The sequence below is a fragment of the Silene latifolia genome, chromosome 2 (assembly GCF_048544455.1).
Source record: "Silene latifolia isolate original U9 population chromosome 2, ASM4854445v1, whole genome shotgun sequence".
NCBI lineage: Eukaryota > Viridiplantae > Streptophyta > Magnoliopsida > Caryophyllales > Caryophyllaceae > Silene > Silene latifolia.
The window spans coordinates 149,104,947-149,229,386 of record NC_133527.1 but is presented as its reverse complement, the minus strand read 5'-3'; the positions used below and the strand labels follow the sequence as shown (position 1 = coordinate 149,229,386).

Here is a 124,440-nt window from a genome sequence, read left to right as displayed (position 1 = left end):
TCTTGCATGCAAATCAACCATTAATCCAACTCGACATCTTATACTTGATACATTGATTAAATCAACCGACTTAGAAAGCTCTCACACGTTAGGTTTAAATTATTGGATGCGCATTCATGCATTTAAACTGTTTATCAACTTTTGCATTCAACCAACCAAGATCGATCAGTAGAGGCCGCTACCGCGGGCGGGATTGGGTGTCTGATTAAAGGGCTTCCCAATACGTACCTTCACCTCTTACTCAGAAACTTTGGATAGTGGACGACCTTATCCAGGGCGTACGAGAGTCATTCTAGAGATAGGATGCGAAAGAGGGACGATTCCTTATCTTTAGTACCCATGTCAAACACTGCTTTGTGCTTCGTTTGACCGAGGTATAAAGTGGATTCGAACGGGTTCCAAGCATCCCACAAATGCTTGGTGGCGACTCCGAACATCTCTAATCGTTTCGAGACCCTTACCGAGACGAAACCGACCGATCTAAAACGATCCGGCCGAAAGCATCTTTACGCCGCCGAGCGTGGCTTTCAAAAGACCTCTATACGTCCACAGATCGGTTCGGCGTGTAGGTGGTTATGTCCACAGATTGGCGACTCTGCTGGGGATAAATAGGACACTTACGTCTTTGTGATCCCTAGATGGTGAGACTCGAACGAGGTCTTGGTTGGAATGCATTAATTGATATTACGGTCACGGTCGGGTTCCTTGTCCGGGCCCATAACCTAACCCTTTCCGACCAATTGGCTCGTCTCGTCGGCGTGAGTTTTCTCATCCCCGCGTTTCTCATCCCGATTGAGTCAAGCATACCTTTGACGATACACATTTTTTTTACGTCAAAGAGCTTTCATCACCTTCGAGCACGAGGCTAGGGTACCCTCCTTACACATTTTGTTTGGATTGGTATCCCTCTCGCAAATCGGGGTTTGATTGCTTGGCGTGCTACTTGATCATAAGTCCTTCCGTGTCATTTTCAAACCTTCAAAAACACCTTTTTGCGCCGTTATAATGGCCATTTCAAACCTCGGTCTTTCGCCGACCGTTGCATTTCAACACGCCTTTCTAGGCCGTCGTAATGACGATTTTCAAACCCGGTTTTTATAACCATTTCAACAAGCCTTTCTAGGCCGTCGTAATGACGATTTTCAACCCGGGTTTTTATAACCATTTCAACACGCCTTTCTAGGCCGTCATAATGACGATTTTCAAACTCGGTTTTCTACAACCATTTCAAATCACCTTTTTACGCCGTTATAATCGCCGCGTCTAGACACAGATTTTAACCCGTCTCGCGCCGACAATGGCTCTTTCAAAACCCGAGAAAAGCACACACCTTTTTCTCGAGACACTTTCGAGATCCCGAGGACCATACACCGTCCCCGAGACCTCTTCAAATATTTCAAACCCAATTTTCAAAACATACAATTTTGAATTTAAAAAAAAACCGTCTTGAGAAACAGTACATTGTTTTCCGAGCCAACTCAAACTCAAAATCGTCTTTTGCAAATAAACTTAACACAACTGTGGACATGGGCCACGGGGGCGCTTGGGAACAAGCGTTTGCATTTGTGGAGTCGCCACCAATTTATTGTGGAAAATTGGAAACCGTTCGAATACCTCGTGCCATGTCAAGACACAAAGTAGTGACATGAACACCAAGAACTCGTCACCCTTAGCATTCTATGTCTAGAATGACTCTCGTGGATGCCAATGAACACGGATGTTCACAGAGATCTGGAGTAAGGGGTGAGGGTACGTATTAGGAAGCTCTTTTGATCGAACACCTAATCCCGCCCGCCTCGATAGCGGCCTCTACTAATGATTAGGGAAAATCGTCTATACTTGATATATTGTCGATTATATGCATGCAATGCAACACCCATTAGATTAGTCCTAGCATGTGAGAATTAGACTAAGTCGGTAGACACGTAATTTAACATGCAATTGGGTCGAAGTTGGAATTAATATTGATTACATGTGAGAGCATACAAGCAATAATAAAGAAATACAATAATAAATACAATAAAGGAAAATTACAATAATTACATTGGATTAAATGATTTATGTCGAAAATACTTTTAAAACGGATAATTTGAGAAAATAAAGAATAAACAAATTAACGAATAGGAATTAGGCGATAATACAATTAATAGTTAATTAATACGTAATTAATATCTAGGTCAAAGCAGAAACGGGAGTTCAGAGACAGAAATCAACCAGGAACAGGCGCAGCAGAGCTGCGTCCTTTAGAAGAGGCTCAGCAGTTGCTGCGTCTGTTCCTTGGCTCAGTTCTGGCTGTGAAGCCGGAATTGCAAATCGTTAATGCTCGTTGGTGAGTTTAATGCTCGATTTATATTATTTGACTCAGATAGAAGTGATTTAGCAGATTATTAATATGTGAATGAGTCATAAAAACAATAAAACGTGGATAAAAACTAAATAGAACGAATTAATTACAAGATTAAAAGGTTAATTAACGAATTAATGATACAAACAAATTAATTAGGTTAAACACGAATTAATGATGGCAACGATAAATAACAGATGAGAATATATCAAAGATCGAATTCCAGAGACTCAATATTGATGAATCGAACCTCTAAAAACCGAATTGACTTTAATGACGAAAACCCGCAAATATGAATTACTTGGGATTTAAGTCGGGATATTAATGAATTAATTACTAATGATGATGAATTATATGTTAAATTACTATGTGAATGAAATAAGAACAAACAATGACGAAGGAAAACAAACAGACGAAACCAACAGAGGACGAAGGAAGAAGAAGGGAAGCAAGAACGGCGGCAACCTCAGGAAGAGGCGCAGCAAGTGTTGCGTCCTTTCCAAGAGGCGCAACAGTTGCTGCGTCCCTTCTCGACGTCTGTCTCCTGTTAATCCGTAAAAAGGGTTTAAACAAAGGGTTTTAGAAATCGGTTTTAATTGTGCTTTCGACATGAATCTTACAATAATTATAATACAGAAAATAAATACATTAAATAAAATACATTAAATAAAATTGGGATTTTACACCCTCAGACTTACATGTTAGCGTCGCGAGATTTAACTAAATCGGTTTTTAGTGGTAACTCGACTCGATCTATAATGCAAATATGAAAGTGCCCTTGAAAAGGGAAAACGAACAAGATTGATTAAAGTTGATTATTGTGGAGTTGGTCAAATTGGTCGGTCATGCAAAACGAGGCTGGTACTCAGAAGGATCCGAGCTTACGTGGTCGAAAGTTCAAGCACGTAGACGCCAAAAAGTAAGAATGTGGTCTTAGAATGCAAAGGGAGAAGAGAAGGGCGGACACTCGCGTGAGAAATATGAGAGACCGAAGGTCTCTATTTATACTAATCACACGAAGGAATTATGGTAAGAGTTGGATACGGAAGGAAAGATCTGGAAACAACCGACTTAGGTTAAACACGGAAACTTGGACAAAAATAAAACCTTGAGAAAAGGCGCAGCAGGTGCTGCGTCCCTTGGAAGAGGCGCAGCACTTGCTGCGTCCTTTCCTCACCGGGTTCCTCCTGCGCAAAAAAGCGCGTTTGATAGCCTGTCGTATTTTAGGTATAACTTTCTCTACAAGACTCGGAATAAGGTGATTTCGGTGGCTTTGGAATCCAAAAGAAAGATCTAGAACTTTCTGTGAAATAGGCCTGACCCAAAAAACTCGTTATGACCTCGTAAAACGGGCCTAAAGGTTGGGTTATCATTTTAACTAAATGAAATGCACATTTTGTAATGTAAACTTTAAGGATAGTCCAAAGAAGTGACATGAGACTCAAAATGAGACATAATATTGACATTTATGACATCCTAACCTTAGGTAGACAAGCACATTGCTTTGACTCGGGATTTGACGGTTTTAGGAAATGAAGACGGTTTTTGACCCGGACTCCAAATGTACTCTAATTACTGCCAAAACGACCGTAATGACACCTAGATGATGAACATGAAGTAGACACAAGTGTTTGAGTTACCTTTTATTAACCGATTTACGAAACGTCATAAAATCGCGACATGTGCTAAACATGCGGCCCAATCATCACTGGGTGTTTGGCGGGAGGTGCAGAAACGAGGTGTCTTTAGAGCCCCCACTTTGACTGAGGCTTGGACAAGGCAAAAGTCAAAGTATAGACCTCAGGACAATCGAAGATTACAACCTGACGACTATGGCGACGCGAGGCGGCTCAAGGGGTCTGAACCAAGGACCTATCGTCGGGAACATTTTAGAGTCTGTCGACTTCCGGGGAGGGTCGTTTAATGTCCATTAGACTACGTAAGGAAGCTCGCCAGCCATAAGAAGAAACCATACCTGAGACTTCTTTCTCGAGATGCTTCCGGAGGTGCGTGGGAGCTAAGGGTAAGCATAGGAGCTAAGGTTAAGCGTAGGAGCTAAGGGTAAGACCTAAAAGATATGTAAGGATTTGTGCTAGGTTGGGGGCCCGAAAGGAAAGCATCGACGGGAAGGAGGCCAAATATAATCTCAACCTGAGGGGTAACCAAGGTTTAGGTGTAGGAACTCTAAGAAAAGGTGATCCTAAAGGATGTGATCCTAAAGGGAAAAGGTGATCCTAAAGGAATGTGATCCTAAAGGGAAAAGTGTATGAACTCTAGGGAGTTTGGGAACCGAAAAGAAGCTAGGTGTGTGAACCTGGGTATATGAACCTAAAAGGACGGCTGGTATGAGAACTTAAAGGATTGTGAACCTAAGAGGATTTGGGATTCTAGGGTTAAGTTTAGGAACTAATGGGTTACTAATTCTTGTTTTAAACGCGTGCGCTTAAGCTTTCTGAGGTATGAGAACTCCAAAAGGATTTATGGGTTTATGAACCTTGGGATGTTGGTGTGGGAGCTTAAAGGCTTATGAACCTAAAAGAAGCCATTTTGGGATCTAAGAATCTAGGGGTAATAATCCTAACTTTGGGTTTACGAACCTAAGGAAGGAGGCTCTGGTTTGGGAACTTCTGGAGAACGACACCTTTGCCGAACTCTGTGAGGAAACGAAAACGTCGGTAGAAACTGCCGGGAGAAATCTGCTTGGGTCGTCTTCAAACAAACTTTGATAAGTCTTGGGGTTGATGTTGATCTCCATGTCTCGAGAGGGAATGTCTATACGTGTACTCTCGCTGGGGGAACATAATCGGGAACTGATCTCCAAGTCTCGAGAGGGAATGTCTATCCGTGTACTCTGGCTGGGGGAACATAATCGGGAACTGATCTCCATGTCTCGAGAGGGAATGTCTATCCGTGTACTCTCGCTGGGGGAACATAATCGGGAGCTGATCTCCATGTCTCGAGAGGGAATGTCTATCCGTGTACTCTCGCTGGGAGAACAGAACAGAGGTGTGTCGAAACACCTGTCAAAGAATATTCGCTCGTTGTGGCAAGCGAGGTCTTGATAAAGTACTGCTTCTGATACCTACCTGCATGGTTAGTGGCCACACAAGAATGCAATCTAATGTATGCACGTAAGCAATTATCACATGGACCTCGAATGAGGAAACACATAGGTTTTGCAAAAGTCGTTTTTTAAAACTTGTTCAAAGAAATTTGTCGTTTGTAATGCTTTATGCATATTCAATGGGCTTTAGACATAGGACTTGACATGACACAGATCTACTAGGACGCGACGCGAAATGTAGACTTAGGTTTGACTGACGCGACACTAACTTAGGTTTGACGTGACACAGGGATAACTTTGACAGACTTTGTTTAAGTATGCGTAACTCCTAGCCAAGTGTGGGTGACAATGCGTATCAGTTCCAAAGGTATAAGCATTGCAAGAATGATGAAGGCATATAAAGGCAAGGCATGAGCCATGGACCATCTGTCTACTAGGAGTTCTTTCGCCACCGTTTGCTATAAAAGAGACCCCTCTTGAGACACGATAACTTGGAGAATTGATCTAAGATCTTTGTCATTGTCCGGACCGAGTACTAGCTAGACTTAGAGGAACAAAGGAAGGGTGGCATCTTGGAAGAGAAGCCCCGAAGATGACTCTGGACTTTTGGTAAAAAAGAGGTTGGGCGACAAGAAGGAGCCCCTAGTATATAGGTGTTGGTTGTGGAAGGGATGTTAATTGAGGTTGGAAGGTTGAAAATTGTGATGGTTGATAATTGAGGTTGAAAGTTGGGATGGTTGTGTCCATGAGGACTGCCTACGTATTCACGTGAAGTGAAATCAAACCAGATCGTAGTTCTGAGGTTTGGTTAATTTTGTTTGGGTGTTGTGGCTGTATCCTTCTTGTTTAAGAAAGGACTGCCTACGTATCCACCTGAAAATGTGAAATCAAACCATGCTCGTAGTTCAAGTGTGTGCCTAAGCTATGTTGTTAGGACCTTAAAGTGTATGGTTCAGTAGAATATATTCCTTTGGTGACTCGAAGAACTGATTTGAGATAACTCCCTCTGATCATAGACCAGAGAGGTATAATTAAGTTTGTAAAAGTTTCCTTGTCGTGTGAGCACATTTAGTGGACCCTAAGAATGATATGGGTATGTCCCATTATAGGTAGCAAAGTATTTAAAGACTCCGTGTATGGGTCAAGGTGAAACTGGATTGGATATTTGGGATGTGGAGCTTGGACACAAGAGGCTTTGATGAACAAATCTCTGGAGCTTGATTTTGTGGAGTTAAGGCTTTATGGGGTTACGGCTTGTAATGTGGCTTGGAAATGGGGTCTCTTGGCTTGATGTAGCCTGAGCACATAAAGGTAGGTTAAAATGACGTGGGATCAAGTTTCCATGTCTTGGCCCTAAAGGATGGGTATATTTGACGAGCTTGAGAGGATTCTCAAAATTCCTAACCATCTCCCTGGTAACGGTCTCGAGAAGGACTTAGGGTGTGTGATGTGTGGAAGGCTAAAGAGAGTGGCTAGCTAACCATCTTTATTGATGTCTTGATTCTATATAGAATTCAGCAGTATTTCGTATTCGATTCAGATTCTTGGTCTGGAATATATCTCAACTTTTGCTCAGATTCTTGACTCAGGTTTTTTTGAGGATGACTTTAACTTTGGACATTGATATTGACTTGCTTGATCGAGCCCCTTCTTTTGACTCTTTTGTCTTGGCTATAGGCACAACTACGGCTTTGGATATTGATTTTGGGTATTTCTCTTAATTGAGCCTTTGTCTTTGATCATGGCTCATATCGTCTTGGATTTGTTTGCTACCATGTATTTGGGTCAGACTAGCACCTTTAGTGTGAAACGGGTTGGTCTTTTTGTAAACAGGTTGTTTATTGTGGGAAATGGGCTTGCCTTCCATCATGGATCGTTAACAAGGGATATGGTCTGGATTCGTCCTAGAATCTCTTGAGATAGGCTCGTCCTAAACTGGGGTTATAGCAAGGTTTCTATTGCCAGACATGGAATAGGTAATAAAATGGACACAGAGTTTCGGGTCCTCTACAACTTGGAATGGAACATCATTTAAGTGCACTCACATCGCCTTGGCATGTGTTGTTGTTACTTGTTTTTTAAAATGTCTCAAATTAATTCTTGTTGTCACAGGAAATGGTAAAGGAGGAGATAGGATATAATATGTGGATGCAAAATGTACCTTTATTGAAATGAATAATAAATGTATTTAACATAGACTCGAGAAGACACGTGACTCGTGGGACAGCCCCCAGGTTGTCACTAGAAATGGAAATGGAGAAAGATACTAGAACAATTATGGGAAAGAAAGCCTAAGATTCGGACTCGGACTTTGACTCGATTTCGGATCCAGACTCGTAATCATCGGCCCACGCTTGTACATTTTCTCTTCCAGTAACTGGCTTCGGCATCTGGCTTTGAGCATTCATCCATTCGAACACCTCGCCTCATCATTGGGAATATTGGAAGGATAACTGTTAAGAAAATTTTCCTGATAGGTGGCATATCCATGAGGATTGCCTAACTTGCCACGTGGGTTAAAAGTTGAGAGGGACAACTTCCCGCTTTCGATCATATCCTGAATGACATGTTTTAATTTGAAACATTTCTCTGTATCATGCCCTTTGCCTCTATGGTACTTGCAGTACGAATTCTCATCCCAGAACTTGGATTTCTTTTCTGGTTCGGGCGTAGGTCCTATAGGCTTCAACATTTGTTGTTCCATGAGTCTCTGAAAAGCATCGGCGTATCTAATACCAATGTTGGTAAATTTCCTAGGAGGTGTGCCCTTATTTTCGGAAGCCTTTGTAAATGACCTTGGAGGGTTGTTAGGTTTCTTTGACCAAGGGTCCATGAGGTTGCCTTTGTTGATTTTGGTTCCCGGATGAGAAGAACTAAGAATAGATTGTCCACTTGTTGCTTTCTCCTTAGGACTGTCAAGTTGAGGGTTTGTCTGGATATTTTCCATCTTGAGAGGTTGGGCATCAAGTTTCTTACCCATTTCGGCAAACTAGTTTTCTATGTTGGAAAGCCAAGAGTTTAGGCTATCAATAGCTCCCTTTATTTTGGAAAATTTGTTGTTGAAGGCAATGGAAAGCATGAGCATTCCACTTTGGATATCGTCATCTTCAAGCACGTTGACATCTCCGTTGTCATAAGGATCGAGGAGATGAGAACAGTCTAGAGATGATTCTTCGTCATGTTTAATGATATTAGACCCAAGAGGGTCGATTTTCTTGGATTTCCCGACAGAAGGTGGCTTAGGAAGCTTGCCCTCTTCGATCATATCTTGGATGGTGTGTTTCAAGAGAAAACACTCTTCAATATCATGGCCTCTACCTTGGTGATATAAGCAGTATTTGTTGCCCTTCCAGAGGTTCACCTGTTTCTCTAAAGGTGGATCCGGAGTCGGCCATATTGGATGTAACTTGCCTTGGGGAGATAGTCTATTCAAAGCATCGATATAAGACATGCCTAAATTGAAAAACACCCTTTGATGCCTCCCAGGTTTCTTTTCGGCTATTTTTGGCTTTCCAGGACGATGGTTATTACAAGAGGTAAGCTTTGGACGACCTAGACTAGAGGTTTCTCCAGGTGGTGTGTTCTTTTCCACCATTCCATTTTCAAGGGTGAGGACGCGAATGCTCAAATTTTCCATTGTAGCTTGAACTCCTAGGACCATGGCGTAAACATCTTGGAGAGACATGGTGATTGTGGCTTGAATTTCTTCGTGACCTTGATGACTGACGGAACTTGCCGGATTCCTACTCGACAGAAATGACGCGCATTACAACTCGATTCGACATGGGATCACGCATACTAAGGCAACAAACAAAGGAAGGGATAAGATGACAAATCTAGACTTGACTTATGAATTCATGAAATGTCGTGAGCGACTTCTCGTGTTTGAATTCACGGTGCTTGACTTTAATTTTAGACTAGAGTGTTGACTTTGACAGAGTGACCCTTGTATGATTGACCTTATTGACGGAATTGATGACACGTGTTAATTCTAATTTGTGTGTTTAAGACAGACTTGACTCGAGGTTTGGGTATGTGTGTCCGGAACGTGTCATTAGGAGAATTCAAGAGACAGATTTTGGAATGACTCGATGTGTTAGCCTCGAGTGCGTGAGTCGAGGTGTAGAAATGTTTAGATCCTCACTGAATTGGGGTAGGGGGTCCAAAATGACGGCGTGACGCCTTAGGACTTGGCTCGAATTTTGAAAAGACCCAAAAATGTAAATGAAAACGGGTTTATGACTTGATAGAGTTCTAACTAGGACATAGTCGGTTTGAACTTTGACTCTAACTTAGCCCAATTGAATTTACATATTTACATGGTTTGAAAATTTTTGGTTAAAACGTTATTTTATTTTGTTTTTTTTTGTTTTTTTTGTTTTTTTTGGACAGGTTTTGAAATGGGTTTTAGGCCCGAAGTTTGACTTGACATTTGGACAGAGATTCGGCTTATTTTGCGCTATTTTGAAAATGTTTATAATTTGAAAAGGATTTTATTTTACAAAATTTCGCCATTGTTTTGTTTACAAAATGGTGATCACGTATACAAACATACATACAGGAATTATAACGGTATGCTGAGTGCATTTATAAGGGTTTTGGTTTAAAGGGTGGGTTGCCATACCGAATAATCAAACCCGGGGTATGTGGAGAGGCTCGTACCAAAAAGGAGTAAGGCCGATTCCTAGTCCATTTACTCAAGTAGTGAAAGTCCTTGATACAAACAAGAGTAAGTACCATGGTATGGATGACGTCAATCGCTATCCATCCTTAGGCCCAAATAAGAATTAGGACCGTTTAGACGGGACGATTGGTCGAATGGGTTGGGTTAGGCCTAGGAAGGCCGAATGAAACGATCTAGGAAGACCGAGTTATGAAAACCGACAATTGTCTTGTACAAACTATTCCCTAACCTTGTTCAAGTTTCACCCTTGGCTACACGTAAGTGTATTAATCCCCAGCGGAGTCGCCAAACTGTGGACATGGGCCACGGGGGCGCTTGGGAACAAGCGTTTGCATTTGTGGAGTCGCCACCAATTTATTGTGGAAAATTGGAAACCGTTCGAATACCTCGTGCCATGTCAAGACACAAAGTAGTGACATGAACACCAAGAACTCGTTACCCTTAGCATTCTATGTCTAGAATGACTCTCGTGGATGCCAATGAACACGGATGTTCACAGAGATCTGGAGTAAGGGATGAGGGTACGTATTAGGAAGCTCGTTTGATCGAACACCTAATCCCGCCCGCCTCGATAGAGGCCTCTACTAATGATTAGGGAAAATCGTCTATACTTGATATATTGTCGATTATATGCATGCAATGCAACACCCATTAGATTAGTCCTAGCATGTGAGAATTAGACTAAGTCGGTAGACACGTAATTTAACATGCAATTGGGTCGAAGTTGGAATTAAGATTGATTACATGTGAGAGCATACAAGCAATAATAAAGAAATACAATAATAAATACAATAAAAGAAAATTACAATAATTACATTGGATTAAATGATTTATGTCGAAAATACTTTTAAAACAGATAATTTGAGAATATAAAGAATAAACAAATTAATGAACATGAATTAGGCGATAATACAATTAATAGTTAATTAATACGTAATTAATATCTAGGTCAAAGCAGAAACGGGAGTTCAGAGACAGAAATCAACCAGGAACAGGCGCAGCAGAGTTGCGTCCTTTGGAAGAGGCGCAGCAGTTGCTGCGTCTGTTCCTTGGCTCAGTTCTGGCTGTGAAGCCGGAATTGCAAATCGTTAATGCTCGTTGGTGAGTTTAATGCTCGATTTATATTATTTGACTCGGATAGAAGTGATTTAGCAGATTATTTATATGTGAATGAGTCATAAAAACAATAAAACATGGATAAAAACTAAATAGAACGAATTAATTACAAGATTAAAAGGTTAATTAACGAATTAATGATACAAACAAATTAATTAGGTTAAACACGAATTAATGATGGCAACGATAAATAACAGATGAGAATATATCAAAGATCGAATTCCAGAGACTCAATATTGATGAATCGAACCTCTAAAAACCGAATTGACTTTAATGACGAAAACCCGCAAATATGAATTACTTGGGATTTAAGTCGGGATATTAATGAATTAATTACTAATGATGATGAATAATATGTTAAATTACTATGTGAATGAAATAAGAACAAACAATGACGAAGGAAAACAAACAGACGAAACCAACAGAGGACGAAGGAAGAAGAAGGGAAGCAAGAACAGCGGCAACCTCCGGAAGAGGCGCAGCAAGTGTTGCGTCCTTTCCAAGAGGCGCAACAGTTGCTGCGTCCCTTCTCGACGACTGTCTCCTGTTAATCCGTAAAAAGGGTTTAAACAAAGGGTTTTAGAAATCGGTTTTAATTGTGCTTTCGACATGAATCTTACAATAATTATAATACAGAAAATAAATACATTAAATAAAATACATTAAATAAAATTGGGATTTTACACCCTCAGACTTACATGATAGCGTCGCGAGATTTTACTAAATCGGTTTTTAGTGGTAACTCGACTCGATCTATAATGCAAATATGAAAGTGCCCTTGAAAAAGGAAAACGAACAAGATTGATTAAAGTTGATTATTGTGGAGTTGGTCAAATTGGTCGGTCATGCAAAACGAGGCTGGTACTCAGAAGGATCCGAGCTTACGTGGTCGAAAGTTCAAGCACGTAGACGCCAAAAAGTAAGAACGTGGTCTTAGAATGCAAAGGGAGAAGAGAAGGGCGGACACTCGCGTGAGAAATATGAGAGACCGAAGGTCTCTATTTATACTAATCACACGAAGGAATTATGGTAAGAGTTGGATACGGAAGAAAAGATCCGGAAACAACCGACTTAGGTTAAACACGGAAACTTGGACAAAAAGAAAACCTTGAGAAAAGGCGCAGCAGGTGCTGCGTCCCTTGGAAGAGGCGCAGCACTTGCTGCGTCCCTTCCTCAGCGGGTTCCTCCTGCGCAAAAAAGCGCGTTTGACAGCCTATCGTATTTTAGGCATAACTTTCTCTACAAGACTCGGAATAAGGTGATTTCGGTGGCTTTGGAAAGCTAAAAGAAAGATCTAGAACTTTCTGTGAAATAGGCCTGACCCAAAAAACTCGTTATGACCTCGTAAAACGGGCCTAAAGGTTGGGTTATCATTTTAACTAAATGAAATGCACATTTTGTAATGTAAACTTTAAGTTTAGCCCAAAGAAGTGACATGAGACTCAAAATGAGACATAATATTGACATTTATGACATCCTAACCTTAGGTAGACAAGCACATTGATTTGACTCAGGATTTGACGGTTTTAGGAAATGAAGACGGTTTTTTACCCGGACTCCAAATTTACTCTAATTACTGCCAAAACGACCGTAATGACACCTAGATGATGAACATGAAGTAGACACAAGTGTTTGAGTTACCTTTTATTAACCGATTTATGAAACGTCATAAAATCGCAACATATGCTAAACATGCGGCCCAATCATCACTGGGTGTTTGGCGGGAGGTGCAGAAACGAGGTGTCTACAACAACCCTTTCAACTGACCGACTTGCGGAGATCCCTATCTTCGGAAGCCGTCCATAAAGCGACAAATGAATCTTTTTGAAAATTTCTATTTTTGAAAACTTCAGTCCACCATTCCAATTCCGCCTCGTGTCTATCGAGTCGAAGCAAACGTACTTATGGGTCTTTACTTATGAGTCGTATCACCACGAGACTTGTCCAATGGCGTCACGCCACTACATTGGACGCGTATCAAAAGTTCGGTCAACACCGTCATGTCATAAATCGAGTCAGCACCGAGGTACCACACACGGTCATCCTCGCCTTGTTGAGTCTCCTCTTTGTCTCGTCCTTCATGTTGTTCGCGTTCAGTCTTTGAACCGTGTCGGATTGAGTTGTAATGTGAGCCGTTTTTCTGCCTCAGAGCCATGGCCCCGTCTTCAGCTTCGTCCAACAACAACAATGATAACAACAGAGATATCACAACTGCTCAACTAGCCAGCCTGCTCACTACTCTTAAGGTCACCCTGGATCGTGTTGAGACCCGTATCGACACCCTTGAAAACAAGGAAACTGGAGAACATAACACTCCACCTCTGACTGAAACTGAGAAGAGGCTAAAGCTCTTGGAAGAACGGCTCCTAGCCCGGGGTAACAATATCCATCTTGAGAACAACCGAAGGTTCGAACCTGTTGGGGATCAGCTACCCGACAACTTTACCCTGACTAATGTGCCCAAGTTCAAAGGAGTGGAAGACCCACTCAATCATATCCGTGCCTTCAAAGACTACATGGCCATAAAAGGGGTCAAACAAGAACTTTTCACCCGGAACTTTCCATCATCCTTGGAATCAATCCCTCACCAATGGTACTACTCCCTTGATCCCAAAAACCTTACTACTTGGGATGAGGTCGCAGTTGAATTTGCCAAGCAATATGCCGACAATTTTGAAATCCAAGCTAATACCCATACTCTTGAGGTCCTAACCCAGAACGACAAGGAGGGGTTCACCGAGTTCTTAACCCGTTGGAGGAGGGTAAGTACTCAGCTGGTCAGCAAGCCGAGCGAGTCGACCTTGGTGGAAAAGTTTGTCAACAATCTCCGCCCAGTGTATGCCAATCTACTGAGGTACCAAGACATTAAGACCTTCCAGGATCTACAAATCCTCGGGACACGCATTGAAGATGACCTCCGAAAGGGTGTCCTAGCCAAGACCACTGGCTGAGGCCACCAGGGATCCACTTCAACCGGATCTCGCCCTTATGGCCAGACGAACAAGATCGATGAGGTCAACCTCGTTGAACCAACCACTAAGAGAGCTGAGCGCCCCCAGAGAGTGTTCACTAATATAGGGTCAACTTATGCAAGCGCCCTGAAGAGGCTCATGGACCAAGGGAAGTTACAACCAATCGGACCCACCCCAGATCCGGCCGATGCTAAGAAATCCCGCTTCTGGAACCCTAATGCCTACTGTTAGTACCATCAAGGGAAAGGGCATGAGACAGAAACCTGCTTCAAACACAAACACATCATCCAAGACATGATCGAGAAAGGGGAATTGCCTTTACCCCCGCCAACTAAGCCGAACAACAAAACCAACCCTTTGGGAATCCACGCCATCTCCGACGATGAGCCAACTCTGGACTGCTCACACCTCATCCTGCCAGTTGATGACGAGGTGAATGCCCTGGAGAAGGATGCCTCGGACGGGGTATTTGTGTTCAGTGCCGCCACTATGCTCACCATGTTCCAATAGGTTTAGGAAGCCATAGTCAGTCTCTCCGAAAGGATCACCCAACTTGACGATGCCTACCGTCGACTTATTTTCAATCCTCCACCACCACGCCCGAGGGAGAGTCCCCCAAGCGCCCAAAATTACCCTCACCAGGATGGATTGCTCCCGCGACCATTCTGGCATGCACCTCACAATAACTACCCTCACAAGAATCACCCTCACAAAAATATCCCTCACAAAAACTGCCCATCGAGGAATACCCCTCCAAGGTACCCTCGGAAATCGGAAATTAATGGCATCTGGAGAGATGATGTTGAGGATGTCTATATCGTCCCAGGGAAGCAGGCGAAAGAGATCGGCCACCTTACCCGATCCGGATGCCCCTATCAGAACCCGAACAATCCAACGGTCTCTCCAACAACGAATGACCAAATTGTCCCGGACATGGACACTCAACCAAGGGCTCCCGAGAATTCAATCCTCAAACAGCTTCAGAAGGCAAAAGCCGAAATCTCAATTTGGCAACTGATTGCTACATCCTTTGAGCATCGGCAGGCTTTGCTACAAGCCTTGAGAAAATTAACTGTGCCCTCTACATCCTCCCCGGAAGAAATAGTGGCACATATAGAGGTGGAAATTATTGACCCGACCCGAAAACACGACACGAACCCGACACGAAGTTAGCGGGTTAGGGTTAAGACTTTGTGACCCATTTAAGTAATTGTGTTGACACGGACACGACACGAAACTTAAATGGGTCGGGTTAGGGTTGAGCTCTTTTGACACGAACCCGACACGAATAACCCATTTATTTAAAACTGTCATAATATATTTGGATTTAATCAATAATCTAACCAAACAACATAAAAATAAATAAACATTTTCATTCATCATTTTTGGGATAACAGGCTATAAAGCCTAGCTTATTTTATTAGTTTATTGGGTTAAACGGGTTAAAAATGACCTGCTGAAAGATAAATGGGTTAAACAGGTCGGGTTAAGTTATAGAAAAATTAAATGGGTTGGGTTAGGGTTGAGACAAATGACCCGTTTATGTAATTGGGTCGGGTTAGGGTTGGGATAATGGTGACCCGTTTAAAGTTGACACGGACACGAACACGACATGACCCGATCTGTTTGCCAGGACTAGGCACATATGACAAGGGACGCCCCTGACTTGAACAACCCGGTTGTCTTCTCTGACGAAGATATCCCTCCCTTCGGAGTCGATCATAATCTTGCCTTGTACATTACCGTACAATGTCTCAAGAAGAATGTGCCCATGGTCATTGTGGATGACGGATCCGCGGTGAATGTCATTCCCCTCAAGACGGCTCACAAACTGGGCATTAAGGAAGCCGATTTGGTCCCGACAAATCAAGGAGTACGCGCTTATGACGGCACTCGTCGTAAGGTCGCAGGGCTTATCACTCTAACCGTCGCAAACGGACCACTGGAAAGGCAAACCAGTTTTCAGGTAGTCGACATCGACGCCTCTTTCAACATGCTCCTGGGACGTCCCTGGATTCACACCGTCAAGGCAGTTACCTCAACTCTCCACCAGAAGATCAGGGTCCCCTTCAACGGGAAAACAATCACAATTCCTGCTTCCCCGATTAAAGCTGTCATGAGAAAGGCAATAGCCTCCCAAACCATTGAGGAGGACGATAATGAAATGTGGGGATTCCAAGCCGTGAATGCCATAACTGATGAATCAGCATCCTCGGATTGTGACCCGTTTACTAACCTCACAGTCAACTGCATTCTGATGCGCCAGGGTTACTTCCCGGGTTTACCTATCAATCCACTGAAAAGCACCTTGCCTCCTTTGAAATAAGCTAAGGTCCCCAACATCCCCTTCAGACTGGGAAAGGAGCCTACCAATGAAGATATCCAGGAAATGAACCTCCTAGTTCGAAAGCGCAAGAAGCACGGGGTTATCCTCCGTCCCTATCATCTGCCCTCAATGGATACTTTCTCCCCGAGGGAGAGTCTGAACTCTACCATGGCTTTCCGGAGCCGATCTATGACTCTGTGGCCAAGGTCAAGTACCCGGGTGTGGAAGTCTTCCAGGACTGCTACTTCATCCCTAACAATACCGAAGTTGCATCAACTGAGTCTAAGCCGTCCTCATGCCTCGACGGACAAGCTGTCACTCTCCTCTTTGGAGAGGACAACATCAAGCGCCTCAACTATGAGGACATTATCAACATCGCTCTGAAGGACAATCAATTTCACCAAACCGCCTTGATCTCTGATACTGACCCGGAGAAAACTTTCATAGGGCTGGAGGAAAACCGTCAAGTGGACCGATCGCCAAGGCCGCGTTCTCAAGATCGCAACTGGAGAAGGCCCAATGTTCAAAGAGGGAAGTGAAGAAGAATCTGAATCTGAGTCTGAGTCGGAGTCAGAGTCTATCATAGCTTCTAACACTCCTGATGTCCCAGTCAAGGTCCCCTTCCCACTGTTTTATCGCAAAGTCGTGGCTGATTTAGAGGCTGAGTCTACTAGGGTCATCCCCACTCCCGTGAAAGGTGACAACCTGGAGCCTGTTCCAGGGGCCACCTCCTCTGCTGTGTCGCCTATGAATGACCATGAAATGTCTGTCCTCTCCGAGTTTTTCGCTCGTGTCAACTTAATGAACGCTAAGTTTGCTTATGACTCGTCTCAATTTAACTGCAATGCAATTCTGAATGACTATGAGGAATTTAACTTGAGTGACTACCCACCTCACCTAGCCAAAGAACTTGACAAACGGGAAACCCATAACCCCCGTCATTGAGAAGACCGAACCTATTAACGTAGGAACCGACAACACAACTCAAGAACTCAGGATAGGGACAACCCTTGACCCCTCGGAAAGAATACAGTTCATTAACCTCCTCCACGAATACAAGGATGTGTTTGCCTGGTCCTACAAATATATGTCTGGGATTGACAGGGAAATTGCGGAGCACCGAATACCCATTAAGCCCGGAGCTAAACCCGTCAAGTAAAAGCTGCGCCGGATGCGTCCTGAATGGGCCCTGAAAATCAAGGAAGAAGTAGACAAACAGTTCAAGGCTGGTTTCATCAAGGTGTCTGAGTACTCTGACTGGGTAGCCAACATTGTTCCTGTACCGAAGAAAGACAGGAGAATTCGGGTTTGCGTCGACTTCAGGGATCTGAACAAGGCAAGTCCAAAGGACGACTTCCCTTTGCCACATGTTGACATTCTGGTGGACAATACTGCCGAACACGCCCTCCTATCATTCAAGGATGGGTATGCTGGGTACAACCAGATTAAAATGGCTGAGGAAGACATGCACAAGACTGCATTCACTACACAATAGGGTACATATTGCTACACGGTCATGCCTTTCGGCCTCATCAACGCCGGAGCTACCTATCAGAGAACCGCTACCACTCTCCTACATGATATGATGCACAAGGAGGTAGAGGTATATGTCGATGACATGATTGTCAAGTCAAGAGAACGGGACGACCACATCAGCGCCCTTCGAAAATTCTTCGCTCGTCTGCGGAAATATAACATGAGACTAAATCTTCAGAAGTGTGCATTCGGGGTCACCTCCGGAAAACTCTTGGGACATATCGTCAGCAAAAGAGGCATTGAGATTGATCCGACCAAAATCATAGCCCTTCAACAAATGTCATGACCTAAGAACGAGAAGGAGATTCGGGGATTTCTCGGTCAGGTTCAATACATCAGCCGCTTCATTGCCAAGCTCACCATGATTTGTGAACCAATATTCAAGAAACTTCGTGCCTCTGATCACACCGATTGGGACGATGACTGCCAAAAGGCCTTCGACAGGATAAAGGAAATCCTATCCAAACTTCCTGTCCTCATGCCACCTCAACCGGGGATCCCTTTATCCCTATACCCGACTGTTAGCGACACAGCCATGGGAGCAATGCTAGCACAAACGGTCGACGGCGAAGAACGAGCCATCTACTACATCAGCAAAAAGTTCATTGAGTACGAGACAAGGTACACCCAACTGGAGAAGACATGCCTTGCCCTAGTATGGTCAACAAAGAAGTTGCGGCACTACATGCTCAGCTACACGGTCCACATCTACTCCAAGATGGACCTAGTCAAATATATCTTCAAAAAACCCGTACTAAACGAAAGGCTGTCTAGGTGGACACTCATACTGTCCGAGTTCGACCTCAAGTTTGTGCTCCTCAAGGTTATCAAGGGAATAGCAGTCGCCGATTTTCTAGGAGAGAATCCCGTCAACGAGGATCCAACGACCGACACATGGTCACTTCCTGACGAGGACATCCTTTGTGCTGACTCCGATGCATGGGACCTATACTTCGATGGTGCATCTAAACTGAGAGGCTTTGGGGTAGGAATCCTTCTAATATCACCAGAGGGAGAACATATTCCGATGTCAGTCAAACTAGACTTTGCCGTCACCAACAATGCCGCTGAATATGAAGCATGCCTCATCGGCCTACAAGCAGCCATCACACTTGGCATCAAGAGACTGAGGGTCCATGACGATTCCTCGCTCATCATCAATCAGGTGTCAAGATCATGGAAAATCCGAAGTGACAGCTTAGCTCCCTACCGAGCGAAAATCAATCAAGAGGCCGAGTTCTTCGACCAAATCGACTACTTCCACTTGCCACGAGCGGAAAATCAATTTGCTGATGCCCTGGCAAAACTTGCCGCACTCGTCAATATACCTGACGACATGACATCGATGGCCCTATGTGTCGAAATAAAGAGCGAGCCAGCTCACATTTGTGCCATCAATGACGACGAGGAAAGCCATGATGAACCTTGGTACCAAGCCATCCTCAACTACAAAACCAAAAACAAATTCCCTCCCAACTCTGATCAAAGAGGACAAAGAGCCATTCGTTTGCTTGCATCACAATTCGTGATAAACCAAGACCAATTATACAAAAGAACACCCCAAGGAATTCTCCTCCTTTGCATTGACCATAACAAAGCACAAAAAGTCATGGGAGAGGTCCACGACGGAGAATGTGGCCCTCACATGAGCGCAATGATGCTTATCCGGAAGATCATGCGGCTAGGTTACTACTGGACCACCATGGAAGCCGATTGCCGTAACTACGTCAAACATTGCCACAATTGCCAAATCTTCGCCAACATACAACACATACCACCATCCCTTTTATACACCATGACGTCACCCTGGCCTTTCTCAACCTGGGGAATCGACATCATCGGGAAAGTCAAACCGATAGGCACTAAGGGGCATTGCTTCATCCTCGTCGCCATCGATTACTTCACCAAATGGGTGGAAGCACAGTCATATGCAATCTTGACCACCAAACAAGTGGCCAATTCATCCAAAACAACATCATCTGTAGATATGGGGTACCCCATGAAATCATCAGCGATCAAGGCTCTCACTTCCGGGCGGAAACTCAGGCCTTACTGGACAAATACAAGATCAAACGACATCGATCATCCCCCTACCGTCCCCAAACCAACGGAGCGGTGGAGGCAGCTAACAAAACTCTTGTCACCATTATCAAGAAAATGCAAGACAACTACCGCGATTGGCCGAGAAAACTCCCATTCGCAATATGGGGATACCGAACCTCCATTCGAACGCCAACAGGTGCCACACCCTTCTACCTAGCATACGGTATGGAGGCGGTTCAACCGGTAGAGTTAGAGGTCCCTTCTCTATGCATCCTACTGGAGAGTCAAGTCCCTGAGGCGGAATGGACCCGTCGAAGGTACGAGCAACTCACTTTTCTAGACGATCGGTGGCTCAATGCCTTTCACAACGTCCAGCTATACCAACGACGTATACAACGGGCATTCAACAAGAAAGTCAAACCCAGGAACATCAAGGAGGGCGACTTGGTCCTCAAATCAGTCTGAGCACCATTACCCGTCGATCCGAGGGGAAAATTCAAACCCAACTGGGCCGGGCCATACCTGGTCAAGAAAATACTTTCGGGGGCGCAGTGAGACTGAGTGACCTAGATGGGGAGGATTTTACAAACCCGACCAACCTAGACCAACTCAAGAAATACTACCCTTGAACCGTAGCAACCAACGACCTAACCCTAGTTCTACAACTAGCAACCACCTCAACCCTTTTCAAGTCAAGTTCCTCAACACGTTCTTATTTGAAATTGCATGTTTTATCGAGTCTAAGTTGCGGCACCTTGCCCGTTTCGAATGTCCTTTGATCTATCAAAGGCAACATCCATTTGCACTAAAACAAAAAACCCCCTGAACTACGAGCATGGTTTGATTTCACCTCTTCAGGTGGATACGTAGGCAGTCCCTCTTATACCTGAGGGATACAACCACAAAACCCACTCAAATTTACAAAAATCCCTGAACTACGAGCATGGTTTGATTTCAGCTCTTCAGGTGGATACGTAGGCAGTCCCTCTTATACCTGAGGGATACAACCACAAAACCCAATCAAATTTACAAAACATTTCGAACTACGATCATGGTTTGATTTCACCTCTTCAGGTGGATACGTAGGCAGTCCTTTCTTATACAAGAAGGATACAACCATCCCCATAATCAAGAAAAATCACCCACATCAACTTTAAAAAAAAAAGAAAGGGAAAAACATTCCCTTTCCCACAAAAATACAAAAAAATGAGCCTTTCTCCCTTCCCACAAAAATCCCATTTCCCAAGTGAAAATGTTTAGGACGATTCAAATCGAACTGCCTTTACAAAATGGATGGAAGAAACAAGCGTTCAATATTTTCGACACGAGTAATCCTCTTATTTAATTAATAATGGGAGGGATTACAATTTCAACAACAAATAAAGCTCGACGAGTCTACAACTTGTCCAAGCTAAGGTGTCGACTAAAACACCTCACATAATAAAACTAGCACGAAACACACAAAACGTAGCTAGTACAACATAATAAAAACTCACAACACTGATACAACATAATAATAAAGTGGGTAATGGAGGTCTTCACTCTTCCATTTTACTCTTGCCTTTTCCTTCGGGGTACATCTTCCCCTTGTTCTTCTTGTTGGCCCGCCTAGCACGGATTTCCTCCTCGGAACGGATCCTCAACGGATCTACAACGGCAACGGCCTCCGGTCTATTGCAAGACCCCATCTTTGGCCCGAAACGAGCTCATGCACGGCCCACCATGTTCTTGGGACCCGAGCTTCTCCTCTTTGGTGGCCTCATCACATCGGGGCTAACCCCATCAACGTACTCCCCAAAGAAGGCACGGTTGGCCTTGCCAACCTCTCGATACTTCAAGTCGACAACCTCGTCCTTACGAAATTTGGACCTCTCTTCCAAGGACGGAGCTCTTGACCACTTGACATAAGCGGGAGTCACCCATGTCGTGGCAACGGGGTCTGGTACCTCCTAAAGTGGCCGAGTGGCCCACCATCTTTCAAAGACCTCCACAAGCTCGGAGTTCCGGAAAACATTCTCTTGGACAAGGGTATCTTGAGCGGGCACCTTTTGTTGACGCCCCATTTGCCTCATGAGCCTTTCGGGATAAATGAAGGAAGCAACCTTCAAACCCACCACCATCAAAGAACAAGGACTAGCACCCGAAGCGGGCAACCCCGTGAAGGACCTCAAGTGCCACCACGGCACCACCCAACGGATGTGGGGACCGCCCTCCTCCGATAATCTCGCGGCCCAATAAGCCTCAGTGGAAGCAAAGCTATCCGAGTATAATTTCTTCCTCATGGTAAGGCGACGGAAGGAATAAGAAGAAGAATCAACCGGAGGCCCTACATACCTTAGCCTCTCCAATAGCCACACTTGGAGGATCCTTGGGGATCCGAATGAACGAGCTTCTCCACAAGAGCCTTCCTTGTCCAAAGCTTGGATGATCTCGCCAAGCACCAACCATGATGGGTCTCTACCATGCTCCATTTGCTCAACCACATGTACAAGGGTCATGCTACCATAGCATTTCGGTCCCTACTGTTAGGATTCGTTAATCTTAAAGGTTTACATATTGAATATGTGATAAATTAATTTAGTCATAAAATTAATAGTAGAATCTCTCCTCAAGGATTGTACCAAGGAAATCCTTCTTAATACAAATATTAATTTAGTTACTAGAAATTAATATTTGTTCCCTTAAAATTACTAATATTATGTATATACTACTTCTAGTATGGTTGAATAATATTAGAGAATTATGTAAGTTTTTAAGATTTTGTTCAACAGCAAAATTAGAGAGATAAGTCAATATTCAAGTCAATGAATTATAGGAATGAATTAGTGTAAAATAAGAAGAGAAAACTCTTCTCTTTCTCTAGGGTGCCGGATGGTTCACAAGGGAAGAGTGCCCAATATATTTTCAAGTTGCTCTTCACAAGAGACTAGGCATTAAGGTCTATATGTTGTAGGTAATGATTATGTTGCCACTTAATAAAAATAATCAAAACACAACTAACTCCTAATCCCTCCATAATCACGGCACACCCATATTAACATGAGTCCATTTTAAGTTTGTCAATTTGTTAATTTGTATTGTGTGATAAATTGGACATGTTACTAGACATGTCATTTAAATAATGCATTTTTAACATTAAAAATCATTATATAAATAAAACAAATCACATACAAAATTAACTAGTAATTCACAATTACTATTACTTAAAAATGGATTATATAATTATAAATCACAACTACTTGTATTTATAATAAACAATTCATTCTTACTTCAATTGTTTCATAAACAATAAATAAACCTTAAGCAATAAAACAATTTAATTACTTAGAACGAATCTTATTTAATCGAATTACAATAAGATACGTATAATTACTCACAAAATCATTTGTTCAATTTTTAAGGAATTAATTAACTTGTATCAGCATATAATTAATTAATTAGTCAATTAAGAATGTTTCCCTAGAGGTATGACCTTAAGGGATCAACTGATCACCACCGTCACACGACAAAGAATGTCAAACTCTAGTGACCAATCATTACCGATTAATGTGGATCAGTTGACAATAAAATGTTACATTCCCTTATGTATTCTTAATATGAGATTTAAACATGTGATCGCATTATTGTCGAGGACACATACTCCAACAATCTCCCACTTGTCCACGACAAGTGTGCGTCACCAATTCTCTTGTCCTATTACTATCTCCCACTCAATGCAAGGTGTCTTGCAGGTCGTACTCGCATTTGTTCATATCGTGAGTGGTTTCCTCGATCTGGAGAACAACTGTTTGACCGGAGTTATCTACCATAGATACCTTCCGAGCGTGGCCACGCATTTCCAGTTCATTACTCCTCGAGTGGCCTTGAGATATAAGATAACCCTGACGGGGATGGACAATTCCTATTGCACTCTTCCCTTCGATTAGCCATAGCTCATTATGACCCAAAACATGCCCATTAGACCCCAATTACGAAGGTCGCCGAGCATAAATCAAAGTCACTCTGAAACTGTTCCATCTTAGGCGAACAATCATTAGTCAAAGAATTGACTCATAAGAATACCATAGTAGCTCTCGCCACGACCAGGCTATAAAAATTGCCAGAACTCTATAAGCGGTCATAGGTCCGACAGAGTGTCCCTCACAGTCTGCCTATGTGATTGACTAGTCATCTCTCATGACTTTATGGCACTTGAACTTGCCATCAATCACATCACACTCTAGTTGCTTCGAGATGTCACCTCATGTAAGTAACTAGGGACGAACACTATGTTGATCTAGTTCACTTTAATGGGGTTCAATATTGTCTCAACAATCCCGTTTGGATTCAACAAAGTAAAAGATGAGTTAATAATAACTCAAACAATAAATGTGATTATCACACACGAGTAGTCAATACCATGTTGCTACTCCATGTCTTATAATCATTAATGCATTTGTAACGCAATAAAAGTTTAGCTTTGTGAACATACCATGTGTCCAAGTGTTCAAACTTTCTATATTGCTATTTTCTTCTACTTCATGTTATCCCTTATAGCATGAATTTTACTAAGTACATGTCCAGACTTCATACCAGACGTAGGTTCTTAAGTTTTAAAAGAAGCTTTTACTATTATCACATAACTTGTGATGTGGGTTTCGGTGGATAACACTACTTATAGTATCAACACATACCTCTTAATCACAATGTACTTAAGTTCATTTCGTAGAATCTGCAACGGATGACAATAGAATACTCTTTTCTAGTCCTTAACTCCTTATGTCAATAATCAGCCTGGGATTTTCACAAATCCAAATGAGTTTGGAAACATGAGTTTGTGTAACTTCTTAACACACAACTTATTTCTCTTCCAAACTATAGAACAGATCATTAGTTTTCCTAGAGAATTCATGACGGTTCTTTAAGGCTTACCAATGACTCTCATATGGGTAGACTTGTTATCAACTTATCATGCTCCAAGCATTTAATTCGTCTAGGACATATGCATAATGGTATACATGATTGTACTAATGGCGGAAACATTAGTAATCATATTCATGTAGACAATAGTTCTTAGGTTCAAGTGAATAATCATAGCTCTATGATAATTCAAATTTCATCAATATGAACAACCTACTTAACTGATTGTATTAAGAAGGATCATTATCATCATAAGATACCCATCTAAGTGTCAATCCAACATCTCATGTTATAATAGATATGCATAATGTCTAATTTCATCCAGAATTGAAAACCTATTTGCACGTCATTTTCAAATGAGTAATAAGTTATAAAATTCATGAACGATGATTGCTCCCACTAAACTTCATGTTTAAACATGATAGTTTCTTGCTCCCACTCAAGTCCATGTGTATACATGTTTCTCCATGGAAACATTACATAATGGAATGTTCATTGCTTCTCTAAGTATTAATCAAAACCCATTAACATATACATACCTCCTACAATAACATCATTAATTAAATTATCAATTTAATTAATTGATTGGCACCTCCAATTAAGACTATTAAATATAAATACATGAACAAAAAAAAAGGAAAAAGGAGACACAAAATTCCAATAAAATACTCTAAATTACAGATAGAACAAAAAAAACTGACTTTTGTAAGGACGGGTAAGGTTGGTTTCGACAGCCCGGTATCAAATAAGACAATATGAATTGGTATTTGGATGAGATTTTATAGAAAGAAAATCAATGACTCTCAATTTTCTCGTTTGAATTGCTAATGAATTCTTCAATTGCCTTTTTAATTAATGGTTCTTCAATTGCCTCTTTAATTAATTATTCTTCAATTGTCTCTTTATTATTTGACCATTGCTTTGATCGGCTTAAATATTATAGAATATGAATGATTTTCTTTAGGAACAAACATTGCAACTTGCCTCTTTATTGCTTGAATGGAGATTTTATTTTTATCGTCGTTTTGGTGCATTTTAAAGTACTTGGTCCTATGTTTATCTTGCAAAGAAACGGTCGTGAATTTTTATGTGAGCAACTTTAACAACTATTCCGAATAATTTCAAGGAAAGGCTACATATATTTAAAATATCACATTTTGTGTTCTAATAATATACTCCGTAGTATATATAAGATTAGATTTGGGACAAAAGGTAAGAGAGTAAAGTAAGGATCAAAACATTATAGGTGAACTCTAATAATTATTATTATTAGTACAAGATGAGCAAAACTAATTACACACTTTTCACAATCACGCAATAAATAGAGATTTATGCATATACTATTCCAATCATAGCTTCTTCATATTCGATCATTCATCAAAAATTATAATCAAAACAATACTATTATACTTCATACGAAATATTAGCCTCTCCTAATTCATGAGAAAATAAAATATAAATAAATCATTCAAAAAAAATATTTATCCAAAAAATATTGTGAGTTACAGAATAGTATATTTGACGGAAAACAAAAAAAAAATGATTTAAAGGCTTGGAAGCATTGGAATTGGAACAATGAATTGAAGAATAAGAATCGGTTTCTAACTAATTACTAATCATGCATAATATTTATTATGCATATTATAACACTATGATAAGATCAAATTGACATATGTGCATCATACTTTAACAGTTTGGCTAAACAATTTGATTTGTAACCTGTTTGACAAAATAAAAATAAAATATAAGTGTTAGGAGACTAAAGTGTAGGAAAGAGTGAAGGACAATAATGTAACAACATGTCAACAACTTATTAAAGATTTTTGCTACCATTCGATATTTCAAATACACCATTATAGAAAAAAAAAAAAAAAAAAAAACCGACAAAATTGAAAGAGTCATCGAAACAAAGAAAAAATCTATAAAGAAGATCCATAGCCATTATTTCCAATCTCGTGCATTGTTATTGATATGTAAGTATGTCATCCTCCAATAATATTAATACAAACACACACAAAAAATAACTAATAAAATTCTAATTAATTCAAAATATAATAAAAATAAAAAGTGAAACAATTAATTTAGTTCTCTATGTATATTTTACCTACCAATTTTTTGAATAAAGTTGAAAAGTCATTCTCCTGCAATATTAATATAAACACAAAAAATAACTAATAAGATTCTAATAAATTCAAAATATAATAAAAATAAAAAGCAAAATAATTAATTTAGTTCTTTAGTTATACCTTACCTACCAATTTTCAGAATAAAGTTGAAAATTCATTCTCCTGCAATATTAATACAAACACAGAAAATAATAACAAATTAATACAAAACATAAGAATAATAAAAAACGAAACAATTAATTTACTTTTCTATGTATACTTTAGGTGCTATTTTTTTGAATAAAACTGAAAATTAGGGTGAATATAATAGTTATATATATGAAGAAATCTATTACTAATTCTCTCAAATTTTATGAATGAAAGGAAAATCAAAAATATGGTACATAACTATTGAGTATATATAGTAATGATGAAAGGAAAGTTAAAAGGTCAATTCATGAAATAAAAGATATAATGGTTAAATAAATAAGGTAAATAAATAACAAAAATTATGAGAGGAGATCAATAGTTTACAATATTTTTTTCTTTCTTTTTTGTGTTTATACCTTAACTTTTTTAACTTAACTTTTTAAATTTTCTTAAATTGGAAATCCATGTCACTTTTTTTGCCATGTCACATTAAAAGTCTCCACGTCACAATTAAACTTGCCGGGTCACATTTTTTAGGTTAAAACATAATAAAAATAAAAAGCGAAATAATTAATTTAGTTCTTTAACTATACCTTACCTACTAATTTTTTGAATAAAGATGGAAAGTCATTCTCCTGCAATATTAATACAAACACAAAAAATAATAACAAATTAATACAAAACATAAGAATAATAAAAAACGAAACAATTAATTTACTTTTTATGTATACTTTAGGTGTTATTTTTTTGAATAAAACTGAAAATTAGGGTGAATATAATAATTATATATATGAAAAAATCTATTACTAATTCTCTCAAATTTTATGAATGAAAGGAAAATAAAAAATATGGTACATAACTACTGAGTATATATAGTAATGATGAAAGGAAAATTAAAAGGTCATTTGATTAAATAAAGTAAATAATGGTTAAAAAAATAAGGTAAATAAATAACAAAAATTATGAGAGGAGATCAATAGTTTACAATATTTTTTTCTTTCTTTTTTGTGTTTATACCTTAATTTTTTGTAATTTTTTTAACTTATATTTTTTAATTTTCTTAAATTGGTAATCCATGTCACTTTTTTTTGCCATGTCACATTAAAAATTTGAGTACATTTGGAGTCTGGGCCTAAAACCGTCTTCATTTTCTAATAGCCGTTAAATCCCGAGTCAGAATGTTCTGGAATGTTCCGGATATTTCTATTCCATATTTTAATAAATATTTCACAATCTTTAATCTTTGGTAAACAATTTCCCGTAATATTCATACAAAATATTAAGGAAAACCGAATTATCTCTTTATTCCCATAATTTAAACACGGAAATCTTTCTTTCGCAGGAGGAAACCACTTGGGAACAGACGCAACAGGTGCTTTGCGCCTCTTCCAAGAGACGCAGTGGTTGCTGCGCCTCTTCCCAGGCCCTTTTCTGCGTATTTCTCGTATCTTTTTCATATCTTTCCGAGATTCACTTCCAAAGTCTCTCCGAAACCCTAACTCCTTCACGTGATTAGTATAAATAGGAGCCTTCGCTCCTCATATTTCTCACGCGAGTGTCCGCCCTTCTCTTCTCCCTTTGCATTCTAGACCTTTGTTCTTACTTTTTGGCGTCTACGTGCTTGAACATTCGACCACGTAAGCTCAGATCCTTCTGAGTACCAGCCTCGTTTGCATGACCGACCAATTTGACCAACTCCACAATCAATCAACTTAATTAAATTAATCGTTTTCCTCTTACGAGGGCACTTTCTTTACATTCGCGTCGAGCATCACTAATCGATATTCTCAGTCCTTCTCGTTTCGTCAAACATGTAAGTCTGAGGGTGTAAATCTCTCTTTTATTTGTTGTATTTACTTTTTGTATCATTAATGTAAGGTTTACATCGAAAATACCAATTAAAACCGATTTCTAAAACCCTTTGTTTAAAACTCTTTTTACGGATTTTCAGAAGACAAACCGTCGAGAAAGGACGCAGCAACTGCTGCGCCTCTTCGAAGGAGCGCAGTGTCTGTTGCGCCTCTTCGTGAGGCTGCCGCAGTTCCTGCTTCCTTTCTTCTTCCTTCGTCCTCTGTAATTCGTTCGTATTTATTTGTTTTTTGTTAATTCTCTGACATATTCATCACTAATTTCACATGTATATTATCTATCATAATTTAACACGTTTAATTTGTCATTAATTCCGACTTAAATCTCAAGTAATCAATATTTGCGGGTTTTTGTCATTAAATTCAATTCGGGTTGTGGAAATTCAATTCATTCATATTGGGTTTCTGGAATTCATCATTGACATATTTACATCTGTATATTCTCATATTCATCATATATTCGTCATTAATTTGTTATTAATTCATCATGTTTAGCTTATTTCATTCACCCATGTCACTAATTAATCGTTCATTCATATAAATAATTCGTTTAATTCCATCTCATCCATGTTTATCACTTTATGACCCATCATTCACATGTAAATAACCTGATAATCACTTTCATCCGAGTAAATAATTTAATCAATCATTAAATTTACCAACGAGTATTAACAACACGCAATTCCGGCCTCACAACCAGAATTCAGGTCAGGAACAGACGCAGCAACTGTTGCGCCTCTTCCAAAGGACGCAGCTCTGCTGCGCCTCTTCCGGGTTGAATTCTGTCCCTGAACTCCTTTTGCCTTGACTTAGTTATTTAGCTTACGTATAATTGACTATTAACCGTATTATCACCTTCTGATTTGGTTCGTTAATTTATTCCTTTATTCGTTTTCTCAAATTATCCGTTTTGAAAGGTATTTTCGACATAAATCACCAAACCCGTTGTAACTATTGTAGTTTTCTTTATTGTAATTTCATTTATTGCATTTATCGTTATTTCTTGTATCATTTGTATGTTTTCACATGTAATTGAACTTAAATCTTACTTTGACATCAATTGTATGCTAAACTACTTGTCTCACCGACTTAGTCTAATCTTCACATGCTAGGATTAAAACTTGGATGTTGCATTGCATGCATATAATCGACGATATATCGAGTACGAATAATTTCCCTAATCATTAGTAGAGGCCGCTATCGAGGCGGGCGGGATTAGGTGTTCGATCAAAAGAGTTTCCTAATACGTACCCTCACCCCTTACTCCAGATCTCCGTGAGCACCCGTGTTCATTGACATCCACGAGAGTCATTCTAGACATAGAATGCTAAGGGTAACAATTGCTTAGTGTTCATGTCACTACTTTATGTCTTGACATGACATGAGGTATTCGAACGGTTCCAATTTCCCATAAAAATTGGTGGCGACTCCAACAAAAATGCAAACACTTGTTCTCCTCCTTCCCAAGCGCCCCCGTGGGCCCCCGCTGTCCACACTAATTCGTTAGCTTACGTATTTAATTAACTATTAATCGTATTATCACCCTAATTCCTGTTCGTTATTTCATTTGTTTATTCTTTTCTAAAACCGTCCGTTTTAAATATATTTTCGACATAGATCAATTAATCCGATGTAATTATTGTAATTTTCTTTATTGTATTATTATTGTATTTCTTTTATTATTGCTTGTATGCCTTCACATGTAATTGAACTTAAATCTCTACCTTGACCCAATTGTATGATAAATTACGTGTTTACCGACTTAGTATTAATTCTCATATGCTAGGATTAATCTATGGATGTTGCACTGCATGCATATAATCGACAACATATCGAGTATAGACGATTTTCCCTAATCATTAGTAGAGGCCGCTATCGAGGCGGGCGGGATTAGGTGTTCGATCAAAATAGCTTCCTAATACGTACCCTTACTCCAGATCTCTGTGAACATCCGTGTTCATTGGCATCCATGAGAGTCATTCTAGACATAGAATGCTAAGGGTAACGAATTCTTGATGTCTATGTCACTACTTTGTGTCTTGACATGGCACGAAGTATTCGAACGGTTTCCAATTTTCCACAATAAATTGGTGGCGACTCCACAAATGCAAACGCTTGTATCCCAAGCGCCCCCGTGGGCCCGCGTCCACACCTACTACCTCCAGACCGCATGCCCTCCATGTGGCTGACTTAGCAACGTCTCGTAGCCCACATGGCAGGGGCTAGACCCTTAAAGTTTACCCTGCCTGACAAGTAACCAACGTTAGTACTCAAAGCCTTTCTTCCTAGAAGCGTAAAATTCCAAAGTAGTACAAATTACCTGGTGCTATCTCATGGTGTTCTAAGGCAACAACTGGATCCAGGAAGCCACAGCCTGGACTACTTGGTTTTAAAAACGACTCAATTTGCTTTTAAAAAACGAAAAATTAAAATTAAAAGTAAAAAACATACCATAACCTAAAGCATATATTACCCCCACCCCCTTTTTTCTGAAATTTTTTTTTCTTTTTTTTTTTTTTTGCTTCATGGACTGTTAAAAGGTCCTCTGTACACTAAGGTTTCAGCACTTTGTCAGACAAAGTACTGTTTCAGATGGCGAATGTTCCAGGGTTTGTGCAGGATCTGACCTTGCATAATCATCAACCTGTATGCCCCATCCTTAACAATGCTTTCGACCTGATACGGTCCTTCCCATTTATAGGCAAACTTGCTTGTCTTGTGATTTTTGGTATTCTCAAATACCCTTCTGAGTACCGGGTCCCCTACCGCAAGGGGCCCTCACATTGACATTCTTGTTATACGTTCTGGCTACAGATTGTTTGTATGATGTCATGCGTATGTAAGCACTTTCTCTTAGCTCGTCAACTGTGTCCAGGCTCCTGGTCATTTCGATTTGATTCCGCTCTGCTGTTTGGCAGCCATATATGTGTGTTGGTACCAGAACTTCTGATGGGATCACTGCTTCTGCCCCGAATACCGGGCTGAATGGCGTCTGTCCCGTTGCCACCTTTGGTGTCGTCCTGTCTGACCAGAGTACTAGTGGCAACTCGTCTGCCCACTTACCCCCTAGTTCCTCCAGCCGCTTCTTGAGGTTCTCCACAATGATTTTATTGTTGGATTCTGCTTGGCTGTTTGCCTGTGGGTAACGAGGAGTAGACTTCCTCATGATCGTTTTCAGTAGATAATTAGTTACTATACGAATAGTATGAGATTCAAAGTATGGGCGCAGTTTGTACGAAGGAGTGACCAGAGCTAAGACTAATTTCTCGAAAGGTGTGTACCTGGTCTCTGCAGGAAGCAGAGACTTACTGATATAGTATACTGGATGCTGCATTCCTTCTTGCTCTTTCACCAGAAAAACACTTACCGTTGCTTCTGTAACCGACAGGTATAGGAATAGTGGCTCCCCCTGCCCTGGCTTCGCCAACAGTGGTGGTGTGCTTAGGTAGCACTTGAGTTCTTTGAATGCTTTCTCATGCTCCTCCGTCCACTCAAACTTTTGGCTCTTTCTTAGTATATCATAGAACAGTTTGCATCTATCCGAGGCTCGTGAGATGAATCTACTTAAGGTTGCCACTTTTCCTGCTAGCCGTTGCACGTCCTTTGGCCTTTGTGGCGACTCCAGCTGGAGGACTGCCTTGATCTGCTCCCTGCTGGCTTTAATCCCCCTCTGAGTTACCATGTATCTTAGGAACTTTCCGGAGGACACCCCAAATGAGCATTTGGATGGATTAAGTTTCATTTTATATTCCCTTAACGTTCTGAAGGTACCTGCTAAGTGTTCCATGTGCATACCAGCTTTCCTTGATTTAACTACCATATCATCTATATACACCTCCATGGTCTTCTCTATCTGCTATTTGAACATCTTGTTTACCAAACGCTGATAGGTGGAGCCAGCATTTTTCAGACCAAAGGACATGACATTGTAGCAGAATATGCCTCGTTCCGACATGAATGATGTCTTCTCTTGATCTTGCGGATGCATCTTAATCTGATTATAACCACTCCAGGCGTCTAGGAAGGTGAGCACCTCATGCCCAACCGTGGCTTCCACCATTGCGTCGATATGTGGTAGCGGAAAAGGATATTTAGGACAAGCTTTATTTAGATATGTAAAATCTACACATACCCTCCATTTTCCATTCTTCTTAGGCACCACTACTACATTAGATAGCCAGTCAGGATAGCTGACCTCCCTGATTTTTCCTGCTGCCAGGAGGCTGTCCACTTCCTTGTTGATAACCTCATTCCGTTCTGCCGCGAATTTCCTTCTCTTATGCTGTACTGGGGTGCAACCTGGATTTACGCTTAACTTGTGTGAGATGATGGATGTATCTATGTCGACCATATCATTATGGGACCAAGCAAAACAGTCCATGTTTTCCTTAAGAAATTAAATTAGCTGATCTCGTAGCTCTCCAGTGCAGGTTGCTCCAATTAATACTGCCCTGTCTGGGTTGGCCTCGTCCAGGTGGACCTGATCTAACTCCTCTGAGGGTGGCTCCTTGTATTCCTCCGAGGTTCCCCGATCCTGTAATTGCTATGAGGGAATCTTGGTCGTGGCTTTTAGGGCTTGCTTATAACAACTTCTGGATTCCTCGCGATCTCCTTTTACCTTGACCACACCCCATGGAGTTGGGAACTTGAGACACTGATAGTACGTTGAAGGGATCGCCTTCATTTGATGCAACCATGGTCTCCTCAAGATAACGTTGTAAGTGGGTGGGCCCTCAATGACTAGGTACCTTACTAATTTGTTGACCCCTTCAATATAAGTTGGAATGGTTATCTCGCCTACCGAATGTGCCGTCTCACAGCTAAATCCCACCAGTGGCACAGATTTCTTTATCAAGTTTTCTTTGTCGAAGCCCATTACTTTGAGAGTTTCAAACATGATAAGGTTCACAGAGCTTCCGGTGTCTACCAATACTTTTTGCACGGTGCAGTTTCTATATGTAATGGTGAGGGCGCTGTGGTGCTGTTCTGCCTCGTTTCCTGCGTCAGTTTCGTCGAACGTAACCATAGGCAAGTCACTCTGGCTCACCCTGCATGATGTTTCTGGGTGGTCTCCTTTGCCTTCGGTAGCTCGCCTCTTGGCTGCAGAGTAGGTTAACCCTGACAACTCGGATCCACATGTTATCACGTTAATGATTTTGGTGAAAATAGGTGGGGCAGAGGGGAGCACCTGATTTGCTGTCTCTCTTCTATCCTTCTTGCCCCCACGTGGTAACAGGTGGTCCAGATTTCCCTTCCGTACCTGAAATTTGACCTCTTTCCGCAGCCTGAAACAATCTTCTGTTCGGTGTCCTATGTCCTGGTGCCACTCGCATCTCTTACTGCGATCCCGGTCGTCATTAGGCCTGTCTTGCGTAGGTGGCTTAGGCCATCTTACCTGGTCGCCCAGTTCCTTCAATGCTTTTAACAGACCTTCCATTCCTTTATTGAACCCGTACTCAGCTAACCTGGGAGGATATTGCGAATCTTCCACTTGTTGAGATTTCTCTGCCACTTTGCTGATGTTGGGCCTGCTGTATGGTTTAGCTCTTTCGTCCTTTTTCTCTGTTGGAGTCTTCCTACTTGTTCTGTCGAAAGTTACTATTCCTTTTCTAGATAGTATATCTTCTTCCAACCTTAATGCCGCTGTTGCGCGCTGCTGAACTTCCTCAAATCTCTCACAGGAATTCATCGTTAATTCTTTGTATAGATCCGAATCTTTGTCTAAGCCTTGTCTGATGGCATTAATTGTTGTGGACGTGTCACAACCCCGTATGGCTACCTTTTCTGTGTTGAACCTGGTAACGTAGTCCTTGATTGACTCCCCAATTACTTGGACGATCCTGTAAAGATCACTTGGCTGCTTCGGAGTCCTTCGGCTGCTGGCAAATTGCTAATTTAATGCGTTGACCTGGTCAGCAAATGAGGATATAGATTTGTTGGGTAGATTAACAAACCATTGTAGTGCTGCTCCCAATAAGGTTGACCCGAATCCTTTACACATACACGCCTCTTTAGAGACCCCTGCTGTTGTAGTCACCATCATCTTTTGCTTATACTGGCTAATGTGATCACAGGGATCTGTGGTCCCATCAAAAAGAGTCATTGTTGGGACACTGAACCCTTTTGGCAAAGCCACAGCAGCTATAGCATCAGTAAAGGGTGAATCAGCATAGCTGTCTGGCGTTGCCATCTCCATGGGTGGAGGCATTCCTGGGACTCTCCGGAGGAGGTTGCGTAGTTCCTGGTAGTTCTGCTCTATATAGGCCTCTCTTCCCGTGAGTTGCTGTGTTTGCAGACCCGTAGCTCCTGTGAAATTCTGATGTCCGGTTGCTGTTGGTCCGTGCATCTGCGGTGTTGCTGGACTCAAGCTGCTTACCCACGCATATTCTGACCTGTTCAGGACTGGCCCAACGGCTAGTGAGGCTGGAGATATATATCAACCTGCCCTGTTGGCGCTCTCCAACACCTGCGCCAAAGAGATTGTCAGAACGCATGAAATTACTTGGGGGTAGAGTACCTGACATGGGTGTCGGTTCCTGGCGTGCTGGCTCGTCATCCGGTGTTAGTGCCCCCAATCCCACCGGAATCAGGCCTCTCCTCTGCTACGGTGTGGTTTCCATATCTAGCCGAGTTACCACATCTTGTGGTAGCAGGTGTGCCTGCCTCCTCTCTCCTGCAGGCATTTCTCTGAATCTGACATCCTGCGTCCATGCCGCTGGACTGGGAGCTTGTTGTCGTGGCTCATCAGTCTGGGCCCGGAGGAGGTTGTTATCTACTTCCATCTGAGATCTCATGCTCCTATTTTCATTTTGCATTGTTCTGATGGTCCTTGCCAGATTATCTAGTCCTCTTATCATGATGCTGGTAGGACTTGGTGGAGCCGGATCCTGGTACCTGGACTGCCCTCCGTTCTCCGGTTGTCCCATCCTTTGTTTACCTTGGCTGACAGCCGGGTCTCTGGTCTGCGCCCTTTCCGTTTGCTGTGGATTCACCATTGTCTGAGAACTATGGTTTTGCTTGACTGTTGGCACTGGAACTGTTCCTGGTGCAGGTACATCGTTTAGTGGTTGCGTTGGGGTCGCGCGTACCGCTGCTGTGGAAGGAGTTGGTGCTCGCGTTGCAGGAACGCCGTCGGTCTTGCTCGGATTTGCTTCTGGTTATCCTGACATGCTACCGTTCTTCGTATACTGATTAATAGAGACGACCACTATGCCCCACGGTGGGCACCAAACTATTTTGATAAATTTCTACCAATTTAGGGTTAAAGTGGTCTTAGTGCCTAATCAATATTACGACTTGTTTGATGATTGTATTTTGTGTGTATGATGAACCGAATGTAAACGTAAATAAAGGACACAAGCAATTTTGGTTACGCGGAAAACCCGATATGGGAAACAACCGCGGGGGAGACGGAATCCCACCAATATTTTCACTATAATTCATTTGGAGAGTACAATGTTTAGGCGGAATTGCTCTATCTCGGAAACTAGGGTTCTCTTGTGTATTTTTCGATGATCCTTTGGTCTTGCGTTGATGCCCCTTTTATAGTGAAGCTCTCCCATCTAGGGTTCCTTGCTTTCTCGCCAAGTATTCCTAATTTGGTACAAGATTGGACTTTTCTTATTCAGAATATGGCAATAAGTAAGATTCCCTTATTTTACTCATGAATACGCGAGCATCCAAATCCGTGTCCAAGTCTTCAATGCGTGTCACTCTGCCTCTGCCTCTTGATTACTCTGCCTCCTGATCTACTTCCCTGGTTCAGCCCATATCCAGAATTTGGTCCTAACAGATCTTACCATTTTTAATGACCTAAAAACAATTTCTACCTTTTATGGTCAAAAAAACATTTTACCAATAATAAAATTTTAATTTGGTTACAAATTTTAAATCTCTTAAAAATCTATATTGCAATATACCCGTGCAATTAGTTAGAATATTGAGATTGATACTTAATAGATCTGAAATAATTTTAATTTTCCACGGATTCATAAGTATAGTGATATTCGATTGAAAAAAAATAATGAATCCTAACAAATTCAATTAAATCGTTTTTGTAAAATGCATGTAATTAAGAACAGCTTGCATTAGAAAGAGAAAACTCTGAAGTTTTCCTAAAAATTAGCAATGGCTCGTTCTAAGAAAACTTCGTCCCCCCTAAATTCAACTAATAAAAATAAAAAAAATAGTAATTCATCTGGTAATAAATCACAAAAACTTAGTATTACGCCAAATAGTAATGAAATTCATGAGATTATTCAGAATTGTCATGATGCTGAGTGTTCTAAGGTTGCAGAATTACGTGCGTTTGACCTTAGTAAGGAACTTAATGTCATCTCCGAAGACAAATCCACTGATGATGAGGGTTGGCAGGAGGTTAACCGGAAATCTCGATCGAAGTCTCCGATTGTGACGACAGGTACTGTGCCTACTCTCAAAATTGATGTCGATGATGTAAAAGGTGAGGTTGAATTCTGGTCTTCGTCTGTTCTGTGTTATGTGATTGGTGCAAATCCTCCTAGTCATGTGATTGGGGGTTTTGTGCGTCGATTGTGGGGCAAACTTTCGATTGACAAGGTTGCGTTTAAACCTAATGGTGTTTGTATTGTGCGATTTAAGAAGATGGAGGATAAGGAAGCAGTTTTGAATGGTGAACACTGTTTTTTTGATAATAAGCCTTTTATTGTCAAATCATGGAGTATCAATGAACCTGTAGTTAGGGCTAAGGTTGATGTAGTGCCTATTTGGGTTAGGTTCTATAACCTTGACCTAAAATTCTGGGGTGCTGCTTTAACTAAAATTGCAGGTTTGGTTAGTAAACCAGTTTGTTCTGATAATGTTACTAAGGAGAGGGAATTCCTTGACTATGCTAGATTTATGGTGGAAGTACAGATTGGTCAGCCTTTGCCTGAGGTCATTGAATTTTTTGATGAGTCTGGTTTGTTGACTACACAGTATGTTCACTATGAGTGGAAGCCAATTATTTGCTCTAGCTGTCATGGAATGGGACATGAGACTGGGTTGTGTAAGAAGGTTGTGCCTAAGAAGAAGGTTGTGCCAGTTAAGAAAGTGTGGGTTCCTAAACCAGTGGTTCAACAGAATCAGGGACTGCCGTCTCAGGTTCAGGCTGCTGTACAGGAAGTTCAGGTGGAGATGGTACAACTGCCTCAGATTGACCCAAATGCAGTGGTTACTCCCATGCCCATGAGGGGTAATCAGGTCTTAAACTATATGACACCTGCTCGAATTTTTAATAGGCTGTCAAAAAGGAATGACGGGTTCTCTCAAGGAGGGCCTTCTTTTGTTGAAGTTTTGAGCCTGTCTTTGAGGAGGAATCTGCTTAGCAGTTTGGGGAAAGGGAGATTAACTCAAACTTGTGATCATGGTTAGTTTTGGTTTTTGGAATGTTCGTGGTATTAATAAAGTGAATAAACAAGGTGATGTTAGAAGGTTTTTGCATATGAATAATGTAGGTTTTTTTGGCTTACTTGACACTAGAGTTAAGTCTACTTCTATTAATAAGGTTCTATCTGGTCTTGGGGATCACTGGCAGTTTTTAAACAATAATGATGTTAGGGAGGGTGGCAGAATCTGGGTTGTTTGGGATACTAGCATGTTTGATGTTATTGTGCTGGTTAAAACTGCTCAGGTGTTGCACCTGTCTATTACCTGTGCTCAGAATGATTTCAAATGGCAATGTTCTGTGGTTTATGGTTTTAACAAAAATGCTGATAGGAAGGATCTTTGGCAGTCTCTCTCAGACATCCACTCTTCCATTCAAGGGCCTTGGATGGTCATGGGGGATTTTAACAATGTTTTAAACATGGATGAAAGGATTGGTGCTCCTGTTACTGTGGCTGAGGTTAAGGACTTCCAGGATTATGTAGACTCTTGTGGATTGTATGATTTGAGTTCCACTGGTGCCTACTTTACCGGGAACAACAACCAAGAAGGAGATGAGAGAGTTTTTAGTAGGATTGACAGAGTCTTGGCTAATGATGACTGGATATTGAATGGCCCTGATGGTAACATTACCTTTTTGCCTGAAGGACTGTATGACCATAGTCCTTGTCTTATTGAGTGTTGGAATGTTCAGATTAGACAAAAATCAAGTTTTAAGTATTTTAATATGTGGGGTAAACATGAGCAGTTTAAGGAGATTGTTAAGAAAGTCTGGCTGCAGGATGTTTATGGTTGTAGGATGTTTCAAGTGGTTAAAAAATTAAAATGGTTGAAGCATCCTTTGAAACAGCTGAATAAAGAGAGTTATGGTGATATTGAAAATTCTGCTAAGGTTAGTAAGTTACTGCTGGAGGATATTCAAAGGCAACTTCATGCTGACCCTACTAATTCTCTTCTTCAGTTGGAAGAAAAGATTGCTTCCCGTACTTTTAAGGACCTGGATGAGGCTAGGTCTGAGTTTTTGGCTCAAAAAGCTAAAGCTCATTGGTTTCAGAGTGGTGATGATAATACTCAGTTCTTTCATAGCTCTTTAAAAGCCAGGAGAGCTCAGAACAAGGTGTTGCAAATTAAGGACATGAATGGCCAGTTATGTTCTGATAATTCTGCAATTGAACATGCTTTCTTAGATTACTATACTGGGTTACTTGGTAGTTCTGCTCCTGTCACCAAGGTGTGCTCTGGGGTTGTTCAGAGAGGTGCTATTCTGACTGATGAGCAGGCCAGGGACCTCACTAAGGAGGTGACTGTGGGTGAAATTAAGCAAGCTCTCTTCTCTATCCCCAAGGAGAAAGCTCCAGGCCCTGATGGTTACTCATCCCAATTTTTCAAAGATGCTTTTGAGGTGGTTGGTACTGATGTTGTGGCAGCTGTTAAGGAATTTTTTACCTCTGGGAAAATTTTGAAACAGGTTAATGCTACAGTACTTTCTCTTATCCCTAAGAAGAATGCTCCTGAGTCTGTACTTGATTTCCGTCCTATTGCTTGTTGCAATGTGATTTATAAATGCATTTCTAAGGTGATTTGCTCCATATTGGCTGCTGTTTTACCCAGCCTGGTTAGTATGAATCAAAGTGCTTTCATTCAGGGGAGGGAAATTGTTGATAATATTTTCATATGCCAAGATTTGGTGAGGCTATATAATAGAAAGAATTGTTCCCCAAGAGTGATGATGAAAATTGATTTAAAGAAGGCTTATGACTCCATTGAATGGAGCTTTATTGAAGGTATGCTGAATGCTCTTAATTTTCCCCAAAAGATGGTCCAGTGGATAATGCAATGTGTCACCTCTACCTCCTTTTCTTTATCCTTGAATGGTAACCAGTTTGGGTATTTTAAGGGCCTTAGGGGGATTAGGCAAGGTGATCCTATGTCTCCCCTTCTGTTTACTTTGTGTATGGAGTACTTGACTAGGATTCTGGACTTGGTCACTAAATCTAATGATTTTCACTTTCATCCCCTTTGTAAGAGGCTCAAGCTTTGTCATTTGTGCTTTGCAGATGACTTGCTTCTCTTTTGTAAAGGGGACAATAATTCTGTTAAGGTTTTGATGAGGGGTTTTCTTTCCTTCTCTGAAGCTTCTGACCTCTGTTTTAATAGAAGTAAATCTGACATCTATATGAATGGGGTTAATCAGATGGTCAGGGATCAGATTTTGCAGCTGTCTTGTTTTCAGCAAGGATCCTTCCCTTTCAGGTATTTAGGAATACCCATTTCTTATAAAAGACTTTCTAGTGCTGATAGCAATGTGTTGGTGGATAAAATTGTTAAGAAAATTAGGGGTTGGGGCACCAAAAAGCTCAGTTATGTAGGACGGTTAGTTCTGGTAAGGCATGTTCTTTTTCAAATGCACTCTTACTGGGCTAGGATTTTCTTATTACCCAAAGGAGTGATTGCTAGAGTTGAGGCTTTATGTAGGAATTACCTGTGGTCTCATTCTGAGAATTTTGCAAAAGTTCCTCTTATAGCTTGGGATCATTGTTGCTTGCCTCAAAAGTATGGTGGTCTGGGTATCCTCAATGCTGGACTTTGGAACCTTGCAATGCTAGGTAAATATGTCTGGTGGGTGGCTCAGAAGAAGGACTCTTTGTGGGTGAAATGGGTGAATCACATTTATATTAAGCATCAAGATTGGTGGGATTATCAAGCTCCTTGTTACTCCAGCTGGTCTTGGCGTCAACTGTGCAAAGTCAAGAGCAAGCTGCTACCTGGTTTCACTGCTGGTCTCTGGCCTATCTACACAGCATGGTATGGCTATCAGTGGCTGCTGGGTCAGCACCAGAAGGTTCAGTGGTTCTCTTAAGTCTGGAATAGGGTGGCTCTCCCTAAAGTAACCTTTGTTAACTGGTTGTTCATCAATCATCGTCTGTTAACAAAAGATAGAATGGGCAGGTTTGGTATATTGACTGATGGCTTGTGTTTTCTTTGTGGGACTGCTGATGAGTCTAAAGCTCATCTGTTTTTTGAGTGTGGGTTTAGTAGGAGATGCCTCAGTCTGGTTCAGATGTGGCTCCCTGCTCCGTGGCAACCTAATGTGGTAGAGTGGCTTATTCAGTGGAGATGCAGGTCTTTGTTGAAGAAACAAGTGCTGATGGCTGCAATTGCTGGACTGGTGTATCTGATCTGGGACAGTAGAAATGTCAGTCGTGTTGAGCATAGAGTGAGTAGACCTGAATGTATCCTTAAGAAACTTCAAAGCCTTACAGCTTTAAGGGTGAGGGGCTTTGAGCAACTTATGGGTAGTCATAGAGAGCATGATTGGTTTAAGAGTCATATTCTAGTTCATTAAATGTACTAGTTTGGTTAAGCATGGTTGTTGTATGGTGAACGATAATGTAACTTGCCTAATTATTAATACAATTTTCACATTTCACCTAAAAAAAAAAGAACAGCTTGCATTAGTATAACCTTTAAAAATGTAGGTAACAATAAAAGTTGAGAGAAATATTATAAATCTAACATCTTAAATGGTAGGGAGTATCATATATACATAAAGTGACTAAGGTTGATTAAGTTAGGATGAATTGGAATTTTTTTCAAGTAAAATAAATGTGATTGAGGTAGAGTTGTTATGTGCAGTCGGCGAAAGAGAGTAGAAAAAGAAACGAAGAGCTACAAATGAAACAATTAATTGAGCTAACCCTGTTTATATATTTATTTATGAGCTCATATTGTTTTTTATAGCCTAAATGGTTATGGGCTTAAGGCAATCCAAATTATATCTCGCGTCATATCCGATAGTATGTGAAAATTGAGTAATAAGTAGACCGGGTAAATGGATTATTCGGATCGATTTATTTCTGGTTCAATAATTAGGTCATTCTGAGTCCTTTGCGTCAGGATTTTGCTTAAAATAAGTCGATTGGGTCATTTCAGGTTAATACAAGTCGGATCATTTTGGGTCGGCTCACTTTCGGCGCGGGTCTATTGGGTCAATAATAAACGAATGGTAGCACAAATAATTGTGTGCGGAATGTTGTGATTAATTCGAGTTTATATACTAAAGGCTTGTTCAATGTATATCTTTATCTTTATTAATTGTTGGATAGTTGATTTTGTTTGTTTGGGTAGATAATTAAACATTCATACTAGGATATAGAGTTGGCAAGTCTGATCCAATCCGATGATACTCGACCCGATAATATTGCAAACCGAAATCGACCTGGCCCGGCTAATCCGATTGTCATAAAGACAAGTCTAATTTATATAAAAAATAATATTATCGAAGAATTTACAATAAACGGAGTCATTATAGTATACCCACAATTCAAACCCAAATATCCCGTCTTTGACTGAGCCAAACTTTTAAGATTTCTAACAGGCTATAGTACATTAGTACCCATTAAAATTTTAAATTATTTATATTTAACAAAACAAGGTATACGTAATTTATTAGATAACTTATATACTCTATAATTAGACTCAGATTTAATAGTAACCTAAATCATAACAATGTAAAACATTATTTTCTATATTTATACATTTAATTAAATTGTTGAATATTAAACCCCGTGCAATTTTGCACGGGGTTAAAACTAGTAAAAAATGATTACAAAATATTATATTGAATTCTTATATTCAATGGGCTTTAATTCGTTATAAATGTCTCGTTGAATGATATATTACATATCTATTTTGAAATACATTTTAACTGAATTTATAAGACTTACAAATTACGACTACAATTGTAATAATTAAAAGAGGATTAACACGTGATTTTCCAAATAACTTTTACGAAATTATTAATTTCTTTTCCGAAAATTAGCCAAAATTATTTTGAAAAATACTAAGTAATTTCTTTTAAATAGACAAAGTTTTAGCTAGTCATAGCGTATTTCGAAAATATTTCAACTACTTTAAAATGTTACAGTATAAGATATATTCCCTCCAAATTTTAATGTTCTTCTCATTTCATTAAAATACTACTCACATATAATACAAAAATGGGAAGAATATATATATTTGAAGGGAGTAATTATTTTATGATCCCTATACCATTAGTCAAAGTATATTAATGGACACAAATAAAGAAAAAAATGTATTTATGCATATAAATAATTACATATGACAAAACACTTTATATTAAAAAAAACATAAATATCTTATTGGGTTCTTATATATTCGAGACATCTAAAGTTAATATTATAGAATATTTATAGATAGACAAAGTGAACAATCGGTAAGTTGAGATAAAAGAGATTAATTAATTGGTGAATTTGGTAAGCATTAATGTCATAATAAAAGAAAAATTCTTAGGTGTGCCCGGGAATAGACGTTATCATGCACTTAAACCTATTAGAAGATTGTAATTACAAACAATAACTTTCATTGTCTTAATAACGAGCGCGGTCTCATTGTTAGGACGTACAAAAACATAGTAGACTTATACACATAAGAAACTTTGTGAGTAAAAAATCGAGAATATACATAAGTGATAAACTTTCTTGATGCTATGACTCCACTTATACCATATAATTTTTTTTTTTGTATTTCAATAGAAAACAAATAAGAAATCATAATAAATGTTTATAAGATGATCGAGTACATTAAAACAATGAAAAAATTTAAAGCCTGACATATTGTGAGGGTTACGAACACGTTGAAAAAATAATTTCAATATCAAAGTATTAATTTTTATGAATGAATATTAACAATGAAATTTCAATCTTTTATACTAAATATTTTATATTAGACCCGTGAATTTTCACGGATTTAAACCTAGTTAATTACTAAAAGTTGTTCCTATCCTAAATATCCTCAACTACCTAAAAACACTTTCAATAAAAATCCCTAAATAATAGTAGCAAATATATTAACACTAACACAGTAACACATGATATTACTGATAATAATATTAACGTTTACAGTATCTCAATCTTTACTCCTCTTTCACCACCACATCATATCATCATATATTATATTAAAGCTGAAACCATCAGCCTAATAAGATGTCACGTGTCAATAGCCTTATAGTGTGCTACGTGTCAATAACTGTAATTCTAAGACTTAACTAAAAAAATAAAAAAAATCGAATTAATCGGAAAGGATATTTTATTCAGTTACGATATTATGATAATTTTAGAATATCTTTTAAAGAATATATCATGCTGATTGATTGACTTAAATTTGACTAATTAAGGTTAGAATATACACATAGTGATGTGATATTTTAGAATACTTTTTGGAATCCTCGGGTGAGTTTTAAAAAAAGATCTTACTTAAAATACGAGATTTTAATCTGATTGGCATGATTATATAAATCGCACTATTTCCTAAAAAATTGTTTGTTCAGATTTGAGAATATTTAAAAAATTATTTGTTCAGATTTGAGAGTATTCTCACTCTAATTAGACTATATTTTGACAATTATGAATAATTCTAATTCTAAAATCTACATTTGCAAAATTCTAAGACGGCATTATAAATTAAAGAAAAAGAATCGGATACATATACATGTTTACTTAATTGACATACAAAAAGGCATCTAATCACGATACGAATGAGCGGGACAGACGGAGTATGAGATTTCAAGCAATTTTTCTAACAATGCATTTTAAGCACAATGTGAATATAATAATAATAATACTCTATAATAATAATAATAATAATAATAATAATAATAATAATAATAATAATAATAATAATAATAGTGATTTGAAAATTTAATAGTGTTAGTGTTCTCATGAACTATTCGAAGGGTGGTTCGTCAAACTTTGATCATGGTGCATTCCATTTGTTTTAATCAATTTTTTTTAATTATTAAGAAGTATATATATTTAATTAAAGGTAAAAAAATGACTAAGACGAGTGTAGTAGATTTAAGACGCTTTTAAATATTTTCATCTATCATATAAAAGTGAGAAAATGTAATGTAACAAAAGGGTGATGATAAAATAACTTTTTCAAAAAATAAAACCAATTGTAGAGTCTCCGTTAAGCCGTCTTAAGCTTAAGACGGGTTAAGTACATACCGCCACTTGAGTATATAAAAAGGAAAAGCAATATATTTGTCTTATATACATAGGTGGTATGATACTTGGCCCGTTTGGTCGTTTTAAGCATGAGAAATTTGTGATCTTTCAACTGCTACATTTTTTTTAATAATTGTATGATTTCTATACAAGAAAAACATAACATTACTCCGAAATTACTAATACCACTCATGTTTGTGAGCCAGTGAAATGCAAATTAGGTTAGTTTTGCAAGGATAATCAATAAAATGTAAATATCATTTGAATGATTGAAAAACTATTTGACTTAGACAATGTTGCACGGAGTACTTAACATCACCTTAGCAACGAATTTGGAAACAAAGACATAGATGATATAGAATTATCAAAAAATCAATTTAGATACTTAGTATTATTTTCAATTTATATAAGTTGTAGTGACTTTAAAAAATTGTCTAACAGCTAATATATAACATTATGACAATGAAAGTTAATGAGTAGATAAGGTGTTAGCAATTTTTTTTTATCCATTTAATTTTATTGTTCAATCTCCTATTCTAAATTAGTATGACAAAATGATTTACAATGTTGAGATACAAGTGTTAACATGGCTCAATAAACAAAAAAAAAGTATTTGGCTACTTGAAAGGCGAATGATGGGGTGAGGAGTCGTACATAAGGTTATGAGAAGGGTTGGGGGTCGCGTGTGAGGTGAGGCCGGGATAGTGGTTATGTTGGAGGTGCAGGACGGAGGGGATGGTGGAGATAAGATGGGGTAGGGTAGTTGGAGGACGTATAGGATATGGATAGGGGGGAGTTGGTTGTGGGAAGCTGTTGAGATAGGGGTTGAGTGGGACGTCGTGGTATGAGAGAGAAGGTAGGGAAATGAAAAGAGAACAAACAAGAGTACTATGGTTAAAAAAAAGTACAACAATAAGAAAAATTAAATGTATACTGCGTAAATAAACAAGTTAGAATACTACAATAATTTTGCATCCACTTTTCTGATTTCACCTCTTATTAGTTAAAAAGTCGAGCAAAAAAAACAAAGTATTTCGAATAAAACTAAATAACATAAACTTATCAAAACTGTCAAAAATTTAGTTATTTACTAAATAAAAAATACATACGTTTTTTTACTTTTACAATATACTTTCCGTTACCAACCGTGCAACGCACGGGTTCAGAAACTAGTTGAAGAAAACTTCTTTAAAATTTAAATAACTCATTATTCTTAGTAGATAATCTTACATACTTCAATTAGGTTAACCTTTTTAGCTCCCTCATATTATATTAATAATTTCTAGATGCGGCATATTAGTAAATAGTACTCCGTAATTTTTATGTGATCTAAGATTTTATATTTTTTCCCCTTAAACGTACTTATAGAGATAATGATGATTGGAAGACATTTGATTAATTCATAAACTTTTGTTAATTGTTATAGAAAAATACACTGAATTATATACTTTGTTTTAACAATTGTTGAGTAGGTTATTTTCATCTTAGTTGTATTTTAATTACTATCATACTAGTTGATATCTCATGCTAAAGCATGGCATTTGTGAGGGTTAAATTAATTAAGCTTGTAAAATTTAAAAAAAAATTACATAAATGAGTTATAATTATAATAGTATGTTGTAATGTACTGATTACAATGTTAGTAAAATTAAAAAAAATGGTTTATTTTTTTTTGCAAGAAGGGTATTACTCATATATTCCAAAAATTAGGAGTACAAGAGTTTTCTTACAAAGAATATCCCCTATACCATATACAAAACTCCTCCACTATCTATACAAGAGGAAAAGTGACTATAAGTCTAAGAATTGAAAACTGAAGTTATGTCAAGGTAAATGTTTTCAGGCCCTTTGCTCGTCAATAGTGCAAGGACAGTGAATTTGAGCTCACTGAAAACAACCTGAACTGTCCTCTCACAATCCCCAAACGCTCTTCCATTTCTTTCAGCCCAAACGGCATAAACAAGGCTTCCTACACCGCAGCTGATCAAGTGATGATTCCTGCCCTGGCCCCTTCTTTGCACAGTAAGCAAGGAACATAATGAAGTAGTGGTGGTAGGCAACTGAAGCCACTGCTGCAGAAGATGCAGTAAATCAGCAGCATAAGGGCAGGCAAAGAAAAGATGTCCTGCACATTCAGCTGCTGATTTACAGAGGTAGCATCTATTCACAATGGTAACCCCTCGAGTAATTAAGAGGTCTTGAGTAGCTAGCTTCCCTTGAACAGCAAGCATGAGGATGATTTTGTGCCTAGGAAGGATAGTACTTCTATGAATAGCTTTATATACAGTATGGACAGGATAAGAACACCTCAGACTATCATAAGCTCTCTTCACAGAGAACTTATTCTTGATGGTGCAATTGGAAAGCAAAGCCTGAACTGCTTGAGCAGAGCCTAGTTGCTCTATGCAGGCATCCCTAAGTAGAATAACTCCCCTGAGACTTTCAGAGAAACAGTCCCTGATAGCAAGGTCCCGGATAGAGCAATGTGCCAAGAAATATTTTGTAACCCAAGAAGTCCAGATTGCTCCAGTCCCTCTATCTAAATGCCAAAGCCACTTAAGCATGGCAGCCTTGTTTCAGGTGCTGACATCCTTGACTTGGAAACCCCCTTCCTCCCAAGGCACACAAATGCTTTGCCAGGCTTTAAAGATGTTCTTCCTCTTATTGTCAAGTCTGCCCCAGAAAATATCGCTACTCAATTTGGAAATAAGAAGACAAATCTGTTTTGGGAGTAATAAACCAGTGCACCAGAAGTTATTGAGACCAAAGACTATAGAATTTATAACTTGAATTCTCCCTGCATAAGAAAGATGCTGAACTGAATAGGTCCCCTTAAGAGCCTGAAGCTCATATTGACGTTATAGCGCATATTGAATAATGATAGCTGACTATTATGGAATAACATAATTTATTTTAGATTAAGTTATTTTTGTGTGAACCTATTTTTATTATTCAAAGGACTTTTAGATTAAGTTATTTTTGTGTGAACCTATTTTTATTATTAAAAATAATGATAGCTGGCTATTATGGAATAACATAATTTAATATACGGTCAATACTCTGTTATTATAAAGCGCATATTGACGTTATAGCGCATATTGACCTTATAACGGAAACATATATAAACAGTATACGACACATTTAGAAGGATGATTTACAAACAATTAAAAATACTATTTACTCCTATATTCTTTTTTCTTTTATTTTTAATAGGAAAAAATAGAATTATTGATTCTTACTCCTTATCCTTTATTAAGAACAACCCATATTAATAAGGATTAGTTAACTTTAAAAAAAAAAAAAAAAAAAGAGGACAATTTATTTTAGAAAAAAAAACAAATAAAATTGAAACCTTATCAACTCCAACCACCAACTTAAAAAAGAACAAATTAGTATATTACGGCCTACGGGTATATTAAGCGTGAATAATGGCAGTGTTAAGCCTATTTTTTTAGTTGGCATTTGATTTGATTGTAATATTTTATTATGTGGATGCAATCTTTAGTCAATAAATTAAAACTCATAATTCTAATGTGGGTCCACCATATTTGTCAATCAATTGAGCGGAAAAATTGTGAGCAACTATTATTCTTTTAGTGTAGTGGGGATGTGTCTTATTTGATATTCAATTGCTTTTAGATTTACAGGATTTGGTCCTTGGAAGGGTAGAGGTTTTGTCTACTACTACCGAGGAGATTAATTAGTTGGCTTAGGGAATATTTACTAAGTACGTTTTTCTTCTCTGATGATGGTGTATTATTGATGTTATGTGACAGAAATTTGGTAAATTATGTGGCTAATGTAAGTCGGTTTTTTTAACGTGTTCCCTAAGGGCACACATGAATAACTTAAATGGTGTGTGGTCTTTTAGTTGATTAATTAGGTACGGTGTACTAAATTACATGATTCATCTTTCTATTTAGCTTTGTTCATAATAATTGTTGCTTATAATAGTTGGTTCAACCAAGTATATACTACTTACTATTGGATAAACTCATTTACCCTTTATGTGGGATTGGGGATAGCCTTATAAATGATTTTTTTTCATACCCAAGTAAGTTCTTTTCAAAGGTTATGTATGCTCTAAAAATTGTACCTTCGTTTATTTTGAATGTAAGTTTGTGGCGCGGAAATGATTGTAATTGTTTCGTTCTTCATACAAATTTCTTTGTCATAATCCTTTGTTTCTAATCTAGAAACAGTTACCTCTTTAGTATTATCAAAGGTTTATGCTCCGTATATGGATCTAGGCTAGGGATTAAGAGTGTTAGTTTGTGTATGAATGAAACTCTTGGAAGTTAGCATGTCTCCTGAATACAATCAATTATATTTTTTTAGGATTGTTTTTTCTCATTTTTTGGTGCTTATTTAATTTGACAATTTATAAACCATATTATGTGGTAGAGTATTGTGAAATAAAGACAAGATATATTAGAGAAAACGTACAGAGAAGAAAAGAGAGACAAAACTATGTATTATTGCATTATGAGGGGGTTTATATATACACACACGATAGGGTAGAGTTTCCATAATATAATATTTCTATAATATCCTAACATATGGACATCCATATAATATTACATAATAATATTTCATAACACTCCCCCTTGGATGTCCATTACTGAAGAACATGTCTCGTTAAAAACCTCACTAGAAAAACCCCTTGGGAAAAACACTGGCGAAGGAAAAGGGTACACTAATCTTCAAACACGCATAATAATAGTTGCCTCGTTAAAACCTTTCCATGGGAAACCCAATGGGACAAAACCATGGATAAGGAAAAGGGTACAACGCGTGTCTACTCCCCCTGATGACTACATAACTTGGTGTATCTTGAAATGAACCATGCTTTAACGTAACTTCTCGTCTCGATAGTTGAATAAAATCCATTGTAGTTGATAAACTTGATATCTTCAAATCCTTGATAATTTCTATCTTCATATTTCATTAGAACTCACAATCTGGGTGTAGTCATTTGTGATGACTCTTGGATCTTTATTTCAAATAATACTTCCACAATAGTGATAGGGAATTTCTCGATAAATGACATAATATTATATGTCAAGAATAACTCGTCTTAATAATCATAGCGTATCAATGCGCTTATTGTGCTACCTCATTAAAAACCTTGCTAGGAAAAACTCATTGGGACAAAAAAACCTAGTCGAAAGGAAAAAGAGTGTAGCCATCATTCCTTAATTCCTTGTCTTAGGGAGAATCAATCCGATAATTATTGAATAATCATCCAATACCTTTGAGCCATTTTGTTTGCTAAACCATATATGTATGGATTGACATTTTCATTGTAGATTTTCACTACATTATTCTAATCGTCATGGTACTTCTGGACCATAAACTCATTTCACATGTTTAATTAGCAAGAAGCTCATTCAAATCTAAATTCCAATATGCTCAAACTTCAGGTTGAGACATCAAGTAAACTCTACAGGAGTTTAAGTATTCCATTTTGGAAATAATCACGAACTTTTCAATCGTGTCATAGAGGTTCATATATAATCATGAGTTCCCAAAACTCAATTAATCAAATATTATCATTTGATAATCATTTATAAAAAGCTCCTATAAGGAGTAATCCTCGTTGGAGTATCTCATAAGATAACAGTTCTCCTTTTAAAATATTTATCAAAATATAACAATATAATTAATCATGTGCATGCATATGATATGTAACTAATTCTAAACAACATTCTAAAACAATGCAATAACTTATATAAAATAAAACTAACTAATACGCAAACTAATTTTGGAGCCCGTGAAAATCACGGGATCGTTAATAATTTATTGTTTTAATCAGCTTAAAGATTATGGACTATGAATGTTTATCTTCCAACAAATATTTAGGCGTTATTTTAAGTTCTCTTTATTTATTGAATGAATTAGAGTGTTTAGACCGACAAAATAAAATATCAAAGGTGTTTAAGGTAGACAAGTAGAGATATTGTGATGACACAAGAGATGATAATTGTAGACAAAAATATGGCAATGTGTATAGGTACTATAAATGAGGAGGGAAGCCAAAAATTCATCATTTAAGAAAAAAAGATAGATGTTAAATTAGTAGAATGTATTAATTATTAATAGGTATAAAGATGAGAGGAAACTAAAAAGTTTATTAAATTTACATTCTTTTGTCACATTAAAATTTGTCATTTTAGGTACCATTTAATTAAATTGTATAGATTTATTTATAGATGAGTGAATGAAATCAAGGCCATGTAACTATAAATTGATAATCCACGTCACATTAAAATTTACATGTTACATTTAATTAAATTTGTCATTTTAAGTACCCCTTTATTATATTGTATAGATTATAGATGGAGTTTTAGGGTCGTCGCATGACACTTCATAGTGAAAAGAGTTGCATATTCAACTAATAAAAAGCTGCTTAAGAAAACAGTTGTTTTGATATGTGAGTATGTATCATCCTCCTGCAATTTGAAAACACAAAAATAATACGGAGTAAAAAATAAGATTCTAATTAATTCAAAATACAATAAAGAAAAAAAGTAAAAAAAATATTCTAGTTATCTATGTAAACTTTACATACCAATTTTTGGAATAAAATGGAAATTTTGATTGTTATATAATGGTGAGGGGAAAGTAAAAAGATCATCATTAAATAAAAGTAATAAAGTTAAATAAATAGGGTAAATTGATGACTAAAGTTATGAGAGGGGGATAAAAAGTTTGAATCAATTTTTTTTTAATTTATTTTGTATGTTTAAGACTTTATATTTTTTAAATTTTTTTACTAATAAGCATGTGACACATGATAATAAAAAATGAATTTTTTTTATGACACATGGCTTAGTGAGATGACTTAGTGAAATATTTAGTCTTACCTTTTTATAATATTGTACTTTACTTACCAATTTTTTGAATAACATGGAAATTATGATTATTGTTATATAATGGTGAGGGGAAAGCAAAAAGATGATCATTAAGAAGATAATAAAGTTAAATAAATAGGGTAAATTGATAACCAAAGTTATGGGAGGGAGATAAAAGGTTTGCATTAATTAATTTTTATTTTTTTTATTATTTTGTATTTGCAACTTATATTTTAAAATTTTTTTAAAAAATTTATGAATGAGGTGAAATATAAGATTTTGTTTGTCATGATGAACTCAAAGTTGGTAAGAATAGAAACTATACATATATGAAAATTAAAGGGTTAAACAAATTAAAAAAAAATGGAAAAATAAAACAATAGGCGAACGTAGTAACTTACAACATAACAATAAAGCGTTCACATCAAAGAACATCACGACATTGAATCCTATAAAACACAACAAAATAAAGAGGTTAAACTTAATTTACTAATAGAAATGTTAAAAAACCATAAAAAAAATCAATACCAAGATATAAACAAAAGATATGTAATTTCACTTAAAGAGATAAAGTATATATATATATATAAAAAAATGTTATAACATTCATTAAGATTAAGAATTCAAGAGTAAGATGAAAGGTTGAAATTAGGTTACGAACTTACAATGAATGAGAGAAGAGGAAAAACAAAAGTGGAGTAAATGCATAATAAAACATTTGCCTCTGGGTGGTAGAGGCGTGGAAACACTTGTTTTTCCAAGAAAATATAACGAAAAAAGATAAATTGAAAATACCAAGGCAAACCCATGGAAATACCCCTTTACTCAAAGCGAAAATGTGCAAAAGCTCTATTTGCCTCTGGCATGGGTTACTTCAGCGTCGTAGCGCCTGGCCTAATCCCAAAACCAAAAGAACGAGAAAAAGAGGAGAAAGATAGGGTGTCATTCGCCGACCAGTCACGACGAACGCCCCCCGATCAGTGTAAATAGAAAAAGGCCATAAGGACAATATGGTCAAAAAGGTGTCTCAAAATGGAAAGTTTAGAAATGGAGCAAACACAAATGTATTGCCATTAAGAGGAAATTGGGTAAAAATAGGTATTTGGAGGGAGTATCTAATTTGATTATGTAAATGACAAGATGTGGTACTAGACACAAGGTTTCACATTATGAAAAAAAATGGTTTCGAAAATTCTTTTTATATATACCCGTGCAATTTTACACGGGTCTAAACTAGTAGAAGTATAAAACGGGTACTTTCATCTTAAAAAAAATTGTGAACAAGTGTTACAAAGAATAGTATAGACTTAATTTTTTAACATGCTCGCCTTATAATAAGCAAAGCAGACAAATAAAAACGCGAGATAATAATGAACAAGCAAGCCCGTCTAGCTCAGTTGGTAGAGCGCAAGGCTCTTAACCTTGTGGTCGTGGGTTCGAGCCCCACGGTGGGCGTTTCATTTTTTATATATCAGTAAACTTTTTCGGCTCAGAATATTTGGGACCGATGATGCAGGCTTTATGATTGTTTATTGGGCTTCTCTTGCTTAGATGGTCATTTATAATGGGTAACGGGCTAAGCCACTGCCTTTTCTTTTCATTTCTGTGGGCTGCAGCCTGGATGAGTACACAACGGTCTTTGTATCACTTGCGGAGTTGGGGTTATGAAAAAAAACGAAATGTTGTAGTTAATATCTATTGATTTACTATAAAATAGCAACGGTGTAAAAATAATGTTTTATCCGTATGAAGGAATTTAATATCTATTGATTTAAAAAATAATGATTTTTTTTTTGGTACGGATTCTGCTTCAAAAGTAGAGAATCAGCTGCCTAAAATTTTGGATTTGCTATACAGCTTATTCCTTGGTCGGTCGACGGTCAAATACTCAATAGTTTAGAATTTAGATCGGTAAAAAATTGTTGACTTGTTGATTGGTACATATACTTCTGCAAATGACACAATAACCTATCTTCCATAAAAATTTCCTCATAACAGCCTGGCAAATTCTTGTTTCAAGCATTTTTCCATCTGATAAAATATACTCATTTTACAGACCAAATATACTCATTTTACGATAAAATAAAAATATTTTTCTGATAAAATATTTTGGTTTTTTTGTTAAAAAGTGACGGTTTTAGTTATAATAATTTTATCATTAAATGATTAGTTTTTATTACAAAAATGTTGACAGTTTCCGATCATAAGACCCTTTGAAAGGAGACTTTAAGGGTGTGTTTGGATAGCAAAAGTGGAGGGAAAGGGAGGGGAGGGAGAAGGAGGGAAGAGAAAGGGATGGAAGGGAAGGGGAGGGAGAATGGAGGAGGTCATTTTCCCTCCAAATCTTTGCTTTGTTGGAAAAATAATTTGGGCTTGAAGGGGGAAGTGGAGGATTCATTTTCCTCCCTTCAAAATCTGTTGGAATGATAATTCGTAACAACGGAAAAAATGTATTAAACTTTAACGAAACAAGAGACAAAAATAGACTTATCGAAACGGAATTGCAAAGCCGTGGTATGGAGGCCACCGACTTGAAAACTATATCGGCACGACCGTGTGGTGGTAATCGTCTCTCGCGCGTAGTTCCCAAGGTTAACACTGCGACACCCGTACACAACCACTCGTGTATGAGAGCCTTGGAACAAACAGAAACGAACCCATAAAAAACTCAGAAGCAGAAAAATATCATATTTGAGAGAGATAGGAGAATTGTATGAATTGTGTGTATGAAGTGATGAGAGAACAGCTCTATTTATAGTTGAAAATAGAGTCACATGGCAAAAAAAACGGAGGAAATAAAGGAGACAAATAAATCTCCTTAATCACAGAGATTTTATTTGACTGAGATCCGTTACAGGACTCCAAAAACACACACAAGCCAGGCCCAAAAAAGATAAGATAAAAGAGGGCCTTTGGCCCGCACCGCAGGTGCTCTACCCAAACCCGAGCCGAGCCGGCGCGCGCGCGCGTGTGTGTGTTTGGACCCAAACCCACAAGCCCAACAATCACCACAAAAGCCTCCTTGGTCCAATCTCTTACCCACCATTGGACCAAAGGCAATATAAACACAAAACATACTCCTCTCCTCACCGATGTGGGAGAGAGTATGAACCAAAAAACCAAGAAAAACTTGGCTTTTCTTGGCATCACACCAACAATCCCCCACTGATGATAAGGAAAAGCTAAAGAGAAATTTCTGGGTAAGGAAGGACTGGATACTTAAACGTTCAATGTCTTTCGACTTGAATTGACGTATTAGTGAAATGAGGCAACAACTTACTTTCAACAAGAGAATATCTTCCGATTTGAATTCCTTGTCGGTCTTCGGTCATTGATTCCCCCACAACACATATCATACCTTCAAAGACTGTTTTGTTCCGCGATTTCAAGTGCAACGCTTTTAAAGCCATGCGTTTACCCTGGCTTAGGTGAGTGCTCTAGTGAGAATTCTATATTTTTACATAGATGGTGGCTGAACCATCACACCCCCAAAGGTAGCTCAAGTGCTTCTCAGTAGCACTTCTCATAAGAGCTATTAAGGACAAAGTCCAACCTCATATAAAAACATAATCCATCAAGTGCGTCTCAAAGCACCACCAAAATTGGCTATGGATATCAAATGCCATAGGAATGAGTTATAGACTCCATCAAGTATCACACTCAAACGGGTTGTAGAGACAACATTGAACCCCGTTAAAATGAACATGGATTAGCATTGTATTCGCCCATAGTCACTTGTATGAGGTGACGTCTCGAAGTGACTAGAGTGTGATGCGATTGATGGCAAGTTCAAGTGCCATAGAGTCATGTGAGATGACTAGTCGATCACATAGGCAGACTGTTAGGAACACTTTGTCGGGCAGTGACCGCTTATAGAGTTCTAGCAAATTTATAAAGCCTGGTCATGGCGAGAGCTACTATAGTATTCTAATGAGTCGATTCTTTTGACTAAAGACTGTTCACCTAAGATGGCACAATTTCAGATTAACTTTGATTTGTGTTACTACGACCTTCGTAAATGGGGTCAAATGGGCATATTTTGGGTTATGATGGCTGTGGCTAGTCGAAGGGAATGAGTGCGATAGGAATTGTCCACCCCCTTGTCAGGGTTAAAACAATATCTCAGGGCCACTCGAGGAGTAATGAACTGAAATGCGTGGCCACGCTCGGAAGGTATCCATGGTGGATAAATTCCGGTCAATCAGTTATTCTCCAGATCGAGGAAACCACTCTCGATATGATCACTTGCAAGTACGACCCGAAAGACACCTTGCATTGAGTGGGAGATAGTAATAGGACAAGAGAACTGGTGACGCACACTTGTCGAAGACAAGTGGGAGATTGTTGAGAAATGTGTCCTCAACAATAGTGCGATCACATGATTTAAATATCATTATTAAATCTCATACCAAGAATACGAAAGGGATGATACATTACATATATAGTCAACTGGTCCACACATATCGGTAATGATTGACTGGCTAGAGTTTGACACTACTGTCGTGCGACGGTGGTGATCAGTTGATCCCTTGAGGTCACACCTAAAGTACGATTCCATTAATTGAAAAGGTTAATTAATTGTATGCCGATACAGATTAATTAATTCCTTAAAATTGAACAAATTATTATCATAAGAGAGAAAATGACATCTTATTATAATGTGATTAAATGAGATTTTATTTAGTAATTTAAGAATTTATATTACTAAAATTAATCGGTGTTTGCGAAACACGCGAGATGAGAATGATAAGTTAGTTATAATTACAAGATATTGTGAATTATACTAACTAGTAATTAAATGACCATTTTATGAGAAAGTAATTTTAAATTACAAGTCAATTTGTTAAATATGATTTATTTAATTTGTAAATGATATTTAATTTGTTAAATATGCATTTTAAATTAAAACATGACATAAGACATGTCACATGTCACATGACATACAATTGTACAATTGACAAAAATAAAATGGACTCCATATTACACTACATAAACCGAAATTGATGGGCAATGTATATAGTTTTGTCTTTTTCCATTTGTCTTATTCTTTTGTCTAAAATGCATGATAGTGACATGACTATGGACAAAGGCTTACACATTTGTCTTGTGAAGACAAAAAGGAAAAAGAAAAATTGTCCACTACTCTATTGTGCCAACCGGTTTTGAGAAGCATATAGAGAGATTTTTCTCAATTTTATTCATTCTTACATTTTTATGAAAAATACCTCTGTCTCTCTCTTAATCATCATAAAAATCAAGTTTGATGAATCTAATTTGTAAAAATCAAATACTACTAATATGAGTATTAGTAATCAATTTTAAGGTAAACGACATTACAAATATCTAGTACATATTAGTTTGTGGGATTGAGGGATAGTTTTGGGTGCTACTGTAATACTCCGTATTTATATGTCTTGGGGTACTCTATCGAGTAGCCCTTACTCTGTCGAGTAAGGGCAAGTTGCGAAATAAAATAGTTTCTGACCTGTTGGGTACTCGATCGAGTAGCTGGGGTACTCGATCGAGTAAGGGGGTACTCGATCGAGTAGCCTTGGGTACTCGATCGAGTGTCCTATTTTTACGGGGATTTTCTCGGGTTTTGTTAATTATGCGATTAAGGTATTTAAGTTTCGTCGTCATTGTTTTAAATCACTTTTACAAAACCTAAAACCCTGTTTAAGAGAGAAAGCAACCAGTTCATCTTCCTAATCGCATTCTTGGCAATTCCCGGAGTTCAGACGGTCAGTTCTTGTCGTTGTTTATATCGTTGGATTCCTTGCGTCGAGGGTAAGATCTACGTACCCTTTTTATTGTTTTTCCCTTGATTTGGTTAAACCCTAATTTAGAGATTGGGGGTTTTTATGGGTAGTGTGTGATTTGGTAGCATTTGTATGTTGTATGATAGGAGGAGGTTTTGTAGAAGAGGCTTTTTGACACAGCTGTAGAGACCGTCTGATAATTGTGCTTTCCAGGTAGGATTTCCTACTCAGTATTAGTCCCATAATGGGATATTGGTGTTGTGCTGTAGTTAGTTGTTTGATATGATGATTGTGATTGTGGTTGTGATTGTGATTGGTTGTCTATGGTTCTCGAGATGCGTTCTCGGCTGAGTGGGGTCACTTGCGGGAGTGACTTCACGCCCTAGTTTCGCCCTTCGTGGAACCCGCCACGGAAGGGGATGTGCACATTAATGGGACAGGGTTATCGCTCGTATGATGAGCGGGGCTTAGGTGGAACGGCTGCGGTCCCCATCGGCGGGCTGGTCCAAAGGGACGATCGGTGATTGAGATTGTTGGGATTGGTGTGGTTGTGTGTGTGTGTGTGACGGTTAAGTCAGCCTGCATTTTTATTGGATTGTTGATATATATATGTAAATTGTGTGATTAGTATCGACCCGTTTAAATGTTTTAAAAACTGTGGTGATCCATTCGGGGTGGTGAGCGATTGCTTAAGCGGTATATCTTGGATACGCGTGGGATCTAGTCAGGGATGGAGTCATCACATATCGAGTCTTTAGTCTTCCGCTGTGTTTATTAGAATAGTTCCTTTCAGTTGGTTTATAGTTTGAGAACAATTGTATTTTGCTTACAGTTGGTTTTGGTATGTAATCACTTAAATTTATTTAATAAAGTATGTTTCTTCATTGTCGTATGATTATCATGCCTCGGGTAACCGAGATGGTGACATCCTTATACCTGGGTGGTCCTGGTAAGGCACTTGGAGTATGGGGGTGTTACAAATGGTATCAGAGCGACGATCCTGAAACCTGTAACCAATGAATCCAATGAATATAGGGAGTCAATTAAAATGAATCCGGGGTAAAGGTTGTAGGAGCTAATGCAAAGACTTGGGAGACGTCCTAAAGTCGCGAACTCGCCCTATAATTTTGAACCGGTCACATGGGATATGAGTCGGGATCGCTATGTGTTTACCTTGTGCTTTGTGTACCTATGGAGTGATGTGTGGCATGAATCAGTGGATGTATGTATGTGGAGAATAGGGAATGTGTAGAAAAGATGGTGATAATGTGATTTCGCATGTTGTTGATTGAAAGCATGTTGCATGATAGTTGGTTTACAATGTTGGTTGGAATTGTTAGAAAAGTGTATGAGAATGATGAGTAATGTGTTGGCAATAGATGAATTGATTGGAAAAGATGGAGTAGCAATTGCATAAGAATATGAATTTTGTGATTATGAATATGTTTAGGTGACGAAGTGTAATTGTAATGTTGTTGTATTAGTAACATGGGAATAGGATTTGTAATGTATGAGAATGTTTTGTGTTACGAAAAGTTATAAAATTTAAAGCATGAGGTTAGTACATGACTAATGAGTTAAATAATATATGTGCATGATGGATGTTGTTGCTTGATTTTTGAAGATGGTAACATGAGATTAGCAATACTGGTTTTATGAGCATAGAGTTGTTTTTGTTTACCATGTTGTCGTTTACGTTGTTGGGAAGTAAAATCAAGTAGTTGTGTTTTCGATTATAGGGATGTTGTATTTAAACTGTTATAACTTTAGATGCATAAATGATTTTAATGTGATTCCAATTGGAGGTGATAGCTTGTTCTTTTACGATTCTAACGATAGGTCACACGCCCAAAATGACCAAGAAATGAGTGAGTTATGACTGTTTTACGAAAACTGGACAGTGCTGAGAATTGGGGTACTCGATCGAGTATCCTTGGTACTCGATCGAGTAAGGGGGCACTCGATCGAGTATGTTAGTTACTCGATCGAGTAGCCCTGGTGATTTGTTTTACGTGCTTCTGATCTTGACCTACTCGATCGAGTAAGTCCCTTACTCGATCGAGTGGCCTGTACTCGATCTAGTGACCCCTGTTTTGGGTCATATGCTTATCTTTTGAATTCGTTGCATATTATGTTTAATTCAAAGTTATTATTTTGCTTCTTTATGCATTGTTTTACATGTATGTTGGTCTTGACGCGTAAGTTACCCAATCTTGTGGTGTAGTGAGTGGCACCTGTGGTGAGTATGAGTTCGGTGGGAGGACATGAGTTATACGTGGTTGTAATAGATAATGGAAAAAGAAAAGGAAGATTGTTATGGCTTAATTGAGACATATAGCATGTTTTCTGAGATGAAATGGGATGAGTGATATGAGTGTGTGTTGAGTAACGTAAAAGTAAGTGAATGTGGGCAATGGATGATGTGAGTCTAAGGAACGTGAGAATGAAAGGATTGAGAGTAAGGATATGGATAGTGACAACCTGAGATGTGTAAAGAATTATGGAGGGAGGTAGTTAAGAGCCGTGTGGGTTAAGAATATACATAATGAAAGTTCGTTTTAAAGGGGTTGAGAAGAGTGGTATATAGTGAACTTTGTGGAGACATGTCGCGGGGTGGAGATTTGGCTTTTTAAGAGATGAAACTATTGTGGGTTTTCCTTGGGCAATTAGCGGTATGAAAGGAATTTTGATTTCTAGAGATGTAAGAAGGAGATGCAATTGTTGAACAAGAACGTTGATTCTATGGATGGATTAGTGGCAAGGGTGATTGATGACATAATAAGAGAATATTTGTGGTAAGAAAGAGTGAGATGATATCGATATGAAATAATTAGATGTGAGTTTTGGAGCAGTGAGAACGTAACTGGATTTCTAAAGAGTCAGCTAGAAGGAATAAGGAGTTGAACTATTAATTGGTATTATTGAGTGTAAAGAGAAAAGAAGGATAAAAGAAAGCTGGGGAAAATATTCACCGGAGTTATGTGATATAAAGGTAAGGAATCATTGAAATGTGTGATAGCGTCACGAGGATGTTAGTTAATGGTTATAGAGGAGTTTTGGGACAACATGATTAGTAATGAGTTTCGAGGAATTAAGGAAAGTAAGAAGTTGGTAGAATATTTGCACGATACGAGATTTTGGCGGAGAGTTAGATGATGATACAATTAAGGATAGTATTGGGAAGAATGTTGAGGTAATTTGTTGATGGATTCGATGTTTGTTATTTGGGATGTCAACCAAAGATAGGAAAGAAATCGTGATGTTTAGAGATGAGTGTAAGAGGTTTGATGTTCGGACAGTGGTAGTGTTATCATTTGTGGTGTTGTCACTAGTGGTTAAGAGTGATGGTATATTAGAAAGGTAGCAATTCTAAAGAGGTTGATTTGGTAGGGACCTGATTGTTGTGTATGATTGTAAGAGGGTATAAGATGTGGTTAGATGAGGCGGATGCTAATAGTTGAATAGTAAAGGTATGGTTATATTTGGCAGGAAGTGATGGTTGTGTGAATGGGGGAATATGTTATGAGGGGCATATGAGTTAAACTCGGGCGACAGGTAACCTTTATCGAGGGGTAACTTACGTGATCAGGATTGACTGGTTGGATGTGATTATGGGTCTATGTCATATATATAAATGTTTGTGTGAGGTTGTGACCTCACAAGAAATGGTATGGTGTGATAATTATAAGTTGTTATCTAAATTTTCTGTAATACATATTGGATACGAGAACGTAATGGAATGATATCCAAAAAGGTAATAATTTGACTGATTTGGCATGACTAGTTATGCTTGTCTGTATTCATGATACATGTCAATATGTGATATGATAAGGGGATGATATTCACGAGGTTATTATCTGTTTAATTCATAAAATATGTTGTGTTATGATTTAGTAAAGTGGATTTGAATAAGTTTTTCTTGACTGAAAAGTTATTCTGAGTCAGTGTTTATGGGAGTTGTATGCAGTTGTGATGTCTATCGATGTGGTTGTGGTGCCTCGGGTGGTGATCCGGGCACGATATTTAGTGTTGTGATGCGGGTATTTTCGCACTACGGTGTGGCTGTTGGTGGCGGTGTTGTGATGCCGTCACCGGTTGTGGTGGATTAGGCGGGATGATTATGATTCGAGTTTCGAAAGTACATACCAGTTATACATAGTTTGTTGTTCTGTTTGATGTTGCTCCCTGCGAGTTTCAGTTTCTGCATGTAGACAGTTGTCTTGCTTATTGATGTTCTCTTTACCAGGTTAAGTTAAGAATGAGGTAGAGTATGATATGAAATAGAGTTGAATATGTTTTCGTTGTTGTCATGGTATAGTGATGTTCTATTGATGGGATACGGTTGTGAGAGGTTGTTACAGTAATTTTGATCTTGTTCTAGATAGGGCTTTAGTAGACATGGTAATAGAAAATGATCCGTGGAACATGTGTTGTAATGATCTGAAAGCGGCAGGTAGTTCATAATCTTTTGTTGGGACAGTGAGTGTAGGGTGTTGAATAATAAGTGTCGTGTTAAGTTATGTATGAGTCTTGCGGTAATGAATGAAAGAACTTGAGGATCTAGTGTGAGTGTACGTAACAAGTGTAGATCGTGAGTTATGCTTTTGATGATGGGAGTTTCATATAGTTTATATAGAGAGGTATGTCATGTTGCGGTAATGTGGAGAGTTGAAGTTTTGGGTTAAGATAAAGATTTTGAGGTATAGGTTAGATGGTGTGACGAATGAGTTGAGGTATGAGGAATGTTTAAGTAATAGAGCCTTGGATATATGCATGGCGAGTGTTTAGATTATAAGTGGTTATCTTTGACATGTGATGATGATGAGAATAACGAGAAGATATAACTAAGGATTTAGTATTAGTGAGTTACGAGGACGTAACATTTGTCTTAAGAGGAGTAGGATGCGATAAAAGAGAGTTTCATAGTGGTGCATGTTGTAATATAATTGGAAGTAGAATGCTAGCGTAGCGTAAAGGAGGGATTTGTTTGTGGATGATACTTATAAAAGGCCACGGCCGTGCTTGTAGTATTGTGATGCTTCGGAGTATGAGAATATTTTATATAATGTTGACAGTTGGAGGATGATGTTATGAGTCTGAGTAAACTTCGAGGACGAAGTTCCTTTTTAGGGTGGTAGAATGTAACATTCCGTTTGATGTCTATGAGTGTCTTGATATGGGATTTGGTAGTGAATGATATATTACGGAGCTAGCAGCGTTAGAGAATGGTAGTTGGTAGTGTATGGAGTTAGTGTTGAGAGAGATAAAATGGAGTTGATACGATATCGTGAGCCATGTTGTGGAGGTAGGAATAGTTAGTGGAGTTGGTGTTAGGAGTCCATGGTCGGTTGGAGTTTTGTTTTGAGTTCTCAGTTACGTTGTTGTGTCTTGATCGAGTTAGCATGTTTGTTTTTATGTATGGGTTGAACTTCGGGGACGAAGTTCCTTTTAAGGAGGGAAGACTGTAATACTCCGTATTTATATGTCTTGGGGTACTCTATCGAGTAGCCCTTACTCTGTCGAGTAAGGGCAAGTTGCGAAATAAAATAGTTTCTGACCTGTTGGGTACTCGATCGAGTAGCTGGGGTACTCGATCGAGTAGCCTTGGGTACTCGATCGAGTGTCCGGTTTTACGGGGGATTTTCTCGGGTTTTGTTAATTATGCGATTAAGGTATTTAAGTTTCGTCGTCATTGTTTTAAATCACTTTTACAAAACCTAAAACCCTGTTTAAGAGAGAAAGCAACCAGTTCATCTTCCTAATCGCATTCTTGGCAATTCCCGGAGTTCGACGGTCGCTTCTTGTCGTTGTTTATATCGTTGAGTTCCTTGCGTCGAGGGTAAGATCTACGTACTTTTTTTATTGTTTTTCCCTTGATTTGGTTAAACCCTAATTTAGAGATTGGGGGTTTTTATGGGTAGTGTGTGATTTGGTAGCATTTGTATGTTGTATGATAGGAGGAGGTTTTGTAGAAGAGGCTTTTTGACACAGCTGTAGAGACCGTCTGATAATTGTGCTTTCCAGGTAGGATTTCCTACTCAGTATTAGTCCCATAATGGGATATTGGTGTTGTGCTGTAGTTAGTTGTTTGATATGATGATTGTGATTGTGGTTGTGATTGTGATTGGTTGTCTATGGTTCTCGAGATGCGTTCTTGGCTGAGTGGGGTCACTTGCGGGAGTGGCTTCACGCCCTAGTTTCGCCCTTCGTGGAACCCGCCACGAAGGGGATGTGCACATTAATGGGACAGGGTTATCGCTCGTATGATGAGCGGGGCTTAGGTGGGAACAGCTGCGGTCCCCCACTGGCGGGCTGGTCCAAAGGACGGTCGGTGATTGAGATTGTTGGGATTGGTGTGGTTGTGTGTGTGTGTGTGTGACGTTAAGTCATGCATTTATTGGATTGTTGATATATATATGTAAATTGTGTGATTAGTACTTGACCCCGTTTAAATGTTTTAAAAACTCGTGGTGATCCATTCGGGGTGGTGAGCGATTGTTTAGCGGTATATATCTTGGATACGCGTGGGATCTAGCTGGGGATGGAGTCATCACATATCAGAGTCTTTAGTCTTCCGATGTGTTTATTAGAATAGTTCCTTTCAGTTGGTTTATAGTTTGAGAACAATTGTATTTTGCTTACAGTTGGTTTTGGTATGTAATCACTTAAACTTATTTAATAAAGTATGTTTCTTCATTGTCTTATGATTATCATGCCTCGGGTAACCGAGATGGTGACATCCTTATACCTGGGTGGTCCTGGTAAGGCACTTGGAGTATGGGGGTGTTACAGCTACTAATTGGAGGGCTTCTATTTTGAAGTCATGTATGTTCATCCAATATTGGAAAGCTCGAGAACTAACAAGAAGGAGATCTTGTTGGTGCCCATATGATGACCGAAATTATCATAGTAAGAATGAAGATTTCTTCCTTATTTTACTTATTGTTTGCATGCAAAAGATCACCTTTTAATTTTATGACTAAATTAAAATAAAACATATATGAATATGTTGAGTAAAGAGATAAAGATTTCCAACAAGAGGGTCCATCTTGAAGATGTTCACGCTTTTTGGAGGACCTTGGAGTACGAAAATGTTGGTGTACCACCCAAGACCGATGATGATGAGTTGGAGAAGCTGTTTGAAGAAGCTAGAGCTTGTGACCCGACGAAGAAACGGGTAATCATTGAGAAATTGCGAGATGGTCTTCACCCGGAAGACGAGGAAGTTAAACCACCTCCTGTTAGAGAAAACCCCAAAGGGAGACCGAGGGGTTCTACTACCCGGAACAAGTCAGGATTTGAGCATGCAAAGAAGAAGGCTGCGAAAGTTTCTACTCCTGCGACGACATTTGTTCAACATACGGTGGGTGATTTTGATCAAGGACCGGTTGGTGCACCGTTGGAGTCCGGCTACGCTAAGGGATTTTTGTCAACTTGGACTAAAAAGTATGCGGTCCCTGAAGAAGTACGGGATTTCTTTGATGGTTGGGTAGATGTCGGTAATGATGGTCATTGTGGTTATCGGGTGGTCTCACATGCTGCGCGGGGTCGGGAAAGTGACTATTTAGTCATGAGAGAGTGGGGTATTCGGGGGATTAAGGCATACGAGTTCTACAGGGATTTTTTTGCTGATAGTTGTGTGTTGCCTACGAGTCTTACCAGATACGAGGAGGCATTGAGACGGATGGAGTTTACTAGCAGTGGAGGATGTGGGCCTAACCATTGGATGTACGGGGAATATTTGTTTGTCTTTGCATCGTTGTTTAACTGGACTATTTGTCTCATCGCCCAGCATGAAGTTGGAGAATCTCGTACTTGGCATTGTAGCACATACTTACCCCTAAGGCCCACAGCCCAAGTGACGAGGCCATATGGTGTTTTGTGGATCGTGAATTACCATCTCCATTGGATGAGATTGCATTGTCGAGTACCAGCGACAGATGCACCGATGCCACCGATCGATCCTTTATGGCTAGGGTCAAGAGACCCTTTGGTTGCACCATATGCTGATTTGTACAAGACAAACATCGAGAATTGGCATACGTTGATGGGAACTACACCTAAAGTTTATGGCAGAAGACGGCGTTCTACACCAACTAACCCAGAAACTGCAAAGAAATTAAACTTTGATAATGCATTTAAAGTTTGATTATGACCATGTTTTGTAAACTACGGATTAATATTAGCAGAAGCAGATTTAGAAAACAGATTTGACTAGCATAATGATTTGGCGGGTTTGACTAGCAGATTTATTTAGCAGAATTGTTTTAGAGGTGTTTGGTAATTGACAGTTTTAGATTAGCAGATTGTTTAGATTCTTTGTAAAATGACAAATAAGGATATGAATAAATTATTTATTAAATATATAAAAGAAAGGTTAATATTTTTTAAGGGGGTAAATAAGACAATATTTTTTCTTTCTAATCCGCTAACCTAATATGCTAGTAGGAGCAGCATATTGCAAAATAGCATATTGGACCCCAATATGCTATTTCAATATGCCATTAACCAAACGCTTTAAATAGCATATTCGTAAGTCAAACATGCTAAACCTCTCCAATATGCTAAAATTTGGCCAATATGCCATTTACCAAACAGAGCCTATGTAATAATTTAAAATATGCTCTACTGTTATAACAAACATATTACTAATTATGAAATTACTGGAATTCATAACAACTAAAAATAACTGTTATAATTCAAAAATGTTCGTTACAATTCAAAATAACCGTTATAATTCAAAAATAGCCGTTATAATTCAAAAATGTCCGTTACAATTCAAAATAACCGTTATAATTCAAAATAACCGTTACAATTCAAAATAACCGTTATAATTCAAAAATAGCCGTTATAATTCAAAAATGTCCGTTACAATTCAAAATAACCGTTAGAATTCAAAATAACCGTTAGAATTCAAAAATAGCCGTTAGAATTCAAAAATAGCCGTTATAGTTAATAGCTTATAAATAGGCCATTCTATGTCAATTTCAATCACAACATCCAATCCTATTCACTCTCTACAATACTAAAATGGTTCTCACAAATACTCAAAAAATCAGAGGTTATCAAGGCAGAATCGATCTAATTGTTCAAAATTTACCAGTTCTAATTGAGCGTCTTGAATAAGTGGTTCCCAGTGCCACTGTATGGCACATGCTTGAAGAGCCTCCAATTGGTAGCCTTTGTATAATTTTAACCGGAAACCCGGATCATGTTCTAACTCCAACAGTTAGAGATGAGGTTGTTTCTGATGAAGCACTAAACGAGAAGATGTGGGAGTTTCGCAGGTTAAGAAGTGATATCTTTACATATTTTGAGCGCATCCTCACCGTGATCGATTACCCAAGACTATCAGACTTATGTGCCGGTAGAGTGCTCAACCAAGGAATCTTTATCTCTACATCAATGATTTGTCGACTCAATATATGTCTACCCAACCTGAATAAATTGAGGTTCAAGATCATGAAGAAGATAAGGAATCGTCATCTTCATCATCTGAAGATAATTAACTTCGATAGTTATTTAATTATGTTATGTTTTAAATAATAATCGTTTATGGCATGGGTTTGAGGTTTGGGGTTTAGGGTTTGGGTTTAGGGTTTAGGGTTTGGGGTTTAGGGTATGGTATGTTTTAATTATGTTTTAAGTGGTTTATGTTTTAATTATGTTTTAAGTGGTTTATGTAATGTCGTTGTATTTTTAATTTATGTTTTATCTTATTAAGTGTTGTGTCTGTATTATGTCTGTTAAATTGTATCGTGTTTTAATTAAGTGTTGGATTATGTTTTAATTATGTTTGAAGTGGTTTATGTTTTAATTATGTCTGTTAAATTGTATCGTGTTTTAATTAAGTTTTAAGTACTTTCGTTCATTTCAATGCATAACATTAAAAACACTAAAAATGTTCACACAATGAAAATATTCATACATAACGAAAGAGAATAAAAATATCCATACGCAACACAAATAAAAATATTCGTACATAAGAATAAAAATCTACACTACGGGGTACGCTCATCATCATCATCATCATCCCCAGCATCATCCTCGGCATGGTCCTCGGCTCTGAAGAACGGCTCCATCTCATCCACCAATCTCCGCGCATATTGCCACTTCCTGTCCGCGGTAGGCTGTCTATAAATCTATGAGAAATGACGACTAAGAGCTCGGGATACCTCGGGCTCCTCGCTCAAAGGAAGAGAGCGAAACTGAGTACGGCGTGCAGGGGGGTAGAAGTGTGGGTGAGAAATATTCCTATACGAAGACATGTATCGCGTATCACTCTGAAAAGGCATCAAAGCCCGGTCAAACCGCTCTTTCAAAACTATCTCGACATCACTCAAACCCCACTCCAAATCAGGAGAATCACCATAAGACAACTTATAACCCAAGGCCGGCTTAGCCGGACGATAGTCAACAGTCGGGAACCGCATAGAGTTTGGGATAACCTGAACATACCCGTACTGACGGAGACACCTATCAGGCTGGTACGGCTCTACTATATCCAAAAACCTAATCAAGCCCGAGTAGAGCGAAATACTGCACGCCCTGTGAGGACTAACACCATAAGGGAGCCACGTCACGTGCTCCGCCCTAAGCCCGTCCAACCTCTGCCTGTGCTGCTCTAACAACCGAACATCTCCCCTAAACCTAGGAAGCCGTGACCAAGCCTCGACAAGTGGTCTCCCCTCGACATAATATCCGGAGTGTGGTCGGAACATGGGAAAGTACTCATATATCCAAGCCTCAAAGTAACGGTAGACAACCGCTAACACCCCGACCCTCCCTACGCGAAGCCATCCCCAACCCCATCGATACAAGTAGGCCAATGTCGCGGCCCCCCAAGCATACGTGCCGATATCACTCAACTGATCAAACAACGGCAACATACGGGCAATAACCCTATCATTAGACTTGTCCGTAAACAAAGTCTGTCCTACCAACACCATCATGTAAGCCCTCAGCGAGTCATGCTGGTTACCCGTCTCCGCAAGCTCTATCAACTTCTTAACCGTCACTCCACCACCCTTGTACAACGGTGGTTTCACCTCTTTCAGAGGCAATCCAAATAAAGCAGCCACCTTCCCCTTCATACCGATCTCCTCCCTCATAGGACCCTCCTCCAAAACCCTCATGCCATCCACTCGTATCCCAAGGATCTTCTCAACATCATGCAACAAGATAGTAATCTCACCAAACGGCATATGTAAAGTGTTGGTGTCGGGCTGCCACCTCTCTACAAAAGCGCTAATGAGATTCTCGTCCAAACCGGTCATCAAAGAACGCCTCAAATGACCAAGGCCACTCTTACTAACTATCTCCATAACACCGTCACGGACCTTTATCTTACTTATCTTCTCTAAACCACCCGGTATCTCGTAACACGTGATCCACGATCTTATTCCCTGACCGGTCCAACTACCATAAGCTACGTGGTCACCAAAGCTACGTAGGACGCTAAGGACTCTCGGACCATCCTCAACCGGACCCGTAAGACGCCAAGAAGTATCCTGAGTCTTTGTCTTCTTCCTCCCCGTGCTACTAGATGAACCGTCACCAAGCGGCACATATCGACCTCTACCATCCCGTACCACCTTCTTAGGTGGTAGTACGGCGGCCTCCTCGTCAAGAAAACGAGAGTCATCGTCGTCCTCCTCCTCCTCATCCTCCTCATCATCATCATCTTGCTCAACCACATGGTCAAAATGCTCTTCCTCCTCAACATCAGAATCGGCTAATGGCTGCCTAAAAAACGCACTCGGTAAATCCATCTCGGTCATAACGGGCTCGGGAGTAGCGTCGGGAGTAGGGTCAACAGAAGGGCATATTTCGATGCCCTTACCCCTACCCCTACCCCGACCACGACGTGGCGCTAACGGTAAAGGGATACGCCGCTTAGAGCTCGTTACTCTTCGATCTTTCGTACGACCTAGTGAAGTCATAATGTAATCTTCGCTGTTCGACATCTGCATTTACGAGATTAAAAAGTTAGATAAATAAAATAAAAACAAGTTTTCATATAAAAATAACTTTAAATACCAATAAATTCAAAATAACACAAAATTAACAACTTCTAATAAAAAAAATATAAATTTAACCATTATAAGTAAAATATACAACTTCTAAAACAAGAAAAATAAAAATTGCATATTAAAATAAAAATTATCAACTTTTAATACAAATTACCCATTTAAATATAAAATTAACAACTTTTAATTAAAAAAATATAAATTACACAATTACATACAAATTTAACAACTTTTAATGCAAAAAAAAAACATTAACCATTAAAATTGAAAATATACGGTAAAAAGCAAATAAAAAGGTCCGAACTATGGACGGACATTGAAATTCAATGTCAGTCCATGGTCAAGACATTGAGTTTCAACATCCCAACCAACAATGGACGTTGAAACCCAACGTCCAAACCAGACTAGGACGGCAACAGTACACGTCCTGCCCAGAGAAACGTTGAAGATCAACGTTCCAGCCACAAACAGACGTCGAAGTTCAAAGTCCCTGCCCATTACAGACGTTGAACTTCAACATCCACGACCATTACAGACGTTGAACTTCAACGTCCCTACCCATTATCGACGTTGAAGTTCAACGTCCCTCCCCTGTAAAACACAACTTCAAGTCCTCAACAAACGCGACAACAAATCAATCGATAACAACAACAACAAAACCATTGAAAACAACAAAACAACAACAAATCCATCAACAACAAACAAAATTAACAATAACAATCCAACAACAACAACAAATCCGACAATATTAAGCCTATTTGCGAGATTGAAACGAGAAAATAACAAGAATAAGGAAGAATAACGAAATTGAAACAAGAATTAATTCAAATGAAGACAAACATACATTACTAGCCTAATTAAAATCAAATTATACAATTAAAACTAAACTAATTGAAAAAAAAACGACTTACTTGATTAAAAACAAGGAGAATGAGCTCTTGTTGGTGCTATGTCGGCTGTGGTGTTGCTGCGGTGGTGGTGGAGGTGTTGCGGTGGTGATGCAGACGGCGGATGTGGTCGTGTCGTGGTGGTGTGGTGGGCGGTGGACTCGTGAGAATGAAAGAGTGAAAGGGAGGAGTGAATGAGTGAGAGAGAGAGATACTAAGGGTAAGGGTCGTCTTTTTTTTAAAAACCGTCGACGATTTGTTATAAAACGTCGGCGACGTTTCGTAACCGGGACATCTTATTCCTTGGTCGGTCGACGGTCAATACTCAATAGTTTAGAATTTAGATCGGTAAAAAATTGCTGACTTGTTGATTGGTACATATACTTCTGCAAATGACACAATAACCTATCTTCCATAAAAATTTCCTCTTAACAGCCTGGCAAATTCTTGTTTCAAGCATTTTTCCATCTAATATTAATACGGACCAAATATACTCATTTTACGATAAAATAAAAATATTTTTCTGATAAAATATTATCGTTGGTTTTTTTGTTAAAAAGTGACGGTTTTAGTTATAATAATTTTATCATTAAATGATTAGTTTTTATTACAAAAATGTTGACAGTTTCCGATTATAAGACCCTTTGAAGGGAGACTTTAAGGGTGTGTTTGGATAGCAAAAGTGGAGGGAAAGGGAGGGGAGGGAGAAGGAGGGAAGAGAAAGGGATGGAAGGGAAGGGGGGGGGGGAGAATGGAGGAGGTCATTTTCCCTCCAAATCTTGCCTTTGTTGGAGAGGAAATAATTTGGCTTGAAGGGGGGAAGTGGAGGGATTCATTTTCCCTCCCTTCAAAATCCTGTTGGAATGATAATTCGTAACAACGGAAAAACAGACAGAAACTTTAACGAAACAAGAGACAGAAATAGACTTATCGAAACGGAATTGCAGCGCCGTGGTATGGAGGCCACTGACTTGAAAACTATATCGGCACGACAGTGGTGGTAATCGTCTCTCGCCGGTATTTCCCCAAGGTTAACACTGCGACACCCGTACACAACCACTCATGTATGAGAGCCTTGGAACAAACATAAACGAACCCAGAAGAAACTCAGAAGCAGAAGAATATCATATTTGAGAGAGATAGGAGAGTTGTATGAATTGTGTGTATGAAGTGATGAGAGAACATCTCTATTTATAGTTGAAAATAGAGCTGTTACGGGCAAAAAACGGAGGAAATAAAGGAGACAAATAAATCTCCTTAATCACAGAGATTTTATTTGACTGAGATCCATTACAGGACTCCAAAAACACACACAAGCCAGGCCCAAAAAAGATAAGATAAAAGAGGGCCTTTGGCCCGCACCGCAGATGCTCTACCCGAACCCGAGCCGAGCCGAGCCGGGCCGGCGCGCGTGTGTATGTTTGGACCCAAACCCACAAGCCTAACAATCACCACAAAAGCCTCCTTGGTCCAATCTCTTACCCACCATTGGACCAAAGGCAATATAAACACAAAACATACTCCTCTCCTCACCGATGTGGGAGAGAGTATGAACCAAAAAACCAAGAAAAACTTGGCTTTTCTTGGCATCACACCAACAATCCCCCACTGATGATAAGGAAAAGCTAAAGAGAAATTTCTGGGTAAGGAAGGACTGGATACTTAAACGTTCAATGTCTTTCGACTTGAATTGATGTATTAGTGAAATTAAGCAACAACTTACTTTCAACAAGAGAATATCTTCCGATTTGAATTCCTTGTCGGTCTTCGGTCATTGATTCCCCCACAACACATATTATACCTTCAAAGACTGTTTTGTTCCGCGATTTCAAGTGCAACGCTTTTAAAGCCATGCGTTTACCCTGGCTTAGGTGAGTGCTCTAGTGATAATTTTATACTCTTACATAGATGGTGGTTGAACCATCACACCCCCAAAGGTAGGTCAAGTGCTTCTCAGTAGCACTTCTCATAAGAGCTATTAAGGACAAAGTCCAACCTCATATAAAAACATAATCCATCAAGTGCGTCTCAAAGCACCACCAAAATTGGCTATGGATATCAAATGCCATAGGAATGAGTTATAGACTCCATCAAGTATCACACTCAAACTTGATTTAAGGACTTAAGCCCCATTCCCCTCGACATATCAAGGACTACTCTCATTGTTAACCCCTTAGTAAGGGGATCGGCAAGATTACGTTCGGACTTCACATAGTCCAAAGCAATTACTCCATTTTTCAGAAGTTGTTTTACCACACCGTGCCTGATTCGAATATGTCGTCTCTTACCATTATAGACATTATTCTTAGCAACACTGATAGCTGCTTTACTATCACAGAGTAGGGAGACTGGTGCAACCTGTCCCCCCCACATGGGCACGTCTGCTAGTAAGTTCCTCAACCAATCTGTTTCTTGACCTGCCAACTTAAGAGCAATGAACTCAGATTCCATGGTAGAGCTAGCTATACAAGTCTGTTTTGCAGACTTCCACGATATAGCTCCTCCACCCAAGGTGAACACATAACCACTAGTGGAATGAATTTCATCATTACCTGCAACCCAATTTGCATCACAATATCCTTCTAACACAGTAGAAAATTTACCATAATGCAAACACAAATCAACTGTTCCTTTTAGGTATTTAAGTAAACGACGAAGTGCATTCCAATGCTCGGCACTGGGGTTATGTGTATATCGACTCAGTCTACTAACAAAGATAAGCAATGTCTGGTCGAGTACAGTTCACGAGGAACATCACACTTCCTATAATTCTAGCATATTCTTCTTGTGAGACACTATCACCCAAGTTCTTACACAAAGATATACTAGCATCATAAGGAGTTCTAGCAGGTGTAACATCAAAACTGTTAAACTTCTTCAACACTTTTTCAACATAATGTGATTGACTAAGGGATATACCACTTGGGGTTTTCACAACTCTAACTCCAAGGATAACATCAACTTCTCCTAAGTCTTTCATCTCAAACCGTGATGACAAAAATTGTTTGGTTTTATTTACAACAGATAAATTATTACCAAGAATTAACATGTCATCAACATATAAGCATATAATCACACAATCTGATCCAAACATTTTAGAATAGACACACGAATCGAATTGTTAGTTATATAGCCATCGTCGATCAAAGTGTTGTGAAATTTCTCATACCACTGTTTAGGTGCTTGTTTAAGACCATATAGTGATTTTCTCAGTTTACACACCTTACTCTCTTGACCCTTTACCACAAACCCCTCGGGTTGCAACATATAGATCTCTTCATTTAGGTCACCATTCAAAAAAGCAGTTTTTACATCCATCTGATGTACTACAAGATCATGAATAGCAGCCAAAGCAACAAGAGTTCTACTGGTGGAAATTTTAGTCACAGGTGAGTAAGTATCAAAATAGTTAATATCTTTCTTTTGTGTAAACCCCCTCACCACAAGTCTGGCCTTGAACCTTTCTATTGTTCCATCAGGTCTCATTTTCTTTTTAAAGATCCATTTGCTACTAATGGGTTTACTACCTTTAGGCAAATCAGTTAACTCCCAAGTCTGATTAGAAACAATAGAATCTAGTTCATTTTTAATAGCTTCTTTCCAAAAAAACAACATCTATAGATCTCATAGCCTCATCATATGTTTTTGGATCATCTTCTATTAAAAAAGCAGAAACAAGCTCATCAAAAGCACAAATATCACCTGCGATTTCAGATAAGTGAAGTCTGATAGCATCAGTTCTGACGAAATCACTCCCGTAGCTCTTTTCAATTCTGGGCCTTTTGCTCCTTCTTGGTTCAACTGCATGATCCACAGAAGTACTAGTACTCGCATGCATAGAACTGTCAGTAGGGTTAACAGGCACAGTAGAAACAACATGGGCATCGGGTAGTGATACAGTTTCCTTCTTCAAAGGAAATACCTGCTCAAAAAACTCATCATCTCTAGCCTCAGATATAGACCTGTCACTTAAATACATGAACCTATAAGCAGAACTGTTTTGAGCATAACCAATGAAAACACAGTCATAAGTCTTAGGTCCAATGGTTGGCCTCCTAAAGCTAGGTAAGCCTACTTTAGCCAAACACCCCCACACTTTAAGGTAACTTAAATTAGGAGCATAACCTTTCCACACCTCATAGGGTGTCTTGTCTAGTTTCTTATGAGGTACCCTGTTAAGAATATGACAAGCTGAAAGCACTGCTTCCCCCCCACATATCATCAGAAAGGCCAGAACTTAAAAGCATAGCATTGATCATTTCTTTCAAAGTTCTATTTTTACGTTCAGCTACACCATTCGATTGAGGTAAGTATGGTGGGCTCTTTTCATGTATTAAACCATTTTTCTCACAAAAATCTACTAAATTGCCAGAGCCATACTCTCCTCCTCGATCGGACCTGACTCTTTTAATCTTCCTATCAAGATGATTTTCTACCTCAGTTTTGAACTTTATGAACATGTCCTCAGCTTCACTTTTATTTCTAAGCAAATATACTTTGGTATATCTAGAAAAATCATCAATAAAAGTGACATAATAATGTTTACCACCTCTGCTTATGGTGTTTTTGAAGTCAGCTAGATCGGTGTGAATTAACTCAAGAAGACTCGTTTGTCTAGTTGTAACAGGTCTACTAGGTTTCTTAGCAAATTTGGCCTCGACACAACTAGGACACTTCTCATGAGTTTCTGAAGATAACGAAGGAATAAGCGACATAGATTTAAGCCTTTTAATCGAATCAACATTCACATGACCTAATCTACCATGCCAAACATCAATAGACTCAGCAATATAAGCAGAAGAAGAAGAAGCATTATTATTAATGATAGAAGAATCAACATTCAAAACAAATAAACCCCCACAGAGAAAACCCTTGCCCACAAAATCCCCATTGCGCGACATTACAACCTTGTCAGCCTCGAAAACAAGTTTCACACTAGCTTTGTTTAGTAAGGCACCAGACACGAGGTTTCGACACAAAGTAGGAACATACAAAACATTATTTAAAGCAAGAGTTTTCCCTGAGGTTAGTTTGATAAAAATCTTGCCTTTGCCGGTGATAACAGCAGAAGAAGAGTTACCCATGTAGACACATTCACCATCAGCAACATCTTCGAATTCAGCAAAGAGATCCTTGTTAGCACAAAGATGCCTTGAAGCCCTTGTATCCAGAATCCAATCACTAGCATTTGCAACCAGATTAGCCTCAACCACTACATCAGCAATAATATCATCCTTTTCAGCAACATTAGCTTCAGCAGCAATTTTCTTTTGAGGACACTGATAAGCTTTGTGACCCGTTTTCCCACAAACATAGCATACCAGATTTGATTTCTGAATCTTTGAGGCAGGTTTGGTGAATTTCCCTTGACCAGCTTTCTTAGCATTCTGACCCTTGGATTGACCCTGACCAGCTTTAGCCTTTCCCTTACCCTTGAACCTATCTTCTTTTGAAGACCCACCAGTTTCAACAAGATTGGCTTTGACAGTAGTAAGAGACAATTGGACTGACTTATCTTTCAGACGATTAGCTTCTTCAGTCCTCATGTGGCCTACCAGCTCTTGAAGGGACAAATCCTTCTTCTTATGTTTCAAATGATTCCTATATTCATTCCAGGAAGGGGGAAATTTTTCTAGCAAAACATTGGCCAAAAATATTTCATCTAGTTTCATTCCCTCATTAGTGACATCAGCACACAAATTCTCATAAACATGAACTTGCTCCATAATTGGTTTGTCATCTACCATTTGAAACCCAAACCACTGCCCGACAACATATTTTTTCTTACCCGCATCGTCAGCCCCATATTTTTTCTCTAACAAATCCCATATGGTTTTAGCAGATTTATGAACCGAAAATAAATCAAAGAGGGTATTCGACATATGAGTAAGGAGATGGAACTTAGCAGTTTTGTTATCCTTATCATGTTTCTTAATAGACTCCTCATTCGACTTAACAAAGAATGATTTGCGAGGTGGGGTAATTTCTACACTAGCAAATGATTCATAAAGAATGGGAGGGTCAGAAAATAAAACATAGTCGATTTCTAATTGTTCAAAGTACATAAGCAGTTTCTGAGACCATCTTTTGTAGTTCATACCGTCTAAGGGTTCCAATTTCGATAATTCAGACAAGATTTTGTTTGAGACGGCAGCCATTGTTACGACAGAAATAAAATAGTTTTCAAATTGTTGGAATGATAATTCGTAACAACGGAAAAACAGACAGAAACTTTAACGAAACAAGAGACATAAATAGACTTATCGAAACGGAATTGCAGCGCCGTGGTATGGAGGCCACTGACTTGAAAACTATATCGGCACGACCGTGGTGGTAATCGTCTCTCGCCGGTAGTTCCCCAAGGTTAACACTGCGACACCCGTACACAACCACTCGTGTATGAGAGCCTTGGAACAAACAGAAACGAACCCAGAAAAAACTCAGAAGCAGAAGAATATCATATTTGAGAGAGATAGGAGAATTGTATGAATTGTGTGTATGAAGTGATGAGAGAACAGCTCTATTTATAGTTGAAAATAGAGCTGTTACGGGCAAAAAACGGAGGAAATAAAGGTTATTTGACTGAGATCCGTTACAGGACTCCAAAAACACACACAAGCCAGGCCCAAAAAAGATAAGATAAAAGAGGGCCTTTGGCCCGCACCACAGGTGCTCTACCCGAGCCCGAACCGGGCCGGGGCGTGTGTGTTTGGACCCAAACCCACAAGCCCAACAATCACCACAAAAGCCTCCTTGATCCAATCTCTTACCCACCATTGGACCAAAGGCAATATAAACACAAAACATACTCCTCTCCTCACCGATGTGGGAGAGAGTATGAACCAAAAAACCAAGAAAAACTTGGCTTTTCTTGGCATCACACCAACAAATCCCTCCACCTTCATTTTGCTAACCAAACAAAGGATTTATCATCCCTTCCTTTCCCTCCCCTCTCTTTCCCTCCAAATCCTTATATCCAAACACACCCTAAAGCTAAAAAACTATGGTATACTAATGATGAGAAATACTTGTGTCCTCCGGAAGATGTCCTCCTTACACTCAAAAGAGGAAGACCATCCTCTTCATTTTCAGTTTGGTCCTCCTTCTTTGTGTGTAAAAAGAACGAACGTTCTCCCGGAAGACAAAAGTATTTTCCTACTAATGAGTAATGATTGTGACGATGTGAGTGTGGCACGGGCACCTAGTTTGAGCAAACTCTATTATTTCTCACCTATCATCATCACAACTCACTACTATCTGCCTCATGCATCAATCATCACTCCTTTAATTTGCTTTACTCTTATGCCTTCTAATTTGGACCATTTCCAATTTGTTCAGTGTAATTTATTTACATTAACAGAGAATTTATGTATATTGTAGTATCTACTTTTTCTCACTTATAGAATTTTCGAAGAATGTTGCTGTGCCAATTTTTGATTTCTTTTTTCCATTTAAGCTCTTCACATGCAAATAGTAGATAAGCAATAAATGATGGAAAAGTATAACCTCTGAGAATGGACTGATCACCAATCATACATTATTACAAGTTACACAGAAATTTATGTGTCATTTTCTTAAAGGGTACAATCTAGGGTGGTTCCAAAAATGGGTATAATGTATAAATCACGTTACAAGTCTTACAACCAAGGAATTGAGATGCGTATATTTTAACCTTTAATTATGCATAGAAAAACATAAAGATAGAATTGTTTGAGTATTAGTGAATTTAATTACTCTTGGATTGCGTACATATGCCCTGAGTGTTAGAAAAAAGCTTGGGAAATTGTGAAGAAATTAATCACATACAAGAGCAGGTTGGTTCAGATCTCGTTACTCACATTTCACAAGAACACAGTGTTATGTGTCGGAGATCTGCAATCTGTCTCCTTTGCTATTTTGCGTTACCATCAATACCTTCACATGAATCCTGAACCTTACCTCTACTTGTGTCTCTTCTTTTTAAGTAAAAAGGAGAATTGGTGAATGATAACCCTACCAGTGACTTGTTTTAACCTGCAAACGGGTCGGGTCACACCCAAACAGAGAAGAGACGGACCACTCGACAACATAAGGGAGGTTTCATCCTAAAAACAATTGGCAAAGTAATCCCCTTGTTTATAAACTAGTATAATCTCTCTTTCTTCGACAATGCAAGACACCTCACATGACCAGCCTACTTTCAGTGACAAAGCAAAAATTTAAGCTTAGCGGGGTGAATTATTAATGGCTTAATGCTATAAAATAAACTCGAAATTGTTGACTTATGTTAAATTCATGCAAACCGTACCCAAATGAAGGAGAGAGATTCCGCTTCATAAACATAAGGAGGTTTTACTCTAAAACTAATTAATTGGTCATAAAGAGAGTAGCTCATTGTCTTATAAATTGGTAAATACTTTTTTCAAAAATAAATAAATAAATAGATCAATACTCTCCTCTTTTCAAATATGTGGGACTGGGTTTCTTCACAACTTAGATCTCAAAAAATGAAAAATGAAGAGTAATAAAAGTCGGTAGTGATGAAGATGCATTCTGGTATTTGATTATAGCAAAGTTGTTCAACTTTAGAAAGGTAGAGTAAAAAGAAGAGCTAGAGAGTCCTACTAGAATTTGGGATATGTGCTTTTTTGAACTTAATTTCAATTTATTTTATCTGAGTATAATAGTATAGATCATTTGAATTGAACAAAATGACATGACCTAATTAACTTCTTTTGTGCGAGGATCTCTTGACATGTAATTTGTGTAGTAGAAGGGTTTCTTATGAACAAGGCTAGAACGCAGTACGTGCGTGGAAACAAATTTCTAATAGCATAACCGTAATAAGATCTATCATGTACACGGTACACCATTATATGGAGTAGGGAGTACATGTTAAGATTTGAATTAGATTAAACATTAAAGCATGTATCCAAAATATGAGGGCCCGAGGCAGCAAAAGGGATTAAAGTATAATCTTAGGTAGCTTAGCAGATCATGTAATATAGATCCTCATATAACACTCGTCCTGAATTGAGTCAATGACCAAGCAAGAGAAGAGGAAAACTTGTCGAATGAAACAAGATTACTACCGCGGTATTCTACGTGCAACTACCGATATCCATACTACTTAGTACGGAGTACTATTATAGATTGATTGTATATTGTATCCTTGATTCCTTGCTACTTTGCTTTCTCTCTTTCTCTCTAGCTAGTAGAACGAAATAAAAGAAAACTGAACTCGATCTTTATTAAGCCTGGTGATTTATTCTTAGTCTTACAGTATAAGCACCTAATAAGGGGATAGGGCACATGTTGTCTTGTACTGTACCTTCCTCATGCTCTTGTGGTTTGATTGATATCCGCTCCAAAAGAGCAAAATGAACTTGACTTAGCAGCTCTTTCCAAAAGTCTTGAATGCAAATAAAAAATTAAAAAAAAACCATCTCTTAGATACACTTCACGCCTCCATCATATGTGTCACCTTTTTGTTTGGTGATCGAACAATACCAAGTAGCTAGATAGGTCGTAAAATTATTGATATCATTATCCGTTAATTAATTGCTATAAGCGATAATCCGATTGACATCAAGGAAGGGAGAAAAACAATCAACCCTTATTTATTAACTTGAAAAAAACACATTACACATACATACACGTTACAAACCCACATAATTGTATGCTTCATGCTTGTAACCACTAACCAATTCAATCAAAACAATATTATCCAACAAAATATATTTATCTTACCAAAAAAAAATCACCAAACTCCTCTAAAATAAAACGGACTAGTTTTGATATACCCGTCTTAAGAAAGACTAATTGTTTAATTAATGCGCTGATACAGGATGAGAATAATTAGACGACGAAGAAGTAGAGTAATTATTAAGAGACCTTTGATTAGGCAAAGCAAGCATAGCCGTATGATCTAGAAAATCCTTAAGCTCAACAACTGAATGTAGGACATTACGCAAGTCCTCACCACATTGGAACCCTCTTTCGCCTTTCCTACGTACACCAAACACGTAAAATGTAACACACCCTTTTCGAAATTTAAACCTTGCAATTTCCGAGTTACTCAACCCTCTAATCATCCTTTTATTGACTTCTCCTAAGGGAATCTCCGGCGGCCAAGTCAGATCGATTGTTGATTTATGTGAGACGGTATCGAACACAAAGATTATCACCTTCGATTTTTTGGTCCCTAGGCCAAGTGTCAAGGTGTGCCATGCATGATGGGCTAAAATAGTAAAGTTTGTTGGAATAAATGATATTGTTGACGGAAATGGTGGGGCCGATTTTGAAATGCTGTTACCGTTGTGGTTGTGGTCATGGTTAAGGAGGAGCGATAGTTCACATGGAGATGCTCGTCTTACGGTAAAAGATTTGACAATAAATTGACCTCCGAATTTAAGGCCTTTGACGTCCGAGCTTGGTTTAAACGATATATTCGACGTTGTCGCGGTAGTACTAATAGTAGTAGTTGTTTGGTGTTGTTGGTCGTTGTTTGGGTGTTTTTGCTTTTGTTTCTTATTGCTACTTTTCTTCTCCTTTCCGGATTTGAATCTATCTTCCATATTTTTTGGACCGGTGATATGTCGATTGACAAGAGGTTATTAAGAGTGGAGGATCTTAGAAATGTCGGCAGATGACCAATTCCGTACCTAGAGTGAAATATTGATAGGAATTGGAAAGATGAAGGAAAAATGGAGGATTGATTTGTAGGGAGAAATTGTGGAGTGGGGTGTGAGTGGTAATGAGAGGTGGGTTTGTGTTTTTTTGGTGTGGGGGAGTAAATTAGAGAGACAGAGTGCCTGATTCTTTGTCTAGTACACAAGATGTATTGAATGTCATTTTAGTTTTATATTATTATCTTTTGAATTTAAGGACATGAGTTCCATCATCATCCCACCAACTAATATTGTTACATTTTAATGCAATAAATCAAGAATAAGATCCTTGTCACGTATCAAAATATATAACAATAATTTAGGGATGACTAATAAATGTTTATGTAAACGAAATATAAAGATAATTTATGCGGTAGATTGATAGAGGATTTGTTATAGACCATAATATGGGAAAGAATATGTATATTGTTAATCCAAATAAATAAGTACTTGTATTTCCATCTTTTTTATTTGTTTTGAGTATTGTTTTGTACTCGGTGTCCTTTGATGTTAGTGGTTAGGAATTAGGATATCTCACAATTTTATTTTATTTTGCTAATATCCAAACATTATGTTTTTATCTTATTTGTACGGATTAAATTTCATGATAAAAAGTTAGCATTAGGGCACTAGTAATAGAAGGTTTGTCAAGGGTTTGTAAGATGACATGTTCTCTATTTTTTAGGTTTGTCTCAAAACCTTCTATTGCTAGACATAGATGTTAAGGTTTATAGGTAAGAAGGGTTACTATATTGTATCATGGCTTGTAGAAAGAGAGTGTGTGAGAGGAGGAATAATAGTGTGGGCCACGTTATAAACCTTAAAAGGTTTATCTATTGTTGAGATGAGGTTTGTATATAAATGGGTTTGTATGTTAGCTTATGTGGTATGAGAACAAACCTCTTTGAGATTCATCTATTGTTAATGCCCTTAGTAATTAGTATAGTGAAGGTGTCCAGATCACGGTAACGCTTTAATGGTCCACACCCATAAATCCATAATGAATGGGCCTATTGCTATTGATTATCAATTGGTCTCCCTTGTGACGGGTTACCATTTGTGGCGGATATTTTGTGAGATAAAATGGTAACAAAATGGGTTAGTGGAGAAAGGGGACCACATGAATAGTGTTGCAGAGAGAGAAAAAGTGGGTACTTTGTGAGGTAAAATGGTATCCGTCACTCAAGGGTGACGGATATGTGCCGTCACAAACAAGAATTTGTGATTGATTATTGAGGCGTAGTCAAAAGAGGGCATTGCATTGCATTACATTCACCTTTGAATAAAGTCAAGCCACTTTAATTCAGTGTTTCTGCTTATGCTTGTCGGTCTTTTTGTTTATTAAAAGCAAGAATCAACATTAAGTAGTTTGCTGTTATTAAGTTATTGGACTAAGATTACTGGTAGTTTTAAGATAAGATTTTGAAAAGTTTTAAGACAAGACTCACTAAAAAATTATCAATAATTTATTAAAGTCTTAACAACTTTTTAAATTTAGTCTTGTAATTCAAGACTCAACTTAAGAGTAAGTACATTGAAAAGGATGGTTTCATCCTTTTATTTTTTTGTTGCCCTCTAAATTTTTGACACATTAATTTCTTTTTCATCTACCTCACTCTCCATTATCTTTATCATCTTTCTCTATTGCTCCCTACATCAAAGAGGATGGTCACTTCCTCTCTTTTTTCACCTTTTACTAGACCTTACTACCTTTTTTCTCTCTTATTTGGCACAAGGGTTACTATAAATGGAGATTGTCTTCCACTTCCTCTTCAAAGAGGATGCTTCCACATCGAAGAGGCCGGACATCCTCTTACATGAAAGAGAGTGCTAAGAGGATGATCCATCCTCTTCAATGTGGATGTTATAAGACTTTGGGTGAGTCTTGACCCCACTTTCAAAAGAATTATTCAATAAGTGGATCCGAAGTGTCATTTTTTTTAAGTTTGTAAAAAAAAAAAGTAATATGAAAAAGTAGAGTTTGAGGTGAGTCTGAGCTGAGTCCGAACAATAAAAAATAATAAAAATTAGTATAAAATTGAATTAGGAGAGTTTTAAGACTTTGTTGAGTCTACCAATAATCATATTAGCTTATTGTAAAAGGTTGTGAGTAATTGAGTTACTTTCACATTCCCCTATAATCCCTATGTTACTAGGAGTATATGTCCATGCCTTCATCATAACATTAATTCTTAACATGCCTTTTACTTTATTAATCTTGTGTTAGAGCTTCCTTTATGTTATTCAATTGGGTTGTTAAAGTAGTTTTGTTTTGGTTTATTTAAGTTTTTTGGGATATTCTACGTGGTAACCCTATGTTTTTTCGTTTTCCACATGGTAACCTCATTTTCACCAAAAATGTCTTTGACTGGCCATAACTCACAACCACGAGTTCTGAAAGCGGTGATTTCTTTTTTCAAATTGACCGGTTATACGAGATCTTTGATCTAGAAAAAGAAATTGTCAGTTTTTGAATTCGTGGCAAGAATTACGGTCAGTCAAACTTTAAACTTTGTCTGACCGTACCTCTTTGTGGCGAGTTCCGAATGCGACATTTTTTTTTTCAAATTGAGCGCTTTTATGATATCTTTCATTTGAAAAAAAAATCGTCGCTTTTGGAACTCGTGGTTGTGAGTTATGGTCAGTCAAAGCCGTTTTTGGTGAAAATGGGGTTACCATGTAGAAAACGAAAAAACATAGGGTTACCATGTAGAATATCCCTTTCTTTTTTTAAAAGTTGGATCGTATTGTGGCTGATTGTGAGCTACTACATGTTACTGCGAGACCGTTATCAATATAAAAAGTGTGATATAATTTGTATACATAACGTTGTTGTAACAAGTAATTATGTACAATATTATATTACAAATTATCAGTCCAAAGCTTTTTTGTTGATTTGCGTACAAAAAGAAGGTTAAGGAAACCCTTAAAGCAAATAAAGTTATGTTACAATTTATAGTGACTAGTTTTAAACCCGTGCAAAATTGCACGGGTATGTATTTGGACCCTTATTAATGTTTTTGGATGTATTTTTTTTTTTTTTTTTTTTTTTGCATTTCTATTGTACTTATCTAATTGGTCTAAATCAGCGATCTACATAATCATATATTATATTAAAGCAATAACCGTCAACCCCTTTATGAACTATGATCAATCTAGATCATGATGAATGATAGAAAACGATTAGAGAGATAAGAGAAGAGAAGAGAAGAGAAGAGAGGGAACGAATGAAAGAATTGAATGATATATTCTGTAAATTGATAATGTGTTAACTAATTACATGATAGGTATATATAGGTAGTTAGATAAGTCGGTTAGTCTAACAACCTAACAACCTATTATACTAACAACCTATATTCCACATCCCCCCCTCAAGATGGAACATCTTGGTACAATTTAAGGCCTAATTTGGCAACAAAGAAATGATGCTCCTGTTTTCCAAGAGCTTTAGTCATCAAGTCTGCCAGTTGCAGTCCACTTCTAACATGCTGAGTATATAAAAACCCCTCCAGCTGCTTGTCACGGACAAAATGACAGTCTATATTTAAGTGTTTAGTCCGTTCATGAAAGACGGGATTCAATGTTATGTGTTGTGCAGCTTTATTATCGCAATACAAAGGTACTGGCAATTTGATTTCTACTCTGAAATCTCTGAGTAACCCTGCCAACCAAACCAATTCACTGGTGGTATAGGACATACTTCGATATTCTGCTTCTGCAGAACTCTTGCTAACCGTCACTTGTTTCTTGGTTTTCCATGAAACCAGTGAGTCTCCTAGAAATATACAATAGCCACTTAACGACCTACAGCTTGATGCACATGAGCCCCAATCAGCATCACTGTAGGCCTGTAAAGTAAGGGATGCAGTAGATGGATAAAAGAGTCCAGCATTTACCGTCCCTTTGAGATATTTTATCAAATGCTGTGCTGCTTGATAGTGAGGTTCTCGTGGCTGACTTAGAAACTGGCTTAAATGTTGTACACTGTAAGCTATGTCTGGCCTAGTAAGACTGAGGTAGAGTAGCCTCCCTACAAGCCTTCTGTAGACTTCAGGATCAGGAAGAAGCTCACCTTGATCAATAGCAAGCTTTAAACCCTTCTGCATAGGAAATGATGCTACTTTACAATCCTCAAAGCCTGCATCTTTAATGATGTCCAGAACATACTTCCTTTGGTTCAACATTATACCAGAATCATTTCTAGCAATCTCCAGTCCCAAAAAAAACCTCATTTCACCCAAATCTTTAATGGTGTACTTAGAATGCAAGGCTGTCTTCAAGGAATCCAAGGCTTCTAAATCATCACCAGTCAGGAGAATGTCATCTACATACACTAATACCAATGCCAATTTGTTGGTTAGAGGGTTCTGGAGAGTAAAAAGAGAATAGTCCTGCTTAGATTGCACATAACCCTGTTGGACCAAAAATTTTGATAATTCCTGGTTCCATTGCCTTGATGCCTGTTTCAGGCCATATAAGGACCTTAGAAGCCTACAAACTTGGCCCTTTCTAGCCTTAGTATAGCTCATGGGAGGCTTCATGTAAACCTCTTCATCAAGATACCCGTGAAGAAAGGCATTATTAACATCCAATTGAAAAAGAGGCCATTTCCTTATAGCTGCAACTGCTAGTAAAGTTCTAACAGTAGTGAACTTAGCAACGGGAGAAAATGTGTGCTTATAGTCTTTATCTTTTATCTGATTAAACCCTTTTGCTACAAGCCTAGCCTTGAACCTCTCCACAGTTCCATCAGCTCTATGTTTAATCTTGTATACCCACTTACTACCTATAGACTTCTTATATTTAGGTAGATCAGTTAATATCCAAGTGTTATTCTTCTCAAGTGCCAATAATTCTTGGTCCATGGCAGCTATCCATCTTGAATCTTTACTAGCTTGACTATAGTAACTAGGCTCAAGCTCTTGAATTACATTAGACAGTGATGAAATGTAGCTTGGGTCAAAATTATCAAGCTGTTTAATCACAGCTGTATGCAAAGCTGTCGAAACAGAAGGACAATGATATCCAGATAATCTGCTGGATGTCTTTCTTGTCCTGCTGGATCTCCTAACATCAAGAAGACCTGAAGAAGGGACAGACTGTACAAACACATCTCCACTATACAGATCTCCACTGCCAGATGGTGGTTTACTAGGTAAAACTTGAGGAGAACTTATATTTGTAATATTGCTATCAGTCTGATCTTTAGAACTTACTATATTATGTGATAAAACAGTTTCTGATTCCTTTATAATGTCAAGATCAGAAATAAAATCAGTAGAAAAATGCTGAACATTTGCAGTTTTAAAAGGAAAATAATGTTCATAAAACACAACATCCCTATTGACAAAGACATCATGTGTCTCTAAATCATAGAGTTTGTAACCCTTTTGAGCAGGGGGATAGCCAATGAAGAGACATTTTCTGGCTTTGGGCATGAATTTATCCCTAACAGTAATAGGTCTAGTAGCATAACATAAAGACCCAAAGACTCTTAATTCATCATAAACTGGTTTAGTATGAAACAATAGCTCATGAGGTGTTTGCCAGTTTAATACAGAAGATGGTAATTTGTTAATCAAATATGTAGCAGTCAGTAAGCAGTCTCCCCAGAACTTAATAGGTAGTTGGGCATGAAACCTAAGAGCTCTAGCTGTTTCTAATAAGTGTCTATGTCTTCTTTCCACCCTTCCATTCTGTTGAGGTCTACCAACAATGCTGCTTTGATGAATAATACCCTTAGAAGCAAAGTAATCATGACATTGTGTTTGAAAGAACTCAGTGCCATTATCAGATCTTATGACTTTGATCTTAGCATTAAATTGTGTCTCTACTAGATTTACAAAGCTAATAATCAGACTAGGAACCTGTGTCTTTTGTTGAAGTAAAAAAGTCCAGGTACTCCTGGAGTAATCATCCAGAACAGTCAAGAAAGAATGAGCACCAGTCCTATCAGACTGTTTATATGGCCCCCATAAATCCATATGTACAAGATCAAAACATTTTGTAGCATGTGAAAGACTTCTATGAAAAGGCAAAGAATGATGCTTGGCCAGAATACAAGTTTCACAAAACATTTTATTAACTCTTTTCATCAGAATAGGATTTACATGCTTTAGCTTTTCTACAGATGAATGACCAAGCCTAGAATGAAAAAGATCTACATTTATTTGCTGAACAACATTAGATGTATTTAAGCTAGTCGTATTACATGCTTTTGTAGTAACAGAATTCCTAAGAATGTATAAATCTCCAGTTCTTTTACCAATTGTAACAGTAGTATTACTTGAAGGGTCCTGAAACAAACAATTGTTATCTGAGAATATAACAAGCAATTTAGACCTGGAAATTAACTTGCCAACATATAAGAGATTAGGTTTAAAATCAGGTATAAGTAATACATCATATAGAACAATATGTTGAGTCAGATATACTGTCCCAGTTTTATAAACTGGTTTCAATGTGCCATCAGGTAAAGCTACAAATAATGGTTGTATCAAAGAAACAACATCATGTAAGATGGAAGCATCTGAAGTCATATGGTCAGATGCTCCAGTGTCAATCACCCAGTCTTTGTAAAAGAAAAAACCATAATTAACAGAAGAACATGAAGGAGAGATACCTGCAAAATGGCTATAAGCCTGAGGGTTAGGTTCATCAGTGTGAGAAGAAGAAGCTTTGTCAGATAAAGCCTGAAGAACTTTAGTCATGACAGAGTTAACAATACCTTGCACAATATCAGGTGAAACTTGTGAAACCTGAGAACTTTGAGAAGTATGAGAAGCACCAGCAGACTGTAAAGCAGCCTGATGATCTGGTAATGACACGCCAGGTGTATTATAACCAAAAGATGTGGGATAAAAGAAACCCCCATTCTGAGAAATAGGACCACAGACAGGCGCATATTCAGCATCCTGGTTATGGCAAGCTGCTGCATTATTTGCAGGTTTAGGAATGTCTGGTTTAACAGTACCAACAGAATTGGCAGCTTTCTTGGCTTGCTTAGCTTTCCAAGCCTTGAATTTGTAACAATGCTCAATAATGTGTCCCTTAATGTCACAAAACAAGCAAGTCTGAAGTTGAAAACAATCTTCAGTCTTATGATTTGATTTACCACACTGAGCACATGGTATAACAAACTGCCCAAGAATATTAGCTTGACCAGAATTGTCCTTAGAACGCTTGCCCTTTGCATTGTCTTCAGCAGATTTGTGATTACCAAATCTCTTCTTGGCAGCATAGGCAACAGTCTCAAGAACAGCAGAATTGTTGTTATCATTAATGGACTTTTGCCTTTCAATCTTTTGCAAAATTCCTAAAGTACGGTTTATGGGAGGAAGGGGTTCCATAGACAATAAAGAGGATTGAACTTGTTCATAACCACCATGTAAACCCATCAACAGTTGAATTAATTTGGATTGGGTCTCCCTTTCTACCAACCGTTTGACAATATTGCAAGTACATTGAGACATAATCCCGCAAGTGCATTGAGGCACAGGATCCATGTGATCAATGTTTTCCCATAATCCCTTGATTTTGCCATAATAGTCCAACAAAGAGGCATTTTCTTGTTTTATATTAGCAAGTTCTTTCTTTAACTCATACAATTCTAGCACATTTAGCTGACCAAAACGCTCAACCAATTCAGACCAAAGATGCTTAGATGACTGAGTATATTGAAAATTATCTTGCAAAGTCTTAATCATAGAATTCTTAATCCATCTAGAAACAAGTATATCACAACGAATCCAAGCATTATACCTTTTATCAGACTTGTCAGGAAGTTGGCATTCACCAGAAATAAAACCAATCTTGTTTTTGGAGAGAAGAGCCTGAATTATGTCTCGCTGCCATTGACGAAAATTAGAACCATCAAACAGAGTCTCGAACAGTTTCAACCCAGGCTGATCATTTGGTGATAAAAAAAATGGATCATCGAGAGGAGAGTATAGAGAATCTTGAACAGCTGATTAAGAATTTGTATCACGTTGTGACATGATTATGTATTTGAGATAAGAAAATCAAAGAATGTATTCAAAGATTTAACAATGAATATGTTTGTTGATTGATGCGGAAGCGTTTGATTGGATCTTTTAAACCACTGATACCATATGAACTATGATCAATCTAGATCATGATGAATGATAGAAAACGATTAGAGAGATAAGAGAAGAGAAGAGAATAGAAGAGAAGAGAAGAGAGAGAACGAATGAAAGAATTGAATGATATATTCTGTAAATTGATAATGTGTTAACTAATTACATGATAGGTATATATAGGGAGTTAGATAAGTCGGTTAGTCTAACAACCTAACAACCTATTATACTAACAACCTATATTCCACACCCTTTGATCGCCACGTATCACACCCCTTCAGATGCCACATGTCACTCCCCACTTTATTAAAAATAAAATAAAATAAAAAAATAATAAGAAAGAAAGGCAATCACGTAAACATTGCTTAAAAAAAACTGGAAGTTGCTGATTTTTTAACATATTTTCGGTATAATCTTTTTAGGAGATATTTGCGCAATTTTTAAGGAGATATATTCATTAGAAGTTACCCAAAAATATCAAAAAATATATTATAATATGATACAAAGATTATAGGAAAAAAATTATATTTGTTAGAAATTATAAAACTGATTGAAAGATATTATATGCTATATGATTCCGTATAAGCACACAAAAAATGCCGAATTTAACTCCAAAAATCTCGCCCTAGTTTGATACACTGGAAATCATTTTTATAGAAAGATTATAGGAAAATGATTTTATTTGTTACCGAATTTTTAGTCATTGATTGTAACCTTAATTAGTTAGAAAGATTATAGGAAAAACACAAATCTTGCCAATTTCAGTCCGCCAAAACTCTCACCCAAAAAAAAAATTATAATAAGAAAGAAAGGCAATCACGTAAACATATGCAAGGCGGCTTCTTGTATATGATGTAATTTAGTTAAGTGGCAAATCATTGGGTACCCCAAATCATTACGCTCTTCATATTCTGTTTTTGTTTAAATCTAATTTGATTAATTACAGTACCTTTTAGATGATATAGGATATGATACAGTATGATAATTTTCGAAAAAAATTCCTACTTTGTACACTACAATCAATTTTGCAATATAATCATATAATAATCTAATAATCTAAGTTATTTTTGTTAATTAAGAATGAGATTTTAGAATTTTGGTGTGTTATATTTGTATAATGTGACTCCTATAATTTTGTCTGAATTGTTGTAGATATAATTATGATAAACATAAACATAAGATGCCTTAATAAAATTGCCTCTTACTTAATTGTAAAATACTTATTTTAATATGGATGTAATGTAACCTAAACAATTTACTTATTTTTACGTGCCAGTATGAGTATGCTTCCAAGACACCAATATGCTACATGAAATATTATTATAAAAAAAAAGGTTTTTTATATGAAGTACCCCGTGTTTATTCGAATTTTACGATATATCTTCGGATTTTCAGAAATACACAAGATAGCCCTAAACTTTATAAAAATACTCTAGAAATACCCTAAATGCCCAAACTTTACAATTTTATATATTATATTTGGTCGGTTTTAGTTGATTACTCATCCGAAATATGTTGAGCCATCAACATAATCAACAATAGTGTGATTTGCGTTAAATTTGGCAGGTGTAATTTGAATATGAACCTTATTAACTTCAAACAACAGCATCTCCTATAAAATTAAGAAAAAACGGATTTCTTTCCAATTAATATTTCAATTAGAAAATTAACATATTAATTTGGCCAAATTCATTCAAAATGATTTGGATTATTACAATTTCAATTATGATTATCCTCATTAACGTAAAAAAGGGATTCCTTTCCGATTAATATTCCAATGAGTAGATTGGACCGGAGTACTCCATATTATTCCCTATGTCACAATCATTTGTTTATCTTTAATATCCTTTGTGAGGGGTCTTTTAATCAAAGGTACAGAAATAAATGAATTGGAAGAAAGTATCTTTCAAGAAATGTAACTGACACAAATTAATTGAACAATTTATTGGAGACGAGTTAGATAGAGGTTAATATTGGATTGTTATAAATTGATATGTTAAATAAATCATCCTTTGATTCATCTTTTTTTTTGTGCTCTAATCTACTCTTCACAATACTTCTTTTAACTTCCAGTTATTCTAATTAAGATTGATTTAAAAATATATATCTACCATATAATTTTATACAAGCGACACTACAACTATACTAACCAACGACGTAGAAATTCACAACGGCTATGGTTGTATTTACCACCATTTTAATATTTCACATTAGAAATGTAACACCCCCATACTCCAAGTGCCTTACCAGGACCACTCAGGTATGAAGACATTACCATCTCGGTTGCCCGAGGTATGATAATCAAATAAACAATGAAGAAACAACGTTTAATTATAAATACTTAGCGAAGGGTTACAATACTCAAACCAAACCAAAAGTACAATAATGTTCTCAAACTGACTGTTCTAACTGAAATGTAAATAACTAATAAGCTACAGCGAAAGACTCCTATCATCATGTCGTGGCAATCCCAGCTATCCCAGTACTCATCTCAATACCTGCTCAATATCTGCTCACCATCCCCGAATGGATCACCGCAGGTTTACAAAACAACACCGGGGTCAGTACTAATCACACAATTCAATATATATTAACAATAAGACAAACAGACAGCTTAACTGTCACATACACACGCAATCACGCCAAATCCAATCATCTCAATCACGATCGTCCCCATGACCACCACGCCATGGGGGACCGCAGCCGTACCCATCAAATCCCCGCTCCACATAGTGAGCGATAACCCTGTCCATTAATGTGAACATCCCTTATGTGGCGGGTTCCACAGAAGGCAAAACTAGGGCATGAAGCCACTCCCGCAAGTGACCCCACTCAGCCGAGGACACGCCTCAAGAACCACAGACAGCAGTTACAATCACAATCACAATCACAACCGTCACAATACAATTATTACATCAACAATTAATCTCAACACATCAACCAATATCCCATTATGGGACTAATACTGAGTAGGAAATCCTACCTGGAAAGCACACAATCAGACGGTCACTACTGCTGAATCAAAAAGCTTCCTCTATGAACCCTCCTATCATACAACACATAAAGGCTACCAAATCACATACTACACATAAACCCCCAAATCTCTAAATTAGGGTTTAACCAAATTAAAGGAAAGACAATAAAAAGGGTACACAGATCTTACCCTCGACGTAAGGAACTCAACGGTATAATCAACGCTAAGAACTGACCTTCCAAACTCCGGGGATTGCTAATTATGCGATTAGGATGAAGAACTTGTTTGCTTTCTCTCTTAAACAGTAATTTAGGTTTTGCAAAAGTGATTTAGAATAATGACGACAAAGCTTATATACCTTAATCGCATATTTAACAAAACCCGAGAAAATTCCCTGTAAAACCGGCTACTCGATCGAGTACCCAAGGACACTCGATCGAGTACCCCCCTACTAGATCGAGTACCCCAGCTACTCGATCGAGTACCCAACAGGTCAAAAACTTTTCTAAAACGCAACTTACCCTTACTCGACAGAGTAAGGCCTACTCGATAGAGTACTCCAAGACTTATAAATACGGAGTATTACAGTCTTCCCTCCTTAAAAGGAACTTCGTCCCCGAAGTTCAAACCACTACTAAACAAAGGTACTCTCATAATATTCCCGACTCATCAACCAAAACAAAATTCAACATAAAACATGTTACTAACCGACTCATCCCGACAAACGTACCGACACAATATACAAAAAGGGGTATACAAACTCTTAAAAACTGCTCGCGATCATCTCCTACCCCCCTAAAAGAAACAAGGTTACGTCCCCGTAACCATACATACCTGATCAAAAAGGAAAGGGTAACGCTCTTTCATAGCCTCCTCTGGCTCCCATGTAGCTTCCTCGGTCTCGTGGTTAGACCAAAGGATCTTAAGCAACACTGTCTCACCACTCCTAGTCTTTCTAACCTTTCGGTCAAGAATCTGCTTCGGCACCTCAAGATATGATAAGGACTCATCTAGCTCTAAGCTCTCTGCCTCTAACACGTGTGACGGGTCACTCACATACTTCCGCAGCTGCGATACATGAAACACATTATGCACTCTCTCTAATGCGGCTGGTAAAGCCAGACGATATGCAACTTCCCCAACTCGCTCTAAGATCTCATAAGGACCGATGAACTTCTGACTCAGCTTGCCTTTCTTCCCAAATCTCATAACCCTACGCATAGGAGACACTTTCAAAAGAACCTTGTCCCCAACTTGAAACTCTATGTCTCGGCGATGTAGATCTGCATAACTCTTTTGCCTATCCTGAGCTGCTCTCATCCGTTCCCTGATCATCTTAATCTGTTCCACCATCTCATGCACCATCTCTGGTCCTAAAACCACTGCCTCAGCACTATCGTCCCAACAGATTGGACTCCTACATCTCCTCCCATACAAAGCCTCAAACGGTGCCATACCAATAATGGTGTGATAGCTGTTGTTGTAAGAAAACTCTATCAAATCCAACCTCTGTTCCCACCTACCACCAAAATCCATCACACAAGCCCGCAACATATCCTCAAGAGTTTTGATTGTTCTCTCAGTCTGCCCGTCTGTCGCAGGATGAAATGCTGTACTCATCTTCAAATTTGTTCCCAACGATTCCTGCAACTCTTACCTTGTGGTCGTCGCTGTTCCCCTTTAACTCTCTGGCATGTCAAACAACGGGACACAAATTCAGCTGTCTCTTTCTTCATCCCAGGCCACCAAAACGTTTTCTTCAAATCCTTGTATAGCTTGTCACCACCCGGATGTACTGAATATGGTGTACAATGTGCCTCTGTCATGATAGTCTTTTTCAACACCTCATCATTAGGGACACACCACCTACCATCAAACCTCAAACTACCATCTGTATGAATGGAAAAGCGGGACACTGTCCCTTTCTCTACTCCAGCTCTCCACTCAACTATCTTAGGATCCAAAGCCTACTTACCTCGAATGTCATCATAAAACTCAAGCTGTACTATCATATCACCCATGGCATCACCTTTCTGCATCATATGTATCCCAAACCCTGCTACCTCGTCTCTCAGCCTCATCAAAGATAGAGCTGTACACAGAGAATGTACACTCTTCCTACTCAAAGCATCAGCAACAACATTGGCCTTCCCTTCATGGTAGATGATTTCCGTGTCATAATCGCCAATCAGCTCCATCCACCTCCTCTGTCTCATGTTCAACTCCTTTTGAGTGAAGATGTACTTGAGACTCTTGTGATCATAAAATACCTTAAAGATTGCTCCATAAAGGTAATGTCTCCAAATCTTGAGAGCAAACACCACCGCACCCAACTCCAAATCATGAGTAGGGTAGTTCTCCTCATAAGGCTTCAATTGCCTAGAAGCATAGGCAATCACTTTACCATTCTGCATCAACACACATCCCAACCCATTCTTTGAGGCATCTGTATAAACCTCAAAGTTCTCAATCCCTTCAGTAATGCTAAGATAGGAGCTGTGGTCAAACGCTCCTTTAATGTTTGGAATGCTTTCTCACAACTCTCATCCCAACGAAACCTGTTCTCTTTCCTCATCAAAGTTGTCATAGGTCTAGCTATCTTGGAGAAATCTTTCACGAACCGTCTGTAGTATCCAGCTAAACCCAAGAAACTTCTAATCTCAGCGACATTCTTTGGTGCTTCCCACTTTGTCACTGCCTCAATCTTCGCCGGATCCACCGCCACTCCCTCCTTAGAGATCACATGCCCCAGAAAAGCAACTTTCTCTAACCAGAACTCACACTTGGACAGCTTAGCATACAACTCATGCTCCCTCAACGTTTGCAACACGATCCTCAGATGCTCCTCATGCTCCTCTTTAGTCTTAGAATAGACTAAGATATCATCGATAAATACCACTACAAACTGGTCCAAGAACTGTCTGAAGATTCTATTCATCAAATCCATAAACACTGACGGTGCATTAGACAACCCAAACGGCATCACCACATACTCGTAATGGCCATACCTCGACGTGAAAGCTGTCTTTGGTATGTCCACCTCTCTAATCTTCACCTGATGGTACCCCGACCTCAAATCAATCTTGGAAAAGACCGATGCACCACTCAACCGATCAAACAGGTCATCTATCCTTGGCAAAGGATACTTGTTCTTTATCGTCACTCGGTTCGGCTCCCCCGTAATCTATGCACAACCTCAAACTCCCATCTTTCTTCTTCACAAAAAGAACTGGTGCTCCCCACGGCGATACACTTGGTCTAATGTATCCCTTCTCTATCAAATCATCCAACTGTTTCCTAAGATCCTCCATCTCCTTAGGACCCATACGATACGGTGCCTTAGAGATTGGCCCCGTCCCTGGTTTCAACTCAACGGTGAAATCTATCTCCCTCTTCGGTGGCAAGCCCGGAATCTCGTCAGGAAAAACATCTGTAAACTCCCCCACCACTGGTATCTGATCAACTGTCGGACTCTCTATCCGGTCATCTCTCACATGGCACAAGATCAAAGGGCATCCCTTCCTCAGATAAGACTTCAAGGTGACAGCTGCAATCAACTTAACTTTGGTTTTGACTAGAAACCCACGATAAGACACACTAACACCCTTAGGACCTCTTAAAGACACTTTCTTTTGATGACAGTCTATCTTAGCTTTATACTTTCCTAACCAATCCATCCCGACTATCATCTCAAAACCGTCAAAGGGAAACTCTAGCAAGTCTACAGGTAGATCAACTTGCCCAACTATCATAGATACATCTCTAAACAACCTCCCACATGGTACAGACTCACCCGAAGGTATAAAAACTTGCTCACTAACAGACTCATATACTCTCAAACCCAACCGTTTAACATGACTTGAAGATACAAACGACTGAGAAGCCCCCGAATCAAACAAAACAAAGGTATGAATACCATTAACAAGAAAAGTACCGGTGATAACGTGTGCATCTTCCTCAGCTGCTTTCTTCTCCATCATGAATAACTTTCCACTGGTCTTCTGTCCACCTCCCCGGACAAGATTAGTGAAGTGGTCGGCTTAGCACCCGACCCTTGATTGTTGTTGTTGTTCGTTGGTGGTTTCTGATAAGAATTACCGCTGTTGCGGTTGCCTCCACTCTGGTAACTCTGACTTCCCCGGTTTGGCCATGACCCAGCCGGTCTGTTGCTCGCATAGCTCTGCGCTGGTCTCTAGAAAGATCCCGGTGCACTTGTGCACTCATGTCTCTTGTGGCCTACTGTAACACCCCCATACTCCGAGTGCCTTACCAGGACCACTCAGGTATGGAGACATCACCATCTCGGTTGCCCGAGGTATGATAATCAAACAACAGCGATAAAGAAACAACATTTATTATTAATCGTTTAATGAATGAATACAATCCTTGAAACCCAAACTGATAGTAAGATACATAATTCCAAACTGTCTACTCAAACTGAAATGTAAATAAAAGCTAAACTACAAAGAAGACTCTATCGTCATGTCGTGGCCATCCCAACTATCCCGTATCATCTCTATACCGCTCAATATCTCGCTCACCATCCCCGAATGGATCACCGCAGTTTTCAAAACAACACCGGGTCGATACTAATCACACAATCAAAACAGATAACAATAATAAGACAAACAGACCGAATGAACCCACACACACACACACATCCACCCAACCGTCTCAATCACCGATCGTCCACCGGACCCGCCACGCCGGGGGGGACCGCAGCCGTTCCCACCTAAGCCCCGCTCATCGTACGAGCGATAACCCCGTCCATTAATGTGCACATCCCCTTTCGTGGCGGGTTCCACTAAGGGCGAAACTAGGGCGTGAGATCACTCCCGCAAGTGACCCCACTCAGCCGAGAACGCATCTCGAGAACCATCAACAACACAACCACAATCACAAACACAATTACAATTACAATCATCATATCAATCAACTAACTACAAAGACATCACCAATATCCCATTATGGGACTAATACGAGTAGGAAATCCTACCGGAAAGCACACAAGGCACGGTATATCTACAAATGTCTCAAAACGCCTCTTCTATGAACTCTCCTCCTAACATATACACATGAATACTACTATTCAATCACTTATTCATAAAAACCCCCAATTACTAAATTAGGGTTTCACTAATCTCAACAAAACGTTATAAAAATTATGCTAGAAGCTTACCCTTGACGCAAGGAATCCAACGACACAAACTACGATGCAAACCGACCGTCTCGATCTCCGGAATTGTCAAGAACGCGATTAGGAAGAAGGACCAACTGCTTTCTCTCTTAACCAGGTTTTAGGTTTTGGCAAAAGTGTTTTAGAATAAAGACGAATATGTTTATATACCTTAATCGCGTAATTAACAAAACCCGAGAAAATTCCCCCGATAAACCTGACACTCGATCGAGTACCCAAGGTACTCGATCGAGTACCCCCTACTCGATCGAGTGCCCCGGCTACTCGATCGAGTGCCCAACAGTCGAAACTATTTTATTCTCGCGACACACCCCTACTGACAGAGTAAGGGCTACTCGATAGAGTAACCCCAAGACCATAAATACGGAGTATTACAGTCTTCCCTCCTTAAAAGGAACTTCGTCCCCGAAGTTCAAACCACTACCAAAACAAAGGTGCTCCCATAAGCTTCCCGACTCGAAGGTCAAAATAAACACAACGTAAAACATGCTACCTAACCCAACTTATCCCGACAACATACCGACACAACATATACAAGGGGTGCAAAAACCCTTAAAAACTCTCGCGATCATCTCCTACCCCCCTAAAAGAAACAAGGTTACGTCCCCGTAACCATACATACCTGATCAAAAAGGAAAGGGTAACGCTCTTTCATGATATCCTCCGCCTCCCATGTAGCTTCCTCGGTCTCATGGTTAGACCAAAGGATCTTAAGCAACACTTTGTCTCACCACTCCTGGTCTTTCTAACTTTTCGGTCTAGGATCTGCTTAGGCACCTCAAGGTACGATAAAGACTCATCCAGCTCTAAGCTCTCTGCCTCCAACACATGTGACGGGTCACTCACATACTTCCGCAGCTGCGATACATGAAACACATTATGTACTCTCTCCAAAGCAGCCGGTAACGCCAAACGATAAGCCACTTCCCCAACTCGCTCTAAGATCTCATAAGGCCCTATAAACTTCTGACTTAGCTTGCCTTTCTTCCCAAATCTCATAACTCCGCGCATAGGAGACACTTTCAGAAGAACCTTGTCCCCAACCTGAAACTCTATGTCTCGACGATGTAGATCTGCATAACTCTTCTTCTCGATCCCGAGCCGCTCTCATCCGTTCCCTGATCATCTTAATCTGTTCCACCATCTCATGTACCATCTCTGGTCCTAAAACCACTGCCTCAGCACTGTCGTCCCAACAGATTGGACTTCTACATCTCCTCCCATACAAAGCCTCAAACGGTGCCATACCAATACTAGTGTGATAGCTGTTATTGTAAGAAAACTCTATCAAGTCTAATCTCTGCTCCCAGCTACCACCGAAATCCATCACACACGCTCTCAACATATCTTCCAAGGTCTTGATTGTTCTCTCAGTCTGCCCATCTCCGCGCAGGATGAAATGTTTGTACTCATCTTCAAAGGCTGTTCCCAACGATTCCTGCAACTCCTTCCAAAACCTTGATATAAACCTCGCATCTCTGTCAGACACTATGTCCTTAGGGACTCCATGTAACTTAAGCACGTTCTTTCGATAGGCCATAGCCAACTGTGCCTTAGTCCATGTATCTTTCATTGAAACAAAGTGAGCTGACTTGGTCAGACGATCTACTATCACCCAAATCATATTGTTACCTTGTTGACTCTTAGGTAAACCCACAATGAAATCCATGGAAATGGATTCCCACTTCCACTCAGGCACCTCCAAGGATTGAACCTTACCTTGTGGTCTTCTCTGTTCCCCTTTTACTCTCTGGCATGTCAAACAACGGGACACAAACTCAAATTGTCTCTTTCTTCATCCCAGGCCACCAAAACGTTTTCTTCAAATCTTTGTAAAGCTTGTCACCACCGGATGAATCGAATATGGTGTGCAATGCGCTCATCATGATTGTCTTTTTCAACTCCTCGTCATTAGGCACACACCACCTACCATCAAACCTCAAACTACCATCTGTATGGATGGAAAACCGGGACACCGTCCCTTTCTCTACTCCAGCTCTCCACTCCACTATCTTAGGATCCAAAGCCTGCTTACCTCGAATATCATCATAAAACTCCATGTGTACTGTCATATCACCCATAGCCTCTCCTTTCTGCAACATGTGAATCCCAAAGCTCGCTACCTCATCCCTCAGTCTCATCAAAGATAGAGCTGTACACAAGGAATGTACACTCTTCCTACTCAAGGCATCAGCTACAACGTTGGCCTTTCCTTCATGGTAGATGATTTCCATGTCGTAATCACCAATCAACTCCATCCACCTCCTCTGTCTCATGTTCAACTCCTTCTGCGTGAAGATGTACTTGAGACTCTTGTGATCAGAAAATACCTTAAAAATTGCTCCATAAAGGTAGTGCCTCCAAATCTTGAGAGCAAACACCACCGCACCCAACTCCAGGTCATGAGTAGGGTAATTCTCCTCATAAGGCTTCAACTGCCTAGAAGCATAGGCGATCACTTTACCATTCTGCATCAACACACACCCCAACCCATTCTTCGAGGCATCTGTATAAACCTCGAAATTCTCGCTTCCTTCGAGGCAATGCTAGGACAGAGCGTGGTCAAACGCTCCTTTAATGTTTGGAACGCCTTCTCACAACTCTCATCCCAACGAAACCTGTTCTCTTTCCTCATCAACGCCGTCATCGGTCTAGCTATCTTGGAGAAATCTTTCACGAACCGCCTATAGTATCCAAATAAACCCAAGAAACTCCTCACCTCAAGAACATTCTTCGGTGCTTCCCACCTTGTCACTTGCCTCAATCTTCGCCGGATCCACACTACCCCATCTTTAGAGATTACATGCCCCGAAAAAGCAACTTTCTCCAACCAAAACTCAAACTTGGACAACTTAGCATACAACTCATGATCTCTCAACGTCTGCAACACGATCCTCGGATGCTCCTCATGCTCCTCCTTAGTCTTTGAGTAGACTAAGATATCATCGATAAACACCACCACGAATTGGTCCAAGAACTGTCTAAAGATCCTATTCATCAAATCCATAAACACCGCCGCGCATTGGACAACCCAAACGGCATCACCACATACTCATAATGGCCATACCTCGACGTGAAGGCTGTCTTCGGTATGTCCACATCTCTAATCTTCACCTGATGGTACCACGACCTCAAATCGATCTTAGAAAAGACCGTTGCACCACTCAACCGATCAAACAGGTCATCTATCCTTGGCAAAGGATACTTGTTCTTTATCGTCACACGGTTCACTCCCGTAATCTATGCATAACCTCAAAGTTCCATCCTTCTTCTTCACGAAAAGAACTGGTGCTCCCCAAGGCGATACACTTGGTCTAATGTATCCCTTCTCTATCAACTCATCCAACTGCTTCCTAAGCTCCTCCATCTCCTTAGGACCCATATGGTACGGTGCCTTAGAGATTGGCCCCGTCCCTGGCTTCAACTCAACTGTGAAATCTATCTCCCTCTGCGGTGGCAACCCCGGAATCTCCTCTGGAAAGACATCTGCATACTCTCCCACCACTGGTATCTCCTCAACTGCCGGGCTCTCTATCCGGTCATCTCTCACATGGCACAAAAGCAGAGGACATCCCTTCCTCAGATACGACTTCAAAGCGACAGCTGCAATCAACTTAACTTTGGGTTTGACTAGAAACCCACGGTAAGACACACTAACTCCCTTAGGACCTCGTAGGGACACTTTCTTTTGATGACAGTCTATCTTAGCTTTATACTTTCCTAACCAATCCATCCCAACTATCATCTCAAAACCATTAAAAGGAAACTCTAGCAAGTCTACAGGGAAGTCGACTTGCCCAACTATCAAAGATACATCTCTAAACAACCTCCCACACGATACAGACTCACCTGAAGGTATGAAAACTTGCTCCCTAACAGACTCATATACCCTCAAACCCAATCGCTTTACATGACTCAAGACACAAACGATCGAGAAGCCCCCGAATCAAACAAAACAAACGTAGGAACGCCATTAACAAGAAATGTACCGGTGATAACGTGCTCGTCCTCCTCAGCTGCTTTCTTGTCCATCATGAACAGCTTGCCACTTGACTTCTGCCCACCTCCCTGGACAGTTCTGGCTGATGCGGTCGGCTTAGCACCCGACCCTTGATTGTTGTTGTTGTTCATCGGTGTCTTCTGATAAGAATTACCGCCGTTGCGGTTGCCTCCACTCTGGTAGCTCTGACCTCCACGGTTTGGCCATGATCCCGCCGGTCTGTTGCTCGCGAAGCTCTGCGCAGGTCTCTGGAAAGATCCCGGTGCACTTGTGCACTCATGTCTCTTGTGGCCTACGCCACCACATCCAAAGCAGGTCACTCCCCAGCTATTGCTCACACTTCCACGACCTCTCCCAAAGGAAGTTCCGGTACTGAACCCGGACCCAGAAGAAAACCCCTTAGATTGATTGTGGTTGCCTTTCTTGAAATTAGATTGGCCACCACCCTCGCTCTCCGACTTCCTCTTCTCTCCACCTAACCTCTCCTTAGCCATCTCCACTAGCCTCTCGCTCTCCCGCCCTCTCATATGCTTCCTTCACATCGAAAGGACTCCCACGGGTAACTTATCCATGATTGTCGTGGTTAGCCCTCTCTCAAACCTCAAAGCAAGATTCTCCTCACTCAAACCCATGTCCTCGGATATCTGGATTTCTCATTGAACTGCCTGTAGTACTCACCACGACATCTCACCGTCATCTTAAACTTGTCGAACTCCTCCCTCAACTTACTCCTCACATGTTCTGGCACGAACTCCTTCCTCACAGCCCTACGAAACTCCTCCCAAGGTATAGCAGGTAACCCCTGGTTGGTATATAACTCCTTGGCACTCACTTTCACTGAGTCCCACCACTTGCCGCGCCTCCCTCGATAAAACGCAGCTTGATCCACCCTCATCTCATCTGGACAACGAACTAAATCTAGTATGTTCTCCATCTCCCTCAGCCAACTATCAAGGTGGTTAGGCTCCTCAACCCCCTTGTACTCCTTCGGGTTAAACCTCGCGATATAGAGGCTGACTTTAGCATGGTCAACCTCCTTCTCCTTACTCTTATCCTTGTCTTCATTCACTCTCTTCAGGGTCTCCGTAAGAGCGTCTTGGTGTTCCAACATCTTAACGATGTCATCCGTAGTCATAAGCTCAGCTCTCGCGTACAAGGCATTTCTCTTGGGCGGCATCTTGAAGCTATAGAAGAAAGGGATAAACATAAACACGCGTACTAAACTTCAAAACACGAACACGCGTTGCCCAGCACCTACTCGATCGAGTATCCAATCCCACTCGATCGAGTAACCGACTACTCGATCGAGTGCCACTATGTACTCGATCGAGTACCCAAACTCCAGAACTAAACAGACCTTCTGATCTCTAACCCACTCGATCGAGTATCTAGGCTACTCGATCGAGTGATTTACTCGATCGAGTACCCTAGTTACTCGATCGAGTGCCCCAAAACTCGTTTCTGGACTCAAAATCGCCAAAAACCTACCCGATCGAGTCAGTCTCACTCGATCAAGTACCCCCAATACGTACAAGCTACCCGCATGTTATTCGTATACTAACATGCCAACTTTATCAAACCTCTTTATATTCTAACAAACAGGCTACGCATCTATTCTACTAATCAACAAAATCAATTCATCATGCTATTAAAGCCACATTATAAACATCCAACATGTTATCATTTCATTAACATGTTCAACATACAATTATTTTCTTTCACATGCTCAACTTCCTATTTCAACACCAAACAACCACACACTTCATCACTTTGTTGCACAAGTTACTAAGCACATACATGACTCAATCACATTTTCCCCACGTGACCGGTTCAAAGTTGTAGGGCGACCCCTTGCGACTTTAGGACGTCTCCCAAGCCTTTGCACTAGCTCCTACAACTTTTACCCCGGGTTCATTTTAATTGACTCTCTACGTTCATTAAGTTCATTGGTTACAGGTTTCAGGATCGTCGCTCTGATACCATTTGTAACACCCCCATACTCCGAGTGCCTTACCAGGACCACTCAGGTATGGAGACATCACCATCTCGGTTGCCCGAGGTATGATAATCAAACAACATCGATAAAGAAACAACATTTATTATTAATCGTTTAATGAATGAATACAATCCTTGAAACCCAAACTGATAGTAAGATACATAATTCCAAACTGTCTACTCAAACTGAAATGTAAATAAAAGCTAAACTACAAATGGAAGACTCTATCGTCATGTCGTGGCCATCCCAGGCTATCCCGTATCATCTCTATACCGCTCAATATCTGCTCACCATCCCCGAATGGATCACCGCAGTTTTCAAAACAACACCGGGTCGCATACTAATCACACAATCAAAACAGATAACAACAATAAGACAAACAGACAAATGAACCGCCACACACACACACATCCACCCAACCGTCTCAATCACGATCGTCCACTGGACCCGCCACGCCGGGGGGGACCGCAGCCGTTCCACCTAAGCCCCGCTCATCGTACGAGCGATAACCCTGTCCATTAATGTGCACATCCCCTTTCGTGGCGGGTTCCACTAAGGGCGAAACTAGGGCGTGAGATCACTCCCGCAAGTGACCCCACTCAGCCGAGAACGCATCTCGAGAACCATCAACAACACAACCACAATCACAAACACAATTACAATTACAATCATCATATCAATCAACTAACTACAGCACATCACCAATATCCCATTATGGGACTAATACTGAGTAGGAAATCCTACCTGGAAAGCACACAAGCGCGGTATCTACAAATGTCTCAAAACGCCTCTTCTATGAACTCTCCTCCTAACATATACACATGAATACTACTATTCAATCACTTATTCATAAAAACCCCCAATTACTAAATTAGGGTTTCACTAATCTCAACAAAACGTTATAAAAATTATGCTAGAAGCTTACCCTTGACGCAAGGAATCCAACGACACAAACTACGATGCAAACCGACCGTCTGATCTCCGGGAATTGTCAAGAACGCGATTAGGAAGAAGGACCAACTGCTTTCTCTCTTAACCAGGTTTTAGGTTTTGGCAAAAGTGTTTTAGAATAAAGACGAATATGTTTATATACCTTAATCGCGTAATTAACAAAACCCGAGAAAAACCCCGATAAACCGGACACTCGATCGAGTACCCAAGGTACTCGATCGAGTACCCCCCTACTCGATCGAGTGCCCCAGCTACTCGATCGAGTGCCCAACAGGTCAGAAACTATTTTATTCTGCGACACACCCCTACTCGACAGAGTAAGGGCTACTCGATAGAGTACCCCCAAGACCATAAATACGGAGTATTACACCTACACCACCACAACCATAGCAGGTCACTCCCCAACTACCACTAACACTTCCACGGCCGCGCCCAAAGGAAGCCCCAGCACTGAACCCTGACCCAGAAGAAAACGCCTTAGACTGATTGTGGTTGCCTTTCTTGTGATTAGCTTGGCCACCACCCTCGCTCTCAGACTTCCTCTTCTCACCCCCTGACCTCTCCTGAGCCATCTCCACCAACCTCTCAGCTCTCCCAGCCCTCTCATAAGCTTCGTTAACATCAGTAAGGATTCCCACGGGTAACTTATCCATAATCTTGGTGGTCAACCCCCTCTCAAACCTCAACGGCAGATTCTCCTCACTCAAACCCATATCCTCGGATACCTAGACTTCTCATTGAACTCGCCTGTAGTACTCGGCCACAGACATCTCAGCGGTCATCTTAAAACTGTCAAACTCTTCCCTCAACTTACTCCTCACATGCTCCGGCACGAACTCCTTCCTCACAGCCCTACGAAACTCCTCCCAAGGTATAGCAGGTAAGCCTTGGTTTGTATATATCTCCTTAGCACTCACTTTCACTGTATCCCACCACTTGCCAGCTGCCTCCCTTAGATAGAACGCAGCTTGTTCCACTCTCATCTCGTCAGGACAGTGAACCAAATCTAGTATGTTCTCCATCTCTCTAAGCCAACTATCAAGAAGGTTAGGCTGTAATACTCTGTATTTATAAGTCTTTGGGTACTCTATCGAGTAGGCCTTACTCTGTCGAGTAAGGGTGAGTTGCGTTTTAAAATAGTTTCTGACCTGTTGGGTACTCGATCGAGTAACTGGGGTACTCGATCGAGTAGGGGGGGTACTCGATCGAGTACCTTGGGTACTCGATCGAGTAGCCGGTTTTACGGGGAGTTTTCTCGGGTTTTGTTAATTATGCGATTAAGGTATATAAGCTTTGTCGTCATTATTCTAAATCACTTTTGCAAAACCTAAATTACTGTTTAAGAGAGAAAGCAAGCAAGTTCTTCATCCTAATCGCATAATTAGCAATCCCCGGAGTTTGGAAGGTCAGTTCTCGTCGTTGGTTATACCGTTGAGTTCCTTGCCTCGAGGGTAAGATCTATGTACCCTTTTTATTGTCTTCCCTTTGATTTGGTTAAACCCTAATATAGGGATTTGGGGGTTTTTGAGTAGTATGTAATTGGGTAGCATTTATATGTTGTATGATAGGAGGAGGTTTCATAGAGGAAGCTTTCTGACACAGCAGTAGAGACCGTCTGACAGTGTGCTTTTCCAGGTAGGATTTCCTACTCAGTATTAGTCCCATAATGGGATATTGGTTGATGCATTGTGTTTGGTTGTTTGATATAATAATTGTATTGTGATTGTGGTTGTGATCGTTGTTGATGGTTCGCGAGGCGTGGCCTCGGCTGAGTGGGGTCACTTGCGGGAGTGGCTTCACGCCTAGTTTTGCCTTCTGTGGAACCCGCCAGAGAAGGGATGTGCACATTAATGGACAGGGTTATCGCTCACTATGTGGAGCGGGGATTTGGTGGGTGCGGCTGCGGTCCCCCATCGGCGGGTGGTCCGGTGGACGATCGATGATTGAGATGATTGGATTTGGCGTGATTGCGTGTGTATGTGACGATTAAGGTCTGTTTGTCTTATTGTTAATATATATTGAATTGTGTGATTAATCGACCCCGGTGTTGTTTTGTAAACTGCGGTGATCCATTCGGGGATGGTGGCGGATATTGAGCGGTATTGAGATGAAATCTTGGGATAGGCTGGGATTGCCACGACATGATGATAGGAGTCTTCCGCTGTAGCTTATTAGTTATTTACATTTCAGTTAGAACAGTCAGTTTGAGAACATTATTGTACTTTTGGTTTGGTTTGAGTATTGTAACCCTTCGCTAAGTATTTATAATTAAACGTTGTTTCTTCATTGTTTATTTGATTATCATACCTCGGGCAACCGAGATGGTAATGTCTTCATACCTGAGTGGTCCTGGTAAGGCACTTGGAGTATGGGGGTGTTACATAAGCTCCCGAACTCCCTTGTACTCTTTCGGGTTAAACCTCGCTATATAGAGGCTGATTTTAGAATGATCAACCTCCTTCTCCTTATCTTTACCCTTATCCTCATTCACTTTCTTTAGGGTCTCAGTAAGAGCAACTTGGTGCTCCAACATCTTAACGATGTCATCTATGTTCATAAGCTCAGCTCTCGCATATAAATCGGTCTTCTTGGGCGGCATCTTGAAACTATATATAAGAAAAGGTAGACATAAACACACGTACCAAACCTCAAAACACGAAAACACGCTGCCCAGAACCTACTCGATCGAGTGTCCAAACATACTCGATCGAGTAACTGGCTACTCGATCGAGTGCCCTCCATACTCGATCGAGTGCCCCAACATCAGACCCCAAACAGACCTTCTGATCTCTTATATACTCGACCGAGTGGCTAGGTTACTCGATCGAGTGACCCCCTACTCGATTCTGGACTCAATCGAGTATGGGTGCTCGATCGAGTAGGGGGTCACTCGATCGAGTAGCCTAGCCACTCGGTCGAGTATGTAAGAGATCAGAAGGTCTGTTTGGGGTCTGATGTTGGGGCACTCGATCGAGTATGGAGGGCACTCGATCGAGTAGCCAGTTACTCGATCGAGTATGTTTGGACACTCGATCGAGTAGGTTCTGGGCAGCGTGTTTTCGTGTTTTGAGGTTTGGTACGTGTGTTTATGTCTACCTTTTCTTATATATAGTTTCAAGATGCCGCCCAAGAAGACCGCTTTATATGCGAGAGCTGAGCTTATGAACATAGATGACATCGTTAAGATGTTGGAGCACCAAGTTGCTCTTACTGAGACCCTAAAGAAAGTGAATGAGGATAAGGGTAAAGATAAGGAGAAGGAGGTTGATCATTCTAAAATCAGCCTCTATATAGCGAGGTTTAACCCGAAAGAGTACAAGGGAGTTGGGGAGCCTATGTAACACCCCCATACTCCAAGTGCCTTACCAGGACCACTCAGGTATGAAGACATTACCATCTCGGTTGCCCGAGGTATGATAATCAAATAAACAATAAAGAAACAACGTTTAATTATAAATACTTAGCGAAGGGTTACAATACTCAAACCAAACCAAAAGTACAATAATGTTCTCAAACTGACTGTTCTAACTGAAATGTAAATAACTAATAAGCTACAGCGGAAGACTCCTATCATCATGTCGTGGCAATCCCAGCTATCCCAGTACTCATCTCAATACCTGCTCAATATCTGCTCACCATCCCCGAATGGATCACCGCAGGTTTACAAAACAACACCGGGGTCAGTACTAATCACACAATTCAATATATATTAACAATAAGACAAACAGACAGCTTAACTGTCACATACACACGCAATCACGCCAAATCCAATCATCTCAATCACTGACTGTCCACTGGACAAGCCCTGCCAGTGGGGGACCGCAGCCGTACCCACCAAATCCCCGCTCCACATAGTGAGCGATAACCCTGTCCATTAATGTGCACATCCCTTCTGTGGCGGGTTCCACAGAAGGCGAAACTAGGGCGTGAAGCCACTCCCGCAAGTGACCCCACTCAGCCGAGGACACGCCTCAAGAACCACAGACAGCAGTTACAATCACAATCACAACCGTCACAATACAATTATTACATCAACAATTAATCTCAACACATCAACCAATATCCCATTATGGGACTAATACTGAGTAGGAAATCCTACCTGGAAAGCACACAATCAGACGGTCACTACTGTTGAATCAAAAAGCTTCCTCTATGAACCCTCCTCCTATCATACAACACATAAAGGCTACCAAATCACATACTACACATAAACCCCCAAATCTCTAAATTAGGGTTTAACCAAATCAAAGGAAAGACAATAAAAAAGGTACACAGATCTTACCCTCGACGTAAGGAACTCAATGGTATAATCAACGCTAAGAACTGACCTTCCAAACTCCGGGGATTGCTAATTATGCGATTAGGATGAAGAACTTGTTTGCTTTCTCTCTTAAACAGTAATTTAGGTTTTGCAAAAGTGATTTAGAATAATGACGACAAAGCTTATATACCTTAATCGCATATTTAACAAAACCCGAGAAAATTCCCCGTAAAACCGGCTACTCGATCGAGTACCCAAGGACACTCGATCGAGTACCCCCCTACCCGATCGAGTACCCCAGCTACTCGATCGAGTATCCAACAGGTCAGAAACTTTTCTAAAACGCAACTTACCCTTACTCGACAGAGTAAGGCCTACTCGATAGAGTACCCCAAGACTTATAAATACGGAGTATTACAAGAAATGTATAGTTGGTATTTCTTAAGATGGGTTTAAATAACACCGTACTTGGATGGATCAGACAAGCTTATTATTAATCCCTAGATATTATGCTTTTGTCCTATATAGGTATTTTATTTGATCCGTTTTGATTTTAAGACGAGTTTATTAGAATTTAGAACTCAAACATTTATATGCCAACAGGGTAGGAAAACCATTTTATACATCTTTACTTAAATGCGTATTAGAACGTAAACATTGATATGTCAACAGGGTAGGAACATAACATGTGTCGCATTGCATAGTTCCAGTTTGTGTAATAACAATTGGGTAAATAAAATATGAAGTTTTATACTCCTTTGAGTCCTTTCGTCCCGATCATTCGTTTGCCTTTGGTTTGGACACAATTGCCAAGAAAAGAGGAGGAGGTCAATTATTAAATAACAAGTGAATCAAATTAAGTGTGGAGTATCAAATTGCTTATCAAATGCATTCCTAAAATATAAAGGCGCCCAATTGATTGAGACACCCAAAAATGGAATAATCAAACAAATGTGTGGGATAAAGGGAGTTTCATATAAGGATTTACTTATCCGTTGTTTTAAACAATTGGGGTTCAGATCAAGCTTGGGTCCTGAATTTGGGTGTCGGGTATAGGGTTATTTGGATCAGCTCAATTTTGACAAGTCTAAGTTACCTCAGCCGCCTACTTCGACTATTTGCCAATAACTTATCAAAAGTCGAGAAAAACAAATCATAGTATTTCGGATAAAATTAAGCAACACAAACTTATCAAAAGTGTGTGTGTACTAGACAAAAAAATCATAGTATTTCGAATAAAATTAAGCAACACAAACTTATCAAAAGTGTAAGGGTACTAGACAAAGTGAAATTTTCTAAAATTTAATAATTTACTAAATCCAAAAAATATATAAGTTTTTACTTTTAATAATACTTTTCATTTCCACCCGTGCAGTGCACGGGTTCAAAAACTAGTTAATGTTTAAACTTGTTACAAATACGTGTTCACATGCAATGGTTTAAGAGGAAATAACAAAGGATATTTTTTTAAAAAAAATTTATCGTACTATCTAGTTTTTAAAAATTATGCATGTAATTTATTCGCATTATATGTAATTCAATCCCGTAATTAAATGTAACTCCTTCTCGTAATTATGTAATTTTATTATTATTTTTTTAAAATTATGTAATTCATTTATTTGTAATTAGTTTCATTTATTCCGATTTGTAATTCATTTCGCCTATATGTCATTAATTTCATTTATTCGGAATGTATAAAATTATTTCATAGTATTTGTTCTAAGACGGAATTTGTCGCATGTTTGTATAGCCAGAATTCTGAAAAAATAAATACATTGCACACTAACGGGTCCCACCATAACATGTATTTAAAAAAAAGGTTGAATTAATGACGTGGCATGCCCTGGATTGAGTATTGTCTTCTGAATTAATAAAGATAAGATTGATTAATATTTTTTTTTTTACTAAAGATATATCCATCTATTTGTTACTCTGTTAGTTGAAAAATAAATCTACAATCTGTTGTATGTTACAATCCTCTATTTACAAAATGAATAGGTGAAATTAGGAATTTTCCCGCTCAAATCACCACCAACTACAAATTGGGCCTTAATAGTAAATGGTTTGGTTATTTTCAAATATTGGGCTTTTTGTTTATTCTATACAAAAATGTTGGTCTACTTTATAATTCTTATTTCTCAATATATACTTAAATACGAAGTATATTTTAAACTACCATATATTTTACGCATGCTATATTCTATGATATATGTCACATTGTAAGATTATTATATATTTACTCATATCATTATTATCACATTTTAAGCATAAATATATTTTAATTATTATATTAAAGAATTTTCTTCATCACAATTTTCTTCATCTCTTATTTGAAAAATACATCGTCGAAATACTAATTAATGTAATTTTATAAAATACGAAATCTTCCTAAAATACATCACCAAGAACACAATATTTATTAAAATTAGTCAATGTAATGATATTTTAATTTTCGTATGTAAAATTGTACTCAAGTTTTCACTTTTCTATCTTAATAGTTAATAAAACACATCAATATTTTAGACTTTAACAATAAATTTAAAGTGTAATTATTAATAATAATGCTAATTTCTCAATATATTACAATCTAAAATACCGTGCGAATGCACGGGATCTAAACTAGTTTATAGTAATTGATTAATATCTTTTTTTTTTACCAAAGGGATATCCATCTATTTGTTACCCTGTCAGTTGAAAAATAAATCTACAATCTGTTGTATGTTACAATTTATAGTGATTGATTAATATCTTTTTTTTTTACCAAAGGGATATCCATCTATTTGTTACTCTGTTAGTTGAAAAATAAATCTACAATCTTTTGTATTTACAAAGTTACTAAGATGGCTTTATAATTTAGCTGAATATCATATCTACTAAAAGAATAGGTGATCTCTATCATTTTCCCGCCAAAATGCATATTCTCAAAAAAGTAAACTAATGATAATAATGTTCATTCACTAAATAAGGAAACTAATAATTACAATTTAATTCATCTATTATATTTTCATTAAAATAAATCTTTTATTGATGCTATTATTAGATGATGAGTTCGACCCATACTTCGTATAAAAAAAACTCCAAATCGCTGTCATTAGTTTAATGACAAAAAAAATTGAAAAAAAAATATAAATTGAAACTCATTAGCTTTATGCTATAAAAATATTTTTATTAAAATATATTTCAACTCATTACTCAATTCTCTTAACTAATTTTCAGTTCCAGCTTTTATTTATTAAAGCAAAATACAATAATGAGAAATGTAAACAATTATAAGACACCAATATTATATGAGTAATTTTATGAAAATATTAACCTTTTAAGTACTGTGCATGTATTGCACGGGGTCTAAACTAAGACATTTTGTAAATGAATTGAGCTTAATCACAAAGTAATTGAGACAACTTAAAAACAAACCGAGTAGTTTTGTGAATGAGTTAAATAACTTTATAAATAAGCAGAATAACTTTACAAGAGCTCAATTAAAACTATTTTCTTGCACCACAAAATCTCATTTGTGACAGCACGTATCCGTCACTTTGGAGTGACGGATACCATTTTCCCTCACAAATGACCCAAATAGAGGAGAGAGGGAAGCACATGGGGTGATGGGGGTGCCCCACCTTGTCCCCCATATTCGTTTTGTGAGTGGCATTATCCGTCATTTGCTCCGAGCCGTCTTCAGCAAGACTAATTGTTCTTGCACATACAACTGGTGTATGATCTATCAACTGATCTGTTATGTACTAATTAATGGTAATGGTAACCTAGTAGTATTAACGGCCTTACGAGGATATTAGGAGGCTTAAACATGAATCGAGACCCTCAAAGAAGAATATCAATTAATAACATGTGGCCCTCTAATTTTGAAAGCCCCACATGATGAAGGTATTCATCATTTGTGCATTTCCTAATACAAAGATCACTATTATGAAAATTTAACATGTTATTTAATACGGAGTATTATTGATACAACGTTGTAAAAGTATGAATTCTTGATTTTTAATTTGAGGCTTATACATTTTCTCTAAACTTAAATTATTGTGTTAGTGAGCAGATGAAAAGAAGACAGAAGACTCCCACAAAGAGAGTGTAGATTCAATGCTTGGTTACTTTAGGATTGATTTGTGATTTATGAAAGCAAGTTAGAATAGCTTTTCAGGTGATTTTGCGAGGTTAACGGCTTAAATTGGAGTAAGAATTACTCCATGAAAATTATTATTATTATAGGCCACAATGCTTGTCGCAGGACCCACACATGAATAACTTTTGGTACAAATCGTTGTCTATGATCCACAAATAAAGTTGCTTAATTTATATGTAAAACTGATTAAACATTCTTCAGATAATGTCTCAACTAATTCTTCTCCTAACCTTTCGCTGTAAAGTTGGCTATTGCTCAAGAATTCCAATCATCTTTGATAAAGATGTTATCAAATAAAATACCAATACACATGACTAAACTAAGGGTGTGTTTGGCCTAGTTTGTAAAAGTGTTTTTGGACTCAAAAACATTTTTTGGCCAAACACATCGTTTTCTAAAAGCTAAACAAAAATTCTCAAAAGCTAAAAATCCATATTTTTGCCCATAGAAATAGAAGTAGCTATTTGTTGTTTCTGCTTTTGAAAAATTAAGCTTGAAAAACAAAAGCTTATTTTTGAGAATCGAGGCCAAACATGCTCTAAACCAACTTGTATGTCAACTTTTTTAAAAGACTTGGTAGATTTTATCATTGATGGATTAGAATCTTAGCTTCATAAATACAAGATCATTTAGAGAGTTTTTGTGCGTCCACGTTATCTCATATAGTTTTTTTTTCTTATAAAATTGTGAAATGCGGGACCCACATAAAAGTAAAGAAATTAAATTTTAAAAAAACTGTTGATGTTTTGTAGTAACTTTTTGTACGTAAATGATTACGTTTATGATTTTTTCGAAAATATTTATTTATATTACATTTATGATTTATGATTTTAACGGAATAAATTAATCATAATTTAACGACTTAAATATTTATTAACAAATAAAGTTAAACTATTTATGAATAATGAATAGTTTATTATGAAATTATGAATTTTTTATATTATTATATTATATTACATTACATCAAATAACAATAAATTACATCAAGTTTATATTACACTAAATAACGACAAATTACAATTGATAAATAACAAAAAAAAATTATAATCTTATTTTTATTAAAACATAAACATTTAAAGCCATGAGGTTAAACCACGTCACACATTTGCTTTTTTACACAATTGTTAACTTCCCATCATGCACAAACAAATCAAACAATTATCCACCGCCCTTTGTATTCTTTTCCTTTATTTCAGCCTTGCAATCAGTTTTTTTTCATTGTTTGTAAACTAAATCTTCACAACAGAACAAAAAAAATTATCATCATTTTTACAACAATCCCCAACCTAACACAATACGTTAACCAAAATTCAGAAATTATTTAGATTTTTAAATTAAATAATTAATCACAAAATTTCGTTTTTTTTTTTAAAGACGAAAATAATCAGTCTGAAACAAGGATTTGTGATAGAATATAGGTTAGCGTGATATCTATAGACAAAGAGAGATTGCCATACGGTAATAATATAATTGATATTGATATTTAGGCGAGTTGTGGTATTGTTGGGTCTCAATGTTATTTGTATTTGATCAATATATAGCAGGCCAAAAATTAACATAAACTATACCGAGTAGATGGTTTTTATAATAGGGGTTGTTATAAACCGTTGACAAAATACTATACATAGTTATGCGTTTTTTCCCCACTTTCTTAAGTTTTCCATTAATTTTAAAATATTCTTTTTTTTCTTTTGGGGGATTAATTTTAAAATCTTATTCCCCCTGTATCGGTCATTTATTTACTTTTTATATTTTTAAGGGATATTTTAGTCAAAGATAAACAAATGATAATTGAGATAGTGGATTACTTTTCATCTCATTTTCACTCGACAAATGTCAATCGCATTGGCGATAATTCTAACATTTATAATATATAACAATGACTGGATGTGGGGGATCCACTTCTAAGAGAGTCTAAGACTGACTTGGATGCGAATTTCACATGTCCCTGGGTCAAAATGTGTGAGATCCATGTTTAGAAGCAGATAACTATTTAAAAGAATTTAAAAGTTAATTGTTTGAATTATCGTCATTGATACATGAAAGATGGAATGTTCGTAGAAATTGTATGGAGTACGGCTTGGTAGGAGCTTATTAATTTGTTTAAGGGAGTTAGGTTTTGGTCGTTGTTGGACCGCTTAAAAACTTTGGCCAATTTTCTAATTGTATGACATACAAGTTAATAGAAGGGTCCTGTTTTACACATAAATTCAACCCAATTATATCGTTTATGTTTTGTTAATAACAATCAATTATACTACATTTTCCTAAAAACATACCCGTGCAATGTTGCACGGGTGTAAAACTAGTTAGAATAGTATAAGTATTTATTTGGTTTAAACAAAATTATCAACTTCGGTCCTGTTCTGTTCTTTTCAGCTCTCGTTTCAGCTCACTTCATCTTAATAAATTACAATTCAGTTCAGTTTAGTTTCATTCAGTTCAAAAGAACATGGCCTTCATGCTGTGTAAGCATGGTGAAGTAGGGAATGAAGGATAAAGCGAGCACAATTATTTTGTGTGGCCATTTCCATAGATTTTCTCACTTTTTACATAAATTTTAAATTTTATTTGTGTTGAGTGATTGTCAAATCATGTTCATCTTGTTAATTTTCTTATGAATGTTATTTGTTTGGAATATTAGCGCAAGTGCGCAACAACTAGACCGATATTGTAATTGATACGTGTATTTTATATAATCTTTTTAGGCCTCTTTATGCACGTATTTCTATGCTATTCTCGTAGTTTTATGCTACGAAATGCCCCGAATATTCTACTTTGGTTTGTTTTGCTTTATTTGCAGGAATGGACCAGAAAGTAGTAGAATCAAGCTTTTTATCGTCCGTTTTGCATGCATTTGGAGGATGAGTAGATTTGGAGCGGAAATACTGCCGTTATGGGATGCGTGAAGTCATTTCGGAAGCTAAATCACCAAGTCGAGGCTGAAATCAACGAAACACGTAGCTGGCTGAATCAGATATCACTCGATCGAAGGCTTTCGAGGTCGATCGAGTACTTTTGGATAGAAGAAGACCTCGATCGAGTACTATATTTACTCGATCGAATTGAGCTTTTCAGGGTTTCCTCGATCGAGTGGTTTTTCTACTCGATCGAGAGGTTTGGGCTTGTTTCTGCTCGATCGAGCAGTTTCAAATGGCTAGATCGAGTGGTTTTCTAATGGGCTTGGGCTTTTTCAGTTTTTATTTCGTTTTAGGTCAAATAAATCGTCTTTCCTATAAATAGGAAAGACGAGAGAATGTTTAGGGACGACTTATCATCTTGGACACTATTCCTTGACTGCTTTTCTCTATTCTATTTCCGGATTTACTCTGTAACTTTCTCTTCCCTTTTACTCTCTTCTTAATTTATGTTTACTATTCTCTTATCTTTTGCTCTTTTTCTATTCATGTCTAGCTAATTCTCCTGCTAGGATTCAGGGGAGTCAATGAATCGTTGTTAATTGCTAATTAGGTTTATAGATCGTTCGTTGTTGTTAAGTCTATGTTTTTAATCACTGCTTTAATTGTATCTAGCTATTTGAATCGATGCATTTAGCCTTTTTAACCTTGGTAAGCCTTGACCTAGACCGGAAGGTTGGAAGGGGTGAGACCTGCAGTGAACAATAAGATGCTTTAGTGAGGGCGGAAGCTAAACTAATAGTATTTTAGGGCGAATTGAGACCGGAAGGAGATATTCGTTGCCCCTTAGACCGACACATCGACTGATCTGTGACCTTAGCTGCATTTAACTGACGTTCATTGATGAACCGACAATCCTAGTTCTCTTTCTCTCTTATTAATTCCTCTTATCTTTAATTCTCTTCCTTTAATCTCATTAGTTTAGTTAAATCAATTAAAACCCCCATCTTGTGACCGTAGACAGACCGTATTGACGAGTAGATAGTGACCGCCTCCCTGTGGAGATCGACCCTACTTACCGCTGACTTCTGTTAGTAGTAGCTAGGTATTTATTTTTGGTACCTGACGACGATATCAAATTTTGGCGCCGTTGCCGGGGAGGCAACTATTTATTTACTTGTTTCTTTTTGTCTGTCTTTAGCCTTAAGGGATTTATCCCTTGAGGCCGTTCTCATCTTTTTCTTTAGTGCTGTTTTGATAGGTCTTATAGGTCCTACCTAGACAGTTCTAGGTAAAAGATCGTCAAAGGGAAGGCTTAAATACCTTTGACCTCCCACCTATGTTCCATTCTATGGCGCAACAGGTGGTTTACTGTGGGAGATGTGGTGCTGCTTGGCACAATGCAGTTGTTTGCTTAGCGGGAAATGACAAGGTTATGCGTTCAAACAGCGTAGACCAGCTAGCCATTCCTCTGTAGTTGTGCCGCCACATCTACCTTATCAAGGAGGCTATCAAAAGCCTCCGTTTGTCTGGCCACCGCCGCAACAAGCTCCTCCTCCTGATAAGCAGAAAAAAGAGATTGCTGAACTGAAATCTTTGGTGAAGGCGCTCGCGCTCCAATTGCAGGAGCATGATAGACTTAATTACGCTCAAATTAATGAGCTCGAGTCTGAAATAGCTCAGTTAGCTGCTGAGATGAACTTTAGGCACGCTGCGAGTGGTCTTTCCCATGAAGGACCCGAGTTGCCTATTGGTATTGATGATCCGTATGACTCGGAGTACGAAGGTCAATCTGAAAACGAATCTTCATGGAAGATTTTTGCGTTGTACAACAACTTGTACTCGATCGAAATGATTATAGCGGTCGATCGAGTGAAATACCAGAGGAAATGTTCGATCGAACAAATTATACTACTCGATCGAACAACTGTTTTGAGGAAGTTCTCGATCGAGCTATTTCATGTACTCGATCGAGTAAAATTCAGGAGGAAAGCTCTCGATCGAGTACTATTTTTACTCGATCGACTAGTTTGGCCATGAAGAGCAATGAAACGTCATCTTGGTTCGTTTTGGATGACAATTTTGATGAAGACAATGGTTACGGTGAATCTCCCCTTTTCAAAGCCGAGTTGGATGCTCTGGAGGCTGCGATTTACGGGATGGAATCCACAGAGGAAGGTAACGAGAAGACGGCTGAGTCGGTGATTGCTCCTAGCACGGAAGATGTAATATATTCTTTTGTCAATGATTCCGATTTTGAGAGCAACCAACCTGAGGTAGTTAACGATAATTTTATTATTGTTGGTATTAATAGTACGCTATCTCTTATGACTCCTATTTTTTCTTATTTCGATGCTCTACCCCCTCCCACTTGGACAAACAATTTAACAGTTTTTCACCATACTTGTCATCATAAATTCGTTAAACTGAAGCGGTCCTTAGATTATTGTTAATAGCTTCTGAGCTCCTTTATTTTGTGGATAAATTTAGGAGCTGTCATAGGAAATTTGTTAGGCTAAACGGTGGTATATTTCAATTTCCTATATCATTATTCTACTATGGTGCTACTTACAGTTTTGTGTAGCACATGCGCAGCTGTTTGATCGGTTACTGCGTGCTTTGAGCTGTTTTGACCAGGCTAAATTAGAAAGGCTCGAAGAAAAGAAGGTCGAGCTGGGACCTGACTGAAACTAGCGCTACCCGGGAGGCAACCCAAATATTTATTTTTAGTTGTTTTTCAAACATTTTATTTCAATTGCGTTGTAATAATTGGGTTTTAAACCAAATACTGGATCAGTTATGCTTGTTTTGTTAGTTTCGTGGGCTGTTTTATTGCGTCTTTGCAGGAATCTATCACGGATGGCTCGATCGAGTATCTTATGTACTCGATCGAACTCTTTTGCTGCTGATTTTACTCGATCGAGCATATATTCTTCTTGATCGAGTACCTGCCAAAGATGATCTTTCGATCGAGAGTCATACTTCCTCGTTCGAACTGTTTTAGATGCCCAAGTCACTCGATCGAGTAATCTATTCTCTTGATCGAGTGCTTTTGCTTGGATTAGCTTCCTACGACGCTGTTTTGTAGCTTTTAGCGACCTCCCATGTTGTTGGCTGGTTTGGGGAGGTCCTTGCTTCGCGTATTTTTGTGAGTTTTCTGCATCTCCACGATCTCCTTTTTAGTTTGCATTTCATTTCCCTATTTTTGAGTACAATGAGGGCATTGTACGGTTTGGTTTGGGGAGGTTATGCATCCATATCTGTGTCTGCATTTATGTTCTTATTGCATTTCTGTTATCACGTTTAATTTTTGTATGCATTGTTGCTTATTTTTATAAAAATTCAAAATCTTATAAAAATTAGAAAATTATGAAAAATCAAAACATTTTCACGTTTATTTTAGCATGTAGGTTGAGTCGGAACGGTAGATTTCTATGATGAAATTCCACTGCAATTGTCCTTTTGCTTAAGCCTTGCATAAACTATTATCTTTTTAGCTTTGTCATTTTGCATATCTACGAGTTAATGTTAAAATTTAGCTGAACGAATAGACTTGACCTGATAATTTTGGCAAGCTACTTATAATTTCTAATGAACTAGAGCTTTATAAACTGGTGACATTCATGACCAGTTTCATGTAGGATTGAGAGTAGTTTACTCCTTGCATAGCATGTATCATCAATTTGCACGTATATGAAATTCAATTACTTTTTGCCTACATACATTCGGGTTAGTGGTTGGTGTCACATGCAGGGAGGTGCTTACAATTCCCCTTTTCTTTCATTTTACCCATTAAACTCCACATTTAGCCAAATTTGCCTGTTGACCCTTAACTACATCCAAATTTAGCCTGCCTTGTCAAGCTAGTTTAGATTGTTCTGTGGTATATTGTTTATTGTGCCAAGTTTGGCTTGTATCTGATGAATTGGAGTTGGTAGAAAGGAAAGAAGGAGGATGAGATGGAAAAAAAATTGAAAAATGAAAAAAAAAAAAAAAAACAGAAAAAGAAAAAAAAAAAAAAAAATTGAAAAAAGAGAATTTGTTTGTTGAGACGGTTTCACTCCTATGCTTTATTTATATCTATTGAGGAGTATGTTCAGTTCGGTTTGGTGAGTTTTGATGCAAAATGAAGGGCATATGTGCTTAATTCTATAATTGAGTGAGAATCGGATGTTGTTATATGGTTCTGTTTAGGTACTAGCTTGGCCGCCTATACCTCCACATTCCCATAAATGTTTTACCTTTTCTTACCCATTGCCTCACTTTACCATATTTTTGTAAGCCCTCGGCTGTGACAGGACCTTGCTTGGTTGGAATGTGTGTACGGTAGCTAGAATTGTCTATCATATCAGTTGCATGCATGTTTATGTGGGTCGTAGTTTAGATGAGCGACTATATTTCTTTCTCTCTCTTACATTCATATGTTCACCCTTTGCTTCATGAGAGAAGAGTGACCCGTGAGAGTCCATCATTAAAGGTCTTGCAAGGTCGACGGTTCAGCTTTGTTATAAACATCCTACAACTCGTTTGCATTTGACAGTTTTTGCTGTAAGTGTTAGTTCGCTTGCATTAAATTGGTTTAACTGGCCATTTGTAGCTAGCTCTGAGCTTTCTTTTCCGTTCCATTAGTTTGCATTTAGTTTACTCGAGGACAAGTAAAGGTTCGGTTTGGGGAGATTTGATACGTGCATTTTATATAGTCTTTTTAGGCCTCTTTATGCACGTATTTCTATGCTATTCTCGTAATTTTATGCTACGAAATGCCCCGAATATTCTACTTTGGTTTGTTTTGCTTTATTTGCAGGAATGGACCAGAAAGTGGTAGAATCAAGCCTTTTATCGTCCGTTTTGCATGCATTTGGAGGATGAGTAGATTTGGAGCGGAAATACTGCCGTTATGGGATGCGTGAAGTCATTTCGGAAGCTAAATCACCAAGTCGAGGCTGAAATCAACGAAACACGTAGCTGGCTGAATCAGATATCACTCGATCGAAGGCTTTCGAGGTCGATCGAGTACTTTTGGATAGAAGAAGACCTCGATCGAGTACTATATTTACTCGATCGAATTGAGCATTTTAGGGTTTCCTCGATCGAGTGGTTTTTCTACTCGATCGAGAGGTTTGGGCTTGTTTCTGCACGATCGAGCAGTTTCAAATGGCTCGATCGAGTATTTTCTAATGGGGTTGGGCTTTTTCAGTTTTTATTTCGTTTTAGGTCAAATAAATCGTCTTTCCTATAAATAGGAAAGACGAGAGAATGTTTAGGGACGACTTATCATCTTGGACACTGTTCCTTGACTGCTTTTCTCTATTCTATTTCCGGATTTACTCTGTAACTTTCTCTTCCCTTTTACTCTCTTCTTAATTTATGTTTACTATTCTCTTATCTTTTGCTCTTTTTCTATCCATGTCTAGCTAATTTCCCTGCTAGGATTCAGGGGAGTCAATGAATCGCTGTTAATTGCTAATTAGGTTTATAGATCATTCGTTGTTGTTAAGTCTATGTTGTTAATCACTGCTTTAATTATATCTAGCTATTTGAATCGATGCATTTAGCCTTTTTAACCTTGGTAAGCCTTGACCTAGACCGGAAGGTTGGAAGGGGTGAGACCTGCAGTGAACAATAGGATGCTTTAGTGAGGGCGGAAGCTAAGCTAATAGTATTTTAGGGCGAATTGAGACCGGAAGGAGATATTCGTTGCCCCTTAGATCGACACATCGACTGATCTGTGACCTTAGCTGCATTTAACTGACGTTCATTGATGAACCGACAATCCTAGTTCCCTTTCTCTCTTATTAATTCCTCTTATCTTTAATTCTCTTCCTTTAATCTCATTAGTTTAGTTAAATCAATTAAAACCCCCATCTTGTGACCGTAGACAGACCGAATTGACGAGTAGATAGTGACCGCCTCCCTGTGGAGATCGACCCTACTTACCGTTGACTTCTGTTAGTAGTAGCTAGGTATTTATTTTTGGTACCTGACGACGGTATCAGTAATTCTGAGATGATATAACAATTGATTTTGCATTCTTAGATAACGACATTTTATATATACATTTTTTTTTTTGTCAGAGTGAAAAAGATTGATAGCTTAGACTATAGACATAGCTGTAGTACGAGCAATCCTAATAATATTACATTGAACAGTGGCTAAGAGAAAAGCAAACCATAAATCTAATAAAACTAACATCGTCTCCTGACAAAAGAGGCGATCGGTGACAAGCTGGTAAGCTGAGGTAGAATGGTCACGAGCAACTTCGTCCAAATCATCAGCTATACTAAGAACTTCCATTAGCCAACGAGACGAGCCAAGTGCACTTACGCCACAAGAGCGTAGAAAGAAAGGAGGAAGAACGAGCTGAACAAGCTTGTCTTCGGTGGAGAAGAATCTCCTACATCGTGGTGATCGGCCCCAACAGTCCAAAGAAAGGCAAGAAAGCTCCCCCGACCAACCTTACTTGCAACCGTTACTACCAACGATGCCTTTGAAAGGCCATTATTCCATATAACATAACTAATTCTATCGGAGAGTCTCCCATAGAGGGAGATTATTTGTAAAAACATGACGAAAATAAAGAGTGTGTTGATTATTGAAAAAAAATTGACATCCTTGCTGCTCTTTCTTTCTTTCAATTAAGGGTGTCTTTTTTTCTTTTTCTTTTTTTTCTCTACAAGATAGGATTGACACTATAAACTAACTCTAACTCTACCATATCTCACATTTTCGGATGAGACAATGAAATTGAAATATAGGATTACAATGTTCTCATCAACTTAGTTTCCTTACCTAAGAAGACGAGAGCAAGATCATTACAATTTACAATGACTCCATAAGAAAGACAACATGAAATATACCGAGTCGAAGTATATATATCCTATAAACGGTAGATTTATGTATGCCAGTAATATTAATCCAGTAGTTATTCATTGTCACCGCAAAAGTGAATTATCTGTTGGTGATTTAAGAGTAATTACCGGTTCATTTGGCGTAATTAAGGTCGGTTCATTGATGGGTAATTTCTAAGTAATATAATGCGAGTTCGGGAAGTACGGAGTGTACACTTGTATAATTATTTACGGGATTGCAGAATAGTTTTCGTTCGAATAACTATGATCTACTACATCAAAATAACGATATAACATTCTACACAAACAATTGGTCTCCCTTGTGACGGGTTACCATTTGTGGCGGATATTTTGTGAGATAAAATGGTAACAAAATGGGTTAGTGGAGAAAGGGGACCACATGAATAGTGTTGCAGAGAGAGAAAAAGTGGGTACTTTGTGAGGTAAAATGGTATCCGTCACTCAAGAGTGACGGATATGTGCCGTCACAAACAAGAATTTGTGCTACACAAAATATTTCTATATTACGTCTCTGATTTTTGTGCCAAAAAATCAGAGGGCACCTTCTTATCTCAATAGGAAATTCGGTTTCACCCAGGCACTAGTAAGTGTCGAATTATTCTATTAGGAAAGCGAAGTCGATTCGGTGCGGTTTTATTGTCAATTCTATTTCGTGCATACTCAATATCTAACATTATCTAAGATCACATCGCTACTAATGAATAATTGCACATGAGAATTTGAGATCTAAGCATGAAAGCCAACATATAAATATATACAAAATGGGATAGATGAAATGAGTCTAACGAGGAACGACACCTGAAAATAATGAATAACAGAAGAAAGCAAACAATCTAACTCAATCTTTTTATTTTGTGTTGTTTATTAGGATAGAGGGCCATCAAGGCCATAATTTTTTTTAATATAGTTTCGAACCCAAGCCATGATATCAAGGACATAACTAACTGAGCTAGTGGGCATCTACAAGATCGGACTTAAATGTTAAGCACCCAGTCTTTCTTCCTTTCATCAGGCATACAAAGGAACATCTTTCTCCACAAGGCATCATCATGTATAAATCTCGTCGCCTTCACATACGATGCTCCATCTATTCCTTCAAGTTCATTGAGGGCCTTCATACACCTTACAACGTCTTGGACTTGTGTAAGCTCGGGTCCATAAGCGTCACCACTGTCAGCAACCGAATCTAAAGAGGCAGTAAAACTTATTTTCTTCTCCGATTTTTGCCTCTTGTTAGCCGGAACTTCCATTATGGTCTTACCGAAATGTTTTAAAGCGAAGAGTTTCTTGCTTTTCTTGACTCCCGAAGTATCTCCCTCTCCTTCTGTGAAATCATGAGATACTTTAAGCTTGTTCTTTTCATCCTTGTCAGGGAATTGAAT

The 124,440-nt window shown here is 38.7% G+C and overlaps 5 protein-coding genes and 1 non-coding gene across 8 annotated transcripts in view; 3 read left to right on the top strand and 3 right to left on the bottom strand.

Moving 5' to 3' along the window:
- Window positions 1-33,503: 33,503 nt before the first annotated feature.
- Window positions 33,504-35,818, bottom strand: LOC141641449 (uncharacterized). The gene is made up of 5 exons (XM_074450107.1): window positions 35,689-35,818; window positions 35,500-35,573; window positions 35,145-35,390; window positions 33,726-34,997; window positions 33,504-33,641 (listed from the first exon to the last, which is right to left on the bottom strand). The coding sequence occupies exons 1-5, from the start codon at window positions 35,816-35,818 to the stop codon at window positions 33,504-33,506; spliced, it is 1,860 nt and encodes a 619-aa protein (XP_074306208.1).
- Window positions 35,819-41,450: 5,632 nt separating this feature from the next.
- LOC141641447 (uncharacterized) lies at window positions 41,451-41,855 on the top strand. Its single transcript, XM_074450106.1, has one exon. The coding sequence runs from the start codon at window positions 41,451-41,453 to the stop codon at window positions 41,853-41,855; it is 405 nt and encodes a 134-aa protein (XP_074306207.1).
- Window positions 41,856-53,773: 11,918 nt separating this feature from the next.
- Window positions 53,774-53,846, top strand: TRNAK-CUU (transfer RNA lysine (anticodon CUU)). The gene has a single exon. It is a non-coding gene; the product is annotated as a tRNA-Lys (tRNA).
- An 11,304-nt stretch (window positions 53,847-65,150) lies between these two features.
- Window positions 65,151-66,299, top strand: LOC141641446 (uncharacterized). Its single transcript, XM_074450105.1, has one exon. It carries the CDS (start codon window positions 65,151-65,153, stop codon window positions 66,297-66,299), a length of 1,149 nt encoding a protein of 382 aa, XP_074306206.1.
- Window positions 66,300-80,627: 14,328 nt separating this feature from the next.
- LOC141643120 (uncharacterized) lies at window positions 80,628-81,935 on the bottom strand. The gene has a single exon (XM_074452154.1). It carries the CDS (start codon window positions 81,620-81,622, stop codon window positions 80,876-80,878), a length of 747 nt encoding a protein of 248 aa, XP_074308255.1. The 5' UTR covers window positions 81,623-81,935; the 3' UTR covers window positions 80,628-80,875.
- A 41,907-nt stretch (window positions 81,936-123,842) lies between these two features.
- Window positions 123,843-124,440, bottom strand: part of LOC141643118 (uncharacterized) — a 4,707-nt gene continuing 4,109 nt past the window's right edge. For 2 of the 3 annotated variants that reach the window (XM_074452152.1, XM_074452151.1), the window contains exon 4: window positions 123,843-124,440. This exon is cut by the window's right edge and continues 81 nt beyond it. In XM_074452152.1, the coding sequence (XP_074308253.1) occupies window positions 124,033-124,440 (408 nt within the window). In that variant the 3' untranslated portion in view covers window positions 123,843-124,032. The other variant, XM_074452153.1, reaches the window with a different exon arrangement.

Coding starts and splice junctions, on each gene's coding strand:
- LOC141641447 (XM_074450106.1), top strand. CDS start 41,451: ATGGGCAGGTTTGGTATATTGACTGATGGCTTGTGTTTTCTTTGTGGG.
- LOC141641446 (XM_074450105.1), top strand. CDS start 65,151: ATGAATATGTTGAGTAAAGAGATAAAGATTTCCAACAAGAGGGTCCAT.
- LOC141643120 (XM_074452154.1), bottom strand. CDS start 81,622: ATGGAAGATAGATTCAAATCCGGAAAGGAGAAGAAAAGTAGCAATAAG.
- LOC141641449 (XM_074450107.1), bottom strand. CDS start 35,818: ATGGACGCAGGATGTCAGATTCAGAGAAATGCCTGCAGGAGAGAGGAG. Junction 35,391..35,499: donor GTTGGGCCAGTCCTGAACAG/GTCAGAATATGC, acceptor CTGCAAACACAG/CAACTCACGGGAAGAGAGGC. Junction 33,642..33,725: donor CTCCATGGGGTGTGGTCAAG/GTAAAAGGAGAT, acceptor TAGCAATTACAG/GATCGGGGAACCTCGGAGGA.